Source organism: Staurois parvus, unplaced genomic scaffold, assembly GCF_062004578.1.
Source record: "Staurois parvus isolate SC_StPar_1 unplaced genomic scaffold, SC_StPar_1.0 ptg000163l, whole genome shotgun sequence".
In the NCBI taxonomy this organism is placed as follows: domain Eukaryota; kingdom Metazoa; phylum Chordata; class Amphibia; order Anura; family Ranidae; genus Staurois; species Staurois parvus.
In genome coordinates, this window is record NW_028317959.1 from 2,783,596 (window position 1) to 2,927,774 (window position 144,179).

General features: G+C 42.9%; 1 protein-coding gene across 1 annotated transcript; it reads right to left on the bottom strand.

Moving 5' to 3' along the window:
• Positions 1–17,419: 17,419 nt before the first annotated feature.
• On the bottom strand, positions 17,420–95,047 carry BAX (BCL2 associated X, apoptosis regulator). Its single transcript, XM_089676068.1, has 6 exons — positions 94,872–95,047; positions 61,351–61,399; positions 51,471–51,626; positions 43,053–43,188; positions 30,919–31,023; positions 17,420–27,781 (listed from the first exon to the last, which is right to left on the bottom strand). The coding sequence occupies exons 1-6, from the start codon at positions 94,984–94,986 to the stop codon at positions 27,680–27,682; spliced, it is 663 nt and encodes a 220-aa protein (XP_089532194.1). The 5' UTR covers positions 94,987–95,047; the 3' UTR covers positions 17,420–27,679.
• Positions 95,048–144,179: the final 49,132 nt, after the last annotated feature.

The window sequence follows — 144,179 nt, forward strand, 5'->3', positions numbered from 1 at the left end:
GGATGCCCAGGATGCACTGAAGCTACAGGAGCCCTTCTCGATTACAGAAATTCGTGGGGCAATTAAGGCCCTGAAAACTGGTAAGTGCCCAGGTGCAGACGGGTTTACCCCACAATTTTACAAAACATTTGCTGCCCAACTGGCCCCACTTCTGGCCCTAGCTCTTAATGATATTGACGATCTGAACGTACCTTCATCAGCTTTTTTATCTGCCAATATTTTGGTTATCCCTAAGCCGGGTAAAAACCCTTCTCTTTGCGGTAGCAATCGCCCAATTTTTCTACTTAATCTGGGTGTTAAGCTTTTTGCTAAACTTCTAGCGAACTGCCTTTCACCTTTTCTACCAACTTTTATCCACCACGATCAAGTTGGCTTTGTTCCCAGTCGTGAAGCTACGGACAATACTTCTAAAACAATTCACCTTATCTCTTAAATTAAGCTCCTTTCATTTGACGCTGAAAAGGCGTTCAATCGTGTAGATTGGCAGTTTCTCCATCTTACCCTAGAACATATAGGTTTCGGTTTGCGGTTCCTCGCTCAGATTAAGTCCCTCTGTTCTCATCCTTCAGCGTCTGTCCTGGTGAATGGTACGGTTTCTTTGCCCTTCCCCATATCTAATGGAACTAGACAAGGTTGTCCCCTCTCGCCTCTTCTCTTTTAGAACATCTTGCGAGAGCTATTTAAGGTAACGACTCAATATTGAGCATCCGCACATCATAAACTATCCCTATACGCAGACAACCTTCTGGTTTACATTCAACAGCCACTTATCTCACTCCCCACTCTTTTTCATGAATTCCGCAGATTTGGTCTCTTCAGTAACTTCAAGCTTAATATCTATAAAACGGAGTCCTTGAATATTTCTTTACCTGACCATGTGTTGGCGAATCTCCACTCTAATTTCTATTTTCAGTAGCGGCTATTACGTTCCTAGGGGTCATGATTTCTGCCAATCTTAATGCTCTAGATTTCCTCAATTACTTACCCCTGCATTCACAAAACGATCTGGCTTCATGGGGCGCCTCAGCCCTGCTCTGGTTGGGCCGCATTAACACCCTTAAGATGGATACCTTACCTAAGTTGCTATATGTTTTTCAGACTATTCCAATCACTGTGACTAAGAGTTTTTCTCCCTTTTGATCAGATTTATTTGGTACCAAGGATTCTCATGATTAAAATATAGGTTACTTACCCAAAGCTTCGAGATGGAGTGGGTTTACCAGACTTTGAGTTATATTATAGAGCCACATTACTAGCCCGGATGTTTGACTGGTTTCCCAGACCCTTATGTAAAGCATCTTGTGTGATAAATCTTGTTCTATCTCAGGTTGATCTTCGAGCTTTCCCATGGGGTTACAGCCAAGACTATCAGCATTTTCCCAGCCTGTCCACATTGACTGTGGCTGTACTGCGGTTGTGGTATAAACGGGGCATTATTGCTCTTATCTTCTGATCCCTCTCCCTTATCACCCTTATTTGATAACCCCGCTCTTCCTCCAGAATTGGGCTCTTCTACTATTGGTCCCTTTATTTGTGCTTCATGGCCTGTAGCTCGAGACTTTATTTGCCCCCAGTTGGGTCTCCCGCTCCTTCATGGTGGACCTAAGGATTGGTTGACCACGTTACATCGATCCTCATTGTTCAAACACTTATATTCTTCCTCCTACACCCATCACCCACTCTCTGAGTTGAGACATGTTCTAGCTTCCCTCTATAAAGTATTACATAATGCTCTTCATCCTGAACTCCCTCGCTACACCAAGGTTTGGGCTCGGGACCTAGGTAAAGATGTCACGGTGGCAGACTGGTCCACGTCGTTCCACTTCTTGCATAAATCATCCATTTCTTGTTATTCCCAGGAAAAGAACTTTAAGCTCCTTTCTCGATGGTACAGGGATCCCCTCTCCCTTCACAAAATTTTCCCCTCTACACCTAATCTCTGCTGGCGCTGTATTAAAGCTGTTGGTACACAGCTCCATATTTGGTGGAATTGTGACCAAATACAACCCTTCTGGCGACAGGTTTTTGCTGTGTATAACAGGGTTCTTGGCCCCTTCACCGGAGATTGCTCTACTCTCTATATTACCGGGCTCACTGGCAACACAAAAGAAAAGTCTGTTGTGCTTCTTTCTATCTGCGGCCCTCCAATTGATACCCCTCTTTTGGAAAACGGCCACTCCCCCGCTTCTTCTGATGTGGGTTTCTGTGCTTAATGATATCATGCGTATGGAGGAAAGGCTGGCATCTGCCAATGATACCTATGAAAAACATACGTTACTGTGGTCAGTTTGGCTCCATTTCTCCTCCTCTTCGACTCTCCGTGATATGTGTTCTCTGTCATGCCCTAATAGAGTTGAACCTTGCTCCCCCAATTCATTTTCTTTTTTGGAATGTCCGCCGGTGTGGCCCCGCGGATCGTGCGCAGGTGCCGGTAGCAGGGTCACCTCGGTGGGATACTGGTGGAGAGCCGCCTTAGTTCTGCTTTGTGCCGTTCCCATCTCCCGACCCTCTCTCTTTGCATTTTTCATCATCTCTACAACTGACTTATTTTTCTCTTCTTTTTATACTTTCTTCTCTTTTCTCAGTCTGGGTTTATACTCTAGGTTATACGGAGCTATCTCATTTTATTTCATACATCTTGCTGGGGATGCCCCCCTTGAAACTATGTTTTTTCATATCTCCGTAATATGTGTTACTGTGTTATTGATCCTTCCATCTTTCTGTTGTATGGAATCATTTTCGTCTATCCACATGGAACATCGCTACATCTGTGATTTTTTTTCTTATGTTACATACAGTATATAGTTACATACATAGTTAGTCTGGATGAAAAAAGACAAAAGTCCATCCAGTTCAACCGTTAAAAAAAAAAAAAAAAAGTTATAATCCTACACCCACAGTTGATCCAGAGGAAGGCAAAAAAAAAAAAACAGCAAAGCATGATCCAATTTTCTCCTGCAGGGAAAAAAATTCCTTCCTGATCCCCCAAGAGGCAATCGGATATTCCATGGCTCAACTTTACCTATAAATAGTATCCACTTATATTCTGTGTATCTAAAAAAAATCCAGGCCTTTTTTGTAGCAATCCACTGAGCTGGCCAGAACCAAATCTCGAGGGAGTCTATTCCACATTTTCACAGCTCTCACTGTGAAGAAACTTCCGTGTTTGGAGATTAAATTTATTTTCCTCCAGACGTAAGAGTGCCCCCTTTGTCCTCTGTGATGACCTCAGGGTGAATAGCTCTACACCGAGTTCACTATATGAACCACTGATGTATTTATACATGTTGATCATATCCCCCCTTAATCTCCTCTTCTCAAGAGAGAATTAATTCAGTTCCTCTAATCTTTCCTCATAGCTGAGCTCCTCCATGCCTCTTATCAGTTTGGGTGCCCTTCTCTGTACTTTCTCCAGTTCCCCAATGTTCTTTTCTTTTTGGGAATTGGTGCCCAAAACTGAACTGCATATTCCAGATGAGGTCTTACTAATGATTTGTACCGGAGTAATATGATATCTCTCTCTCACTCTGGAGTCTATACCTCTTTTAATACAAGAGAGGATTTTGCTCGCTTTAGAAACCACAGCTTGGCATTGCATGCCATTATTAAGCTTGTGATCTACCAGAACCCCCAGATCCTTCTCCACCATTGATTTCCCCCAGTTGTACCCCCCCTAGTATGTATGATGAATGTATATTCTTAGCCCCCAAGTGCCCCCTTACATTTATCAACATTAAACCTTATTTGCCACATAGTTGCCCAATTAAACAGTGCATTGTTCATCTACTTGTACTTGTTTTCATTATTTTTCATGCCTTGTTTTGTTAATTTGATGAAAATGTAATAAAGACAAATTTGCCTTTAAAATCTGAACCAAGTACAAATCAAATGGGAAGGTTGTAAAAGGGAAGCATACTGGTAGACCAAGGAAGACATCAAAGTGTCATGATAGAAAACAAAGCAATATGCCTTGAAAACAGAAAATGCACAAAACAAATGAGGAACAAATGGGCAGAAACTGGAGTCCATGTCAGTGACCGAACTGTAAGACATCACCTAAAGGAAATGGAATTTACATACTGAAAACTCAAAAAAATCATCATTAAAACTTAAACAGAAAAAAACAAGGTTACAGTGGGCTAAAGAAAAGCAATCATGGACTGTGGATGACTGGATGAAAGTGATATTCAGTGATGAATCACGAATCTGCATTGGGCAAGATGATGACACTGAAACTTTTGTTTGGTGCCGTTCCAATTAAATGTATGAAGACAACTGACTGAAGAAAACATGCAAATTTCCACAATCATTGATGATATGGGGTTGCATGTCAGGTAAAGGTACAGGGGAGATCACAGTCATTAAATCATAAATTCACAGGTTTCTATTAAGATGTTGGACACTTATTTATTTCAGGTACTTATTTAGCGCTGTCAATTTACGCAGCACTTTACACATATATATATATTGTACATTCACATCAGTCCCTAACCCTCAAGGGGTGTACAATCTAAGGTCCCTAACTCACATTCACACATACACATACTAGGGCCAATTTAGACAGGATCCAATTAACCTACCAGCATGTCTTTGGAGTGTCGGAGGAAACCGGAGCACCCGGAGGAAGCCCATGCAAGCACAGGGAGAACATGCAAACTCCATGCAGGAGGCGCCATGGTCGGGAATCGAACCCATGACCCATTTACTGCAAGGCAGACGTGCTAACCACTAAGCCACTGTGCCGCCCACTTTTCCTATTCCATCAATTGAAAGGATGTTTGATGATGATGACATCATATTTCAGCATAATACACCTTGCCATAGGGCAAAAGCCGATAAAACTTTCCTTCAAGAAAGACATATAATGTCAATGGCATGGCCTACAAATAGTTTGGACCTCAATCCATCTGAAAATCTATGGTGGAAATTAAATAAAATGCTCCATGACAAGGTTCCAACCTGCAAAGCTGATCTGACAACTGCAATAAGAGAAAGTTGGAGCCGGATTGATGAAGAATACTGTTTGTCGATAGGTAAATCCATTGCTCAGAGGATTCAAGTTGTTCTAAAAGTCAGAGGTGGTGCAACAAAGTATTAGTGGTGCAGTGTAGTGTTTTTTTTCATGATTCCATAATATTTTCATCAGAATTGAGTGATTCCATATATTTTTCCTCTCCATCTGCAAAAACAGTTGCAACTGACTACAGTTTTATTTTTTTTAGTTGTTTCTTAAAGCCAGAAGGTTGGAATGTTAAATAGTTTAGAGGCATGTCCTGTGATTAGTTTTTTTTTTCTACACAATTTAACAACTGAATGATCATTTTCCAAGAGTGATGATTCCATACTTTTTGCCAGGGGTTGTATTTATACCTATGTGGCTCCAGCACTAAAGGAAAACGGACTTGGCTCCCTGATCTCTCTATTGCATGCTCACACTACCTGTGGAGAACTGTCAGTTATGCTTACATTTTTTTCTTATGGCAACAGGGGGCAGTGTGCTCCCATTTATCTTCTAATGATATGAACATTTGTACTTAAAGTGGAGTTCCAGCTGAATAAAAAAAAAAAAAAGTCAGCAGCTACCAAAACTGTAGCTGCTGACTTTTAAAATACAGACACTTACCTGTCCCTTCGTCCAGAGGTGTCCTCACCACCGCTGGTTTCACCAGCAGTCTTCTTTTCCCCCTTCGCCGGCATCTTCAGTGTGGGCACCTGGCTGTGACAGCTTGCAGCTTCACAGTCGGGTGCCCACTGCACATCTACGAGAAGCGCTACACTTTGTGAATGGCCCCGGAGTCTTCTGGCACCTGTTACGTGTCCCAGAAGACTACAGGGAGGGAGGCAATCGCAGCGGAAGTGGTAGCGGTTACCTGTTAAATGCAAGTACTCAGCTCCCCCCCTTCCCCAAAGGTGCCAATCTTTAATGAGGAGAGGGGGACAAAGACTTAAAGTGGAACTTTCCCTTTTAGGTGGAGAGATGTCAAGAGATTTCTATTGTGTTGTGGAATATTCAACGCCTTCATTGCCCCATTACATGGGCTATGATGAATGCCTCATTACGCAAATATCAACCTAATACATTTTCGACCCAAAATCAAAGTATGGCAAAAACTGTGGCTGTCACTGATGGGAAGGGCCAACTTGGTAAAAATTATTTTAATGCCTCAACTGCTATATTTCTTACATAACGCCCCTATAATCCTTCCACTTCTTTTTAGCTAGAGCCAAAAAAAGTCTTCCCACTTCCCACCGGTTAATGCAGAACATTTGGGGATAAGTTAAGGAAATGCAGGCAGTTGCAGGCTATACAAACTTTAGTACGATCTGGAATAATCACAAGTACCCTGAATGTGCAAAACTTACTTGTGCTCATATATGGTGCCCATATGGTATGACACATTTCAAAAGTACTAGTTACACTTACCGGTAATGGTATTTCTGGGAAATCTTCCAGGATAGCATACCTGAGAAATGACTAGCTCCACCTGACAGGAAACACAATCAACATTTGACAGAGTTTAAATTCCCCGCCCTTCCCTCCACTTCCGTGCCCTGGTGCACGAAAGGTAATCTTTTGTGAAATAACAAGCACCAAACATAGGTGAGAAGTAGGCCTGCCATCCTGGAGGATTTCCCAAAAATACCATTACTGGTAACTGTAACTGGTACTTTTCTCTAGTCATCTTCCAGAATGGCACACCTGAGATATTAAGCAAGGAGTCAGGCCTACCTTAGGCGGGACGACTGCCTGTATTACAGTCCTTCTGAACGCCAGGTCCTGAGTTGACAACTCTACCCTGTAGTGTCTCACGAAGGTGTCCTGGCTTGTCCATGTGGCTGCTCGGCAAATCTGCTCAACTGATGCTCCGGCCCTCCGCCCAAGAGGTTACTAGCGCTCCTACGGTCCATCTGATCTCTAATGTTACCTGAGTCCTCAAAGGACAGGTAAGACTTTTTAGATACTTGTGATAACGCTGCATCTAATTTGGGGGTTTTGAGGAATTTCTCTTCCTTTTCTTCCCCAAAGGGGTACTGCCTCTTCCAGGTCTTCAATCTTAGGACCTCTCAGGCGCCTTCCACTCTCTTTAGACAATGTCTTTGAGAGTTTGCTGCACAGGTAGCACCCTAGCTTGTTACCTCACCAACCCCTATACATCTTGTCTTGGGCTGAGACCTGCGTTGGTGGTTCTGGAATGTCCTCCGATGCATAGATAGCCTTTAGGAGCCCTTCAATATCTTCCACAGCAAAGAGGTTTCTACCCAGTCTAGATTCCTCGCTAGCCAGACTAGCACCTTCTAAGTCTTGGAGGGAAGGGCGGGGAATTTAAACTGTCAATTATTGATTGTGTTTCCTGTATGGTGGAGCTAGTCATCTCTCAGGTGTGCGTCTTGGAAGATGACTAGAGAAACACAGCTTTAGGGATGGTAAGCTGTTGCAATTTTCCACCTTACGGTCCATGTCCTGTTTACCGCACACTTTGCATTGTTATTATATACAACTGCATCATGCAGTACAAGTACATTTCTTTCCCCTACCCCTATTTTTGGCATGTTACATCATCGTACAACCCAGAAAGGCCTCATCTCTAGCTGCTATGCCTCATTATTGTCTATTTACCTGGAATCGTGTCCTTGTAGGGTCATGGACAGGTTGGAGCCTGATGTTGGGGAATTAACAGAACAGTGGGAAAAAGCCTTAAAGGCAGTACATGATAGCTCCTAAAATATATCTTAGAGATTGGCACAATTGTATAATCTGCTGCGAGTTCATTACACCCCAGTTATATTGTTTAAGATGGGACTTTTGTCTGATCCAGCTTGTCCTAAGTGTAGTAGAGATCATGGGGATCTAATAGATATGTTGTGGAGATGTACTAAGCTGCACAGGTATTTGGAATTGGTTCTAATATTACTAAAGCATTCCAAACTGATCTTCCCCCTGACCCCAAGTGATGTATACTGGTTATTCTAGAAGATATAGATCCGCATGCCTATATTAGGGAGGCTGTTTCTAGTGCCCTATTCCAGGTACGAAAAGGCATACTACTATACTGAAAATGTGCTTCCCCTCCCTCCCTTAAGGAATGGCTTACACATATAGGTACCACTTTACGATACAAGCGGGTTATCTATCAACACAGAGGATGCTTTGCTAAATTTGATAGAGTTTGGGGAGGTTGGCTTGACATGCCTGGTTTGGCTCCAGTTGACCTAGTCATGAACAGGATATTGGGGTAGATTGACATTTGCAATATTGCTTTTATATTCATAGTAGATGTATAATATGTAGCTGTTAACACACTGTGGGACCATTCTCATACCTGCTCTTTCGGCCCACTGGTGGGGCAATCAGACAACACTGAAGGCCACAGATTTGCCTCAGGCTAGATCGTGGACATTTTATTGTATTTGTTTACTTTTATATGACTTGATGTACTGGATGCCATTTTATGAGAATTTGTGGAACCTTTATGCTTGCAAATGTTCAATAAAGGTCCTCTCTGATTAAAAAAAAAAAGTGAACTTATCCTTTAAGTTAATGATAGCACAGTCTTTTTTGGCAATGTATCAACATTTCTGTGTGACTGTAGTGATATGCAGGTTGATGTAAAGTGCGGTGTCACCCACAGACATCCCTGTTATAGTGCAACCAACAAAAATGTTCATTCCCATTAACTGAGTAATATGGCTGAAGGTGTGAATTGTCATAAAATCACAGGGGTAAAGCTGAAAACACAAATTTTCATGGAGGTGACAGGAAGCGTCTGCTTAGGGATGGCTGTTCGCAGTTAACACATTCGCTGCATTAACTCAAATAACCTTTTCCAAGACTTTGTGACAGCATAGTAACTGAATTAGATTCATTAGGACATGATATTTTAACTTTATGCCTCCAGTCATGTCTGGAAGTCATCCTCTGACTTGACATTTCTTGAAACCAAGCTGTTTTAATTAAAAAGCCCCTGTACAATTAGTAATACCTCATCTAGAATATGCAATTCAGTTTTGGGCACCAATTCACAAAAAGTATATTGGAGAACTGTAGAAAGTGCAGAGAAGGGCAACCAAACTGATAAGAGGCATGGAGGAGCTCAGCTATGAGGAAAGATTAGAGGAACCAAACTTATTCTCACTTGAGAAGAGGAGATTAAGAGGGGATATGATCAACATGTATAAATACATCAGTGGTTCATATAGTGAACTCAGTGTAGAGTTATTCACCCTGAGGTCATCACAGAGGACAAGGGGGCACTCTTTATGTCTGGAGGAAAAGAAATGTAATCTCCAAACACAGAAAGGCTTCTTGACAGTAAGAACTGTAAAAATGTGTATAGAGCCGGTTCTGGCCAGCTCAGTAGATTGTTTTAGGAAAGGCCTGGATTCTTTCTTAAATGCCCATAATATAACTGGATGCTAATATTTATGGGTAAAGTTGATCCAGGGAATATCCAATGACCTCTTGGGGGATCAGGAAGGAATATTCTCCCCCACTGGAGCAAATTGGATCATGCTTTGTGTTTTTTGCCTTCCTCTAGATCAACTGTGGGTATTGGATTATGTCTATTTCTATTTGTGTGTGTGTTTGTTTTTTTTTTTTATCTATGGGTTGAACTGGATAGACTTGTGTCTTTTTTTTTTTTAACCAGACTACAAATAAAAAAAAACATCCGCACCACCGGTGATGCAGTAGCACACATTACATGTGGTTGTGTGCTGCAATGCTATATATTTTGAAGTGTACTCCAACAGATCAGGACTTTGTGCTGCAGTGCTTTTGTGCACTGCATAAAAAAACAGCCTGCACCAATTTTTAATGAATTGAGATGTGTTGACACCTACTCATTTCAAATTGGCTGTCTAATACTACGTGTCACAACACAGGAAAAAAAAATTGTGCATTGCATTGTAGTGCAAATGGGACCTAAGGTGAGATATGTTATCAACATTCATGTAAATAGGAAACCATTCAGGTGAGTGGTAAAATGTCTAACATTACTGAACAAGCCACCAAATGTGACTACTACTAACAGTAGCATAACTTTGGGAAAAACGAGGGGGGGGGGGGCCTGAACATGGCGCTGTGAGATTGTGAGGAGCTCCAGACACTGGCATGATGGTAGCTGCCTAATCAGACTGCCTGTCACCTCACCACCAGACATAGCCAATCCAGATCCCGGCGGTCAGGGAGGTGAACGCACCCTCGGGGTCTCCTGTGCAGCGCCTTATCCTGACTCCCAAAGTGTGACTAGCCCTATCCGGTCCAGTTGGCTGGAGTGGGGAGAAGTGCCCGTGGAGACAGCGCGGTCCCTGGCTTTCAGACCACACTGGGGAGGTGGGGGACATCCAAGGGACACTTGCAGAGGTGGAAAGGTGATTGGCAGCAACAGTGAGCCCTGCCTGAGGAACGGAGCAGTGGAAAGGCGGACACCAGTACCCAGGAGTGCCTGTCAGTGGAGGAACGAGGAGTGAGAAATCCCCAGGGAGGATTGAGCTCGGAGGGATCCCAGGAGACATCATTGATCTTGAGCATTGCTGAAAGTCGTGAGATCCTGAGACACCTGTAAGCACAGGTCATTTGGGAAACCTTGTATTTCCACTTAGACCTCCCCATAGTGACCCTATATGTAGGGCTAATAGACTCTTGAAGGAAGAGTTCATACAGGAACGGAGCCAGTTAACCGGGTTCGGTTGGTGTTGGAGAGTTGTCGTGGGTAACAGCAAGATGCTTAAGATAATATTGCTGTGCTTCTGTGAAAAGTTAAACGTATGCATGAGAAATTGGACTGGGCAGTCAGAAGAGTAAGGAGCTGGGTGTTCTCTGAGGTTAAGGGAGTGTGACAATATCACATATCCGCTTAAATCTATCCAGGACTATACACGCGACAGTGAACAACTAGAGGGAGTGGCCTTTATAGGTGCGATATTTTTGTGCGCGAGTAGTGACTATATTAGTTGCGGATAAGCCCAATCAATATGAAGAGTAGATCCACTAAGGGAGGAGGGGTAAAAAAAAAAAAACCCTCAATCACAAACATGAGTACAATTAAGAAATGTATGCCAATACAAGAAAAAGGTCCAGAGATACAAGGTCCTGAGAATCAACAGGAAAAAAGTAGAAAGTATGACGGGGAACAATCTAGACTGTCAACTGGAATGTGGGACGGAAATTTGATGAATAAATCTATAAATACTGACAATGTAATAGAACAAAAAGTGGTGGACCAACAGGGAGCTGTATCTCAAATTCCTACAAAAAGCGAGATGGAAGGTTCCATAAAAAAATGACATGGCAATGATTCATAAAGACCTGGGACGAATGTTATCAAGAGTTGAAGTAGAGGGGAAAATGGAGACACAGGTTCAGCAGATTATTAAATTGGAAATGTAAGTAGAAGAGATGAAAAGGGAACAGAGGAAGTTATATAGATTGGAGAACCAAGAGAATAGAGAGTGGAGAAATATTATGAGGATCCGGGGTCTACCAGAAGATAACAAGAGAAGAGGACCTGCGGGAAAAAATAGAGTGTTTAACCCGTTCTGAAGGTCAGACACAGATCCTTTAAAAATTGAGCACATACAATCAGATACCAACCAGGAACCACGTCAGAACTTCCTAGAGATGCGATTGTCTGCTTCCATCATTATGAGGAAAGAAAGAGAATATGGAAAAAAAACTGCATGAGACTTCGGAAATAAAATTTGGAGAAACAAACTTAGATTTTTGCAGATGTAGCTTCAGAGACTCTATCCAGAAGAAGAGTATTGAAACCATTATTGATCAGATGAAAGAGAAAAGACTTCAAACATTCCGGGAACCCCCAAATGTACTGGATGGGTGGAAAAATGCGAAATCGGCAAGATTGAGATTCCCAGAGGAACCAAGAGACGTCTGTGAAAAACTGCAGAATGTTGATATAGTGGGGTGGTCAGAGGGGTCCAATGAGAGAACGAAGTTAAGAAATGAGAAATGGCAGCAAGTTAATAAAAGAACTGTCCAAAAGTTGAATAGCCTTTGTTTCCCTACCTGTAAATGGAAATGTAGAGCTGGAAGAGAAATAGTTAACAGATATGAGTTTGATTATTATGACTTATAATGTGAAAGGTCTTCATTCTCCGACTAAAAGACATAAGATACTTAGGGAAGTGCACCAACATTCTATAGATGTGGTTTTCATACAAGAGACACATCTTTCTTATAATACCAACGTTAGGTTATATTCGAGGTACCATCCAACCTGGCATTACGCGGATTCACCAATAAAGAAAGCCAAAGGAGTCGCAATAGGATTTGCAAAAAATATAGGCTTTGAGGTTGAGAAAAAACTGGTAGAGCCAGAGGATCAGTACTTAGGTTTAAGAGGGAAAATGCAGGGACAAATATATACATTGGTCAATATTTATTGCCCAAATAAAAATACAGAGGGATTCCTTCTAGATCTGCTTGGGAAAATTATGGAATGTAAGATGGATAGTCTGATCGTAGCAGGAGGGAGGTAAAAAATTAAGAAGGTTGAAAAGGTGGTTTCATCAAAATCAACTAAGACACTTGGAGAGTAAAACACCCCAGAAAAAGATTATACCTTCTCTTCTGCGCACAGATCGTATTCACGATTAGACTATGTATTAATAGAGCACAAACAGAATTCTTGGTTAAGTCTGACATAGAGGTTATGTCCATCTTGGATCATGCCCCTGTCACGGTGAGACTATGGTTGGGAGGCGAGGGAAATAAGAGGGCTATGTGGAGACTAAATGAGACACTTATACAAGACCCCGATATAGAGAAAAGGTTAAGGGAAAGTTAAAGCAATTTTTGATCTGAATGAAACCGAGGAATTATCGGTTGCTACTACAGTTGTGACCAAAATTATTCAACCCCCAATGCTGTAAAGGGGTTTAGGGACTATAGTGTACATTTGGAATTGTATTCAGAATCAAATCCTACAAGGACGTTGTAACTACCCAAATGCAACTAAAATGACATCAATTGTTTATGTAATACAGTAGTAAATGGTTCTTATGTGGTTTCTTCATTGCCACAATTATTCAACCCCTTAAAGACTACCACTCTGAAGAACAGAGGTTCATACAGGTGCTTTCCATCAGGTATTGAAAACACCTGTGGATGTCACCGAGCAGCAATCAAGCATAATAAGCACCAATTAGGCAGCTTTAAAATGACTGTGATACTCAGCTCCTTCTAGACATTTACTGGTGTGGTTACAAACATGGTGAAGGCAAGAGAATGGTCCAGGAAGACAAGAGAAGAGGTGATTTCTCTTCACAGGAAGGGCAATGGCTATAAGAAGATTGCAAAGATGTTAAACATACCAAGAGACACCTTAGGAAGCATCATTCGCAAATTCAAGGCAAAGGGCACTGTTGAAACGCTACCTGGTCGTGGCAGAAAGAAGATGCTGACTTCGACTGCTGTGCGCTACCTGAAGCGTAGAGTGGAGAGAAGTCCCCGTGTGACTGCTGAGGAACTGAGAAAAGATTTGTCAGATGTGGGTACAGAAGTTTCAGCCCAGACAATAAGACGCACACTGCGTAATGAAGGCCTCCGTGCCAGAACTCCCAGGCGTACCCCCTTGCTGTCTCCAAAGAATAAGAAGAGTCGACTGCAGTATGCCAAAAGCCATGTGGACAAACCACAAAAGTTGTGGGATAGTGTTCTGTGGACTGATGAAACAAAATTAGAACTGTTTGGGCCCATGGATCAACGCTATGTTTGGAGGAGGAAGAACAAGGCCTATGATGAAAAGAACACCTTGCCTACTGTGAAGCATGGTGGAGGGTCAATCATGCTTTGGGGCTGTTTTGCTTCTGCAGGTACAGGGAAGCTTCAGCGTGTGCAAGGTACCATGAATTCTCTTCAGTACCAGGAGATATTGGATGGAAACGTGATGCAGTCCGTCACACACCTGAGGCTTGGGAGACGTTGGACCTTTCAACAGGACAATGATCCCAAGCATACCTCCAAGTCCACTAGAGCATGGTTGCAGAGGAAAGGCTGGAACATTTTGGAGTGGCCATCGCAGTCACCAGACTTAAATCCGATTGAGAACCTCTGGTGGGACTTAAAGAAAGCAGTTGCAGTGCGCAAGCCTAAGAATGTGACTGAACTGGAGGCCTTTGCCCATGAAGAATGGGCGAAGATACCCGTAGATCGCTGCAAGACACTTGTGTCAAGCTATGCTTCACGTTTAAAAGCTGTTATAACTGTAAAAGGATGCTGTACTAAGTACTAAGATTGAATGTCACTTGGGGGTTGAATAAAACTGATAATGCTGTGAGCACAGAAAAGACATTTGTGGTTATTTCATTATAACTGTTATGTTATATTTGTCTGACCTACAAGTGCCTCTTTAATGTAAATGTAAGCAAGATGACTGAATGATCAAAAGCAATGTCAAACTGGCCAAAACACTCAATTTCAGTGGGGGTTGAATAATTTTGGTCACAACTGTATATGGGAGGCACATAAAGCCTATATGAGGGGAATAGACCAGGAACATTTATGATGAAAAGATTGAAGGAAAAGAAATTAAAAAAGATATAAAAAAAAAATTAAGGACGATGAGGAGTCGATCTACTCTACCACTGGTATCGCTGACGTTTCAAAAGTTTTATAGTAGGCTTTATGAGGTAAATCCTATAAATCAAAAATCAACAGAGGAAGAGGAGGAGAAGGCAAGAATTTTTAAAGGTGGCAGATTTACCAAGAATTGCAGAAGGTAAATTAGCATCCCTGGAACAAGTAATTTCCCAAGATAAAATTAGAGCGGCCCTGAAGAATTCGGTAGGAGGCAAGAGCCCTGGCCCTGATGGTTATACGGTAGGGTATTACAAGAAATTTAAAGAGTTATTGGTCCCTAAACTTTGCAGATATATGAATGCATTGGGGGTGGGAACGAAAATGAGAGGAATCATTGCATGCATATATAACATTTATTCTTAAAAAGGGGATAGTTCACAATGCGCTAACTATAGACCTATATCACTAGTAAATACTGATACTAAATTGTTCGTGAAAGTACTAGCTACCAGGATGAAAGAACTGATGTCGGAGTAGATACGTCTAGATCAAGTGGGATTTATCCCAGGAAGGGAAGAAAGAGATAACGGTTTAAGATCACTGCTCCTTTTGCAAAAGGCAAAAAGATGCAGGCAGCCGACAATTATATTGTAGATTGACGCAGAAAAAGCCTTCAATATGGAAGATTGGGGATTTATAATAAATACGTTAGAAGCAGTAGGATTATGGGAACAAATGGTGAGGTGGATTTTTATAATGGCTCGTCAGCAGCTGTGAAGGTCAATGGGCCCGTCGGGGACCTTTAGAATGTATAATGGAACCAGACAGGGATCTCCATTATTCCCGTTGTTGTTTGTCTTATTCCTGGAACCACTTTTGGCGTTGGTAAGAAAAAGCATAGATATTACAGGAATTAAGATATGAGAAGTAGAACATAAGGTAGCAGCGTACGCAAATGATATGCCGTTTTACAATGTGAATCTTAGATTGACGTTGCCTAATTTAATGGGTTTATTAAAACAATACAGAGTTATTTAAACTGAAAATAAACCCCACAAAATCTGAGATCTTAAACAGTAACGTGTCAAAGGCAGAGAGGATGATCTTACAATATTTTCCATTTACATAGAAGGAAAAGGAATTAGGCTACTTGGGAATAAAGTTAACCTCCTCAACAAAGAACATATATCAAGCTAATTATATCCCACTAATAAATGAAATTAAAGATGAGTTGAGAAGACTGTCAGTGAAGTGGGTTTCATGGATTGGGCGTATAAATCTGGTTAAGATGGTTATAGTCCCAAAAACCCTTTACAAGTTTCAAATGCTCCTAATATATTTACCCGGATCTTATTTTAGGATAATAAGAAAATTGATACTGAGGTTCATAAGGGCATATAAGAAACCAAGAATTAAGTATGTTACAACCAAGAGAAAGGAGAATTAAATCTGTCGAATATGAGTAAGTATTACATGTCAGTGTTATCATGGGTGGTTGATTGGACACATAATTCACAAGCGAAAAATTGGGTTAAAATGGAAGGTATATTACATAATACACAATTAGAGAGGATCATTTTGATCCCACAAAGGTTTCGGGTTTTAGATGAAAATAGCAGCACATTGACATGGGAGCTGTTGAGAATTTGGGGTAGTTTGAACATGTAAATGGGGTGGAAGTACAATTCATTATTGTTGCCTCTGGTGCACACAGATTTTTTTTCCTCCAGGGAGAGGGAATATCTCAGGGAAATGGTTTAAAGATAGAAAAGCACGGTTAAGGGATATAGTAGATAAAAGGAAGTTATGCACTTTTCAAGAATTAAAAAGTAAAAAGGATTTATTTTTTATATTAGATGAACCTAGATACTGTCAATTAGGACATTTTTGTCTCAACGCTCCGCCAACACTGAGGATGATGGGAGGACATGCTTCCATTCGAAAAAATGTTGAGCTCCAAGATAGTATATAAACATATAACTTCTAGGATTTATAAGATCTTAATCGAATTGATGGGATCTGAACCTCCGTCATTCTTAGATAAATGGGAAAGAGAATTGGTAACAAAAATTAACAACCAACAGAAGATTAAAATTTTTAAGTTAATGCATGGGGTGATGAATATGAACAATTGAAATGAATTATGTTTATCTAGATGGTATTGTACACTGAGTGTGGCACATAAACGAGGAGAAAAATCAACATTGTGTTGGAGGGGATGTGGGGCAATGGCTTACATTTGGTGGGATTGTCCAAAAATACAGGTGTTTAAGATATACAGGAGATTTTGGGGACATCTATTGAGAAGGTGGGTTTGTTTGTTTTTTTATAAATCAGACAAGTCAGTGAAACAATATAAGAATAGTATATTATACCATCTGATTAGTGCACCAACAATTTTAATCCCCAAATTTTGGCAGGTTCAGGACGTTCCAACAATGAGGGACTTGATAGATAGAATCAAATATATTAATAGGATGGAGGAGTTACGCCATATGGAGGAAGACAAAATGGAAAAATTTTGAAAAGAATGGAGTAGGTGGCATGAATTTAAAACATCTGATAAATACCTTAAAATGAGGGGTGCCCCGGTAGCAGAGTTGGAGAATCAAACTGGTTAACTAGATAATAGAAAATAGGGTTGTAGACATAGCTTGGTAAACTGGGAAGAAAAGAGATGGTAAGAATTACTTAGACAGGGGTAAATGTATTGGGAGGGGAGGGATCAGGGGGGTGGGAATTGGCTTAAAATTGTTTTTTTGGGATTGTAGATGTTGTGATAAATGATATATGATTGATTTATGTATTGTAATAAAATTTAATAAAAGAGAATAAAAAAAAAAAGTAGCATGACTTGGAGAAATTAAAACTTTCAAAGACTTATTTAATACAATATTCACAATTTTATTTCATTAGGACAGAAATACATCAAATCAAGGCAATACAAAATGTTAGCAACTTCCTTTCATATAATTCTTGAAGTACAATTCAGTACAAATGTTAAGTTTTGCATAGACCCCTCCCCTTCAGAAGTGAATACACTGATTGTGCAAGGGAAGCACCAACTGTACAAAATTCTTCCTGTGATAGTGAGATAGAAATGAAAGGAAATCTCAAATGGGTTTTCACTGTGGCCACTAGAACATATAGATTAATATGCTTTAAGTATGGTGACGTTAAAGGGTACCTGTTATCACAATTGTGATAGCCATTTTGTGACTACTCTGTCAATTCATAAAGAGCCAGATAAAGGAGCTGATCTTGAATTCATGGCCAAAGTGCCTCATATTTCAACGAAGACACTAATCCTTCTAATCAATAAGCTTCACAATTATAAACAAAATGGCTGCCTTCAGCATCTGTGGGTAAAATGTATGCTTTATAGGAGCTAAACCATTGAACAGCCTCAGGCCTCGTACACACTATGAGAACATCTGATGAACAATCGTTTGGGTTTTTTTACGCCGTACGCTCATATCAACAACGGACAGGTTACTAAAGTTCTGAAAATTCTCGTTAGACAGAATACAGCTTTGGAAGTGATGTAATGTATTGTATGTTTCCGAGTCTGCGCGCTCTTGGTCACTCGATTGTTTTCGTAAAATACTATATTAATTACACAAAAATGAATCATTCTGTTATCCTACGAGAAAATGTTTTGCACTTGTCCCTTCAGGTATTTTCCCCATGGACTGTCGTGAGATTATCAGATGATTGTTCCGATAGTTTTTTGGTCTGATTTTCACGTGTGTACTAGGCATAAGTGCTGCAGCAAGGGTTGCTGCAGCACCTTCGACAGTCGGACCACTGCTCTAACACATGAGTAACAGCTCAGGTCTCCAGCCTCTCCCTCCTCCAATCACCAGTGCTCTAGTTCTCTGAGCAGCACCATTGATTGGAGAAGTCGGGTATGTCAGACCACAGAATATACAGCCCCTGCTTGTGGGTAAGAACAGTGGTCCAACTTTCCAAGATGCTGCCAGCACAGGGTATTCTAACCCTTGCACAGAACAAAAAATAATATATATATATGCTGTATATTACTGTATATGCAGCCTGGCTGCATTACAGTAAAACTCAGAGTTCAACTAGGCTTGAATAGAAAAAAAATATTTCTATAAATTGCTCAGAAGGTTAATCAAATGATATAATCAATCATATTATATGCACCAAAAAACAGGGCAACTGAAAAACAAAGGATTGTCTATTTTTTTAATTCAGATTACATTTACAGAATTCCTATTAATTATGCTTTCAGTCCTTCTAAAGCTGGATAATATGTACGAATGTTAAAAATCCAAACCACTAACTATTCAAAACAGTGGCACAGCATGTGGCTGAGGTATTGTTTGTGTCAAGTATCTCTCCAGTAAAAGCACATCATTGCACAGAAATATCCATCTACATCGTGTCTTACAAAAAGCAATAAATAAAAATTTACATTACTTTACTATTCAAAAAGATGAAAAAATTCACATGTGGTATTGAACCTTTAATAAAAGTAGCCAGGCATAGATATTTTCAACCCATAAGAAAATCTAAAACCAGTTGGAATCATGTCCAATCATGACTTTTGCCATGAAAGAATTTAAATATTCAAATTTGTATGATTTTGCAGTAAACATTTCCCCCAAAGTCTTATCTATGGGGCTCTGTTAACTGCTTTAATGCACAGTCAGGAGCTGAAAGGCAGTGAAAGAGAGCAGATCACATGGGGCTTCTCAGCTCTAAAGTCACCCTCAAAAACAATTACAGCTTATAAAGAAAAAAAAAAGGGGGGGGGGCTAAGATGTAAAACATTCATAAACCTGAACAATAGCCAAGGAATAGAGAAATATGCACACTCAAGCACAAGCTCAAATTGTTATTTGACATTTTTAGGGGGTTCCTACTTTAGATCAGGAACAAAACCTTGATTCAGCCCTATATATGTGTAGCAGAACAGGCAGTTCTGACCTTACCATTCTATTTTCTGAGACCACTATTCTCCAATTTAACTGCAGAGGCAGTACAGGTAAAGCCCACCATCACAGCTTGAAGTGGTTCTCTTTCAGAATTAATCTCCCTGAATGTCTAACTTGGGCTTATATTTAGTTCATCTCTAAGATGGCAAATGTTTGAGTGTAGAATGCAATAACTAGGTGTATATGAGCTGGGGGAAAGCACTGCTCCCTAATTAATGACAGTATCATAATGAAGAGCATCTTAAAGGCCTGCTAAATAGTTACAATTGCTTGCACCATTTGTCTGAATCTTCTACCTTGAAAGAACATTGGAAATGTATAGGCTAAAAATAAAGGAGCCCGTACTAGTGCAGATAATCTACAGGGAATGCTTATTTGGGGCACACAATTAGGTCTAAATGCTTGGCTTCTATATGGTAAGGAAGATGTTGCAGAGGGCCTTAGTAGTATGTGCATGCTGCTCTTGTACAATTGTTTCTACTGTCTGCTGCGCTATAAGTAGACTCAACATCTGTGCTGAAAGCCAGCATTTGGTGGAATTACCATAGATCTGTCTGTACTGCTGCACAGGAGTCTGCAGGGGGGTTCCCTTTCTATCTTAAGTTGAGAACGCCATTTAAGTGGCATTGAACGGTTTGTACTGACATGTATGTGGAAGTGTCTACACTATAATTTCATCTGTCTTTAACGACAAATTGGCAAGCATTTTGTTGAAAGCACTTTGAACAGCGTTGGTTTCCCTTTGTTTGCTGTTCAAAAGACATAATTGGCAAAACAATTCTGTAAATATGTGCAAACAGAAGAGTCTTCAGGGTTATCAATAAAGGGTCACTAACTATATTAGGTAATGGTTTCTATAAAAAGGATTAACATTCACAGATTCTTTTTGACAGGCATTTAGGAAACCATAGTTGAATATATTTAATAAGAGAATTTATTTTGGCATTTTACAACATTCACAGCTGTCTTCCTGTTCATAAACCTGACCGCAAATGCTGGTGTCACTCTGCAACCTCCTCCAGCCTAAAATGGAAGCTAGCTCTGAACAACCTGCCCCACTACATGGTAGCTCATGGTTTTGGTTTTCAGTTTAGAAATCCTGTAAGTAATCCACGTGTGGATTATTACTTCTTCTGGCAGACATGAGATTTACAGAGATGCTTATGATAACGTTACTGGTTAAGGTAGTGACCAAGTTTGCTTTCTTTGGAAAACCATGTCCTATTGTGTGCTAGGAAATGTTTATGGTTTACCATGGTTATTGGCCTAGCAATGAAATGCTAGGTTTTACTGTATGGGGACATTGTAAAAGGGAAAAAAAACATTTAGGGCCTAAAATCATATTGGTCTAGAAAACTCTGTGACCAGTAGTACATCTTTTGTAAAGGGGATGTCAACACTAATAAATGAAACACACCCAAAGACTATTAAGCTGCAATGTAGTTAATGTGCTCTTTAGAGCATTTAGATACAAGTTAAAGGATAAGTTCACCTTTGGTAATATATTACACATGTATTTACAGTGTAACATGTCACCCAAGAGCAAATGCCTGCAACCCCTCCAATCCCCCACTGTGACAGCAGGCAAGGCATCATCCCCCCACACCTACTGTCAGAATTTAAAAAGTACGCGGCTGTGTGGGGACTCTACCCACACGCCACATCATTCATTCACAGGGATCTGTGAATGAATGAACTACAACTACCGTCTGCCACTGCAGCAGATAGCTTGTAGTTTTCAAGGAATTATGATGGCACTGGTGTCAGGAGGTTGGTGTCCAGCTTTAATGTGTATTATGTATTGCAACGTGCTACAGTAGAATGTTCTCAAAGGAGGGGTGGGGGAGACAATGGGTATGTGTTACAGTCCCTTACAGCACCCATGTCAGAGGGCAAGTCCCTGAAATAGCACAGCCTTTATACTCACCAAATGGCTTGTGTTTCCAACCTTCCCTCTTTAAAAGTATGTGATTATTTTCGCCTGCTGGTTGTAGAGGAATCTGAAAGTGGCGCATTGCATTTCACATAAACAAGAATTTTGCAGTGGATATAATTAAGCACAGAAATCATGATATTGACCATCTTGTACTATCATCTTTCTGGCGTAATACTGCAAACCTTCATTGCGCAAAGTATTGACAAACTATTTTATAAACCATTTGGTGCAGTTCAGCATGTTGCACTTTGGAATATTTCAACATTTGAAAACCCTTCAACTTGACAATCATTTGATACATTCCATAATTCTGTGTTCTGTACACCAAACAAATATTTAGTGAACCATCAATAACTTATCTGACCAACTGCTTTGGAAGAGCAGCCACGTCACCCAAAATCAGAAAGTGTGCTAACGCTACTGAACACCCGCCCCAATCATCTGAGTAACATAGGGAAGAGGTTATCTGTAGTTCACAGATGAGCATTAGGCAGGGCTGATAACACAGTTGGGAGAAAGGTATAGAGTGCACAGGACAGCGATGGATTTCTGGTAGGAATAATAGTTCATATGCATTCAGAAAAACATATAAACACACTTCTAAAGGTATAATTAACAGACCAAAAGAGAAAAAATTATAAAAATTAATTATTGGGGTTTAGATATACTTAAAGTGGTTGTAAAGCCTGAAGGCCTTTTTTTTTTACCTTCGTGCATTCTATGCACGAAGGTAAAAAACCTTCACTATGCAGCTCACCCCACAGCCCCCCCAATACTTACCCGAACCTAATCCCAGACGTCAGTGGCAGCCATCAATCACAGCCAGTGAAGAGGGAGCAGGGGTGGGGCAGAGCCCCATTCTGTGTGTCTTATGGACATACAGAACGGGAATCAGGAGAAAGCACGTGGCTTGCTCTGGGGACAGTCAACAAGGGGGAAGAGCCCAGAGCATTGAGGCTGCTCTGCGCAAAACCATTGCACAGAGCAGGTAAAAAAATAACATTTGTTATTTTTTTAAAAAAAAACAAAAAAACGGAACTTTAATATCACTTTAAGGTAGGTTCCCTGACAATTCTGTAGCAGTTTGCTTATCTCGAATAGTAAATCACAAAGAAGTGAAGGAAAAATGAGAACGACTGCGCTGGAGCTTTCACCTTCAAAAACAATAACAGCTCACAATATTTATACCGAATAGATTTCTTTAACGAGAACCAGTAACTAGCCTTATGCAAAAATTTGAATAATTTGACAGAATGAGCTACCACCCCTGACTCAAGTTTAAGAATCAGTCACACCATATTTAATTAAGTAGGGGCACGAATATAATTTATAAGTTACCTTCACATTTATAGTAAGGCTATGTTCACACTACCGTTGTGTGCAGGCAGCAGAGAGGCGCTTGGGAAGCGTTTTTACCGCTTCCCAAACGCCTCTGCCAATTCTGCACATTACAGCACATGGTGCTGTTCTAACGGGAGCGTTTGTGTCGCGTCGCGGTAAAATGGACGCCTCTGGTCGAGTCAGGAGGCTTTGAAGCCTCCTATTCTAGTCTATGGTACAGCTCCGCAAACGCCGGCCGTTTGCGGTGCGTTTTCGGGGCGTTCGCGGAGCGGTAACACCACTCAAACTGCATTATAGGTGTTTGTGGGGAGTTATTAACGCTCGGCAAACGCCTAGCAACCACCGCTAAACTGCGCATGCGCCGTTTGCGGAGTGTTTGCCGAGCGTTAAAGAAACGCTCTGCAAACGCCGAACCAACGCTTGCCAAACGCTATAGGGGCGTTTGGCAAGCGTTGGTAAAACAGCCAAGCGTGAACGAGCCCTAATAAAGACAATTAGTGGAATAAATAAAGAGTGCCTCAGACATTTAAGAATTCCAGCGCACAAATTATTGTACACATCATAAACGTGTACATGAATTTGTCACTAATTTGATAGGATTGTCACAATAATTGCCTTTTTACACTGTGTAACAAAATGGAATTGGTCTTGCTTTGTGCCATCTTTCCTGTTTACGATATTAAAGTATTGTTTAATTTGTCACACACATAGCACCAAAATGCTAAGGTGCTGGAAATAAGAACCTAATGAATTTGTCGCATGCAAAGTAAATTTCTATGAAACGGTCACAATTCTTGCATAAGTCCAGTTGTGATGGGTTCTTTTCAAGCTAAACTGAAGATTTTTAGATTGATAGTTTTTTAAGACTTAGTTTTTTTTTTTTTTTTTAAACTAAAACTGCAGTTTGTTTTGTGCACTAAAGTGGAAGCGGCATGATCATCTTTACTTCTTTGCAGCCTCCAATAAGACTGAAAAATTTGCAGTCCAACGGTTTTACAGGGCAGGCTTAAATCAGATTGGCAAAAGGGAGAAAATAAATGTTCTTCCTGATGACATTTAAAGCCTTATTTAGAAACTGTACCAAATGTGAAAGTGTAGCAATAGGATTAAAAAAAAAAAAAGTAATTTAAGAGGCACAATGTCAACATTTTGTTGAATCTATTAAAACATTCAGTAAGAAGAGCTTTTGATTCCTAAAGTGGAACAAGAGTAAAAAGAAAAAGAAAAATTATTAACAGGCGAGCTCTTTATTGCAGTAGAGACACGCAATGTCCCTTCTGCAATAAAATGATTTACCTGCCTGTGCACAGTCTTTTGTAGAATGTTATTCTATTTCCACCATGATGCCAATGTGCTGGGATGAATGATGTTTGTGCATGCGCAGAAGTGACATCATCACACCTTGGCTAATCAAGACAGCCAAAGGCCAGCCACTGGAAGAAGCCATGGTACTAGTGAGAGACCTCATGGGCATTGGACCAGGGGTAAGTATTTCTGCCTTTAGTTACATTTTAACTGTACTAACCCAAACATAAGCTAATCAAAATGAATCATGTACTGGTGTATTGTCATAATCAGACTGAATTTTGATTAGGTGCAGTTAAAGCAAAACTATGGGCAAAATAAAAAAGTGCATAAATAAATCACCCTGTAATATATCTGTTGATCCTGGGAATAGATCTGTTCTTTTTCTCTTTCCTGCAACAAGCAAAGCTATCCAGCAAAAAGTTATGTTATACAGAATTGAGAGAACAAATTACTTACAAAAGGTCAGCATTTAAATTATCGGTTTATATAGCAAAGACATCCCCCATTGTAACTTATAAAGTTCTTTTTTCATCTACATACCTAATGATGATCTCTATAGGCTTCTTTCACTATGCACAGGATTGGGCCTGAAGAAGTGGCCATCATACTGTTTGACAGCACTCTGCAATGTGCTTTTCTCTGCTTAGACTGCATTTCCTTGCATTCCTCATTCCTAACAAACCTGTGATATTCTAAGGGGCATATGCTGGGGAAGCCACACAAGCATTGACCTAAACGTTTCCTCTCCAGGCTGCATTCTGCCTAGGATACACTTGAATGTAAACAAAAAAGGGCATGAAAGAACCACAGCTCAACAATTTGCTTCACTCATTGGAAAATGGCCCTGACATGACAATGTTATCTCTGTACTGCTGAGAATTACAGGGACTGTAAACTGGACAACCAGGCTGAAGAGGAAAATACTTGGTGGAATGTAGCAGACGTTTATGGCAGCTATATATGCTGACACTTACTGTGGCTGCTCACATGTAAATCGATCAGGGAGCACAGGCTGTCTGCATCCAAGGCCGTTAATCTGTGCCTCTGGTAAATGTTCCTTGTGTGATTACATGCAGACATGCCCACACTTGCAGCAGCCAGCCAGTCCTGGGTGAAGGAGGATCGAGGGGCCAGCAGATTCTACAGAGAGGCTCCCCAGAGGTACATTTGAAATGGAAAGCTGAAGTGGTTTTTGAAGATGAGGAGTGCTGGTATTCAGAGATCTGGAATAGCATCTATGTAAAATGTTGCTAAAGGTGAACTTACACTTTAAGAATCAGCCCTTTTTACTAAATATGGGTGTTTAACAGATTAGGCGCAGTATTTCATGTAAAGATAAAATTCTGCATCACTTCCATATAAGTTCAAATGAACATCATTCTTGGGCAGTTATGGGTAGAGATTTCTACAAACATTGTTTTCTGAGAATGATCAACGTTTTCTATTATAATCTCACTGGGTATCTCTATGAATGCACAACATAGACCTACATCAAAGTTAATCCTCTCTGCACGAATAAAATACAGTAAAAAAAAAAAAACAGTGATTACAACAGAGGCAGGCTTGTCAAACTGATGCCTCATTAGGCAGCACACAACATTTTTATCATCTTTGTAGCCCTGAGCCAATTTGAGAATTATAATAAATTTAAACCTAGACTGTTTTATTGGTAATAATTGCTACACATTTTTCCTAATCATGCAATTGAGTTCAGGCAGATTTTGTCTGCATCTATATCAAGAATGAAATTGTTTAAGGGCCCTTTCACATGGGTGGACAGATCGGGTCCGCCTGTCCGGATTGTTCTCACTGGGAAGGAGGATGTAATCAGACATGTGTCCGTCCGTTTTACACAGACCTGCATCCGTTTACACTGACCTGCATCCAATCCGATAAAAGAAGATAGATGGGGACCTGTTCCCTATCGGTCTGATGGATCAGATTTGATGACAGTAGGATGTAAACAGACAGGCGGTTTACATCTGACTGCCCCATAGAGAACAGCGGGCTGGGCTGTGCCCGTGTCCGCTCTGCACAAGCGGAGCAGACACCAACCTGTCATCTGCCTGCTCAGCGGAGATCGGTGAACAGATCCCCTGCTGATAAGGCGGATCCGCTTGGCGAAGTCTGCCTGTGTGAAAGGCCCTTAAAGTTGCAATATAACAAATTAGTTACTAAACATTTCAAACTATTTAAATGATAGTACAATGGTCCTTCAGGGCTCCATCCACCTTTGCAGTGTGGCCTACCCAGTTTAGGCAAGTATATACTAGTAATAAAATAACAGGAATACCTACACTTGCAGTGCACTCATCCTTGAAATACATTTTATTAAAGGTGTATTATTTAGAAACATGCTGTAAAGTGCAACTTTTACAATTATTGTGTGGAATTGAATCCCTTAAGGTGAATCAAGCTCTGCTCCACTCGAAGAGAACTGACTTTACTTCAATCAAGCCTACTGCTTCAGCTTGGTTGTCAGAGGTCAACTTAAATCTGCCAGTCAAGTGGCCTCATACACGGTCTCACTGTCTTCCAACAATCAAGTATGGAGAATGTACACTTAGGTGGGGAGACAGTGTGAGAGGATCAGGCAATTGGTAAAGTAACAAATGTCAATTTGCAAATCTCTGACCCTTGACATTCAAGGTGAAATTAAAGAACAACATAATTAAACAATCTGAAATCATCAATTAACTACTAGGGAAAAACAAAGGGTGAAAAGGCAGAGATGTGACCAACATGAACTGGCTGGATTTTGGCTATACATTTTTAGGGTCAGCAGATATCAGTATTTAATTTTTATAGTAACCATTGTGTTCCAAGAAAAAAAGATACACTGCTTCTAATACATACATGCATAACAACATTTTTTTCTTTTAAAAAACCACTATAAAAGATTTTATACATGCTGGCCAGGTTCACATTTGGTGGTGACAGCATTCTTTTTAAAGCAGCATGTCATGTTTCGGTTAAAAGAATCAGCTACCATTGAGTTTTCAAACTCAGCAGTAGAAAAAGGTAAAGGCTACTTTCAAGGACTTCAACAGCAGATAAACATCCCCATCTTACATGCTGCTTTTATATAGTAGAATCTGTAATCATTTTTCCCTTTAAATAACGGAACTTTTCTCTCCCTAGGTGCAAACTCAGCAATGCTGACATATTTCACTCAAGAAAAAAAAATACTCATCCACAAGAGCCATATGCATGATGGAGTATCTATTGCTTGACTCTGATAGTTCATTAAAAAAAAAAAATGTAAGGACAAAAGAAAAATAAAAAATCAAAAGGGTACTTATTCAAGTATTAAATCAAAAAAGCCTCTTAAAAACCATCTTAATGTATATATTAAAAAGGCACGACTTATAATAAAAAAAAAGTTAAGTTAAGAAAAATAAAACAAGTGATCCCCAAAGACAGACTGGCCAAAAAGGTTAGCCATGTAACGCTGAGGTGATGATGAGATTCCCTGTGGAAGCACTTGTTCTGTTGCTTTGATGTCAGTGCTGGAGTAAATCAGAATACAGATGTGCTTCCAAAAGAAGGAACAGCTTCAGAAAGCTGTGCTCATAACTGCAAATGGAAGTCTTAAGAGTATCTCCAGATGGCTACCGTGGCAGTAAGCACGCCGGCTAAGAACACTCCGATAGTTTGCCAAGTTGGTGTGCCAAAGTAAGACAGAAGTCCCTCCTGCCAAAAAAAAAAAAAAATTGAGATTAACATAATGACTTTTCTAACAACACATTGCAAAACAATAAACAACACCCTATGTGTTTGTGCCCTTGCAACCTGTAAAAGCCCAACTCCGGTTGGGGCTGTAGCTGCAGGGACTGGTCTTATGCTGGGAGGATCAGAGGAGTAAGTAAATTATCTTCTTAATCCTCTTCACCGAATAAAAATGAGCTGTTAACCGTGCAGTGTGGGCAAAGTCAGACCACAAGAGAACATTTATTTTTTTTTGCCTGGAGTGGGGCTTTAACAAAAACTCATTCACAGGTGGCAGGGTAGTTTTCAGTCTCACTATGGCAGCAGTGTTTTCCATGTCCTGATACCATCTCTTATAACAAATTGAAGGGCTGATAACCATGACCAGACAGAATAGGGAGGATTAGGCCAAACATGCAACTCAATAGTACAAAAAGATCCGCAAAGATGCCCCCAGGCAGCCACCATCTGCCCCACCACAATTAGAGACCTTGCCCGTGGCAAACTCTGCTCAGGCAACTGAATGACTTAATGAGGGGCTAGACTGCATGGCAACACAGAAGCTGATAGCAGAGATGCGGAGTCCTTGCATACTCATACTTAGGAGGAAGACTGAGCACCCACTTAAAAGAGAAGTTCTCCACAATAAATTTCTGCAAATTCTCTCTGTCCTGCCAACCTGATCAGTTGAAGGGGATTAAGGAGAAGGTGTTCTTCCTGAGACATGATCTCCAGAAAGTCAGAAAATATACTGCAGCCTAGGAGGGCAGACCTAGATCTGTTGAAGATGATGTAATGTCACTTAAACAATGCCTAGATATAGCCAAGACTAAACTGAACAGTAATGACTACAGAGTGAAGGACTTAGAATAATAGGCAAGGCCTCAACAATGTTAGGATTGTGGGTCTCCGTGAGTATAGCGAAGGCAACTCTTCCTTCGACTTCACAGAAAAGTGGCCATTTGATACCTTTGGTGAATCCAACTTTATCCTACTCTTCTCCACAGGGGCTGAAATTCAACTTTCTACACTCAGCCAAAAACATGGGGATGCTATAAAGATAAAAGATAATACAGTTCCACAACATTTCAGTTCACTTCACTCTTTAGAGATACCAAGACATCCTCTTACCCCACTGCATACTCTAGCTCTTCTAAAGGGATTTCAAGGGAGAGTATTTTCTATAGCAACTGTGAAAATGTGCAACTGTGCTCTGGGCCTAATCTAAGGGCTACTGTGCTCAGTGCTCCACCATGCGGGACTCTAAGGTCTCATTCATACAGTATTTTAGTGCCAAGTGTGGCAAGTATCCAGAGGACTCCTGTTGCTGGATTCAGATCTGAACGCAGATAGTTGCAACTGCTCAGCCTGCAGAAAGCAATGGCAGGCTGATAGAGGTCCCAGACATCCGGATGTAAATCACACATGGTACAGGCTGCATCCACCTGTAAAGCCAGCTGCAGGCATTCACTGGATTCTTGCATTTGCTGGCACTAAATACCATTGGTAATAAGGCCTAAGCCAGCGAAGTGCAGTATAAATGAATGGAAGTGTAAACAAAAAAAAAAAAAGAAAAAAGCCAGGAGCCCAGTCATGTGACTTACTTCTCCAGAAAATAACAGCACACATATACAGTGTGTTAACATGCACTGCAGTAATGCATGTTTAAACACTGTGTTGCATTGTCTTGCCCAAAATAAATATACTTATAACGTACTGAAGCTTGTTAAAGGACCATAAGGCTACTTTCACACTGATCTGCGGCAAAAGGGTATTTGCATTTTTAACATGATATGCGATTCAAAAATTGCACCAAAAACAGAACGCATGTGCATTTGTGCCGCATTTTCCATTGATTTCAATGAGGTACGTTTTTGTGCATTTTTTAACCGCACAAAAAATTCAGCACGCAGGACTTTGAAAAAGTGCACCTGACCCGCAACGGATCAGTGTGAAGAGTTCTATAGGAATACATGGTCACATGTTTTTCTTCCACTTTTTTTAACGCAAAAGTGAAAGAAAAACAGATCAGTGTGAAAGCAGCCTTAAATGCTGAACTCTGGAGAAAGTAAAATCCTCCCTTGCAATGAGGCTGCCCCTGCACTTCAATGGTTAAAGTGGTTAAAAACCCTTATCTATACCCAGTGAAGTTGATAGGCTCAGGTGAAACAAATCCTGCTACATAAGTTGTACCTGTATATCTGTTGCATCTCTCCTATACAGCCTTCTACAACACACAGAGTTTACTCAGAATAGGTCAGCATCTCTCACCAGCAGAAAGCAGGGCGCATGGATCTGAATTCACAAACTGCACAGCTCAGGGAGAAGATCTCTGAGCCCTGATTGGAGAGCCTCCTCCTCACAGTACAAAAAAAATGAGCACAGCTAAGGCTGTCAATCACAGGCTGTGTGCTGGAGCTCTCCTAGCCCACCACCTCGGAAAAGCTGTCAGAAGCTATTCATACAGATAACAGAATGTGAGGTAGCAGAGAGGAAAAAAAAAGTCAGCTTTTGACAGAGACGAGTACACAGTATAGAAAGATGTGATTTGTCTCATGTCTGAGGTTTACAACCATTCTAAATTGTAATTTACATCTAGGTGACCGAGTAACACAGTTTTACTTACTCGAACCTCCACGACGCATGATGGGTCCCCGCAGCCTTTATCACTTATTTACTTCAGTGGTTGGACGTTCATAACATCAAGTAATAGCTGGACATGAGCAGGCTGAGGAACAGTTCACTGCCATCGCCGGGGGAGCGTACACTGGATAGGTAAACCTGCATTTCCCATTGCCTGGGCCTAATCGAGCACTTGACCCTTACAGTGCAGAGGCAGCCCCACTACAAGGAATAGTGTACCTTGCAAGTGACATTAAGTATTCCTCCCTGTTAGATCCCTCTAGATGCTAAGGAGGTGGTGGCACCCACAATTATAATTTTTTTTGCCAACCTAAAGCCGGTCGTTATATTCTAACAAACCCCTTTGACACAGATTCCCAGCAGAGTGTGAATGGTTCTTACTGCTGACCAGAATTCTTTATATTATTTACAGGTTTCAATGTCTTCTTGAACAACTGCAACATATTTGACCAAGTCTCTGCAAATGAAAAGTAACTCACCCAGCCTCCTTGATCACGAATCCACTGGACAACATAGTCCCTGAGGTAGTCCATGGTCCAATCAATGATTGTACGGATGGTCTGTGGCACATGAGTACACAAAGCCTGAAGAAGATAATAAACGAAGGTTAAAAAATAAATTAAAAAGTCAGTTAAAAAAAACAAAAAACACAAGAACACAGGGTTGAAATGAAAGCGAAACTTTTGAGGAGGATGCCCCATAAATGATGATTCTGAGGTTTAGCAGTCGCCATCAATCACTACCAAGCTGGGTTTAGTTTCCAGTCTTTCCCTCCTTACTGTTCAAATATGAGCTGCACATAATTTGTCTTACAAGTTTCAATATGATAGCCAAGCCTTAAAATTAGTTCTCAGATTTATCTCCAAGCACACTCACTGCTTTGTGACATTTGCAGAGACCTATGACCATTCTAGTAAGGGTAGAGGTATCTCTAACATGCCAGACTCGGCTCTATGCTGTGCAAAAGGGTGAGACACAATGAGGAATATTTGTATCTGGAGACTGGAACAGGTTGTCGTGTTCACTGATTATAGACCAGTGAGTTATTTATAAGTAGAATAATCCATACTTTCCAACGGTTTGGCAAACTGACACTGTAAAGAAATTAGGTTACAGGAAGCTACCCAAATTTAAAGTGCAACTAAACCCACTGTGCAGTTCCAGGTCATACCCCTACTAACACTTATGCTGACTAACCTGTGTAAGAAAAATGTATATGCTTACCTATTTTCAGGCTGATCTTGTTCAGTCCCGTGATCTGGCTCCCGTGTCACCCAGCAGTGGCTGCAGGGAAGAGGAGGGAGCGCCAACAATAGAAACCGGGAGGCCTGGAATTTCACTTTAACCATTTCCCAAATACGTTAGTTAGGCAGGCTTTGAATAACAACTGTTACAGTTGCTAGCTCTCAACAGCTATCAATAGGCTGAAAGCGGGGTGGATAAAAATCAATGATTTTTTTAAAAAAATAAAAGAAATCGGATTTTTATTTAAAAATCTGATTTTTTTGAATAAAATGCTTTTTGAGGAAAATATATTCCCATCCAAAGGTTATTCCATCATGAAATAAAGATTAGTTTTTTAATTATGTAGAATAAAGCTGTATATGTTTAATTTTTTTTGGTAAATAAATTCCATGAATCCATTCACAATGTCATGCTCTTCCAGAGGTTTTTGTAAGATTATTGGGCAGTTTCTCTGCCTACAAGATATTATCACAGATGTTTGGTTTACTTTGCAGTTATCAAAACTGAATTTGACTCAGCGGAGATCACATGCCTCTTCTTCACAGCAAAAATGTTATAACATGAACAGAGTTAAGACAAAGACCTTAATCCTAACTTCTACAAACCTATGAATACAGAATCAACCCCTTCAGTGCTAAGTTTCAAGAAGTTCAGTGAATACAATAGAAACAATATTTTTCTGATTGTTTGGAGTGGAATAGATCTGCACAAGAAGAAAGTGAAACTAAGTGTGAGGAGGAAGGGGCTGACAGTCTACGTTTCTTAAAATATATATATTTTGTTTAGCCAAATTAGTTAACAAACATGGATGTTTGTTTAAGCAAATCACATATGCTGGAATGTTATTGTTTCAGTTGAATAAATCTATTTAAATTGTTATTAAGGTAATGATTATTTTTCTCCTTCCTAAGTACAACAGAAAAGTTGTCCAAATATGAATGATTAACCTATTAAACTGAGGATAAAAAAACTAATATGAAAAGTTGTTATTCTAAAAATCTTCTACTTGCATATTAAAGTTATACCAGCAAGAATTAGTCTATGTAGAAAACTATGATTTAAATCAAGCCTTGCTGACTAGTGATTTAAATCGTGATTTAAATCAGTTTGATTTAAATCAAATCCACCCTGGCTGAAAGTAAAGCTATCAATATGCTGAAATCATAGCTGACGTGCAGCACCATGGCAATGTCTCTACTGAAATAAAATAAACTTGCCTGCTGTACATTCTGTAGAACGGTGCTTGTGTGCCAGGATGACTGAACTCCTGCACATGCACACGAGTCATCATCTCGCACTAGTCAATCAAAACGGAAGACCAGTCCCCAGAATAGGCTGGGGAGAAGGATCCCTGTGCCAATGAGGGACCTTGCGGATATCTGACCATTACTGGGGAAGTTAGCCTTTGCAGAGTTTAGTTCCACTTTATGTGATTGGGTTTACATATACCATTGGTTAATGCCTTTTTATACATTGTTCTCTGTCCTATAAAATTAGCCCAACTAATTGCAAAGCACCTGTCACTTACACCAACAAATAGGGTAGGAGCAAAAGTCAAATGAAAGTGGTTATAAAATCGTACATATACCCAGTGAAGTGACTAACATGTTAGAATTACAAATAAAGAATTCAAAAAATGTCTGACAGATTTGCTTTGAAGTGGTTATATAACCCTTACTTATACACAGTGAGCTGACTGCCCTAAGGTGATACACGGAGATGAAACAAATCCTCTTACATAAGTTGTACCTGTCTATTGCCAGTCTTCTCTTCTCTACATCCATTCAAAGTGCTGAATTTATGAGCTTTTCTGAGAGTTCAGGGAAAAAAAGGGGAGGGGGGCTGGAGCTCAGTGAGGCAAGTCTGAGAGCTGACTGGAGGAGACACACACCCCTACACAGCTCACAAGAACAGAGCTGAGGCTGTCAATCTGCTGGAGGTCCATCCAAGATTAGACAAGCTCAACATATATACACACAGGATGCTCAAAGCTTTGTACTGCAACTCCTTTAGTGTTACTAAACCCACAACCGTAAAATTAGTCTGTATATGCAGTATAGCATGCTTGTTATACTCACTGTGGGACCCTAAGGGGTTAATCCTCTGCATTGTGTAAAAAGGCTGTTTGATCCTGTCTTTTCTGACCCTCCCCTTCTTCTACTGTCCCCAATCCATCTATTGATAGAACAGAGCCTTGGGGGGAGGCTGCACATGCTCAGTTTGGTGTGTGTATAGCGAGAGTTTTTTTCTTCTTGGGAGAGTGTATATGATAAGCACAGGGACATTCACCACTGTCCAGACAGTCCTGCAGGCTCACAGGACAATCGGGAGAATGAAAACGCCTCCTACAAGTTTAAACAGGTGTCTTGCTGTACAATGATAGAAGTCAGAAGACTGCTCTAACTGCTGATGAGAAAAGGTATATAGCATATTATATTTACTAATATTATTATTGTTATACAGTATTTATATAGCGATTAAAGGTTTGCTCAGCACTGTACATCATAGTGGGGGACAGAACATGAGACAATACAGTAACAAAACAGAACACGAGGGATTCAGGGGCCCTGCTCTTTCAAGCTTACAATCTAGGAGGGAGGTAATTGCATTTCCGTGTTCTGTGTACTGTGGGAGACCATATATAGGGAATGCAGGGTTCTGGGTTTAGTAACACTTTAAAGTTCATTTGGAGTTAGATTTGCCAGTAACTATTTCCATGAGTCTACCAGGACAGCATGGGATATAGGTACCTTCTCCAACTGGAACAGGAAACGCATCACCAAATACACGTTAAAAAGAAGTCCTCTTTCTGAACCGGTCAGTTTTATACAAGAACCGAAGGATGAAACCTGAACAAAACCTACAAACAGGAAAAAAAACAAACACGAGAGCAGGAATCCTGCTGTCCTGGAACACTCATGGAAATAAAGTTACCTTAAATAGAACTCTAGTTTTCCCAAATTGTCTTCCAGGACTGCATATGAGAGGATTTACCAGACTAGGGATGGAGAATAAAAAAAGCCCTCTCCTCCCACAGGGCTGGCCATGAAGATCACAGATATGGTGGGCCCTATAATATTACATTCTCAACAGCAACAGAGACCTAACTGCAGGGAAAAGTCTAAGCAATGTAAGAAGATAAGAGCTCAAAAATTGCACAGGGCTGATTTAAAAAAAAAAAAAAAAATCAATATCAGTTATAAAGGAACCAAATCCTAGTGAGGCCCTGGTCAACTAAGGACTTATGAATGCCCTTGAAGCCTATGTGGCCAATGTAACAGGGTAACTGAAGAATTGTACCGATTCATCTATTTAGTTCAGATATTTGCGCTCACTGTATGCACAATGCAAAAACAGCACATAACTAAAGAAAACTGTATATGAAGACTTGAGTGCAAGCTGAAAGACCAGCCACAACAGAGCATGCATAGACTGACTAGGTTTAGCTATGGTGGGGATAAAACAACACCCTACATAAAATAAAAGCACTCAAGAAAGGTCTGCAAAAGATTTTTATTCTTATCTACACTTAGTAGGTTGTCAGATGTCACACATAATTTGAAAGAAAATGTCCAGTGCCAACTCCTTCAAATTAAATATAATACATTATTATTGTAAATTTTACTCCCCATCACAATATCAAGAGCTATACACTGTGGTACAAAATAGAGACCACCAGAGCTCATATGAAAAGCATATATAAAACACTTGTAAAACATATTACGCTCCATTAACACTAAGGTGTTGCAAATTGTGGGGGGAAATCGCCACGATTCTGCCCGCGATTTATATGAATCACCCAACAGACACCTAAGCTTTAACATATAACACAGCAAAACATCCAACTTTTGGAGTTCCCCTAGAGGTTACAGCTCACAGTAAACTGAGGTGATATACAGCAGCGGGATACATAATAAAACTTGGATCCAAAACAACCTACGTTTCTGGCAAGAGCCTAACTATAAAGCTATGTACACACAGTCCTACTTTACACGATTCCTGCTGAAGCAGCTGATATTTGGACTGTGTGTACAACTGTCTTTCCGAACAGAAACCAGTCTAAGCACTGGCTTTTGTTGAAGGGACATGCTGGAAAACCAGTATCCGCTCAGTGCTCACAGCCAATGTCTGCGAGCGCTGATTACGGTGTTCTGGCGAGGGGGGGGGGGGGTCACCATGTCACAACACAATAAGTCAGATAATGTACTGCACTAACATCACTTAGAGATAGTTAGAACAGCAATCTCTAAGTTGCTTTTTTCATTCAGCCCGCTGGGCCGTGTCTACCAGGATTTGGAGTCCCATGCAGACATAATGCAACCACACATGCAAAAACACCTCACAAAATGGTTACTACAATTCAAGCTCTAGATGCGAAGTACAACATAAAACCTGTGCTAAGGCTATAGACCTATCCCACATGACAGGTGTGCTTCTGATTTGTTCCTACTGACTTATAATGAAAACATGCATGTTTGGCGTGCTTCTAAAAAGCTGCGCCAAAGATGCAGCATGCAGGACTTTTCAAAATGCAGCTCCCTCGCAGCGCAGTGATGTGAACATAGGATTTCAAGAGCAATAGTTTGTCATGTTTGTCACACTGGAAAAGGACATTTTAGTGAGGCAAAAGCGCACCGGTGTGAAAGAGGTCTTAAAGCAGAACTCTGGGCAAAAACTTTTTTTCCATGTCCTTGCTGCTGATCTCTTACCTTCACTGAACATGTCCTCCATCTTCTGGTTCACTCAATAGTTGCTCTGAAATAAGCTGCTGATTTTCAAATAAAACCGTTAACCCTCTGTGGTTTCCTGATGGTAAGACCGGTGGCTGCTATTCCTCCTAATCATCCAGCCACTGGTCTTGGCACATCCCCCCCGTAGTTCTTTCTACAGGAAGCTGTGATGTATTCCTCCCTGCTCACTGTAGTGGGTGGAGTCAGACTCCTGCTCTGTTCCTCCCACCCAAGCTAAATGTTCTAAATATGACAGATCTAGACACTCTGGATCTCTCCCGCCTCCCATTGCTTCAGCTAAGAGTCTCTGCACCTCCTCCACTATTAACAGTGTATATACTATACATACTAGGGATGCACCCATATATCAGCATCCGAAAATAGTCTTATCGCCATTTTGCCGATAGGAAAAAAGGTGCGATAATGGCCACTGAGAAAACGGTTTCACCTGCAATTTTACCCGGGATTTTTGCTAAGACGTTACCTGCAATTTTGCTATGTTTTTACCAGATTTTGCCACAATTTTACCCACAATTTTTCTGCACTTATACCCGTGATTTGACCTGCAATTTTGCAGCATTTTTACCTCTGATGTTGCCCACAATTTTGCAGTGATTTTACGTGGAATTTTGCTGCAATTTTACCTGCGATTTTCGTCACGCTTTTACTATGTTTATGGTGCGTTTTTCAAGGATCATGTGATGCAAAAACTGCATCAAAACCACAGCATGTGTGGTTTTGCTGTGTTTTCAATGCATTTCAGGCCTGCTTCACACCAATGCAGTTTGTGTTTTGTCCATTTTGCCATGCGTTTTGCATTGTTGCATGCACGTTTTTCATACATTTTGCATTTTTTGAATGTCTTTGCCAGCTTGTTAATGGGCAGATTAAAAATACAAAACATATCAAAAACATAACACGTGTTTTTGATGCATTTTTTAGGCGTTTTCAATGCATTTTCCCCTCCCTCCTAGATTGTAAGCTCGAAAGAGCAGGGCCCTCAATCCCCTCATGTTTTGCATTGTATTGTTATTGTACTGTCACATGTTCTGTCCCCCTTTGCAATGTACAGTGCTGAGTGAACTATTGGCGCTTTATAAATACTGTATAATAATAATTTCAGGCCTGGTTCAGAAAACCACGAAGACAAATGCAGTTTGTGTTTTGTCCATTTTGCGGTGCGTTTTTGGCTTTAATGCGTTTTGCATGTTACATTTTTAATGCACTTTGCATATTTAATCTGCCCAACACATTGGCAAAAAAAATGCAATAACGCAAAAAGCATAATAAAACGCATCAAAAATGTGCATGCAATAAACGCAAAATGCACTGCAAAATGGACAACGCAAAATGCATTGGTATGAACCAGGCCTGAAATGCATTGAAAATGCAATACACACATGTGCTGCGTTCTTTGAGTCACATGTCGTATGGAAAACCAACCCTAAACATGGTAAAACTGCGGCAAAAACATGGCAAAATTCCAGGTAAAAAATAATGGCAAAATCACTGGTAACATCGTGGCAAAACTCCAGGTAAAATCATGGCAAAAATCAGTAAAAATGCAGCAAAATTCCGAATAAAAGCTCCAAAAAATGCATTTCTCGTACGTAAAAAAAATGCCATTTCAGAAATAAATGGCACCTAAACACATGATCCCGTGTTTTCAAATTGTGGTAAAATCACAGTACAATTCCGGGTAAAATCGCCACAAAATCATTATGAAATCATGAGTGAAAATGCAGCAAAATTGCAGGTAAAATCTCGGCAAAATGTGTTTGTCGAACGGAAACCCATGCCGCGATCGCGGCAAAAATGCCGTGTTTTCGAGGGCCACTGACATGAATGGCACCTGAACACACAATTGTTCATTTTCACATTTTTGAAGCATGTATTCAAATCGCAGGCAGAATTGTGCCAATTCCGCCCTTGATTTGACACGCCCTAGCGTGAATGGAGCCTTGTGTCCCAGTGCTTTGTTGCTGTTCTGGCCGAGGATGTCATTACATGGAAGAGGATGTCATTACATGGAAGGATACAAGCAGCAGCGGCAGCTGTTACAAAACTGGAAGAAGAATTCTAATATTTAAATTTAAGCAGACAACAGCGGATAAACAAACAATGTAATTCTGGGCATGTGGCCATATTTATTCTGGGATTAAAAACAGAATGTCAGGGAATTAAGTTCCTATTCTGTTGTGACTGGAAGGTGAGTGATCACATGTAAGGATACCAGTGTCAGCTGTGGAATGTGTGGGTGTGTTTTCTGTTGAAGTGGGCCCACATGTAATACAATTCCCAAAGGCTGATGGGAAGTGTAGTTTCCTGAGAGGAGAAGATAGGATGTAATCCCTGCTGTTACACTTCCTCCTTGGCATAGCCGATGCTGTTATTTTTTATTTACACGGATGACTTCCTGAAAATTAAAATTAGACTTTTGTCTTCAATGGTAAGGAATTTCACAAATGTATTAACTGCTTAGTGTTTTGTGTAGGGTGGTGTATTAATGGGTGATTTTTTTTGCCTATCCCCGACTTCGTCTTTAAACTCTAATACAGTTGCAAGAAAAAGTATGTGAACCCCTTGGGATTATGTGGAGTTCTGCATGAATTGGGCATAAAATGTGCTCTGAACGTCATATAAGTCACAACAATAGAAGAACACAATCTGCTGAACATAATACTACACAAACATTAGATGTTGACATGGTTTAATTGCACATAACATGTAAACATTCACAGTGCAGGGAGGAAAAAGTATGTGAGGCCGTAGCTTAATGACTTCTCCCAGAGCTAATTGGAGCCAGGAGTGAGCTAACCTTGACTCCAATCTGTGTGATGATATTGGATGTGTTGCTGACAGCTGTCCTGTCCTTAAAAAACACACACCTGTTTTGGGTTTATTGGTTTCAAGAAGCACTGTCTGACGTGAACCATGCCTCACAGCAAAGAGCTCTCAGAAGACCTACGATCAAGAATTGTTGACTTGCATGAAGCTGGAAAGGGTTACAAAAGTACCTCCAAAAGCCTTGATGTTCATGTGTCCACGGTAAGACAGACTGTCTACAAATGGAGAAAGTTTAGCACTGTTGCTACTCTCCCTAGGTGTGGTCGTCCTGTAAAAATGACTGCAAGAGCACAGCGCAGAATGCTGCATGAGGTAAAGAAGAATCCCAGAGTGTCAGCTAAAGACCTACAGAAATCTCTGGCACATGCTAACATTTTTGTTGACACATCTACAATAAGGAAAACATTAAACAAGAATGGAGTACATGGGAGGACACCACGGAGGAAGCCATTGCTGTCCAAAAAGAAGATTGCAGCACGTTTGAAGTTTGCAAAAGAGCACCTGGATGTTCCACAGCACTACTGGCAAAATATACTGTGAACAGATGAAACCAAGATTGAGTTGTTTGGGAAGAACACATAACACTATGTGTGGAGAAAAAAAGGCACAGCACACCAACATCAAAACCTCATCCCCACTGTGAAACATGGCGGAGGGAGCATCATGGTTTGGGGCTGCTTTGCTGCCTCAGGGCCTGGACGGATTGTTGTCATTGATGGGAAAATGAATTCCAGAGTTTATCAAGACATTTTGCAGGAAAACGTACGACCATCTGTCCGCCAACTGAAGCTCCGCAGAGGATGGGTGATGCAACAGGACAATGACCCAAAGCATACAAGTAATTCAACGAAACAATGGCTGCAACAGGACAGAATACGCCTTCTGGAGTGGCCCAGTCAGAGTCCTGACCTCAACCCGATTGAAATGCTGTGGCATGACCTTAAGAGAGCGATTCACACCAGACATCCCAAGAATATTGCTACACTGAAACAGTTTTGTGAAGAGGAGTGGTTCAAAATTACTCCAGATCGTTGTGCAGGTCTGATCTGCAACTACAGGAAACGTTTGGTTGAGGTTATTGCTGCCAAAGGAGGGTCAACCAGTTATTAAGTCCAAAGGTTCACATACTTTTTCCTCCCTGCACTGTGAATGTTTACATGTTATGTGCAATTAAACCATGGCAACATCTAATGTTTGTGTAGTATTATGTTCAGCAGACTATGTTCTTCTATTGTTGTGACTTAGATGACGTTCAGAGCACATTTTATGCCCAATTCATGAAAAACCCCACATAATCCCAAGGGGTTCACATACTTTTTCTTGCAACTGTATATGCTAGTATGAAAAGCACAGACACTTCCCCTTGAGCACTAAGTGCCTATTAACAGGCCTTAAAAGGACATCCACATCTTCCAGAGACATTTAACCCCTGAAGATTTAATCTATTGCATTCCCTCCTGCCGGGAATTAGCAGTTATACTCATACAAAAAATCATCATCTCCCCTAAAAGTAGAGGAAAACTCCTTTTGCTGGAACTACTAGATAAATCCAGCTGAGAAAGGGAACCAATCCATCTCTTTCCAGTACTGAGAAGGGCTCCTGGAGGGCAGTCTAACAGAGAACCCCATCAGCTGCTCCCAGGGAAGCCAGGCAGGTAAAGCTGTGGGTGGAAGAAAACAATAGAGAAACAGAGACCTCCCTCACCCAGATTCCTCTGGCAGGAGGAATCACAAAAACCGACTAGTGAGGCAGAAGGACTTCATTTTTAAATTGTATTTGGTGACGCGTTTCCTTCTCCTGTTGGAGGTTCCAAAAGCTCATACACTGTACTGAAAGATTATTTGGGAAAATAATGTATGTTTTTCCATTATTTACTTTTTCTGAAGCAAAAAGTGGATGTTGTCTTGGTGGCACAACTGAGACATTTATGCAGCTGTTGTGGATTATAGTGTGAAAAATGAAATAGGTTTGACATGTTCTAGTCTGTTAAATATCTGCATTGTTTTTTAAAATGTTCCGCAATATGTCTGCAATGCATTCAGAAACCTATGAAAAACACCTGGTCACGGAGTGCCTGCTCCTCTTCTGCCACTCCTCTTCTGTCCCTGGAAAGCTGACTGCTCTGAGGGTCCCTGTTTGCTGCTGTCCCTGGAAAGCTGACCGCTGTGAGGGTCCCTGTCTACTGACTGCTGCCGTCCCTGAAACCGCGAGTGTTCCTGCACATTGTCTGCTGGTTGCCCCGGAAACTACCTGCCGTGAGTGCCCCTACAAGCTGCATGCAGTGGAGTGTGGAACTGTCCCTATTGTGCGCCCTATTGCCCTTGCCCGGACTGCCTTAGTGTGTGCCCATATCACCCCTGCCTGGACTGTCCGTGAGTCTGCTGTTGTCCCTAGAGGGCTGTGCTGAGGTCAGACGCAACAGCCAAGACCCCGCTGAGTCCCCGTGAGCCTGCTGTTGTCCCTAGAGAGCTGTGTGAGGGCTGTGCTGAGGTCAGACCCCACAGCCAAGATCTCGCTGAGTCCCCGTAAGCCTGCTGTTGTCCCTAGAGAGCTGTGTGAGGGCTGTGCTGAGGTCAGACCCCACAGCCAGGGCCCCGCTGAGTCCCGTGAGTGTCTCTAGAAGCCGCCTGCTGCTGAGTGTCTGCAAGCCGCTTGCCGTGAGTGGCCCTAGAAGCCGCCTGCTGCTGAGTGTCTGTAAGCAGCTTGCCGTGAGTGCCCCTAGAAGCTGTCTGCTGCTGAGTGTCCGCAAGCCACTTACCGTGATTGTCCCTAGAAGCCACATGTTGTGGAGTGCCCTGGACTGCCCCTATTGTATGCCCAGATTACCCTTGCCTGAACTGTCCTTATTGTGCGCTCGGATTACCCTTATCTGAACTGCCCCATTGCGTGCCTCGATTATAGCTACCTGGACTGCCCCTCAGTGATTGCTTGGGCCATCGCTAGCCGAAGCGCCCTATCGTGGGCCGGATTACAATTATTTTGGGCTCCTCCCCTCTCTTCCCCTTTTTGGGTACCTGGACGCTACCTTCCTGCCCTGATTGAGTGCCTTCCATAGTTCAATAAAGCTTTGTGTTTACCATCTTCTTTGTGTGTTCTGTCCTGCCTACGCTTCCGTCACACACCTAAAAAGCTTTATGAAGGAGAGCTGGAGGAAGACTACTGAATAACTAAAAAAAGCTTAAAAGGTGCAACTTCCAGGGTTGTCACCTTCACCTTCCTTCAGGACTTGGTAGGGACACCTGACAAAATAGAACAATGCAACTTTATTCCCATTTTGAATAAAGTAAGGGAGGTTTATAAACCTGTCAGTTTTTTTTACATCTGTGTCTTATTGGTAAGATTTTCCTTCACTTTCTGTCCAATAGCCACAGCAGGAAGTGAGAAGAAATCCCTCCAAAGTGAGGAAATCCATGGTTGTCAACAGGGTCACCAGAATTAGTGCCGCCACCTATGTATTCCTGCTCTAGTGACAACCAAGACTTTGTGGGGGTTTTTTTACACTCTCAGCGAGAACAGCTACCAGGACAAATACAGGGGGTAGACACAAAAAAAACATGACAAACTAATAGCATCAGGAGTCAGGACATGCACGCTTGTTCTAGGTCAGTAATTCCATAGATAGGTAGACATTATACACATTGACAAGCAAGTTAGCAATAGCAACACCCATATTTCCATCATGACAAGTTTAATTTACAGTCAGTGAAAGCTAGCAATAAACAATTCATTTGAATTTGCCCAAATAATAAATAAAAATGTAATCCATGTCTGCACAGCAACTATCACTCACCTTCAGTACTAACTTGCAGGCAAAATAAAACAAAGCTACAACGCGACCCCAGTTAAAGTTGCCGTCAGCAAACATTTCCGTTGCCACGTGGAAGAAGACCTCTTTGGGAGGGTTGCTTTGCACTTGCTCGATCATCCTGTGAAACAAAAAAAAAAACAAAAACACACACGATATACAGATAGTATTAATGAATTAAATCCATCCAAGGTACACAAGAACACAATTTCCTGAGATTTCAGTTTAAAGCTGTAATTTTTTTTTAGGTGTATGGGGTGACAATCGTAGTATTCCCTGCAAAAAATATTTCCCCATGTAACCTTTGGAACACCTGAGTGTCATCATTGCAGGTAATTGCTGGGATAACAGGTTTCTAAGGGCTGGCTCACACCAAACCTTGTGTGGAAAAGGCACGTTCCATGCACATTTACCACACCACGTTTAAAATGCACTGCTTTTGCGGTCTGTTGCGGGTCCCAACATATTAACGGCACCCCAAACACAGATGTGTTTGTGGGCAAAAGATCATATGATACCGCAGTACCATAGGATTTAATGCAGCACTCTTTTCCAAAAGTAGTGCAGGCACTACCTTTTGTGTGATCCAGCACAATTTCAAATGAATTGGCTTAAAAAAAAAAAAAAAAAATCACACTGCAGGGGAACACACAGGAATCGCATCAGAACGCGCACTATTTTCCTGTGCAACTCTGGTGTGAACCAGCCCTAATTCTTAAAGTGGAGCTCCATTCACAATATAAAAAAATTAAAATTCAGCAGCTAGACACACTCACCTGTCCCTCAATCCCATGGTGTCCTCACCACAGTTTCACAAGCCGTCCTCTCTCCCCGACGTCAACATCTTCAGTGTTCGCACCCAGCTGTGACAGCTTGCAGCACTTTCTCAATGGTCCCATAGTCTTCTGGGACTTGTCACATGTCCCAGAAGACTACAGGGAAGGAGGGGGAAGGAAAAATTCTGCTTCTGATCGCCTAGGCAATCACAGCACAAGTGGGAGTGGGTACCTGTCAATATGGGGTACCAGCTCTCCAAAGGTGCGAATCCTTAACAGGGAGCGGGGACGAAGCCTTAAAGCGGAACTTCCCCTTCCAGATGGAGCTCTGCTTAAATATCAGTGCCGTGTTGCCAATGCAAACATGTATTTATTTGATCCCAATAGACTGCAGCCCCTTTTGCGCTTTTTATTTTACAGGCCTTGTGGGTTTCCACAAATGTACCATTTTGCGGAGGAGGGGTATTTTTACAAACTGTCAAACCTTTAGGTAAAAAATGATACATGATGAAAAAGTACAAAATGGGCTGGCCACCTAAACCTAAAAAAAAGGAGAGCAGGGCCTGGTAGTCAACTGTGTTGACAAACTTGTTTTGCCATCACTTTGAGATGATTAAACATTTAGGCTCCATGCACTCTGACTTAAAAATCACTGCTTCTACAGGAGTTTTTTGTTTTACAAAGCAGCTCAGTGTTATCCTATGTGTCCATGCACATTAGTACAATTAAAGACCCCCACGGTTGCACTTAACAGGTCAAAAAAGGCTAAAAAAAACTCATAAAGCAGTGTGTACCACCGTGCACTCAAAACTGGCATCGCATGAGGCCTGACCATCCACCTGGAGAAACAAACGTGAACAGAAGACTAAGTGGCAGAAAAGTCCACAAAGCGCAGATTTTGTCTGGTAGAGTGTGCCTTAGAGTAGAGTGTGCCCTAACAGGAAAGAGGAAATCTATCCTTTAGACCACATGTTTCAGGGATGACCAACTACTACAGACCCTTGACCCTCAGGACCGGGCTACAACAGCAAGCCATTAACATCAGCAACCAAGGAGGAGGATGGAGGGCCACCCTTTGGGACAGAGGTTCCAGACAAGTCAAAAGGGCCCACAAAATTTTGCCATGAGTCTGTCCCAAGTACTACATCCTTCTGAGCTAATTTGGTACAATGAGAATCACCAGAATGCCATTTCATTCCTGCAGAGCAGCAAGGGAAAAGCTAGAGGACAGAAAGGTGTAAATCAGATGGAACTGATCCCATGGATTCACCAGAGTTTCCACTGCGTTTGTTGTTAATTCTGGACACCAAAAAGCATGGAACACCAATTTATTACGTCAGATGTGGACAGTAGATGGGGCCAGAACATGCAGTTTAGCCCAGGAGAGAATTAAGTTTGCTTCCCATTTTGCAGCTTCTGAAGCCTCCTTGATGGCTTATGTAGACCATGGCTGTGGCATTGTCTGACTGGATTCTTGTTGAATTGCCTTGCAAGTGAGGGGTCCAGCACTGAAGGACAACTTGTATGCCCTGTATTTCAGGATGTTAATGGGAAGACAGGCTAACTGCAACGACCCCTACACTGAAAAGGCATCCAGAACTTCTCTCCAGCCCGATAGGCTGGCATCCATCATGAGAACTTTTCACATCTTTAGGAAAATTATTTACCTGACCTGGGGTGAGAATCCCCCAAGTCAGGGACAGTCTGGCCTTGCAGGTCAGCAGCATGGTACAGTCCAAGGACAAAATCGGTTTATCCCACACTGCCAGAATGTTGAGTTGCAATGGTCTGAAGTGAAACAGGCATGACTAGAGGGTCAACTCTGGGAGTGAAGGGCCTGGGCACAAGACTGGACAGAGAAGTTTGTCCCAAGGCAGAAATATTTTGGATAGGACCATATCTAATGTCAGGCCCAGGCACTGCAATTAGTGAGGCAGGTCCAGCATCTACTTTCTACGGTTGAGGATCCAACCAAACCTCTGCAGCGTCTGCACTGTTCCCTAGACGGACAGTGATAGGGAGAATGCAAAAAAAAACCCCAGCAAAGCATGATCCAATTTGCTCCTGCAGGGGAAAAAAAATCCTTCTGATCCCCCAAGAGGCAATCGGATATTCCCTGGATCAACTTTACCTATAAATGTTAGTATCCAGTTATATTCTGTGTATCCAAGAAAAAGCAATTTTTTAAAGCAATCCACTGAGCTGGCCAGAACCAACTGTAGAGGGAGTCTATTCCACATTTTCACAGCTCTTACTGTGAAGAAACAGACAGGACAAAGGTAAAGGCAGTAAAATTGGTTATGCTGACTTCACACAGCAAAAAGGCATACACTGTAGCATTGGAGAGAAGAAAAAAATGGGAATGTGTAAGTATCTTGGATGTCCAATGAGGCTGGAAAATCTCCCAGTAGGATGGAGACAATAACTGACTAGGCAATTCTATAAAGAACTTTGGAGCTTGCCAGGGATAATTTGAAACCCTGAAAGCTATTCTCTGTCAAAACTGAGACAATGATGCCATGTGAGAGGAGCTACTCAACAGCAAGAAGTTCTGCCAGCCTTTCCAGGGAGAGGAGCAAATTTGAGAGCATGAGGCATGGAGGAGGCAGAGTTCAGAATATAATTTTGTAGCCCCTGAAAATGACACCTTGGACCCAAACCTTGCAAGATTTTCTTTGAAGCAGAAGGCTGAAAAGGCCAACAAATCGCCCCTTTCCCACTATGACAGGTTGGCGCATCCCATCACTGAAAGAGGGCTCGAAGGACCATGACTTTTAAAGAAAGTGTGTTCCAGAGTAGGGCTGGAGGTCTGAGAGGAATGAAAGAAATTTCTTCCTAGTCTCAGAAGTTGAAGGTCTAAATGCAGAACCACAAGCCTTACTTTTCTGAGGGAAAAGAGTACTTAACTCCCATGATCTCCTTGATGTACTTATCTATAGGAGGGACCAAACAAGTGCTCTCCTTCAAAGGGTAGCCATTCAAGCTGAGTGAGACAAAAGACTGTGAAAATGGTCTCAAATTTAAACAGCCGTCACTCCTGCTCTATATATGGAGAACACCATTTAACCACTTTACAACCGCGCTATAGACGAATGATGACTACAGCATGGTTGTCCAGTTCTGGGAGGACGTCATACGAGGTCCACCCAAAACACACTCCCAGCAGCACGCACCTGGCGCTGTCTGATCGCTGTGTCCTACGGACACAGCTGATCACATGACAAAGTAAAAGGCCAATCACAGTGGCCTATTACCACATGATCAGCTGTGTCCAATGACACAGCTGATCACAAAGTAAATACAGTTGTCGGTTATCGGCTGCACTTTCCTTACGCTGTAACCAGCAAGTGTCTCAGAGGACATCTGCACTGACAACCAGGGCACTGATTATCAGTGCAGACCTAAAAGTGCCCAGCAGTGTCACTCCTCAGTGCTGCCAGTCAGTGCCCATCAGTGCCTCCTGATCATTTACCAGTGTTGCCTCATCAGTGCTGCCCTATCAGTGCCACCTCATCAACACACATCAGTGAAGGAGAAAATGTACCTGTTTGCTAAATTTTATAATAGAAGCAAAGAAAAAGTTTTTTCTTTTTTTAAATTTTTTGTTCTTTTATGTTTTTAGTGCAAAAAATAAAAAAAACCCAGCGGTGCTTAAATTCCACCAAATTAAAGCACTAATTTATGAAAAAAATTATAAAAATTTCATATGGGTACAGTGTTGCATGACCACACAATTGTCATTCAAAATACAACAGCGCTGAATGCTGAAAATTGGCCTGGGCAGGGATGGGGTAAAAATGCCCGGTAGGCAAGTGGTTAAAGTGTCACCATCCATGGTATAGGACGGGTGTCGGCAACCCGCGGCTCCAGAGCCGCATGCGGCTCTTTTTCACCTTTGCTGCGGCTCCGGAGCACACTGCCCACCAGGTGACAGGCAATAGGGTTGCCGTAGCTCAGTGGTCGGCAAGCCGCGGCTCTTTTAACCTCCCTGGCGGTTTTCCCGAGTGTAGCTCGTGGTAGAATTTCTATACCACGAGCTACACTCGGGCTTACCATGCGGCGCTGCTCTGGGGGTCCCTGCAGCACTTACCTTGTCCTTCGTTCCCGCGATGTGTCCTCTGCAGCGTCCCCGGCCATCTCCTCCGGCCGATGCCGGCATCCGGCTTCTGTGTTCCGGTCCCCGTGACGTCGGGACGTACGGGCGCCGCCGGCGGCGGGAAATTTAAAAAATGTCTTTTTTTTTTTTTTTCAATTTTCAATAGTAAAACATTGCTGTTTCATCCCATTTCCAATACATATTGTCCCTACTGCTTTGTCCTGTGCCCTGCCTGCATTTTGTCTGTTCTTTCTGCCTGGAAACTTAGAAAAGTCCATGGCGTCCAAAAAGCGTCCCTTTAGGTCAAAAGCGGTTTTAGACCGGCTAGAGAACAGCGATAGTAAATCAGAACCACTTGCAGAATTGAGTGATAATGATTTGTAGGGAAATTTTCCTAAAAATTACAGCCTACAATAAAAAACTATTTCCATGCGAAAAAATGGTACCGCTTTCAGCACAAAAAATCGGAAGGAATCATACCGCCAGGGAGGTTAATGCAGCTCTTCTGTGTGTCCCGGGCGCCCGCTCCCCTCCCTCCTCTCGGGCGGCCGCCCCAAAAGTCAGGACTCTGCAGCTAGCCTAGCAATGGGCAAACTACGGCCCGGCGGACCTTATAATCCGGCCCGCGGAGCGTGGCAAACATTGGCTGTCAGGATGTAGGCGGGGCAGCGTGACGAACTCCTCTCCTCTCACAGTCCGCCCTGAAGACCAGAACTGCGCGGGAACACGGCGAGAGGAACGCGCGGAGTACAGGTAAGTGAATTGACACAATATGGGAATGAATTACTATAGGGGGGATGAATTACTATAGGGGGGATGAATTACTATAGGGGGGATGAATTACTATATGGGGGATGAATTACTATAGGGGGAATGAATTACTATGGGGGATGAATTACTATGGGGGATGAATTACTATATGGGGGATGTATTTTCAGTTTTAAAAATGTGGCTCTCAAAATAAATTTTAATCGTGGTTTTGGCGAGATTTGACTCAGTTGAAAAAAAAGGTTGCCCACCACTGACCTAAGGCTATGATTGTGATTATGATGATACACTGTGGCCCTGATTAACCCTTTGCTTACTGGGCCCTTAAACCCCCTTCATGACCAGAGCGCTTTTTGCAATATATGCAGTGTCGGATTTGTTTTAAATGTTGCAATGGTTTTGCGGCTCCCAGTCTTTTTTTCCCTCTCGGAAACGGGTCCAAGTGGCTCTTTATGTCTTAAAGGTTGCAGACCCCTGGTATAGGAGTTCCAACCCCCCTTCACCCGAGACAGATTTTAAGGACACAGGCCCTATACTCAACACAACAGTGGTCTTCATCTCCAGGTAGGATTTAGGAGACCGGACCCGGCACTTGTCCCTGCACACCTGTCTAATTTTAATGTGTGGTTGGGTTTATACAGCCACTGCATCTTTATGGACGAACATGGGCTGAATGCAAGCACACTGCTCTAATGCATAAACAAATGGCTCTTGCTTACTGTATGGGCCTCTGAACCTATGAATGAGCCCTTAATGTGCAAAACATTTTGTAGGGAATCTCAAAGATTGGAAGACGTGCAGAGTATGGAGGCAGTTCGGTGGCCAGGGGTTACACCCTCTTCTGCTCCAATGGATAAACTGCTGAACAGAATTAAAGCAGGCACCATACAGATTAATCAGAAAGCTATCATTTACATATAAATAATTGGAGTATGCAGCGCCATAAATAAATGATGTAATACTAAACACTAAATCTCAGCATATCCGCTGGAACATAATATCAACAAATTGAGTATAAAAAGTCTGATATGTGATGAATAAACACAGTAAAAAGTTCCTGTGGATTGAACACATGTTAAATATACACAAATAGCAGGAGCTTCAAATGTTCACTTGATCATAAATCCTGAAGAATCTAGTGCAATAATGCGCTTACCACAGGAACATACAAACTGAGCGTTGTATGCATGTCATCAGGTATACCATCAGCGACTGGAAAGGCCTGGACAGCATTGCAGACAGTAACCGGTCATACACGGTAGACACTCGGGGGTATCCGCAAACACTCGGGGGTCACATCTGGTTCACCGGTGGGTCCAACGACATCCAGCCTCCTGGTGGTACTTCTCTTGAGATGGTCCACCTTGCACGGCTCGCAAATAATGAGCCAAAAGGCAAAATGGTACTAATAGTGAAGCACGTCTTTATTCTGATAATTCAAAAATAAAATCAGCATTCAGCTCACATTAGAGTTAACACCCAGCAGACGCCACTAACCACCAGGGAACCACTGACTACCAGGGATCCTTGAACATGCTTGGAAAATACCTGATGTTCACTCTAATGTGAGCTGTATGCTGTTTTTATTTTTGAATCAGAATAAAGACGTGCTTCACTATTAGTACCATTTTGCCTTTTGGCTTGTTATTTGCGAGCCGTGCAAGGTGGACCATCTCAGGAGAAGTACCAGAAGGAGGCTGGACGTCGTTGGACCCACCGGTGAACCAGATGTGACCCCTGAGTGTTTGCTGATACCCCCGAGTGTCTACCGTGGATGACCAGTAACTGTCCTCATTGCTGTCCAGGCCTTTCCAGTCGCTGATGGTATACCTGATGACATGCATACAACGCTCAGTTTGTATGTTTCTGTGGTAAGTGCATTATTGTACTAGATTCTTCAGGATTTATGATCAAGTGAACATTTGAAGCTCCTGCTATTTGTGTATATTTCACGTGTTCAATCCACAGGAACTTTTTACTGTGTTTATTCATCACATATCAGACTTTTTATACTCAATTTGTTGATATTATGTTCCAGCAGATATGCTGAGATTTAGTGTTTAGTATTACATCATTTATTTATGGTGCTGCATACTCCAATTATTTGTATTCTGATCTGAGGTGCTGAGGATTGCCTTGTATGCTAGCTGCCGATATTTTGTGCTTTGCACTCACTTGCCTTACCTTTATTTATGCTATCATTTACATATATTCCTCAATTGTCACCAAGATAAAGTGGCAAGAAAAACATGCTTCACAAAGCCTATGCAGAAAGCAAGAGGTGCGGGTTGGGCTCAGCAAGTCCTCCCACTATCATCTGCCTGCAAAAAACTACAGGGTAAGATAGACTAGTAGCTGTGAAAAAAGAGAGAGAAAAGCACTTGCAGATCTTTATCACAGGAAGCTCCTGTACAAATGCAGTTTCACACTGGATTACTGAACACAAATACACAAAGGACACCAATAATTAAGATAATACATGCCTCCTGCATTTAGACAATATTTGCTTATCCTGCAGTTCAGCTTGAATTTTTTATTTCATTGGTTTAAAATGTTTATATTTTCACATTAAGAACAAAATTAGCAATCATAAAGTAACTTTTTATTTAGACAACATAAAAAAAAAAAAGTAACTTTTTATTTAGACAACATAAAAAAAAGACAAGAGCATGTGGAGCTAGCAGGTGAAATTCTCAATCACATAAGTACTTGTTCCAGAAATTCACAAAACTGCTTTCTACAGGAATAAAGCTACAGGCATACCTCTGCAGCTCCATGTTTCCATCCAGCTCATCACCTATTTTGCGTAAGCAATCACTCAGTCTCTTTGTAGATGGGTTTGCTGGCTCCACTGCCCTGAGCTCTGGAACTTCTGCACTGGATACAACTGGGTTTCGCTGAACCCGATCAACAATAAACCTGAAAAGAAAAAGAGAAGACATTGTTTTACTCAAACAGGTCAACAGTAATTTGTTTAAAGAGCACTGGAACATGCAGTAAGCGATTAACATAAAAGAGCATGCTTTCATTGACTTCTTTAGCATTCAGCTGAACATTACATGCAATATCAAAGCTGAACTCCGAGTACAGGTTTGTATTGTAAAGTTACATTGGTCCAGCCTGGACCAATGTAAGCGTACATATTTCATAACAGTCTGATCCTTGTGTAGAAGCGTAAAAGCCACAGCTACTACAGTGACCCTCACTGTCTTCTAGGTCATGTGTTGAGAGATACATACTGTAGTAATAAGGGGGCAGTTGCTTGCTCAGCATGGGTACCATTCAAAGAACGCCTTGTATTTTTCTCAATTAATTCAAGGTGTTCTCTTGATTGGAGCAGGTAGAGGAGCAGGACAGTGACTTCTGGATCTCCCCCTCATCAAATTAGAGAATGCATTCACCGAGAAAAATGCAGGGCATACTCAGAATGGTGACCAACTGTGCAGAGCAGCTGAACCCCTGTGATTACTATGCAGCAAGGCAGGCGCTAGCAAGGGGACCCAGAAAAACAGCGAGGACCACTATAGCAGGGACCAGACAGGTATGGTATTATGTACACTTTCATTGGTTCATACCTGGAGTTCAACTTTATATTCCCCATGGGAACAGCCACTATCAAATACAGTATGTGCAATTTCCTTCAGGCACAGCACAATTTTTACAAATGGATACCTACTTGTTACAGGATAGAAAAAAATTTTTCCTTACTAAAATGTACCAATTTTCTACAAATTATGCAAACCTTGCAAAGGCAACACAAAAGTAAATATTTTTAATGCAATTATACATTTATTACAAAACACTGACAAATTTGCTACAAAAAGGTACTGGGTATGAGCGAAAATTAGGGATGCACCGAAATTTCTGCCTCCGAAATATATCGTCCGAAAATAGCCCTATCGGCATTCTGCCAATAGGAAAAATGTAGCCGATACAGGAGACTGTGTGTACTGCAGATCTGAAGGGGAGAAAGGTAGGAGAGGAGCAGTGTATACAGTGACTGACTGTCACTATATGTCAGGGAAGGTTTTTAAATGCAATTACCAACTTTTTATTTTTCTTCACTATAGCTCAGAGAATTAGCTGTCACTTTCCCTGAGCTAAAAGAAACCAGGTTTCCTTTTAGTTTAAATCCCCAAGTTAAAAGACATAAAGTTTCCTTTAGCTCTGGAGAAAGTGACAGCTAATTCTGTGAGCTATAGTGGAAAAAAAAAAGCCGGCAATTGCATTTAAAAATTGGCACTGACATATAGTGACAGCCAGTGAGGGAGCCTCTCTGTATACACTGCAACCTCACTGTATACACTGCTCCTCTCCTGCCCCCTCCACTACTCCTCTTCCCTACAAAGAGGACCTGTCACTCATATGCTATCACGTAGGGGACTATTGGCCCCCTATGTGATAGCACTAAAATCATAAGTTAAATAAAATAAAAATATACATCAAAGTAGAAAAAAAAAAATTGTGGAGCCTCCACATACAGAGACATTTCAGTTTTGGTTCGGTTTTCGGCCACATGTATTCTGAATTTTCGGTATAGGTTTACGAACCAGAATTTTCATTTCGGTGCACCACTAGTGAAAATGTTAATTACCACTACCATTAATTCTCTTTCCACAAAGTCATCATGACAGCAAGAAACAGCATAACTGTGAAGAATAGGAAAAGAGACAAAATTTGAACGAACAATCTGCCTCCTTAGTAAATAAAAGAGCAGCAAAGGAAGGACAAACACATAAGTAGGGTGGATAATACACTTTGTGCAATCATTGCAAATCATTTGAAAAGAGAAGGGTCATCTTTGCTTTCCAGTATACTCTACGGCAGCACACTGATAAACAGTAACAGATAAATGGGAAAGATGTGGAAATGTCCAAGCTTAGCCAGATCTTAACAGCCTGGCATCTGGGAAGACCACTGAAAGATGTACAGTTGTGTTCAAAATAATAGCAGTCAGATATCACTAACCTGATCAATCACTGTTTTTGGTAGAAATGATATTTCTACATGGCAAATAATTTACTAGCAGCTGTAGTAGAGTAATAGAAATCCAACAGACCCAACAGTCATGACATGCATGCTGCTGATTCTGTGTCATTGAATCACTAATTGAAAGGGGCGTGTTCAAAATAATAGCAGTGTGGAGTTCTATTAGTGAGGTCATTCATTCTTTGAAAAACAGGTGGCAATTATTGCCCTTATTTAAGGAAGGAAGGCAGCAAATGTTGTACATGCTGGTTACAGTGCATTTCTCTCTGAAATTCTGAGGAAAATGGGTCGTTCCAGACAGTTCAGAAGAACAGCGTACCTTGATTAAAAAGTTGATTGGAGGGGAAAACATATAAAGAAGTGCAGAAAATGATAGGCTGCTCAGCTAAAATAATCGCAAATGCTTTAAAATGGCAACCAAAACCTGAAAGACGTGGAAGAAAGCGAAAAACTACCATTCGAATGGATAGAAGAATAGCCAAAATGGCAAGGACTCAGCCAACAATCAGCTCCAGGAAGATCAAAGAAGGTCTAAAGTTACCTGTGAGTACTGTTACAATTAGAAGACGCCTATGTGAAGCCAAGCTATCTGCAAGAAGCCCCCACAAAGTCCCACTGTTGAAAAAAAGACATGTGCTGGAGAGGTTACAATTTGCCAAAGACCACATTGACTGACCTAAAGAGAAATGGCGCAACATTTTGTGGACTGATGAAAGTAAGATTGTTCTTTTTGGGTCTAGTGGCCGGAGACAGTTTGTCAGACGACCCCCAAACACTGAATTCAAGCCACAGTACAGTGTGAAGACAGTGAAGCATGGTTGCGCAAACATCATGATATGGGGATGTTTCTCATACTACGGTGTTGGGCCTATTTATCGCATACCAGAGATCATGGATCAGTTTGAATACATCAGAATACTTGAAGAGGTCATGCTGCCTTATGCTGAAGAGGAAATGCCCTTGAAATGGGTGTTCCAACAAGACAACGACCCCAAACACACCAGTAAACGTGTAACATCTTGGTTCCAGACCAACAAGATTGACGTTATGGAGTGGCCAGCCCAATCCCCGGATCTTAATCCAATAGAAAACTTGTGGGGTGACATCAAAAATGCAGTTTCTGAGGCAAAACCAAGAAATAGAGAACAACTGTGGAATGTAGTCCAATCATCCTGGGCTAGAATACCTGTTCACAGGTGCCAGAAGTTGGTTGACTCCATGCAACACAGATGTACAGCAGTTCTCAGAAACAGTGCTTATACAACTAAATATTCATTAAGTGATTCAAAGGAAAGCAAAATCTTCAAACATTTTTCAGTTTATATAGTGAATGTTTGAGTTTGTAAAGAAGAATACAAACACTGCTATTTTTTTTTTTTTGAACAGTCTAATATTCACTTTTCTTCAATTTTTTAGAGGAACAACACAAATTAAATATATTTTTCTTCATGTTTTGATTTGGAATAGAATGTGTAGTGTTCCCAATGCATTTGTGTGTATGGAAATAAAAGCTATAAGAAGGATTTTGAGCTTTATGCACTTTTTTCAACACACTGCTATTATTTTGAACACAACTTTAGTTGTGCTTAAGTAATTTATGACTGTCAGCAGCTTTTTGAGTTCTAATGTGGACACAAAGGTTTAAAAGTAGACATTTTGGATGAAAGGAAAAGACACTCTAAAGACACTCTTTGGAAAAATTGATCAATCCAGGAATGCTCCTTGCTAATCTGCAACTCATTTAAAGCAAAAAAAAAACAAAGGAGAGAACGAGGATTTGGCTTTAGGCTTCCACCCAATCCCACCTAGAAGAAAAAAAAAAATCAAATTTATGCAAAATTTGGGAGAATTAAAAAGGGCAAGCTCCTGTCACCAATAATCAAAAAGGATTCTAAATTACCTCTGTTTCCAGACATTCAGTTTAAAGCGGTCCTAAACTATATCTGGTCTCCCACATACAAAGAACATGGAAATGCAATTATTTAAGTAAATACAAACTGCTAAATATCTATTCTCATCAGTAGTTAGAGCAGTCTTGTGTCTTCCATCAGTGTCCAGCAAAGCACTGGTTAAAGCTTGTAAAAGTTTTCATTCTCCACTGATTGTCCTATGAGGCTGCAAAACCCCTGACCCTCTGTCTGGAAAGCCCAGATTGGCCCTGTGCACTGCTTTACTACATATACAGACTGATGTTACTGTTGTGGGCTTAGTAACACTTTAAAGGCTAAGGTAAGCTATAGTAACATGTGACATGTATTTAGGATGTAGCATGAACCAAGCACCACCCTCTGCCCACAAACAATCCCCCACTATCACAGCGGGTGTGGGTTCTTCTCGTGTCTGCAGGAGCCTGACATTGCACCCATTATCCACCGAGCAGGAAGGATTTTATGGCGAATACAAACATCTTTTCATATTTTTTGTGCATTGAGGGACACAGCAAGCCGTTTACCCTCCTCATATTTAAAAGCAGTCCAACTGATGGGTTGGCAACACAATAAACAAACACTAATGAGTCAGAGAAAACAACAGAACCAAGTCTGCCTGCAGTTGATAGGGCAGCTTGAATAATCTTAAACCCAAAACTGGCATCAGATGATGCTGAAACGTCCACATGGTAAAACTTAAGAGAACATGTGAACAGAAGACCAGGTGGCAGCCATTCAGATCTGGGAAACCATTGCTTCATGTAAAATAGTACTAACTCATCTAGTAGAATGCACCTTGACATGAAAGGGTGGAACCTGATCCTTGAGACCATAGGTTGGAATGATTATTTACCTGAACCACCTAGAACTGGGGGAACAAAAATCTGGGGCACCCATCTACAGTCGATCCCAGATGCCAAAGAGAATCAGTGCTCCTGAAAGGAGATCTAGCAGAGATATATAATCTCACAGCCCCAACAACAACCAGACAATGGAGGGAAAATTTCCTTGAGCCGGCCAGAAAGAAGAATGATGTCCTGGTAGTCAAAAACTACTTTGTCAAAAAACAAGTCCTGGACCTCAGCACCACCATGTCCTTATGCAAAACCATAGAGGATTACTTGCAAGATAAAGCCATCAGGTTCGGATACTTGCTTGACAAGAATACCATCTTGTGGGTGTGTGTAGAGAGAGGAACGTATCTAGTAGGCTCAGACTGGCTTCTGAAGCACAGATCCCAAGGAAGTCACTGGGGAAATATGTGGACCTCATGTACAAAAGTTGTAATCAAGAAGTGAAAGGTCAACAATCTCTGAAACCGGATAGAAACCTTACCCTTGATAGTGGTCTGGACCCTGGAAAGAGGATTTGTTGGTGGTTGATGTATGCTCTTGCTTTGGTATCTGACTAAATCCAGTTCAGATGACATTCCAGAAGTATGGTCCAATGATGAAAAGATAGCCAAACTGTCCAAAGTTCTGGGATGACAACAACAAAGTCCCCTGCATTCCCTGGGGGAAAAAAGATAATTCCCACATGACCAGAATCCAGCAAATAGATAGTGGAACTTGTTGGTCCAAAAGACTATTCTTGTGCGCTGCCCAAATTTCAGATTCTGTTGTGGAAAATAATTGAAATGTACAGAGGGACACCAAAAGAAGGGGGACTATATGAAAATGAGTACCCCCAACAATTTCACAGACTTAAAAGCAAATAGTTACAATCTACAATACTCAAGGGGTGTAGACGGTATGATCCTTTTATTTAGCAGGAAGTGCATGAGTTTAGAACATGGACTCTTGAAGTGAAAGGTCTCAAGAGCATTCTACTCCATGCCAGGAAAGAAGGGTGCTAGGAGAAAAATCAAGAGTCAAGGCCATCGGTAGGGTGCAGAACCACACCAATCTGCATCATCAAGCTATCACAAGGCCGGCGAGTAGTAGGAAGTGACCCCAGTAAGTATTGCAAGTCATGAAATCTCTCAGTTGATTTATGGGGCTTGAAAAGAGTCAAGCACCACATGGAGTACAATGAAGTTTAAAAGAAGTATGGGGGTCCCCCCCCATTATACTTACCTAGGTGGATGAAGCATCGGGGAGATGCTGTCCCCCAGTGGCTCTAAGGGTGAGAACTCAGCAATCACATGACCTCAGACATCACTGAGTCCTCCTCTCTGCTCTGAGCAGAGAGGGACTGTCATCACCGGTGTCTGCTCAGCGGAGCGCTTGTCTGTGGGGGGGGGGGAGGGTGTGTGTGTGCGGAGAGGCTGAGCCAGATGCAGATCCAGACTCTGGGGTGGATACTGACTGTGAAGTCGGCATCTTTCCCCAGCCTGGACTGGCTGAGTGTAGTCAGCAGACAGTGGACTTCAGTCCGTCAGCTAAGAACGGATCAAAGGAGCTATAGTTACATAGTTAGTCTGGCTGAAAAAAAAAAGACAACAGCCCATCCAGTTAAAACATTTAAAAAAAAAAAAAGTTATAATCCTATACCCACAGTTGATCCAGAGGAAGGCAAAAAAAACCCAGCAGAACATAATCCAATTTGCTCCTTCAGGGGAAAAAAAATTCCTTCCTGATTCCAAGAGAAGCAATTGGATATTCCCTGGATCAACTTTACCTATAAATGTTACTATCCAGTTATTCAGCTTTGGCTGTACCTCTCCTATAATGGAAACAGACCATGCAGAGAGAATTGCGGGAGTGAATGATGTACCATTCTCAAAGACAGATTTTTACCAGGATAGTAATTGGATGCACCAGGGGTATAGCAATAGCACAAAGGGAAGCTATACAAGATGCTTGATCCAAAGGCCTAGAGTGGAAGCTACCAGGAAGGACCTTTGCTTCCAAGCTGTGAGAAAATATAACAAAAAGACCCCAGCCTCCTACTTGCAAAAGTGGAGAGGGCTGAGATGTGATGAAAAAGGACTTCAGGCCATACAGGGTCTCCAAAAATGAAGAAAACCAGAGGACCAGGCTCGCATAGTATAAAATTCTGGGTGGTACTAAGACGTGTAAAACCGTAAGTTGTGACATCACCCCACATGCGCGGCCCCGCATTGCATTATAGGATTCGTAGTTCACTGGCGGCGAAACGCCGATAGTCTGTACAAGTCTTAGTGCTTGTTTTTAGGTACCATCCAGGATTTCATATTATGCAAGCCTGGTGTTCTGTTATTCTTTAATTTTTGGGGACCCTAAAGGGGGGAACATTTGTCCATGGAAGCTTGACGGAAGATCCTGGATGACCCTGGAGTATGCAGTGAGGTTCACTCACACAAGTGCTTTCTGACATCTCTGCACAGAGAGTCACACTATCTCTGGTAAGCATACATGTATATGGGTGAAAAGGACATGTGGTGTTTTCCTCCTCTCCTTGGACATCTGCTGTGGGATCCAGAGAACATCTCTTGTGCCATTAGATCCCGTAATCAATTCGAAATTTATCAGGTTTGGTGTGGGACTTGTCTTTTAATTACATATATGAACATCACATATCTATTCATTTAAGTCACATGAACTTTTCTTATTTCTGTCACACGGTTTTTGTCACATCTATTTTTCACTTTTATGGTATTTATCTTATTTATGTATTTATAATTTATACCAGTATCAAGGTTGATTTATATAAAATGTCATTAATGCCTTGGTTAGCACAGAAAAGTTTTTTTACCTGCATTTTCTACACAATGGGGTCACCTAAAAATATGGAAATTTACCTACACCTTGGTCAAAGAGGTAGATTTAGAATATTTACTTCTCTCAAAGATATATAGAAACTTCAGCGCAAATTATAACTTTTTCATCTTATAGAAAAAAAAAAAAAAGAGAGAAAATTATCTCCATGCCAGGCTAGGCACATTCTCAGTGTCCATGGTCTCAGAATAGACAGCAGACCACAATTTTTGTCCACCCTACAGCAACCTAGGTACTAGACTGTGAATTACACTTTAAAAGAGATCCGATGGTGCATCTGTCCCCTGCCTGCTCCAAGGCTGAGAACTGAGTAATCAAACATTGCTGATCGCTCAATTCTCCATGCTACCCTGAGCAGAAATTGGGACTGTCAGTGTCCGGCTCTCTGCTACGCTCCCCTCATAACCCCCCTTCCCCAGCGCTCACTGGACTGCTGGGATATGGAGGGGGCGGGAGCAGCTGGCTCAGGCTCTCAGCGAATCGCTAATGCAGGCCATAGATGGGTCGTTAATCGTCCGATTTTTCGGCCGAAAGAAAAATCGGCCGATTTTCGTACCGTTAGTGGATTAGTTCATCGGCCGTTTTTCATGTATTTTGCACTTTCAGATTATCGGTTATGTTGGGAAATTTGCGGCCGATTTGGACGATTTTCCTGGCAACGATGGCCAAATCGGACGATCGTTTTAACAATAAAAAATCTGCGCATGAGCTGTGACCTGAAAGGGACAGAAGTTATGGGGTGAACTTTCTGATTTAGTCGGACGATTTTTTCATTCGTTGGTGATAACGTCGGCCGAACGACCGATTTTTCTTTCAAAAAAAATCGGCCGATGTTTGATCCATCTATGGCCTGCATAAGAGGCTGAGCCAGGAGCCAGTCCTGGGTAGATTCCGACCATATGGTTGTGATCCTTCCCCAGCCTAGACCTGTTCTATGACATCGGTTGACAGTGGGCTTTAGCCTGCTGGCAGCTGAAACCGGTCACAGGAGTGCAGAACAAAACTACACTCCTGTGATCCACAGGAGAAGTACAGAAACAAGCTTTGGCTGTACTCCTTTAAAGCACTCTCTCTCAGTTTTCTGTCCCTGGAAGAAGGAAGCTCTCTCAGGTGTGCCATCACTGGGCATAGTGGAAAAGTTGGATATTCAGTGCTAGCACATTCACTCTTCCATTGTACAATACGAAAATGGCTTTCATGTAGAAATCCCAGTAAATTCTGTGTGCCTAGTTCACCATCATATTTCGTAGCTTAGCATATTTAAAGCTAAAAGCTTCCAATTAAAAATATCCAGCAAAATAGCCAAAAATCATATAAAGCCAGTTTGTGCGTACCAAATTACTTTACAAATTTACAAACCCGGATATTATATTGTAGGAGTAGTAGTGACATCATCAATGGGCTTTATATAGTCTGTGCAGAGATCAAAGCTGTGACAGGGATCTGGCATTCCATCTGTTACAGACTGCCTACAGAAAACTACAGAAAGGGCGCAGACAAGACCAGTCACCCTGCACAAGAAGAGAGCAGCAGTGATGGGTCTTTATTACTGTAAGCTCCAGCAGAGAGGCAAAAGTTTCACACTGGATTACTGCACAGATATGGAAGAAATACACAAAGCATACCTAGATTCATGTAAGAATACACATGCATCTTGTACTTGTTCAGCTTTAATAATAAAAAAAAAAAAAAAACAAGACAGAGCACATTTGTGCATTAATGTGTATTAAAGCAGGCCCATTTAACAAATTAAAACTATTGCTTCAGTTTTGTACATTTCTAGCATAAAACTTTTTCTCCACTCCACGTAAAACCATGTATTACTATACATTTAAAATGTGTAGACCTGAACACTATTTTGTATTTTAGTGAAGTTTAGTTTTAGTATAGAAGCACATCATGTGGCTACAATAACAGCAAATATACATTTCCAAAAAGAACACAGTAAAATATTTAACAAATATACCAGAAATAGCTCTACTATCTTTTAAAATCAGTAGGCTGCAGATAAACTATTAAACTACTTACCCCCGTAGCAGCAAATTTCCCGTCTGCAGAATTTGGTCAGTGGATACTCCTGCAAGCAAAAAAAATATATATATATATTTAGAAACATAAGGAGATAGTGGACAACACCTACAAGATTAGAGAACAAGACATAAAAGATACATATTGCCACAGTTAACAATTTGAAGTGAAAGGCTAGTTTGCTTTTAGCCAAAATACTCAGTAACTACAATTTCACAACTTTCCATCAAAAATGTATTATACAAAAAAAAAATCCATCCTTACTACAAGGACTGGTAAGGACTTTAAAGTACTACTACATTGACAAAAAGATCTTCACAGCATAACAAGGTGCCATTCAAATCCAACAATATGTCCATTGCAAATAGACTTTCTTAAAGTTTATATTTTAAATATTTTCAGGTTGAGCTGGAGTCTCTAACACACTCTGTGTCTGCATTCACTTATATAAGCTGCCTACACTTGGCTCTGTGTGGCATAGGTGCATGAACCTACGCATCATACATGCTGTACAGGCCTCTGTGCACGTGTTTTTGAGGCCTAAGGTCTCATGCACACAGGACATTAAAAAAAAAAAAAAAAAAAAAAAAAAAAAAAAAAAACTCTCCTAGAAGCTGTCCTCCTTGCAGCAGCGTTTTTGTAGAAAAACGCCTGACGCTTGTAAAAGTATCTAGTAGATTGTTGTGAGGGACAAGTAGACTGGGACCCTGATTTAGTCCCTTGGACATGTAGTTTTTTTTTTAATTTCCAACCCCTGATCACCCCCCCCCCCAGTACTCACCTAAGCCCCCCTCTCGATTCAGCGATGTGCACTGGAGTCTCGGCTATCCCGGGACTTTCTCTCCTCATTGGCCGTTGGCTCCTGCTGCTGTCAATCACAGCCAGTAAGCCAATGAGAGAGAGCGCGGGCGGGACTGAGCCGTGGCTCTGTGTGTTAATGGATACACGGAGCAGTAGGTGCCCCCATAGCAAGCTGCTTACTGTGGGGGCACCCGACAGGAGAGAGGAGCTGGGAGCGCCGGCTAGGGACCTGGGAAGAGGAGGATCCATCCTGCTTTGTGCAAAACCACTGCAGATAAGTATAGACATGTTTGTTATTTAAAAAAAAAGCCTTTAGAATCACTCTAATTACTTAGCCCCTGCTGAATAGCAAAGGAAAATGTCAGTTTGGGGTGCAAATAAAAATGTACGCAGCAATTTTTTATGGTAGGTGAATGAGAACACCTAACAAATAGAAAGTAGGTGTCATCCCACTTTGGCTGCAAAAGGAGAAATACACTCAAAGACGTTTGAGAAAGTAAAAGTCAAGGGAAGAACTGGGACTACCATATATCTATGGAGATCTAGGGTCCAGCAATGCTGTAGAGTTAGCTTTCATAATGGCCACAATTCTAAAAGACGCAGCTAAAATTAGAAATACAGAATATGTGATTCTGAGGAAATGAAACATGGAAGCTGCCATTGATACTATTTTTTCTAACTTTGTTAGCGGCCAGTAATGCTAACTGACCTGGAACAAGTATTCTGAGCCTTTACTCTAACTTGCATACATGTAACTGTTGGCCATAAGGATGCAACATCACCTTGATCAATGAAAAAATCCCTCACTTTGATATTCTAGGAGACTGGCACCACTGAAAAAGAAATCAGGATGGAGAGTGGGAGATCAATTCCCATTTACCAAAATCCTCCAGGCTGAATGATCCCAGAAGCACTTGGCTCTGAGAACACCCAGGTGCAGAAGTTTGACAGTGGTCACGTGATCGGGGTTTAAATGCTATAAAATTCATTGGAGTATGAGTGATTATCAAACTATCAAAGCACTGAAAACTGAAAAATTGCCTGGAAAGAAAGGAAGGGAGGGATGTAACAAGCTGGTATTGAGGTGGTTAAGATAAGGGACTTAGGTGGGGCAAAAAACAGCAAATGGTAATCAAAGAATTAAATTTTGGTCACTCAAATGTTGGTCAAAAAGGTCATGTTGGACTAGAGTTCATCTAGTAAGTGACACAAAAGCATATACCTTTACACAAACAGTACCTCTTTAACATACCCTACACACCACTGTAATTTGTTTGCCTCATAACATTGCATACTGTGTTTTCTAGCCAATATATGTGATATCCATGTGCTTCCGGGCTTCACTCTCCCCCTCACTTTCTGTTTAATGGAGTGGTGCAGGTAAAATAAATTTTCCTTTTTCATTGTTACACTGCAGCCCATCTGTTGATCATGGGTGCAATGCCAGGATCCTGCAGTCACTCAGTACAGCTGTCTGCCGGTACCTCCCATACAGGGAGACAGTTACTGGAGTTACCGGAGTTAGACTTAAAAGTAACTACAGTGAGGAACAGAAGTATTTGAACACCCTGCGATTTTGCAAGTTCTTCCACTTAGAAATCATGGAGAGGTCTGAAATTCACATTGTAGGTGCATTCCCACTCTGAGAGACAGAAGTTAAAAAAAAAAATAAAAAAATTCAGGAAATCACATTATGATTTTTAAAGAATTTGTCTTGCACTGCTGAACATAGGTATTTGAACATCTAAGAAAAAGCAAAAATTCTGGTTCTCAAAGACCTGTTACTGTGCCTTTAAAAAGTCCACCTCTACTCCACTCATTAATCTAACTTAGTATCACCTGTCTGAGCTCTTTAAAGACACCTGTCCACCCCACAGTCAGACGCCAACTACTACCATGGGCAAGACCAAAGAGCTGTCAAAAGACACCAGAGACAAAATTGTGGACCTTCACAAGGCTGGAAAGGGCTACGGGGCAATTGCCAAGCAGCTTGGTGAAAATAGATCAACTGTTGGAGCAATTGTTAGAAAATGGATGAGGCTAAAGACGACTGTCAGTCTCCCTCGGACTGGGGCTCCATGCAGGATCTCACCTCGTGGGGTATCACTGATAAGAAAGGTGAAGAATCAGCCCAGAACTACAAGGGAGGAGCTAAACAATACCATGAAGAGAGCTGGGGCCACAGTTACAAAGGTCACTGCTGGTAGAACACTACGCTGCCATGGTTTCAAATCATGCATTGCAAGGAAGGTTCCCCTGCTCAAGTCATCACATGTCCAGGCCCGTCTGAAGTTTGCCAATGACGATCTGGATGATCCAGAGGGGGCATGGGAGAAAGTCATGTGGTCAGATGAGACCAACGTAGAACTTTTTGGTCTAAACTTCACTCGTCGTGTTTGGAGGAAAAAGAAGGATGAGTTGCATCCCAAGAACACCATCCCTACTGTGAAGCATGGGGGTGGTAACATCATGCTTTGTGGGTGCTTTTCTGTCAAGGTGACAGGACGACTGCACTGTATTAAGGAGAGGATGAATGGGGTCATTTATTGTGAGATTGTGAGCAACAACCTCCTTCCCTCAGTCAGAGCACTGAAGATGGGTCGTGGCTGGGTCTTCCAACATGACAACGACCCGAAGCACACAGCCAGGATAACTAAGGAGTGGCTCCGTAAGAAGCATATCAAGGTTCTGGAGTGGCCTAGCTAGTCTCCAGACCTAAATCCAATAGAACATCTTTGGAGGGAGCTGAAACTCCGTGTTGCTCAGCGACAGCCCCGAAACCTGACAGATCTAGAGGAGATCTGTGTGGAGGAGTGGGCCAAAATCCCTGTTGCAGTGTGTGCAAACCTGGTCAAGAACTACAGGAAATGTTTGACCTCTGTAATTGCAAACAAAGGCTTCTGTACCAAATATTAACACTGATTTTCTCAGGTGTTCAAATACTTATGTTCAGCAGTGCAAGACAAATTCTTTAAAAATCATACAATGTGATTTCCTGAATTTTTTTTTTTTTTTTTAATTCTGTCTCTCAGAGTGGGGATGCACCTACAATGTGAATTTCAGACCCCTCCATGATTTCTAAGTGGGAGAACTTGCAAAATCGCAGGGTGTTCAAATACTTCTGTTCCTCACTGTATTTCCAGGACAGCCGGATTCCTGAGACTGGGGTCTGGAGGACCGCCTTTTGTTCTCTGTTGGGTGAAGTGTTTCCTGTCCCATGTGGAGGAGCTCTCTGTCTCGTGGGTGGTCCTGGAAGATGACTTGGGAATTTTTCGGGTTTTTTTGACATGTCTATACTTCCCTGCTCTGTGCAACAGAATTGACCCCGAACCCCCGCTGGTGGTCCTGGCTCCCCCCCTCCTCCAAGTGATGCTTCCCATTGGAGCACTTGTGCAGGTTCGCTCCTTAGCCCTGTTTCTGCGTCCACTGAGACAGAGGGACTCGGCCCTGCCCCCCGCTCCTTCATCACTGGCTTTGACTGACAACAGCAGGAGCCAATGGCGCCCACTGCCCCAGCAAAGCCTGTGAGACCTGGAAGTGAGGGGAGAGAAGAGCCGCAGATGTGCACGGTGCTGGATCGAATGAGGGCTCAAGTATGGGGAGGGGTTTGCCGTTGAGGGGGACAAGGTTACCTAAACATTTTTACCTTACTGCAAGGAACACATTAAGGTAACCACTTTCAAATTTTGACAGTGGTTACAGGGAGAGGATCCCCCACCTGCTGTCAGGTGTGGGGATTGAAAAAGAAGAAAGGGGGTGGAGATTGGGGGGGGGGGGACCATCGGCTCCAAAATAACATGTTACACTCCAAATACAGGTGTAACATTTTACAAAAGGTGAATTTACCTTTTAAAATGATGCTACATACCAGCACTAAATGCCTCTACTCATTAGGTTGTAGTCCATTTTGGGAGAAAGCAAAATAAGGTGGCTACAAAAAAAAAAAACCGCCCCCATCCTCTAAAAGGAAGCTGAAGCACACCAACTGGAGAAATTACTTTTTTTTTTGCTTTACAGCAAGTTATGACAGCATTATAAAAAAGTACAGTTGTGTTAAAAAAAATAGCAGTCAGACATCACTAACCTGATCAATCACTGTTGTTGGTAGAAATGATATTTCTACATGGCAAATAATTTACTAGCAGGTGTAGTAGAGTAATAGACATCCAACAGACCCAACAGTCATGACATGCATGCTGCTGATTCTGTGTCATTGAATCACTAATTGAAAGGGGCATGTTCAAAATAATACCAGTGTGGAGTTCTATTAGTGAGGTCATTCATTCTTTGAAAAACAGGTGGCAATTATTGCCCTTATTTAAGGAAGGAAGGCAGCAAATGTTGTACATGCTGGTTACAGTGCATTTCTCTCTGAAATTCTGAGGAAAATAGGTCGTTCAGAAGAACAGCGTACCTTGATTAAAAAGTTGATTGGAGAGGGGAAAACATATAAAGAAGTGCAGAAAATGATAGGCTGCTCAGCTAAAATGATCGCAAATGCTTTAAAATGGCAACCAAAACCTGAAAGACGTGGAAGAAAGCGAAAAACTACCATTCGAATGGATAGAAGAATAGCCAAAATGGCAAGGACTCAGCCAACAATCAGCTCCAGGTAGATCAAAGAAAGTCTAAAGTTACCTGTGAGTACTGTTACAATTAGAAGACGCCTATATGAAGCCAAACTATCTGCAAGAAGCCCCCGCAAAGTCCCACTGTTGAAAAAAAAGACGTGCTGAAGAGGTACAATTTGCCAATGAGCACATTGACTGGCCTAAAGAGAAATGGCGCAACATTTTGTGGACTGATGAAAGTAAGATTGTTCTTTTTGGGTCTAGTGGCCGGAGACAGTTTGTCAGACGACCCCCAAACACTGAATTCAAGCCACAGTACATTGTGAAGACAGTAAAGCATGGTTGCTCAAGCATCATGATATGGGGATGTTTCTCATACTACGGTGTTGGGCCTATTTAGCGCATACCAGGGATCATGGATCAGTTTGAATACATCAGAATACTTGAAGAGGTCATGCTGCCTTATGCTGAAGAAGAAATGCCCTTGAAATGGGTGTTCCAACAAGACAACGACACCAAACACACCAGTAAACGTGCAACATCTTGGTTCCAGACCAACAAGATTGACGTTATGGAGTGGCCAGCCCAATCCCCGGATCTTAATCCAATAGAAAACTTGTGGGGTGACATCAAAAATGCAGTTTCTGAGGCAAAACCAAGAAATAGAGAAGAACTGTGGAATGTAGTCCAATCATCCTGGGCTGGAATACCTGTTCACAGGTGCCAGAAGTTGGTTGACTCCATGCAACACAGATGTACAGCAGTTCTCAGAAACAGTGCTTATACAACTAAATATTCATTAAGTGATTCAAAGGAAAGCAAAATCTTCAAACATTTTTCAGTTTATATAGTGAATGTTTGAGTTTGTAAAGAAGAATACAAACACTATTTTTTTGAACAGTCTAATATTCACTTTTCTTCAATTGTTTTAGAGGAACAACACAAATTTGATATATTTTTCTTCATGTTTTGATTTGGAATAGAATGTGTAGTGTTCCCAGTGCATTTGTGTGTATGGAAATAAAAGCTATTAGAAGGATTTTGAGCTTTATTCACTTTTTTCAACACACTGCTATTATTTTGAACAAAACTGTACATATATGAGAGTAAACTATGCAATTCAAATTTTTTTTTTAACCTTGAATTACGGTAAGTGACACGCTAATATTTTGCCACCAGTTTTCTAAAATGTTCTGACATTCAATATACATCTTTTAAACAAGTTTGAAGAATGCAATTCTCTTAACAGTTCTGATTTCCTTGCCAACACTGGTGACTGACAGGAAAATGTTACCCAAGGACACCAAAGCACATGACCTGCCCTCAAAAAAGAAAGAAAACAAGCAGATGGTGGTTGTTCAGTTTTTTGTTGATATGACTCACCTCCCTATCTCTGTATGTTGACATACAAGCCTAAGCGTCTTGTCTCCTAGACTACAGACAGCCATCTACCTGAAACTAACATTGGACATGATCCCTCCAGTATTGAGCATTCCACCAGCGCTGAGCTCAGATTACAAACATAAATTCAGCTAGGCTCTGGAAAAATAACAGCATAAAGCTGAGTCAGACCAGTGTAAACTGCATTGTGTGTCATGTCTTATGTGGTTTCTGATGAGGTCTTCCAAGTTTCACAGCTGCGAGTCATAAAACATGCAGATTCGAAAGCAAGCAAACACTGTTTGGAACCTCCCTTGTGATGTCAAATTAAAATACTAAAAGAATGAAACAGCCTGTTATGTGTTGCCTAGATCTAATTAGCTACAGTATTTGCATTTAGGAATTTAGGCTTACATAAGACAATGGGCTCATGAGATGATTGAATCATGTGACACTTCTCCAATTATCTCATGCAATGCTTAAAATATCAATTCACTATCACCTTATGAGGTATTCACCTAAAAAAAGCAAATATGCTGGGTAAATACCTCACAAAACAGTGTTAAAGTCAATTCACTAACGGAAACAAATCCATGAGTTAAATAAGTAGTGGTCCAGGAATGTAAAAAATATGATAGCAAATTGGGAGGAGTCACTACCTTTTTGGATCAGTTCTCTCAACAGTAATGCATAGAAATCCCGACCGCCCTATAGCAGATATACGGGTGCGCAAAATCACATTAAATATATATATACATACATACATACATACATACATACACACACACACACACACACATATATATATATATACACACATACACATATATATATATATATATATATATATATATATATATATATATATATATGTGTGTGTGTGTATGTGTGTGTGTATGTGTGTGTATATATATATATATATATATATATATATATAATACATACACACACACACACACACACACACATATATATATATATACATACTCACATATACACACACAGCTTTCAATCGCAGTCAGTGATAACTTGCCGAGTATCTCCGACGGGGAGAACGGTTTGTAAACAAAACAGTTCTCCTCCCTGTCAGCTCCTACACACTGCTTTGGATGGCTGTGCACAGTGAAGAACATGGACACAGCACATAGTAAAACAGCACACAGTTAAGCCTTTGATCACCCCTCATGTTAACCCCTTAATGCCCAGTGCCATTAGTACAGTGTCAGTGCTTTTTTTTTTTTTTAGCACTAATCGCATTGGTGTCACTGGGGATGTCAGTGACACCTAGTTCCCCCCATTGTTAGAATCTTGCTATAAGTCGCTGATCGCCGCTATTACTAGTAAAGATTTTTTTTAAAAATCCCAGTATATCTACCGCCATTTGTAAATGCTATAACTTTCACATAAACCAATTAATTTACATGTATTGGTATTTTTATTTTTAGCAAAGACAAGGAGCAAAATACATTTTGGCCTAAATTTATGACGAAATTTGATTTTTAAATTTTTTTTACTGGACATGTTTAATAGCAAAAAGTCAAAATATTGTTTTTTTCTCAAAATTGTTGGTCTTTTTTTTGTTAGAGCGCAAAAAATAAACTCACAGGCGATCAAATACCACTGAAAGAAGCTCGATTATTGGGGAAAAAGGACAAGTTTCATTTGGGTGCAGCATTGCATGACCGTCAAATTGTCAGTTAAAGTAATGCAGCGCCTCCGGTAATATGTTGGATTACTGCTGCTATTATTTGGTTCGGCTTTTTGCCGTCCCTCCTTGATGTCATTGGACATTTCATCATTTAGCTCATACAAGTCAGCAGGATGTATCTGTTTATGTGTTACTGTTCTGCTCTGCCCCTGCGTGGGCGTATCTTGAGCTTGTTGTATTCTTAAAACAAAACTTTCTTACTAAAAATATTGAAACAGAAAGTAATGCAGCACCGCAATGCAACAAAAGGCCTGGTCAGGAAGGGGGGGGGGGGTTAATCCTCAGAAGGGCAAGTGGTTAACTTCTTGTTTTTGATACACCACGTGTGTCCTGTGAAAGCAGCTCCCTTTTGACTGGTATTCCAGTCACCTTTTTTCTTTTGTATTAATACACTGCTCAAAAAAAGTTAAAAGGAACACTTTGAAAACACATCAGATCTTAATGTGGAAAAATATCAAGCTGAATATCTATACTGATATGGACTAGGTAATGTGTAAGGAATGTAAGGATGCCCCATCGTTTGATGGAAATGACAATTATCAACCTACAGAGGACTGAATTCAAAGACACCCCAAAAATCAAAGAGAACAAATGATGCAGCAGGCTAGTCCATTTTGCTGAAATTTCATTGCAACTCAAAATGGTCCTTAGTAGTTTGTATGGATCCCACGTGCTTGTATGCATGCCTGACAACGTCGGGGCATGCTCCTAATGACACAACAGATGGTGTCCCGGGGTATTTCCTCCCAGATCTGGACCAGGGCATCACTGAGCTCCTGGACAGTCTGAAAGGCCACCTGGCGGCATCGGATTGACCGAAACATGATATCTCAGAGGTGTTCTATTAGATTTACCGTATTTGCCGGCGTATAAGACGACTTTTTGACCCTTGAAAATCTTCTCAAAAGTCGGGGGTCGTCTTATACGCCGGTACACATGTTAGGGGGGCTGCGGCATTAAGTACAGGGGTTTGCAGGGGCTGACGTCTCTTACCTGGATCCAGTCCCACGGCGATCCGGTCCAGGAAGCGCGGCGTCTCCTTCAGTTCGGCCACTGGATGTTCGTGCGGCTGCGCGGCTCCGCCTCCTCACCGGTGATTGGCCGCCAGAACTGTAGCTCGGGAAAGGCACACAGGCGGCCAATCACCGGCGAGGGGGCGGAGCCGAGCGGCCCCGCGAAAATTGAGTGCCGGAGCAGCAGGTAAGTGCTCTGTGTAGAGGTGCTGCTGCAACCACATATGCTGGCTGCAGCAGCACCGTACTAGAACAGGGTCAGCAAGTGTCAGTGGGAGGAATAGTGCCCCATCATTGGTGTCACTGATACCAATGATGGGGCACTATTCCTCCCACTGATACCAACGATGGGGCACTATTCCTCCCACTGACACCAACGATGGGGCACTATTCCCCCCCCCCACTGACACCAACGATGGGGCACTATTCCCCCCCCCCACTGACACCAACGATGGGGCACTATTCCACCCCCCACTGACACCAATGATGGGGCACTATTCCACCCCTCACTGACACCAATGATGGGACACCATTCCTCCCACTGACACCAATGATGGGGCACTATTCCTGCCACTGATACCAATGATGGGGCACCTATTCCCCCCACTGATACCAATGATGGGGCACTATTCCTCCCACTGATGCCAATGATGGGGCACCATTCCTGCCACTGATACCAATGAAGGGGCACCTATTCCCCCCACTGATACCAATGATGGGGCACTATTCCTCCCACTGACATCAATGATGGGGCACTATTCCTCCCACTGACACCAATGATGGGGCACTATTCCTCCCACTGATACCAATGATGGGGCACTATTCCTCCCACTGATATCAATGATGGGGCACTATTCCCCCCACTGATATCAATGATGGGGCACTATTCCTCCCACTGACATCAATGATGGGGCACTATTCCTCCCACTGGTGTGCATTGGAAGAGGGGTAGTCTTATACGGCGAGTATAGCCCAAACACTACATTTTAGCAGGAAAAGTAGGGGGGTCGTCTTATACGCCCAGTCGTCTTATACGCCGGCAAATACGGTAGGTCAGGCGAGCGTGGGGGCCATACAATGGTATCAATTCCTTCATGTTCCAGGATCTGCCTGCATACTATCGCCACATGAGGCCGGGCATTGTTGTGCACCAGGAGGAACCCAGGACCCACTGCACCAGCGTAGGGTCTGACAATGGGTCCAAGGATTTTATCCTGATCCCTAATGGCAGTCAGGGTGCCATTGTCTAGCCTGTAGAGGTCTCTGTGTCCCTCCATGGATATTCCTCCCCAGACCATCACTGACCCACCACCAAAATGCTCTTGCTGAACAATGTTACAGGCAGCATAACGTTCTCCACGGCTTCTCCAGACCCTTTCACGTCTGTCACATGTGCTCAGGGTGAACCTGCTCTCATCTGTGAAAAGCACAGGGTGCCAGTGGCGGACCTGCCAATTCTGGTGTTCAATAGCAAATGCCAACCGAGCTCTATGATGCCAGGCAGTGAGCACAGGGCCCGTTAAGAGGATGGGATGTCAGGCCCTCAGGCCACCCTCATGAAGTCTGTTCAGAGACATTCACACCAGTGGCCTGCTGGAGGTAATTTTGTAGGGCTCTGGCAGTGCTCATCCTCTTCCTCCTTGCACAAAGGAGGAGAGACCGGTCCTGTTGATGGGTTAAGGACCTTCTACAGCCCTGTCCAGATCTCCTAGAGCAACTGCCGGTCTCCTGGAATCTCCTCCATGCTCTTGAAACTGTGCTGGGAGACACAACAAAGCTTCTGGAAATGGCACCTATTGATGTACCATCCTGGAGTTGGACTGCCTGCGCAACCTCTGTAGGTTCCAGATATCGCCTCCTGCTATCAGTAGTGACACTGACCCTTGCCAAATGCAAAACTAGTAAAAAACAGTCAGAAAAGATGAGTTGGGAAAAAAGTCAATGGCCTCCACCTGTAAACCCTTTCCTGTTTTGGGGTTCATCATACTGTTGCCCATCTAGTGCACCTGTTGTCAATTTCATTAAGAAAGCAGCTCAAACTGTAACAATCCTCTCTGCTACTTAACTGTCCAGATCAATATCCCAGGAGTTTAAATGACTTGATGCTAGACTCTGATTAAAAAGTCTTCCTTTAGTTTTTTTTTTTTTTTTTGAGTAGTGTACATATGCTGCAGGGACCGCACTGGTGTAGTGAGTTGGCATATTTCCACAGTTTAAACCTTTTTACCTCTTTATTAGCAATAAAAATTGACAGGTGTTCTAATCCTTCTCCACTGCATCCATTCCACTGGATATCACGAGATAAAATAATGAAAGGTTTTGTGAGATTAATACCTCACAATTTGATGAAGTAACTAATTATTTTAGCAGCATTTTTTTTTTTTGGTGCATTGCAAAAAAAAAAAAAAAAAGTTATTTATCTCACATTTTAAAGAGGTAAATAACTTTGTGAATTGAGACCAATAGCTGCTGTGAATTTATGTAATACAGTAGTAGCCAACTCCAAAATTATAGAGCCTCACATGTAGCCCCTGGCAAATCGAGAGAGCAACACAATAACAACGCTTTTTCGTGCACTAAAGTGCACTACGTCAATGTTAGACAGTTCATTCAAAATGAATGGGCTGTAACATAACTCAATTCCTGCAATTTCAATCCTCTTGCATTCTGCAGCGAAGTTGAAGAGAAAGTCAGAGTAAAATATGCTCTATCATTACTGGTGTCAGTGGATGCAATAACTACCAGACTGAAGGAGACCGAGAAGGTTATTCAATGAGGTGGCAGCTCAGCCGGTTGTAGACTAGACGTTCAAGGAGTTTGGAGGCAAAAGTGAGTAAGGAAATGGGTCTTAGGTTGCTAAGGTTGCTGGGGTCCAATGAGGCATATTTAAGTATGCGGTGACTAGCACATGCTGAAAGGAAGAGATTGAAAATACGAACTAAATAATGAAGGACAAAGCCAGAGGCTGACCGTATTATTTGTGAGGGAACAGGGTCCAGGGGACAGGTGGGCTTTAGAAAAAAAGTTTAACAACCTCCTCTATAGTAGTTGGGTTAAACAAGGGAAGTATAGATTGTGCAGGTGGACAAGGAGTGTAGGGTGAGGGAGATATCTGTACCGTGGAGATCTCATCACAAATTGTATCAATCTTATTTTTGAAGTGATTAGCGATCTCCTGGGCAGTGAGTGAGTTAATAGGTGGAGGTAAAGAAGGACGAAGTAGAGAGTTAAAGGTAGAAAAGAGTTGACAGGGATTTCAAGAGAGGGTGTTGATGAGAGTGATAAAATAGGTCTGTCTAGCAGTGTAGAGACAAGAATTTTTGAAGAGCAGATTTATATTGGTCAAAGTCTTGCTGGGTCTTTAGTTTTACGCCATAAAAGCTCAAGTGCAAGGCTACGTTTTTTGAGGCATCTGGTATTGTCTGTTTGCTAGGACTGTAGCAGTCGGGGCCTAATTCTGTGTGTAGTGAAGGGGGCCAATGTGCCTATGGTGGGTGACAGTGAACTGTTGTATACAGAAGTGGCCAGGTTGGGGCAGGACAGGGCTGAGATTGCGTCAGAGACAATCTGTTGCCGAAAAAAAGAGAAGGGTTAAGATAGCGAAGGTTTCTACGGGTAACTGTTCGGTAGTTGGAAGACAAGGAGGAGGAAGCCAAGGAGAGAGTGAAGCTAATACGGGAGTGATCAGAGAGAGGAAAAGGAAAGTTGGTGAGGTTGCAAGGAGAGCATAGGTAGGAGAATACAAAGTCGAGACAGTTACCATTAGAGTGAGTAGAAGCATGTGTCCATTGTTTTAAGTCAAAAGAAGTGGTTAGGCTCAAAAGTTTAGAGGTAGCAAAAGTGTTAAGATTAACAGGGATATTGAAGTCACCAAAAATGATCGTGGGAATTTCAGGAGAGAGAAAGTAAGGCAGCCAGGCAGAGAAGTCATCTAGGAAGCTTGATAACTTGAAACTGGAGAGAATAGATGAATAGAGTGAACCTCAAATGAGGAGAGGGACAGAGAGGGAGGTGAATGAAGAACCTGAAAAGTGCTTTGAGGGGATAGGAGGATTCCAACTCTAACTCCTTTCCGTCCACTAGGCCTGGGAGAGCGAGTCCAGAGGAGACCACCATGGGAGAGGGCAGCAGAAGAGGGCAAGCCAGATTCATGAAGCCAGGTTTCCGTAATTGCAAGCAAGTTAAGAGAGTTTGTGATAAAATGAACATGGACAGAGGTGAGTTTGATCCACCCAGAAGCCCAGACTGGCAGCTGGTTCAGCCTTTCAGCGATCCACCGAGAACCTGAGCCAGCCCCTTCCGCCCATTCCACAGCCCAGTGCTCTAGTGAGCCCTGGAAGGGAAGAGCAGACAGCCGCAGACTAACTCTCTGCTGAGAGTGGAGGGGAGAACTGAGCGATCAGTGGTGTTTGGTTCTTCACTGGTGGTCAGTGGCAGTGCAATATGGCGATCACTGCACTTGTAATCCATTCACAACTACTGCAGTGGCACGGTTTCACTTGGAACCATGGTAATCACTAAATATGGATGCAACATGGTCTAAGGCCTGATTCACACTACATGCGTTTCAGTTGTTTTTTTCTGCATCCAAAATGCTCAGAAAGTAGGTTATATAGTTGTCAATGTCATAGTTTACATCAGTGCTTGCAGGTCCAGTGCGTATCGGGTGCAGAAAAAAAAAAAGAACAGCCTGCATTTTTTTTTTGCACAGAACTGTACTGGAACGCAGTAAAACGCATCAAAAAGGCACCAAAAATGCACTGGAACGCACATGTCCCTATTTAAACTGAAGAAAAGGAGAGAGGAAAAAATCAACTGGAATGCATAAAAAACGCATCAAAGTAGCGCCAAAAATGTGTATGCAAAAACACATCCAGAACACATCTGGACTGCGTTTCTATAGTGTGAACCGGCCCTAAAAGAGGAGTCAGTCAAGAAGCAAGTGCTTCTCTTTAATTGGTGCAGTTAGGTGCTAGGTGTAATCTATGCTTACCTGTTTCTTAGAAATTGCCCAGCCTTGCTCTGAAGGTTTCTTGCTGCCAAATGCTGCTTAATTTTGAGTGGGTAGGCACAGCCAATAGAGAATGCTTTGTCTTCCTCAGTGCACTTGCATAAGGCACCTGACCTCCAACGCATAACAATGCATACAGCAGAAAACATATACAGTTAGGTCCATATATATTTGGACACAGGCACAATTTTAGTTTTTTTCAGGTATTTGCCAAAACATATTCAAGCTACAGTTATATAATGGATATGGGCTGAAAGTGCACACTCACCGGTTTAATTTGAGGGCTAAGTACATCCAAATTGGAGGAAGGGTTAAGAAATTTCATCTCTTAAGAGTAGCCATCCGCCCTTTTGCAAAGGACCAAAAGTAATTGGACAAATGACTATAATCATAAATAAAATGTTATTTTGTAATATTTTGTTGAGAATCCTTTACTGACCATGACTGCCTGAAGTCTGGAACCCATGGACATTACGAAAGACTGGGTTTCCTCCTTTCTGATGCTTTGCCAGGCTCTAACTGCAGCTATCTTCAATTGTTCATTGTTTGTGGGTCTTTCTGCCTTTAGTTTTGCCTTCAGCAAGTGAAATGCATGCTCAATAGGGTTGGGATCAGATGATTGACTCAGGCCATTGCAGAATATTCCACTTCTTTTCCTTCAAAAGCTCCTGGGTTGCTTTTGCAGTGCGTTTCGGATCACTGTCCATGTGTACTGTGAAGCGCATTCCAATCCACATTGCTGCATTTGGCTGAATCTGGGCTGACAGTATATCTGCAAACACTGCAGAATTCATCCAGCTGCTCCTGTCTTCTATCACATCATCAATAAACACCAATGACCCAGTGCTGCTGGGAGCCATGCATGCCCATGCCATCACACTGCCTCCACCATGTTTTACAGATGACGTTTTGCACTTTGGATCATGAGCTATTCTAATCCTTCTCCACACATTTTTCTTCCCTTCATTCTGGTACAGATTAATCTTAGTTTCATCCGTCCAAAAAATGCTTTTCAAGAACTGGTCTGACTTTTTTAGATTTTTTTTTGGCAAAGCCTAATCTGGTTTTCTAGTCTTCAGACTTATGAATGGTTTGCACCTTGTCGTGAACCCTCTGTATTTGATCTTGTGAAGTCTTCTCTTGATTGTAGATTTTGATAATGATACACCCACCGCCTGGAGAGTGTCCTTCACTTGTCTGGATGTTGTGAATGGGTTTTCCTTTACCATAGAGAGCATCCTGCGATCATCCACCACGGTTGTCTTCCGTGGACGTCCATGCCTTTCTATGTTGCGGATATCACCTGTGTGTTTTTCTTTCCTCAGAATGTACCAAACTGTTGATTTGGCCACTCCTAATGTTGCTGCAATCTCTTTGATGGATTTGTTTAGTTTTTGAATCCTTATAATGGCCTGTTTCACTTGCATGTACAGCTCCTTTGAACGCATAGTGTAGGTTCACAGCAATGGATTCCAAATGCAAATACCACACTTAGAATCAACTTCAGACCATTTACCTGTTTAATTGATGAAGAAATAATGAAGGAGTAGCCCACACCTGGCCATGAAACACCTTCTGATTCAACAGTCCAATTACTTTTGGTCCCCTGAAAAATGGCTGGCTATTCTTAAGAGCTGTAATTCCTAAAGCCTTCCTCCAATTTGCATGTACATACCCTCAAATTAAACCTGAGAGTGTGTACTTTCAGCTCATATCCATTATAGAACTATAGCTTGAATATGATTTTGTAAATATCTGAAAAAATCTAAAATTGTGCCTGTGTCCAAATATACAGTCATGGCCGAAATTGTTGGCACCCTTGATATTTCTCCAGGAAATCATGTATTTCTCACGAAACGTATTGCATTAACACATGTTTTGCTATACACATGTTTATTCCCTTTGTGTGTATTGGGACAAAACAAAAAAAGGGAGGAAAGAAAGCAAATTCGACATAATGTCACACAAACCTCCAAAAATGGGCTGGACAAAAGTATTGGCACCCTTTCACAACTGCGGATAAATAAGAATGTTACAAGCATGTGATGCTCCTGTAAACTCACCTGGGGCAAGTAACAGGTGTGGGCAATATAGAAATCACACCTGAAAGCAGATAAAAAGGAGAGACGTTCACTTAACCTTTGCATTGTGTGTCTGTCTGTGCCACACTAAGCATGGACAACAGAAAGAGGAGACGAGAACTGTCTGAGGACCTGAGAACCAAAATTGTGGCAAAATATCAACAATCTCAAGGTTACAAGTCCATCTCCAGAGAACTAGATTTGCCTTTGTCCACAGTGCGCAACATTATCAAGAAGTTTGCAACCCATGGCACTGTAGCTAATCTCCCTGGTCGTGGACGGATGAGGAAAATTGATGAAAGATTGCAACGCAGAATAGTCCGGATGGTGGATAAGCAGCCCCAAACATGTTCCAAAGACATTCAAGCTGTCCTGCAGGCTCAGGGAGCATCAGTGTCAGCGCGAACTATCCGTCGACATTTAAATGAAATGAAACGCTATGGCAGGAGACCCAGGAGGACCCCACTGCTGACACAGAGACATAAAAAAGCAAGACTACAGTTTGCCAAAATGTACTTGAGTAAGCCAAAAGCCTTCTGGGAAAACGTCTTGTGGACAGATGAGACCAAGATAGAGCTTTTCGGTAAAGCACATCATTCTACTGTTTACCGAAAACGGAATGAGGCCTACAAAGAACAAAACACAGTACCTACGGTAAAATATGGTGGAGGTTCAATGATGTTTTGGGGTTGTTTTGCTGCCTCTGGCACTGGGTGCCTTGACTGTGTGCAAGGCATCATGAAATCTGAGGATTACCAAAGGATTTTGGGTCGCACTGTAGGGCCCAGTGTCAGAAAGCTGGGTTTGCGTCCAAGATCCTGGGTCTTCCAGCAGGACAATGACCCCAAACATACGTCAAAAAGCACTCAGAAATGGATGGCAAAGAAGCACTGGAGAGTTCTGAAGTGGCCAGCAATGAGCCCAGATCTAAATCCCATTGAACACCTGTGGAGAGATCTTAAAATTGCTGTTGGGAAAAGGTGTCCTTCCAATAAGAGAGACCTGGAGCTGTTTGCAAAGGAAGAGTGGTCCAAAATTCCGGGTGAGAGGTGTCAGAAGCTTATTGATGGTTATAGGAAGCGACTGATTTCAGTTATGTTTTCCAAAGGGTGTGCAACCAAATATTAAGTTAAGGGTGCCAATACTTTTGTCCAGCCCATTTTTGGGGTTTTGTGTGACATTATGTCATATTTGCTTTTCTGCCTCTGTTTTATATTTGTTCCAATACATACAAAGGGAATAAACATGTGTATAGCAAAACATGTGTTAATGCAATACCTTTTTTGTGTGAAATACTTGATTTTCAGGAAAAATATCAAGGGTGCCAACAATTTCGGCCATGACTGTATAAGGACCTAACTGTATCAAACAATGCTTTCAGTGTTGTTTGAATCCCCTATGAAGCAGCCCATAGATAATGCAATCTTCCATCCATGGTGGAAGGAAAGAAAATCGCTTGATTCCCTCATCAACACAGTCAGTATTCAGGGATGTTGAATTTGTATCGCCCGACGCCCAGGACATGTAGTACCAAGCAGGTAGTTTTTTTTTCAACTTTTAGTCCTGCAGCAGGGCTCACCTGTCAGGTGAAAGCATTCGGGCGGCAGCCCACTACGGTGCCAGCCTCCTTCCCCTCCTGTGCGAACCTCCCCGCCCGCTATGTCTCCCGGACTTCGCTTGCCCATCTGTGTGCCCAGGAATGGTTCAACGTGCACCGGTGGCTAGAGAGGAGAGAAGAGAGCGGACACGTCTGCTCCCCTCCACTTCTTGTTCTGACGCGAAAGTGACGTTATGACATCACTTCCAGGTCCCCGTTCACAGATTTCCTGGCCAAGGAGGCCGGGAAAGAATGTAATGCAGTGTGATGTACACTGCATTATAACCAGGGGAGACCTGCAGGGTCTTTTAGACTCTGAACGGTTCAAAGAGAACTTGTCACCAAAACTCATCACATAGGGGACTTTCTGTCCTCTATGTGATGAAAAGAAAAAAAAATGTTTTAATTGTAAAATAAAAGTTACACCCAAACACAACATCCCCTCAAACAAAAAAAAAAAAATGTGAAGACCACCACGTATATGCACAAACATAAAAGCACGTGTTGGGGTGCCTATGCATGAAAACGTTGATTACACACGTTACATATCGCCACGCACACCAGAATGACAACAATAATTCTAGCACCAGATCTTCTCCGTAACACTATAGTGATGACATATAAGGGCTTTAAAAGTGTCTCCTAAAGAAAATATAGGGTACAGAAGTTTGTTGCCATTTCATGAGTGCACGCAAATTTAACTTCTTCACGCCAGCCAAACACCAATGTGGGGCCTCCTGGCGTCTGGGCCTAGACGCCAAGCGGCTGCACATTTGCGTTTTGTTAAAAAAGGACATATGTGCCGAGAGCGCGCACCCTGCACACTCCCAGCACACGTCCGATACTCACAGAAAGGTCCAAATCTCCTCTTTCGATCGGAACCTTTCCCGATCATGTGATTGCCGTGACGGCGCGTCACGGCGGTCACATGACCCTAAACCCTGCCCCCCGGCTTCTGAAACTCCTAAAGGGCCAGGAGGCGCCAGCGTGAAGGGGTTAAGGTTTGACATGTTGGATATCTATTTACTCAGTGCAACCTCATCTTTTATATTTTACAAAAAAAGGGTAATGTATTTCTTTATTGTGCCCTAAAATTAACTTCTGTATTTTTTACTGAAATTTTGCATTTCCTAGACCTCTGCAATAATATCGTGAGACATGAAAGATTGGAACTACCACTATTTTATTTTCTAGGGTTGCTGCTTTCATAAAATAAATATTTGAGATTTTTGTGTAAACTTCAGGTCTAAAATGATTTTATTAAACGTGCATAAAAAAGCAAAAACAGCTTTGGCAGCGAAAGGAATGAAGGATAAGACCAACACTCCCCTTTCTTGAAGAGCATCCAACCGGTGCTCATTATACTGCAAGGTCTCTCCAGCTAGTCCTTGGACACTGGCAGGGAGGGGAGGAGATATCCAGCGCAATGTTATAAAAAATTTAATGTTTAAGTCGCTATGAAGCCCCAGACATTCCTACAAGCACCTCAGATTTAAATACGGTTTTGGTTAAATATTATTTTTCTTTTTCTGGATAAGTAGATTGTCATGCGGGACAAATAGATTGGGACCTAGAAATCTAGTTCCCTGGACAAGTAGTTTTTTCAACATTTTCGCACCCCTAAGTGTTCATGGGGGAATCCAACCTGCTGCACTTTTGTGTTCTGCTGGCAGGGAGCCTTACTGCCCATCAGAATAAAAAGATTACTGCCAACAGTAATCACATATAAAAAATCTGACAGGCTGGTTGTACCAAAGTCGATCGATGGATCAACGTGGGTACAACCAGCCTGCCCATAGATGGATCGAATCTTGGCCGGTCCCTCCTGAACCACACGATACTTGATCCATCTGTGGTTGGCTTACAGACTCATGCACACAGGGCTTTTAAGCTTCATGCACACTGGACATTTTCTTAACCCTCCAAGAAGCCTTTCCTCCTGACAGCAGTGTTTTGGAGGGGGGGAAATCCTGATGCTTGTAAAAATGTGTAATGCATTTAGGTGTTTTTAAGCTGTGGGTAGCATTTGGGCATCAATTAATTTCATTAGCCAGAATGAATCATTTATTCTGACCACTGAAATAAATTATTATACAGGATTTATATAGCGCCAACAGTTTGCGCAGAGCTTTACAATATAAGGGAGACAATACATTTACATTACATTACAGTACAGAAGGAATCAACCGCCAAGCGTTAATGCGCATTTATACACATTTAAAAGAGTCCAGAGTTTTTTTCTGCCAAAACTCTGCTGCTAATGGACGCACTGGCAGTGGGTTATTTTCATGCCTCTAAAACGCCTATAAAAGTCTGTGTGTGCATGGACACATAGGCGAACAGACAGGGGCATTTTAAAAACGTTATGAGTCTGTATGTATGAGGCCTTAATGGCATGTTATACTCCTAGTGTAATTTCTCGGAACCCTGGGAACCGCACGCACTGCACACAGCCTGCTTGCCATAAAAGTAAATGTGGCCATGCTCTTGTAAATGCTAATGATTTTGTTCACTGACATTTACCAAGTATGATGTCCAACTTATTTACCATATGTGCAACTTTCACATACAGGGTGTATGTAATCATATCCTCCCCCACTAATAAGCCAAATCCTCCTGCTGTACCTCAAACATCGGATGCAGGGGGAGAATGGAGCCATCCATGCTCCAGACACACTGGAAAGAACAATGAAACAATATATCAAACGTTTTCTGGTAAATGGCATTGTTCCACTCAATGCAAATGAATGTTGTGCATTCCAGGCAATGCAAGCACAAAAATCTCTGCCATACGAAATTCAAAGTCTGTGTAAAAGCAGTATGGGGAACTTGTTGCTGTGCTGATAATTAAATTGATCCTGCATATTAAGCCTTGGGTTTATTACAGGAAACAGACCTCTGAAGGAGCATTACTCAGACTGATAAATAAATGTGGTTACAAACCAGGCAGCTTCTATTACAAGCTAATAAACAAAGCCCAATACCTAGCTGAGCTTCCCGTAAGCAATGTCATAGAACAAACAAGAAAGACGTTTCCTTGTTTGCTCTATGACACTGAAAAAAGCAATAACAGTTTCAATATCGATATGAAATAAATTATCTAACAATTTCTCTCCCATAAGCAAGCATGGAAAGTTAATACACAGAGAGGACATACACAGACCAATATTTACAAGCAATACTCACAATATATCAGTTATGACCATTAGGACAAGTGAGGGCTCCCTAGCAGGAAAGAGGAGATTGTGACTGCAAGAAGTTCTTGTTAGAGCTTGTTAATACTTGCTTCAAAATGTGGCTTCGGAGATGTTTTTGTGAAGTGCTCCGATTGCCAATCAAAGCCCTTTTCACTAAATAAAATGGGTAAATTACAGTTCTCTTTACACCTTGCTTTACTTCAGAAACTATACCCCATGTGCCTTTCATGGTGCTTCAAAGCGTCTCCGAAGCTTCCATAGAAGTCAATGACAAAGCTCTCTTGCAGAACCTGCAGCTTTTGAGAGGCTTTTATTTGACTTTAGCTTTGCTTTGGAGGTATTGCAGGAATGAGATATCCCAGGAAGCACTAAGAAACCAAAAAGAGAACCTTTCCATCCAGATTTAAAGCTAATAGAGCCATTGATGGGCTTTTCATTATATATATGTATATGTATATCTACTAAATAAAACAATACATTGGGAATAAAAGCAATATTTATATATATTATATAAAAGGCTCTTCTGTGTATTGTCTCCATTTTCACTGGATAACAGGTTATGCTTTCAGAAGCAACGTAACATATATATGTAGGTCATACACTATACAGTTTGTGGACACCTGACTACCTAGATGGGATTTTTCGACATCCAATTCCAAATCATAGGCATTTTCTCACTAACACCCCCCCACCCCACCCCCCAAAAAAGCCTCCATTCTTCTGGGAAGGCTTTCCATCATAATTTTAGAGTGTTTCTGATATTGTACGATAACAGCTGGCTCTCAGAAAGACATCAGCAGTCACTTTCGGTTCATGTGTATATATTCTGGGAGTGTTTGGTGCAGATGTCACATCTGGTGTGCAGCGTGGAACAGGAAAATGAGCGGGGTGACCAGAGTGGAGCAGATGGCACACATGGTATGTAACATGGGAACAATATAGCAGAAGGTGAGTGGGGACCGGAGAGAGAGGACTGAGCGGAGGAGGATCACCAGAGCAGGAGAAACTAGCAATGTCACCTGTGCTGCGCAGAGTGGGGGTGAGTGGGGACCAGAGAGAGGAGAAACAGTAAACCAGAGGATCAGCAGAGCTGGGGCTTACCGAGTAGGTGATCTGCTGAACCAGGGTACTAATAAGCTGGGGATTTGCTGAACAAGCATACTAATGAGCTGGGGATCCGCTGACTGGGGGAACTATTGAGCTAGGGTTCTACTGGGCCCCTTTAAAACAAAAAAAAAATCAACACACACACAGGGCATTTGCCAAGCTTCATTAAAGTATCATTGAAGCATCAAAAACACGTAAAAAAGGCATGTCTAAGTAGTAGGTGCTTTATGTGTATTGAAGCCAAAGCAAGTGTAAATGAGCCCTTACTGTACAGTTTATGACACTTGTTAAAAAATCCAATCCGAGTGACAACTGCTCTCTATGTATAAAGTCTATGAAGACTGTTGTCACATGCGAACCCTCTAAAAACAAGCTGGAAAGAACATATATCCTGACTGCACTGGAAACTAAGGACAGGGAAATGTTCCTGCTCACCACTGCTAAAGCCAAACTAATAACCTTGCGGTGGGACTATCACTCCAAGGGTTAAATGCTCATTAGGTATAGTGGTTGAGAAGCTGTAATACTTTCCTAATTCCTCACTCCAGCAACTTTTTTTCATGCTGTGCATCCAGTCCCCTGCAGTCTCTTTAGTAAGACACTCTAGCCAGTGGTTATACACAAATGTAATCATATACACTGCAGAGCAATAGTCCTGAATTGTATGTGAGAGCAGCAAAGGGCCCACCCACATCCAGGAGAGTCAGAGAGAAGAGCACCAGCAGAGCAAAGAAGGAAGTATTATAGACTTTACTTCTACCCCTAGGCTTAAAGCTCATCTCCGGGTAATTTTTTTTTTATCCAATGCAGTGGGGCTGTGCTCATTTTATTCTAGGTGAGAAGAAAGCAGAGAGATACTTACCAAATCCTCCCCGAACAAGAGACCGGTTTGGCACCCCTGTGCTCTTGAATAGTGGACTGTCCCAGGCGTCATCAAGCCCAGAGCAGGCTCCATAGAAAATGTCCACCACTGTACCGTGGGGAAGCGCTGTTTTCAGGGGGATCGGATGAGTATAAGCTTTCTGCTCACCCCTAGACAAAACAAACAGTTGACCCATTCAATGCGGGCACAGCCCCACTTCATTGGAATTTTTTTTGCCAGGAGTTGGAGTTAAAAACTGATCTGTAGCTTTTAGTGAAGTTTAAATAGTTTGTTTAGACCAGTGTTTCTCAACTCCGGTCCTCATGGACCCCCAACAGGTCATGTTTTCAGGATTTCCATTATTTTGCACAAGTGATTTGATCAGTTTCACTGCCTTAGTAATTACCACAGCTGTTTCATCTGAGGGAAATCCTGAAAACATGACCTGTTGGGGGTCCATGAGGACTGGAGTTGAGAAACACTGATTTAGACCAAAGTGGACCAAACAAACTTTTCACTTCACTAAGTTATGCAGCATCTGAAAGCACTGTATAAGCTAAATGTAGCCTCAACTATATACAGTGCTGTGATCTGGAAGTGCTCAGTCCGGTCTAGACTAGCAATCAATGTGATCAATAGATCAGCTATGGCACTTATCACATGGTTTGGTTTCTAAATAGCAGTCACTGGAGTATTTATTTTTGTGTGCATTCTGTGCAAATACTAACCACAAAAGAGAGAAAAAAAATATGTTTTTGGTCTGTTTTATTCCCCATGCACATGCAAAGGGAGGTCAAGGAACAGCATACTCTTTCAACATACAATAGGCCACTGTATCCTTATTTTGGCATTTTGCATGAGCTCAAACACCCAGCAAATCTTGGCGTACCCCATAGTTATTGCATATAAAAGGTATCATAATGTACTTAAAATTCTTATTTATCTGTAAAGTGTAAGCAGGCCTTAAAAATTATATATACCACCATTCTCATTTCCTTAACCCTAAAGAGGAAGTAAAGCCTTTTTTAAACTTGTACCTTCAAGGAAGCCTTCAATAAGACTTCCCTGTAGGTAATGTGAATATCTCACCAACGCAAGTGCAATGCGTTCTAAATGGACTGCATATGTGAAAATAAGTATATCATTTAAAAATATGGCAATTGTTAAATACTTCAACTCAGATGTACATCTCCTTTAACATCACCTGCTGGCGCGTAAATCCAGCAGCAGTGATTCACCTATTACCCAGCCATGCGCAGTCGACCTTGGATAACCATGCAATCTTTCAATAAAGAGGGAAATACAAGCCAAAGAAGAGCAAACTCTCCAAGTCCCCATCACAACCTGATCATTGTGCACATCCCAATTTTACACATTTTTCCTCTACAATGCAAAGGCTCCTTTGAATTCTATGAAGTCACAGTGTGTGCCTTGGAAGCCTTTAGGCCACAATCTGAGCATTCAAGAAACACCAATACCCATGCTTTCGAGAAACAAAAAAAAATGCACTAAAATGTGCAACATACTTGCGGTGTCATCATTTCTTAATGCAGGGATGTTAAATTTGTATCGGCCGACACCCAGGACATGTAGTTCCGGGTGCCGGGCAGGTAGTTTTTTCCAACCTTTAGCCCTGCTGCGGGAAAGCAGCAGGGCTCACCTGTCTGGTGGAAGCATTCAGGCGGCAGCGCTGATTGCTTCCACACAGTGCCAGCTTCCCCCCCCCCCGGTGTGAACCTCCCCCAGCTATGTCTCCCGGGCCACCGCTTGCCCACCTATGGGGCCCAGCTCACCACCGTTGGCTAGAAGGGAGGGACGTAGGAGAGCGGATATGTCCTCTCCCCTTCTGGTCCTGACCTTAGGATGTCACTTCCGGGTCCCCGTTGAGAGGTTCCTGCCCATGGAGGCCAGGAGAGAATGAAAAGCAGTGCGATGTGCACTGCATTACATTCAGTGGAGAAGAGGGGAGACATGCAGGGTCTTTTAAACCCTGGATGTCTTAAACAGAACCTGTCACCAAAAATCATTATACAGGGGACTTTGTCCCCTATGCAATGAAAAAAAAAGTTAAAAATAGTAATTTTTTTTGTTGTAAAAAATGAAATTTACACCCAAGCAGATAACATTCTCCCCCTACCCCCACATATACGCACAAACATAAAAGCATACGCTGGGGTGCCTACGCATGAAGACGTCGTTTGCAATACATGTTACATATCGCGTGCATGCCAGAATGAGAGCAATATTTCTAGCACCAGACCTCCTCCGTAACGCTAAACGGATAACCTATAAAGGGGCTTTAAAAGTGCCGCCTATAGAAAATATAGGGTACTAAAGTTCGTCACCATTTCTCGAGCACGCACAAATTTAAGGTTTGACAAGTTGGATATTTACTCAGTGCAACCTAATCTTTTATATTTTACAAAAGATAGGGTAATTTATTGCTTTTTTGTGCCCTAAAATTAACTTGTAGATTTTACTGAAATTTTGTAGTAATATGCGACATAAAAAAATTTAACTACCGCTATTTTATTCTACAGGGTCTCCGATTTTAGAAAATATATAATGTTTGGGGGCTTTATGTAATCTTCAGGCCAAAAATTATTTTTTCGTCTGCAGGGAAAGGGATAAAGGATAAGCCAGACACTCCCCTTTCCTGAGGAGCAGCCAATCGGTACTGGAGAGAGGCCGGGAGGGGAGGAGGAGATAAACAGCGCACTGTTAAAAATATTACACATTTAAGTTGTCATAAAGCCCCTTTTGTTTTTAAAAGCCCCAGACATTCACAAAATCACCTCAGATTTAAATACTGTTTTGGTTTAAAAAAAAGACCTGGCCGACTCTTCTTTAAAGTGGTATAAAACCCAAAAGCAAACATTTATTATACTGCAGCTTACCAATTCTTAGATGTGATGGCTGTATTAGTTTCCTTTCTTAGGCTTTCTTTCTTCTATTTTCATCGGATGATCTGGCCAGTACATCTGTTGTTTTTCAAAATAAGCTCTTTTCCAGATGTATCAGTTTATAGGGAGGAAACAAACCATTTAACACTGGCATGGGTGCTTACAGTGATCAGATTTTATTTATGTAAAACCTTTATCTCTAAAGGAAAAAACGGTTTGCTGTAATTACTTGTGTTAGCTGGAGTACAGCTTCAATTTAAATCTGCTATTTTATCTAACGCTCCCCTTCCCCCAGATTGACAATTGTGCTGTCCAAATGAGAGTGAGGGCACTCTAATACAGGATGTGTGCTACTGGCCAAATCACCAGATGGTAACAGAGCCTACAAAAAAAGAAAACAAATGCAGCCACCACATCTAATGGTTGGTAAACTGCAATAAATAAAATGTTTGGTTTTGGGTTTAATACCAGATTAACCCCTCGCCTACACGGCACTTATACCCCGTTCCTGCCCAGGCCAATTTCCAGCTTTCAGCGCTGTCACACTTTGAATGACAATTGCGCGGTCATGCAACACTGTACCCATATGAAATTTTTATCTTTTTTTGTGACAGATAGAACTTTATTTTGGTGGCATTTATTCACCTCTGGGTTTTTTATTTTTTCTTAAACCAAAAACCACTGAAAATTTTGAAAAAAAAAAAACTTTTCTTGGCTTTTGTTATAACATTTTGTAAATAAGAGATTTTTCTCCTTCACTGATGTGCGCTAATGAGGTTGCAGTGATGGGCACTGATAGGCTGCGCTGATGGACACTGATAGGTGGCACTGGTAGGTGGCACTGATGGGCATTGACAGGCATCACTGATGGGCACTGAAAGGCAGCACTCATATATGGCACTGATAGGCGGCACTGATAGGTGGCACTGAAAGGCAGCTCAGATGGGCACTGATATGTGGCATTGATGTGCACTGGTAGGCACTGATGTGGCATTGATGGGCACTGGCAGGTGGCATGGATGATCACTGACAGCTGGCACTGATGGACACTGACAGGTGGCACTGCTGGGAGCTACACAGATCATCAGGGCACACTGATCATCAGTGCCCTGATGATCAGTGCACATGTCCCTTCTGAGGGATGCCGATTACCGGCTCTCCTCTCCCAGCGTGACAGCTCGTAAGGAGAGAAATGCAGATAACCGGCATTTCCCTATTTACATGTGATCAGCTGTGATTGGACACAGCTGATCACATGACCGACCTGACATCTTCAGCTCTTTCTGTTGATCGGTGATCCGCTGTGTCCGAGGGACACAGCGCACCACCGATCGCCGCGCTGCGCACTCCTGGAACAGCGCATGCGTGGTTAAATTGGGACGACGTCATGTGAAGTCCTCCGAGAACAAGAGAACCGCCTTGCGCCAGTCATTACACTATATGGCGGGTGGGAGGTTAGGATACTACTATTACCATGTGATCCTAGGGACATACAATGATGATAAATAAGTACTATTCCTGTACAGGTGATCCGTGGAGTAAACCAGACAATACCAAGTATAAATCTTAATAAGCGAGTTGGCAAATATGCAGCACTGACACATCAGGTCCAAGAACACCTTGCCAGCCTAACCTACTTAGGAACTATAAGTCCCTGCAAGTACAGGCATATTAGTTACTCGACAGCTTATTACAGCTATGCAAAATATTTTATGTAATTAAAAACGAGTCTCTAATGTATATTTTAAAGCAGAACTAAGTCGCTTTAACAAAAAATCACCAGCAGGTAGAGATTTTCAGCAGAAGAGACATGCAAGGTATCTTTTGCCAAAAAAAAAAAACTTCTCCAGCTTTTTGTGTACACAGTGCATGCGTTGTGCAGCGCAGAGCCCAGCTGTATTCTGGGCATGCCAAGGATAAACCCAGATGCCGGACACGCTGTATGAACATGCAGGATTTACATCATCAGAGGATCTTTGGCTGATCCAAAAAAAATCAGCAGCAGCAGGGGACACAGCAGTGACAAGATCTTGGACCCCTAATCACTGGAGCACAGCACAGAAGGAGGTTGGTGTGTGCTACAATCTGCAAGTAAGTTGTGCATACTAACAGACTATTACTTCTGCTTTAAATATCCCCCAGAATACTAAAGCCTAACTCAGTTCAAAACGTTTGAGTTAGTTCTGGATAAAGCAGGGTATTGTTAGCACCTCTGTCAGGCTTCTAATGCTGAGTTACTTATTGTAGAACAAGACAAATCCCAGGAGCCAGGTAGCCAATGTTCCTTAAAATTACTGCTGGCCTCTAACGTTGAGGTTTTCTCTAGGTGTTGTCAATGGAGCTAGATCCTTGAAAAAAAAAAAAAACACACACAAAACCTGCTGGCTTCTGCATTGGAAAGACTGCATTTGCCCACCCCTGGCATATTTCCTGTAATTACAGAAGACAATGACAAATCTCTCCAACTTGGGACACAGAAACAGATAAAAAAAAAACACATTTAGTAGAATGGGGAAGAGAACATTTGACAAATTTTTCTTCTGTTGATGTCTTCCTTGCCTGATACTTGCCCCGCCCCCTTTAAATTTTTGGTAAAGAAGAGCTCCAGTCTCAAAGTCAGCAGCAACAAATACTGTAGTTCTCCCCCCCCCCCCCCCCAAATGTGCCAAATGTAGCAGTGGAAGGGGGAGGGGAGATGCAAACAAGTGGCACTTCCCTTTAGGGTGAAGCTCTGCTTTAAGGGCATCACAGGCAGAGAAGTGATGGTAAAACCTGAACATGTCACTGTTCTCCTCCTTACCTGAACCATTAAGCAAAAAGGCTTTAAAATATTTTTAAAAATGGCTTAAAAACAGTGAGAAAAGCAGGAATGTTGATAGTACAAACGTCCTTCAGTCAGTTTATTACAATTTACATTTTATATTCACACTTTTTAAAGTAATAGTAAAGGGTTTTCTTTTTAGATAACAAACATGTCATACTTGCCTGCTCTGTGTAATGGTTTTGAACAGAGCAGCCCCGATCCTACTATTCTCAATCCCCTGCCGGTACTCCTGGCCACTCTAACCCCCCCCCCCCCCCATAGATAGCCACATGCTGTGGGGGCACTTGTACGTGCTTACTCCCAAGCCCTGCTCTGTATGTCCTTAAGGGCCCTTTCACAGGAGCACACTGGTCGGACCATACACTGTTCTCTATGGAGAGGCAGATGTAAAGCAACATGTGTCCATTTACACCCGCCTGAATCCGATCTGCTAAAAGCAGATTGATGGGGGGGATAGGCATGCAGAGCAGTGGCTTGGGAGTGAGCCTGCTTGGGTGCCCCCATAGCCAGCTGCTTGCTGTGGAGGCAATTGGCAGGAGGGAGGGGCCTGGAGCATCACTAGGGGACCTGACTTTAGGAATATCGGGGCTGCTCTGTACAAAACCACAGAGAAGGTAAGTATAACATTTTTTTTTCTTTTATTGCCTTTAATATGACTTTAAAGTGGAAGTAAATTCTGCCTTACAACTGCTGCTCAGTTACAAGCCGATTTCACATTCTCCTTGTTGATGTGTTCAGACTCCTCAAGTCTTTCTGGTTCTGAGTTATTGATGTTTTTCCTAAGGTCACTTGCGCATTCCCAATATTGAACACGTTCTGGCCAAGCCATGCTGTGAAGCATGATGTAACCACGTATCTCTGGCACAGAGACTCACTCTGTTTACTTCCCTAAATCGCCATGTGACTGTGCTATTTCAGTACACCACATTATTCACATTTTGGTTTTCTTTTGTAAATGTTATTGGGAGTGTACAAAGTAACGCTCCATTTAGGTCTTCACACTGCAATGTTGATTGCACTGCAGTGAACTGAAGTACCAGCTGATGCGTGCGGAAAATGGAGCATGTCTGCTTTTTATACACTGAAAAATCACACCAGCATTGCTGTATGAACAGGGCAAATAGAAAACAATTGTTTCCAGCATATCTTTGCTGTGAATGGTGATGATCAGGTGCAGGAAAACGCACATGGTGGGAACAGGCAAGTTTTCTGGATTGTGGGAGGCAATACACATTAACCCCTTGACGCCGATCGCACGCAAATATGTGGCCTCTCGGCATCTGGGCTTTGACGCCGAGTGACCACATATTTGCATGCAAATAGAAAATACATATGTGCTGGGAGCGCGTGCCCTGCATGCTCCCAGCACATATGTCCGCCACTCCCGGAAAGGTCCCGATCTCCCCTTTCGATCGGGACCTTTTCCGATCATGTGACTGCCGTGACGGCGAATCACGGCAGTCACATGACCCTAAAACCCCGCCCCGCCTCCCAGCTTCTGAAACTCTTAAAGGGCCGGGAGGCGCCGGCGCAAAGAGGTTAAAGTGGTTGAAAAGCAGGGCTTGACAAATTTGGGGCCAGCTAAAAAAAAAAAAAAGTTAGGAGCCAATTTTTTTATTTAGCGCGGCGTGGGTTGTCAGTGCCCAGGGCAAGGCAACTTTTGTGCAACAATCTTCACACGATGTGATTTGCTGTGCAATAAACTGCACCATGTTTTACTTGCCATGGAAAATAATGGCACCTGCGCCTCCATTCACACCTGAAAATGCCAAGGTGTGAATGGAGCTGTCCTGGTTCACACACCTGCGATTCCAGATGCGTTTTCAAACTCACGGATTTGCATGACAGGCTAGATATTATGTGTTCCTTAAGGGCCCTTTCACACGGGCAGACTGGTTGGACCATACACTGTTCTCCATGGACAGGCAGATGTATACGAACATGTGTCCATTTACACCAACCTGAATCTGATCTGCTAAAAGCAGATGGATGGGGGGATAGGCATGAAGAGCAGTGGCTTGGGAGTGAGCCTGCTTGGGTGTACCCATAGCCAGCTGCTTGCTGTGGAGGCACTTGACAGGAGGGAGGGGCCTGGAGCATCACTGGGGGACCTAGGTTTAGGAAGATCGGGGCTGCCTGTGCAAAGCCACAAAGAAGGTAAGTATAACTTTTTTTTTTTTTTAATTGCCTTTAGTAAGTAAATTCTACCTTACAACTGCTGCTTATTTGCAAGCCGATTTGGGTGCCCCCATAGCCAGCTGCTTGCTGTGGCAGCACTTGGCAGGTTTAAGTGGTTGTAAAGCATGGCTTGACAAATTTGCTTTGAATCTAGGGGCCAGCTAAGAAAAAAAAAAAGCTGTCCTGGTTCACACACATGCGATTCCGGACGCGTTTTCAAACTCACAGATTTGCATGACAGGCTAGATATTATGTGTTCCTTAAGGACTCTTTCACACGGGCAGACTGGTTGGACCATACACTGTTCTCCATGGAGAGGCAGATGAGATGGTTCACACAGACCCACACACATTGCGTTTTGAGTGTCTTTCTGAAAAGGGTCCTGTGAGTTTGCGGTGCTGCGTTCCAGACTCACAAATGAGAGAGCAGAGCAGCATCTGGAGTAAGTGTTCATACAGGATTGCTAATGACAGGAGTTTTTGGCACCAGTCAGTGAGAGGCGGCTGCGCACCAGACTCAGTGGGGGGCGGCTGCGCACCAGACTCAGTGGGGGGCGGCTGCGCACCAGACTCAGTGGGGGGCGGCTGCGCACCAGACTCAGTGGGGGGCGGCTGCGCACCAGACTCAGTGGGGGGCGGCTGCGCACCAGACTCAGTGGGGGGCGGCTGCGCACCAGACTCAGTGGGGGGCGGCTGCGCACCAGACTCAGTGGGGGGCGGCTGCGCACCAGACTCAGTGGGGGGCGGCTGCGCACCAGACTCAGTGGGGGGCGGCTGCGCACCAGACTCAGTGGGGGGCGGCTGCGCACCAGACTCAGTGGGGGGCGGCTGCGCACCAGACTCAGTGGGGGGCGGCTGCGCACCAGACTCAGTGGGGGGCGGCTGCGCACCAGACTCAGTGGGGGGCGGCTGCGCACCAGACTCAGTGGGGGGCGGCTGCGCACCAGACTCAGTGGGAGGCGGCTGCGCACCAGACTCAGTGGGAGGCGGCTGCGCACCAGACTCAGTGGGAGGCGGCTGCGCACCAGACTCAGTGGGAGGCGGCTGCGCACCAGACTCAGTGGGAGGCGGCTGCGCACCAGACTCAGTGGGAGGCGGCTGCGCACCAGACTCAGTGGGAGGCGGCTGCGCACCAGACTCAGTGGGAGGCGGCTGCGCACCAGACTCAGTGGGAGGCGGCTGCGCACCAGACTCAGTGGGAGGCGGCTGCGCACCAGACTCAGTGGGAGGCGGCTGCGCACCAGACTCAGTGGGAGGCGGCTGCGCACCAGACTCAGTGGGAGGCGGCTGCGCACCAGACTCAGTGGGAGGTGAGAGAGAGAGCTGACAAAATGGAATCTATACTGAAATTGCACATAAAACGGAATGACATTGCGATTTCGGTACATGTGTGAACCCAGGTGCCAGGATGCAATGTCTGGTCGCCATGGTGACCTGGGATTTCTCAAGCCCTGTTGTAGACAGAAGGTTTTTATTTTTACCGGTGGGATGGCCCCTCCCCCTGCTTGGAAAAGCAATCCTGCGGCTAATGAGCCACTTGGATTGCTTTTCCAAGAAAGCTGACCGCCTGCTGAGGAAAACGACTTAATGATGGGTGCCGTACTGGTACATGGCCTGGTGTGCAGCACTTACACACATCTATACTGTCAGTGATCAGTATGCTGGAACTTTCCTCCTAGGATACATACATGTAACATTCTTACAGCCATGTGAGGCCTTAGGAAGGGTTATAACTGCCTGTTGTCCCATAGCGACAACAGGCAGTGAGAGGGAATCCCTCAGAAGTGAGGGAATCTCAGGGTGTCACCAGAACTGTGTCCCCATTGGAGGGTTTCCACTATACTCCTGTGCTGGTGACAACCCAAAATGTGGGATTTTCTTTGGCTCAGTCACAATAGTAAAGAGGAGAAGTAGAGGGTGAACCTCCCTAATGAGGACACAGCAATTAAACCCGACAGGGGGTCTAATTCCGCTCCAGTCTATGCAAAACCGGTTCTCCCTCCGGCGTTGTGTTCTCCGGGAAGGGCCCCTCACGCTGCGGTACCACAATGGAGGTGTGTGGGGGGAGGAGAGACTCGAACCCCCGGACGCTGATCACACAGAGCCCGGCTGAGGCCGCACAGCCAACACAGGAGACAATGAGGTACAGGTGAGGCTCCTCCGTGCCGCACATAGGCCGGGCCCTGCGGACTTGCTGGGACTTGTACTTCGGCCCGCATACAGGCCCTCATATCTTCCTCCCGAAGCCCATACACCCCAACAACACCCTCCCCTCCCCCAGCCTCTCACCTGTCCCGCTGGCCCTTCCATTGTCACCGGAGGCTCCACCGGCATCACAGCCACCTTCAGCCCCTCTGCTGTTCCCGCGCCCGGGATCTTCACCGCCCGCCGCCTGGTCCGCCATCCGTACCCAGCGCGCACACACTGACACCGCCGCTACGACACCATACACTCCTCACTGCAGCCCAGGACACGCCCCCTCAGGTGACCGGCGGTGGCACCAAGCTGCGATTCTGCGTCCGCCATGTTGGTTACTGGCAAAGTGCTACGTTATGGGGGCCGATGTATTGTGTGCGCTGGTTTAGAGATAGTAGTGGGCACATCACTGACATGGAATAGGAACACAGTGAATGAAGTCGGGACCTGGGCTTGTTTTATCTGAGGAAAAAAAAAAGTTCATGTACTGACACCCAGACCCTGATAACACCCGGCAGGGATGTAAACCACTTTCCCAACAGAGCACCCCCAACTCCTCTCCCAGAACCAACTTCCCCCCAGTACAGAGCTTCTTCCCAGCCCCCCCCCCGAACAAAGCCCCCCAACACCTCCTCCTGTACAGAGCATGCAACCCCCACCACCCCCAACAAAGTTCTCCCCCAACCCTTCACCCTCCCTGAACAAAGCTCTCACAACAAAACCCCCACACAGAATTCTCCTGACAACCCCTTTCTCAGAAAAAAATCTTTCCCTCCATCGAACAAAGCCCTCTAACCCCTCCCCCGGTACAAAGGGCCCCCAGTACACAGCTCTTCCCCCGAAACAAAGCCTCACACAGAATTCTCTTACCAACCCCTTCCCCAAAATAATTTTCTCCTCAGAACAAAGCCCTCCAACACCTCCCCCAGTACAGAGCTCCCCCCAAACCCACCCCCAGTACAAAGCTCCCCCAAAACCTTCCCCCTCAAGCTTTCCCCCAACCCCTACCATAGAACAGAGATCCCCCCAAGCATAGAGCTCCCCCCCAGTACAGAGTTCCTTCCAGTACAGCACTTTCACCCTGAACAAAGCTCCCCCAAACCCTCCCCAGTACAGAGTTCTCCCGAACAAAGCTCTCCCCCAACCACCCCCCTCAGTATAGCGCTCTCCCCCAAGAACAAAGCTCCCCTCAAACTCTCCCCCAGTGCAGAGCTCCCCCCCAACCTCTTCCCTGAACAAAGATCCCAGCACATCCCCCAGTACGGAGCCCACCCTCCAGTATAGTGCTCTCCCCTAATCTTTCCCCCAGTACACATCTTTCTCTCCCCAAACAAAGCTTCCCCCAACCCCTGCCCCAGTACAGAGCTCACCCCCTGGAACAAAGCCCTTCCCCAACCCCTTCCGTCAGTACAGAGCCTCTGCAACCCCCGCACAGAATTCTCCTGCCACCCCCTCCCCTGAAAAAACTCTCCCCCCACCCCAAAGTATGGAGCTCCCCCCAACCACACCCCCAATACACAGCTACCCCAGTACAGCGCTCTCGTCCTGAACAAAGCCCCCCCCAAGACACAGAACAATGGGATGAAACACATGGCAAAGGACATTGACCAACCCCCACACCAATACACAAACAGTACATCCCATAATAGTTGGCTGGACAGGAAGACACAGCACAATGGGGGGTAGCACATGGCAAACAAACAATGGACAGCCATGTGGCCCAGAACAAAGGAATACACAAGACTCAGACATTCACATACACACCCTGTACCCCTTAACAGGCACAGGGTGCATTAAACATAATGGGAATTTGGGAAGATGATACAGAGGTCCCCCCACCCCCAAAAGTCACTCCCGTCACAGGCATCTCATGGGGCCCCCTACTGACCCCGGGCCCTCGGTCAGTGCCCGAGTTTCCAAATGGCCAGTCCGCTCCTGTGTGGATAAGACTTTAAAGTGGAATTAACGTCCCACTTTAAAAAAACTACGAGCAGGCAGGCTCCTTGCAATGTCTCATTTGCTATAATAGAAACCTACCTGCCTGCTCTCAGTCTTCTTTGGAATGTACAATGAACTGTGCAAGCGCAACTCAGTATACATTCCAACATAGCGCCTGTGTGCCAGAATGATAGCACATTATCCTGCGCCAGGCAATGAGAACAGCCACAGCGCGGCTTCTGGAAGATGCTTGGTCTGGCAAGAGAAGTTGGACCATTGAAGGGAGGTAAGTATTGCAGAGTTTAGCTCCCTTTTAATGCTTTGGCACAAGAAATCTTTATTTGGAAAGGTCTATAACACGCAGTAAACAGTCATCGAGCAGCAAACTCATTTAACACTTCCTCTTTCTGTTATGAAATATTGTGGATTTGCTTTGCTACAATTATTTCATCTTGAGTCATTGGCAAAAAAGAAAAACACATTGCTTTAATAAACCATCAGGTTTACTTTAAAGTCCAGATGGAATACAGAACTATCTTGCCTCAGTTTTTTGGGTTGTAAGCATCTTTGAAATTACTGTAAGATTATTTATCTTCTTTTAAACAGATATAAAGCCAGCCACTAAAATCCCAATCACGATTTCTGTTATATTAGAGACTACATTTAGCCTAAATTACAAACAAAAAAGTCAGCACAAGGGAGACAAATTACATTTAGCATATGTCCCTTGTGCTGATCATTCTTGGTTTAAGATCATTTTTTTGCCTCCACTAGCCACAATCATCAGGAGGGGGGCACAAACCAAATGTTTATCAATATAGAGCAGTCTTTCCCAAACTTTTCAACATGGCAGGACCCTTGATATAAGTTTCATGTCTCAGGGAACCTGTCAGGAACATCAGACTGGCTGTGCTCATTGTCATGATCAAGATGAATAACTGGACTTGTAAGGAGAACGTACGCACAAGCACACGTCACAGAGCACACGTGGATGCACGGGTGTGCTCATAAATCCTGGAGTCCAGTGGCATATTTAAACCTGAGATCTTCTTTGTATCATTGCTGGATGGTCTTCAGCTTTACCCTTGTGAATTGTGTTCCTGAAAGCCCGCTTGATCTTGTTACTGACCCAGCTCTGTCTAACTATTCTTTGGATTCCCCTTGCTTGCATATTTTTGTTCCTGATCCGTGTTACTGACCCTAGCCTTGACTTTTGACTAAGGCTCCATGTACACGGGACATTTGGAAAACACTTCAAAACGATGGAAACTGACTGCTGGAAAACATAGGTTAAAAATCGTCTGTTTAGCCACGTTTGCATACCGCGTTTATGAGCATTTGTGTTTAGAAGAATTTTTTAAAGATAACCTCAGGAGACCTTCCAAAATGCCCAGAATGCACTGAAAAACAGTAAAAAATTAACTATTTCAGACATTCTGAGAGAAATAGAGAGAGCAATAGCAGGAAGAGCAGTATGTGTTGAGATGACCTGTCTTTTCTGGTTGTATTCACTATGGATCCCATCATGAGCATAATGTGGCTCGTTCTACCATTTTTTCCTTCATGCAATACCTGGAACTGACTTTGCTGGTGTATTGGGTCCATTTGAATACATGGAAAACACTTTGCATGCATTTCTGATGATGAAAAACAGCATTTGGATATGGACAGCATTTGGATATGGAACAGTTAAAAAACTCTTCTAAATGCAAATGCTTATAAATGCGGTTTGCTACGTTTACAAGCGTTTACAAGCATTTGGCGTTTGACATGCTGCTAAAATCTACTCCTGAACACAAGTTTGGTGCGTTGAAAAAAATGACTGTAAACTCAACTGCCTGTAAACGACATAGTGTACATGGACACGTAGGAAAACAATAGGGAGCGTTCAGGGGCTGCTGAAAAAAATGCAGAAAAGCTCCTGAACGTGAGTATATCAGCTGCAGTGTACATGAACCCTTCTGTACCTATCTGCCTGGCTGTTACCAAACTCAGCTTGTCGCCTGACTCCTCACTTCTGCTCCTACAGTCTCATCTTTTCCAAGTTTAAGTTCGCTGAACCAACCTCCTGGCACCTGCGCCCTTGCTCTGCCCTTAGCAAGGCAAGGGTCCTTAGTAAAGTAATTCCTCCTGGAATAATTGACATGGGCACCCCAGGAGACATTGGGGTCCCTATGAAATTCTTGTTGATGAAGCAGGAACTGCAGCACAAAAAAGACATTAAATAATTAAAGGTTCCCCAATTCTGCAAGAGGGAGGGGAAGGCATCAGTAGAAAAAACAAGCTCTTTTAGTGCGCAAATGTCTGCTTTAAAGCAGAAGAAAAGGCTATGCAATAACTCCACCTTAAATGTTACATATCTAAGGGACCTGGCAGATACATGACGGTTATTTGGGTATGCCTGGAATTACAGTATGTGAAACTCCCACTCACACATAGACACACCACTGCTTTTTGCACTTGTGGGGTTTGCTCATGATTCTGTGCATGCACATATAGGCAGGTGCTTACAATGTTATTGGTATATACACTTGGGGGTTAATATTGGGTAATTCAGGGGTTAACATGCTGTGGTGTGTCTGCCTTTTTGGTCAGTGGTAGGCTGGGCCTGGAATTGTTGGTCATGGGAATTGGACAGAGACCATACACATGGAGATGCAGTTGCGTACTGAGAATGGGGCTGCTCCCAAGTTGAAGCCTTTTCACTACTTGTTGGAAACTAACACAACCTAAAGTATGGGCACCACAGCATGGCCCAACTATGGCACAGTAGCAGAATAGCACTTCTAGGAAGCGGAGCATAAACAATGCCATGATTTCTGACATGTTACCATTTTTAAGTAACCACTGAAGAACTGTAATGTGTAGATGCAATAAAAGTGCCGATTCTTATGCCTTTTCACGTAAGAAAGTTCTGAATAAGTAACAACGTCTTGTCTAGTTACTTGAAAGAGAGTGATAATGTGCTCCTACTTGAATGGGAATGGGGAATTGAATGTAAACTTTCATGCTCACCTTCTGGGTACTGAAGTGTGAGAAGTATAGGGAAGGAGGAGCAGCCAGCTTGGCGGTTGTGGCCAGGAGATGATGGTTCTGTAGGGAAGGTGGACTGATGGCTGTAAGGTTTGCCCTTCTTAGTGGCAGGGTTCTTGTCTTTGGGCCCCCTGTGAGACAGAGCTATTGTAGGGACTTGGCCTGGACCATGGTGTGCAAGGGCTCATGAAAAATACAGCAGCTTTCCTTCATTCCTTTGGGTTGAAGAGAGAAAAGTGCATTGTGTAGCATGTGTAAAAGAGCCGGTGGAGGTAATCCATACTCAAAGTGTCAGTAGTCCGTGCCAGGACAGGTATCACTTACAAGTGGAAAGACGTTATCCTTCCAGTGTGGGGCCCAGTGTGGAAGTATGGCCTCTGGCCATGTGGGGCATTGATTCACACTTCAAAGCAAACACCATGCTAGCACATGGCAAAAGTAATCATAAAATTCACAGCACACCATTCCCCCATGGTAATACGCAGATACAATTGCCGGGTTCTATAGATCCTGCGGCTTGTAAGCACATGCACGAGATCATGCTGTTTTGACACAGTGCTGCATGACCAAGTAATTGTCTGTCAAATGATCACAGCACTGAAAACTAAAGAATGGCCTGGTAATAAAGGGATATATAGACGCTATTACTGGAGAAGGCAATTGAGTAGGGAAGGGCGAAAACCTTTTTTAGGGGGTTTATTACTGTGTCCCAGCTGGGAAGCTATACCTTCACTTCCCATCCTCTCTGTGGGCCTGGAAGTGATGGTTAATCTCCTCAACATAGACACTGACCGCTATAAAAAACCTGAAAGAAGCTCTACCCCTTTCCCACTCTGTCCAAAACTAAAACTGGCTGGAGTTCTACTTTAGAAGATCAGTGCCAGCAGTCATATTCCAACATAAGCATGTGAATCCTCACATTGCTGGCAAGTATCAGGTGATGCATAATGTCCTCAAAGAAGACATTCAAGTGTGATCATATTCTGACAAGTGATATTCACATGCTTGGTCCATGCCAATAGCTCACCTAGTCAAAAAATGGAGGTTTACAACCATAAAGTATGCACCTTTTAAAAAAAGTTCAACAACAACAGCTCTCAGATATACATCCTGCCAAGTTCCTTTGAAGCCAAGAAGATATGAATTAAACTAGCTGACTCATGTCTACGTGTAATTAGAAGAGTAGGAAGTGGTTTTACAAATGTTTTATTAACTCAAAGTTATCCTACTTTGTATTTTCTGGTTGTAATCTTTTTTATTAAATGCAGTATGAGGGCATGTTTACAAAATAAACACTGATAAATATTACATTGCTACTGATATATTAATTAGTGAGTTATCACTATTTTTAAAAATGTATTATTATAGGTACTTATATAGCGCCGTCAATTTACACAGCACTATACATATAAAGTATATTGTACATTCGCATCAGTCCCTAACCCTCAAGGGGCGTACAATCTAAGGTCCCTAACTCACATTCATACATACACATACTAGGGCCAGTTTAGACAGGATCCAATTAACCTACCAGCAGGTCTTTGGAGTGTGGAAGGAAATCGGAGTACCCAGAGGAAGCCCATGCAGGCACAGGGAGAACATGCAAACTCCAGGCAGGTGGTGCCGGGGTTGGGATTCAAACCAACAACTGCCAGCAGTAGTGCTAACCATTTAGCCACTGTGCTGCCCAAATATTGAGTTCCTCATGGAAAAAAGTACATGGTACAATACCTTGTCCCATCTCCCTAGGTACCCTGTACCACTAGCAGCGATGTCGGACAGGGCGCTCTCTTTTGGAGCTTGGCCACCAGACAGCAAAAGGTGCATTTGCTCTGATTTGTAAAACAAGTCTATGTTTGCTGAAGCCTCCTTGTGGTCATTAACTGTATTAAATCACATTGAGCTGCTTACATGTAAGTACAAACTAATTGCAACAAGTTGAAAACCTGATTATTCACTGTCCTCCCTAGAAGCTAACCCAACCTAACACCAAGCGCTTGATGTGGCACTATCTGTGATGATATAGAGGTCTGACAAAACTATGTGAAAAAGATGGTGGAGTAGTACTGACCATCTTCATTTTCTCCAACATTTCCATGCAAAAATGGTCTTGTCTATGTCAGACAGCCAGAGGAGGTGATCCATGCACCTGTCCAGTTTAGGTCACAGGAAGCAGACATTGCTAGATGGGGCATCTCAAACCTTCACTACCCAAACATCTTCAAAAGTCTTCTAAAGAGGCTCTGTTGTAAATGGCCATGTCACAAACCATCTCTGAGCAGCTTTCAGAATAAACATTTGTGATGCTAGGGGTCTTTTTCTACACTTACCTACAGCTAAACTACACAGACTTAAAGTGTTACATCAAACCCACAACAGTAAAATCAGTCTGTATATGCAGTAAAGCATGCTTGTTATACTCCCTGTGGAACCTAAGGGGTTAATCCTCTGCATTGTGTAAAAAGGCTGTTTGATCCTTTCTTCTCTGCCCCTCCTCTTGTTGAAATGTCCACCTGATACACACTGAATCCATAGTCACATGCACATGCGTAGTTTGGTGTGTATTGCTAGAGAGGTTTTTTTTTTCTGGGGAGGGTGCATGTGATCAGCACAAGGTCAATCAGCACTGTCCAGACAGAGGTCAGGGGTTTAACATCCTCCTAGAGCAGAAAGAAAACAACTCCTACAAGGTTTAAGGAGTGCTCTGATGAAGTCACAAGACTGCTCTAACTGTTGATGAGAAAAGGTATTTAGCAGTTTATAGTTACTAAAATAATTGCATTTCCATGTTCTGTGTACTGTGGGAGACCTGATATAGTGAATGCAGGGTCATGGGTTTAGTAACACTTTAAGTTTCTTACACTCCCTATAATTCTTACTGTAATAGAGTTAACTTCATAAAAAGTGGCTACCCTAATTTATACAGTAAATATGATACCAATCAGGTATACACCAAACATACCTACTTTACAAAAGTCCAGAGGGCTAATATGACACATTAGACCTCTTAAAAACACATCAGAAATACAATATATTATGTTTAGTATCTAACAAATTGTCATTTCATCCTGCTAAATGGGATGTTGTTTGTAGGATTGTAAATTGCTTGTCATATGAAAAAGAACAGTATCTGTTCCTAGGATAATTAGCATTATGGATGTCAGCTGAGCACAATAAAATGCTCTCCAACCCACCTATCATCCACTTCTGAGAGCCTTATGCAGGCCATAGACGGTTCGTTTATCAGCCAATTTTTCATCCAAAAAAAAGATCATTTTTTTCTGTAAACCGATGTTGCCACCAATGATTGCGAAAATCATCCATTTTTCACGAATTTTCCAGCATGACCGATAAACGAAATGAGGAGGAACCGCGAAAATTGGCCAATGCCATTGCCCCACTAACAGTGTGAAAATCAGCCGATTATTCTTTTGGATGAAAAATCGTCCCATAAACGAACTGTCTATCGCCTGCAATAGTTTGGATGGAATTGGATCTGCAATGCCCTTTCCAAAGGTGTGTAGCACTACCCCTTTAGAAGTCACTGAGTTTTGGGTCCCCCTGTATCTCTGCACAGCCAGGCAACACATTTCTTCCTGCACACTTGCACACTGGAGACAGTAACCAGCCCTTAGGCTTGTTTTTGATGTTTTATTAAGGGATATTGAACTTGGATAGGGTTGAGGGATGCATGGGATGTCCAAGGAACTGTGAACTGCGAATACAACTATGTACAAGTCTATGGACTAAAAGAAAAGACTGCTTCTTCTCTGAGAGCACTCCAGCTCTCCTCCTCAGACCCCAGATGAATCCCCCTCTTTAACCAGCTGTACTGAGGGTATTCCCTGAGCAAGGGGACCCAGAAACTGCGGACTTAAACAGTCCCAGCTGAAGAGCTAGTTGGGTTCTCCTGATTGCCCGGCCCCACTGTCCTTCCTGATAGCTAAAGTGGAGATCCAATCAAAAGTGGAAACTCTGCTTGTTTGCCTCCTCCCCCCCTCCACTGCCATATTTGGCACCTTTTGGGGGGGAGCAGATACCTGGTTTTGACAGGTACCTGCTCCCACTTCCAGCTCAGTTCACCACGGCGAAGTGAGCGAAGTTCGGTCCCCTCCTTCCTCCCACAGTCTCCTGGGAACCTTCACAGGTCCCAGAAGACTACCGCACCAATCAGAATGCGCAACGTGACTCGTGCATGCGCAGTGGGCACCCGGCTGTCAAGCTGCAAGCTGTCACAGCCTGGTGCCCACAGTTGACATGCTGGCGCCAAGGAGAGAAGAGGTAGAGAAGGGACAGCATGGGTGAGCACAACGCTAGACTCTGGGACAGATAAGTGTGTGTTTATTAACTGCTTCCCCACCGCCCTGTAGCAAAAATACTACTACATTGTGGCAGGGCTGCGCAAAATCACATATATATACGTGATTTTGTATTTCCAGCTAGGGGGCACGTGCGCCCTACCTGCGCCACCGTTGGTGGCTACAGCTGTCAATCACTGGGTCCCGGCCAGAGATTTCCCGCCGGAACTCAGCAATTGCAGAGTATCACTGATGGGGGAGAGGTCTGTATGTAAACAATACAGATCTCTCCCCTGTCAGCTTCAGCATGCTGCTTTATATTGCTCTGCACAGCAGAGCAATACAAAACAGCATGCCTCCCTAGTAAACGCACACAGTTAACTCTTTGATTGCCCCAGATGTTAACCCCTTCCTGCCCAGTGTCATTAGTACAGTGTCAGTGCTTTTTATTAGCATTGATCACTATATTAGTGTCACTGACATTTAGTCAGTTCCCCCCAGTGTCAGAATGCCCGCCACAGTCCAGCTATCAGTCGCTGATCGCCACCATTACTAGTATAAAAAAAAATTCCAGTATACAGAAGATATAAAAAGTCTACACACCCCTGTTAAAATGTCAGATTTATGTGATGTAAAAAATGAGACAAAGATAAATAATTTCATAACTTTTTCCACCTTTAATGTGACCTATAAAATGTACAACTCAATTGAAAAACAAACTGAAATCTTTTAGGGGGGGAATTAAAAATAAAAAACTAAAATAATGTGGTTGCATAGGTGTGCACACCCTCTTATAACTGGGGATGTAGCTGTGTTTGTAATTAAGCAATCACATTCAAAATTATGTTAAATAGGAGTCAGTACACACCTGCCATCATTTAAAGTGTCTCTGATTAACCCCAAATAATGTTTAGCTGTTCTAGTAGGTCTTTTCTGACATTTTCTTAGTCACATCCTACAGCAAAAGCCATGGTCCACAGAGAGCTTCCAAAGCATCAGAGGGATCTCATAGTTTAAAGGTATCAGTCAGAAGAAAGGTACAAAAGAAGTTCCAAGATATACCATGGCGCACAGTGAACACAGTCATCATCAAGTGGAGAAAATATGGCGCAACAGTGACATTACCAAGAACTGGGCGTCCCTCCAAAATTGATGAAAAGTCGAGAAGAAAAGGGGTCTGAGAGGCTGCCAAGAGGTTTACAGCAACATTAAATGAGCTGCAGGAATATCTGGCAAGTACTGGCTGTGTGGTCCATGTGACAACAATCTCCTGCAGTCTTCATATGTCTGGGCTATGGGGTAGAGTGGCGAGACGGAAGCCTTTTCTTATGAAGAAAAACATCCAAGCCTGGCTAAATTTTGCAAAAACACATCTGAAGTCTCCCAAAAGCATGTGAGAAAATATATTATGGTCTGATGAAACCAAGGTTGAACTTTTGGCCATAATTCCAAAAGATATGTTTGAAAATGAAAATGAATTCATTGAAAATGAATGGGCTCAAATTGCACCGCACTGAATCACATGTGAATTGCACAAGAATTCGGTGTGCTTCCTATGCAATTCATAGTGCGAACTGAGGCTTTAGGTCAGAATTGCAACAGCAGATGTTCCTGTTAAAAAATGTTGTGGCTGCTAGTGACTTTGTGTAAATGGTTAACTACAGAGATCACTGTCTGGTGGTGATTAGATTGCTGTCCCGCAAGCTGAACAATCTCTGTGGAGAGTGAGGCTGAGTGTGTAATCCCCATACCATATGTTTTTTTTATTCTGTCTTTACTCTTCCTGCAGTGTGTGTCTGTGACATCATCTAGAGTGGTGATATAGTGTGCTCAGTGCCCTGGGAAAGGGGTTGTTCAAAAGTTCACGTTTATTCCTGCTTGTGGTGTGGGACCCTGTCCTGTGCTTGCAACCAAACTGAGCTGCTCCTACAAGTTTGTTTCTTGTGTCTCAATTTCTGTATGTCTTCTATGTGCCTTGATCCTTGGCTTGTCTGTAGACTATTGTCCTAGGGTCCTACCTAACACTTTCAAAGTCAAATAAGCCACAAGCTCTTGCGCATGAGTGTAGAGGGCTGAAGACAGGGAGGTATGGTGGAACCCAAATAAATGCAAAATTCGAGTGGATAAGCCAAGCCTTGTTGCTTCCATGTACGGGAGGAGAAATCAGTAACTGCAGGAAAAAATACAACAAGAGCACACTGGCCTAGCAAATTATCCCAGATAACAGTTTATTGAATGAAAGTTGAAATATACTGACAAACAAGAAGTGACAAATCGCATAAGAAATGACAATCACTGGAAATCTTGGCTCTGAGGAAAAGGGTTTCCCCCAAAACGCGTCAGTTTTCTTTGGCCCTTGGATGGCACTTCTTTTATGTCGAGGCTCTTGGTGCCATATGGAGCATATTTCCAGTGATTGTCATTTGTTATGCAATTTATCACTTCTTGTTTGTGAGTATGTTTCAACTTTCATTCAATAAACTGTTATCTGGGATAATACGCTAGGCCAGTGTGCTCTTGTTCCATTTTTTCCTGCTACCTAACAGTTTGCCTGTTTCTTGCTAACTGATCACTAGTCCAGCAAACGCATGAGCACCTTCCCAATGAGTGCCTGTCAGCCAAATTCAACGTTTATATCAGTGTTTCTCAACTCCAGTCCTCATGGACCCCCAACAGGTCATGTTTTCAGGATTTTCCTCAGATGAAACAGCTGTGGTAATTACTAAGGCAGTGAAACTGATCAAATCACCTGTGCAAAATAATGGAAATCCTGAAAACATGACCTGTTGGGGGTCCATGAGGACTGGAATTGAGAAACACTGGTTTATGTGAAGGACAAGAGTGAATGGAAGATTTCTCAACTAGAATTCAAAGTATTTCTCAGAATCCACAAACATGTCAGACAGGTTTTTTTTTTTTCTAGAAGGTATTTACTATCAGCTAATAAAAAAAACCTGAGTATGCAAAAAGACATTGTAACAAATCATTTTGCGCTTAACATAGAATACTTTTCTGAGCCTTTGAAATCTCACTCAAATGAACAAAATAACATATAGAAGGGACAATAGTTTTCTTTAAAGCTGAACCTCAGGCATGTATACACAATAAGTATAGATGCAAATACAATATACTTGCAATCGCCACCATTTTGTTTTTGAGAGTATCTGCGTTCAGAAATGATATAATACTTGAGGGTTCTAACTAAGCTTCACGCCTAAAATGTGCATTTAAGGCTCCTTTCACATGAGCGTTCCAATCGGGTCCGCCTGTCCTCCAATCTCTTCTATGGAGCGACCGGTGTACACCTGGTCTGATCAGCTAAAGACAGATGGATGGAGATCTGTTCCCCTTCCGCCCAGCAGATTAGATTGTCGGGTGTAAACAGACAGCTGATCCATTTGCATCCGACCGCCCATAGAGGAGAGCGGGCAGTGGACAGATCACCTGCTGAGCAAGCGGTTCACAGCCAGAGTCTGTCCCACGTGAAAGGCCCCTAACGTGTACAAAAAAAAAATGGAAAAATGGCTCTGGGGCTGAAGTGGTTAACAGACCAAGCTGTCCAGCTCTCAAGCCCCTTCTTCAGGTATTGTGACACATAAAATGCTGATTTGATAGCTGCTATGACTACTTTGGAATTTGAGTTGTATAGTCTAGTCTGCGCAGTATTAGCATCATGCTGGGGAAACACCTTGTGCTAAAAAAAGGCCAGCTGTTCTGCATACCCTCCCAGAAATACTGATTGCCCAGGAATGCTCAGCCATGCAATCACAAGAACCCACTGCTGAGGTCATATGTACAAACCACAAGCCATGTATGCAGTCATCAGGCTGGAATGGTGGAATTTTTATGCTGCGTGGCTTTTGCTGTCCTACTTAAGCAGAAATCATTCAGGATACTTGGCTTTAAAACAAAAGCATCATCAATACTAATGTATGACTGAGCACCAGTTATATCATAGGAGAATAATTATAGGGTTGCAGATTAATGATTAAGTTGTGGATAGATAGTTGTGGGTCACGTTATCCAATGGATTCCTATGTCCCTTCTGAGATGGAAAATGTATTATTGTGGGTCTTACTAGCATGCTCTAACACCGACTGCTGAATGAGATTATGGGGTAGATTTACTAAAACTAGAGCGCTCAGAATCTGTTGCAGCTGTGCATGGTATCCAATCAGCTTCTAAATTCAGCATGTTCAATTAAGCTTTCACATTGAGGCTAGGTTCATGTATGTGCGGGTGGTGCCTCTGCGGATCCGCACAAAAATCCGTGCAGCCACACTACCCACACAGAAGAATGCAGACCCGCGGGAGGGCATCATTAATTCTAATGGCACGCTGCCCGCACTGGAAATCACAACCGCACTGGGAATCGAGGTTTCCGTGCGGGCTGCATTTTCAGAAGTGCAGGGACTTCTTCCCTGCGTGTCCCGGGGCACGGGAGTCCATTCAAATGAACGAGCTCTTGTGCTCATGCAAAACGTGGCTGCAGGAACACGGATATGTGAACCAGGGGTAACACCCTGGTCACTTCAAGCCCGACTTTGAAATCGTGTGACCAGGGACGGACTGACCATTTGGAAACTCGGGCACTGCCCGAGGGCCCGGGGTCAGTAGGGGACCCCATGAGATGCCCCTGGTACCTTTTTCATAGGCTTTTTTGAGTTTGGGCAAGGACACAGGGGCCCCATGATCCCCTATTGCGTGTGACTTATCCCTGGTTCACACTGCCGTGATTTCTGGTGCGATTTGGGAATTGAAATCGTACCTAATGAATGTGAGTGTCTTAACATACGCGATTTGGTGCAGCGCGATTTCAAAAGTAGTTCTTGTATTACTTTTTCTGCAGTTTGTTGCGATTTCACATATAGACTACAATAGAAATAGCACTGCAAAATGCAATGTAAAACACGAGAAATCGTTGGGAAATCTTCAGAAAACACGGTGAAGTCGCAAACAAAACGCACAATTTTAAATCGCATCCAGTGTGAACCAAGCTTTACAGTGAAGTCGCACGATTTCAAGGTCAGGTGAGATGCCAATTTCAGATGCGATTTGCAAGAGATCTGTCACATATGTCTATGCAAATCGCACAAAAAGTAGTACATGTGCAACTTTAGAAATCAGTGCGGCTCCGACCAAGTAGGAACCGCACCGATTTAACCGCTCTAATAGGGTGCGACTTGGCATACGATTTGCAAGTCGCATGGTATGCAAATCGCATGCCAAGTTACGCCCCGATGTGACCGGGGTATAAAACATGTAAGCTGATTGGTTTCTATGCAGAAAAAGGTTGAGCCTTAGGCTACTTTCACACTGATCCGCCGCAAAAACACAGCAAAAATGCATAGGTGTTTTTACTGTGTTTTTACCGCATTTTCTGAGCATTTTTTAAAAGGCAAGTGACTTAAAAACTGCACCAAAACGCTTCTCAAAGGCGTTTTTGAGGCTCTTTTCAGGCATTTTGCAAGCATTTTCCATTGATTTCAATGGGAAGAGGCCTTTTTGGGGCCTTTTTTTTTTTTTTATTCCCCAAACATGCCCTACAGATGCTGCAAGCAGGAGTTTTGACACCGCACTGCAAGCACAACGCCTCAGTGTGAAAACATACATAGATATACATTCATATACACAGGGAAGTAGTTTTCTTGAGCTTTTCACATGCTTTTTTTAACGCAACAACGCTTGAAAAACTCCTCAGTGTGAAAGCAGCCTAAGCAACAATTTATGTATACAAAAGCCTAAGGGCTCGTTCACACTTGACTATTTTACCAACTCTTGCCAAACGCCCCTATAGCGTTTGGCAAGCATTGGTCCGGCATTTGCGTAGCATTTTTTAACGCTCGGCAAATGCTACGCAAACGCCGCATGCGCAGTTCAGCGGCGGTTGCAGAGTGTTAAAAACGCCCTACAAATGCCTATAATGAAGTTTGAATGGTGTTATCGCTCCTCAAACGCCCCACAACCGCACCGCAAACACCGGCTGGGCGTTTGCAGAGCGGCACCATAGGCTAGAATAGGAGGCTTCAACGCCTCCTGACTCGACCAGAGGCGTCCGTTTTGCCGCGACGCAACGCTAATGCTCCCGTTAGAACAGCAACATGTGCTGCAATGTGCAGAATTGTCCGAGGCGTTTGGGAAGCGGTAAAAACGCTCCAAAACGCCTTTCTGCCACCTGCACACAATACTAGTGTGAACGTAGCCTAAAAAAGCTATAAACAGAGAAGTGCAGCCAAAGCTTGTTTGGCTGTACTTCACCTGCATTCTGTGACCCGTTTTCAGCTGACAGCGGGCTAAAGTCCACTGTCAGCTGATGTCACTCAGTTGGTCCAGGCTGGGGAAAGATCTTGACTTTAAAGTCGGGATCCACCTAGATGTTTGTACCAGCACCTCAGTGTCCCCTCCACAGCCCAGGGCTCCAGTAAGAGCTGGGAGGGGGAGAGCAGACAGCAGTGGCTGACAGTCTCAGTTCTCTGCTCAGAGCAGCAGGAAGAACTGAGCGATCAGTGGTGTCTGATTGCTCAGTTGTCACCCTTAGGGTCCTTTCACACAGGCGGTCTTTTTTTTTCATCAGTCTAGTCGCGTATTTTATTTTTTTTTTCAAAATTGGAGCAAAGCAGATGAAGACTTCATTTTTACCTCCGTTGTTGATCTGTTTACATCCGTTTGTATCCGTTAACATCCGTTTGTATCCATTTTTGATACGATTACATCCATTTTTGAGCCAATTGCGATCGTTTACATCCATTTTACATCCATTTTTCATGAGTCATGGAAATTTCCCCAGACACTTTGCTCTAACCCAGCATGCATTGAGCTTCTATAGTTACATAGTTAGTCTGGCTGAAAAAAGACAAAAGTCCATCCAGTTTAACCATTAAAAAAAAAAAGTTATAATCCTACACCCACAGTTGATCCAGAGGAAGGAAAAAACCCAGCAAAGCATGAACCAATTTGCTCCTGCAGGGAAAAAAACTCCTTCCTGATCTCAAGAGACGCAATCGATTATTCCCTGGATCAACTTTACCTATAAATGTTAGTATCCAGTTATATTCTGTGTATCCAAGAAAGAATCCAGACCTTTTTTAAAGCAATCCACCGAGCTGGCCAGAGCAAACTCTTGAGGGAGTCTATTCCACATTTTCACAGCTCTCACTGGGAAGAAACCTTTCCGTGTTTGGATATTAAATTTCTTTTCCTCCAGACGTAAAGAGTGCCCCCTTGTCCTCTGTGATGACCTCAGGGTGAATAGCTCTACACCAAGTTCACTATATGAACCACTGATGTATTTATACATGTTGATCATGTCCTCCCTTAATCTCCTCTTCTCAAGAGAGAATAATTTCAGTTCCTCTAATCTTTCCTCATAGCTGAGCTCCTCCATGCCTCTTATCAGTTTGGTTGCCCTTCTCTGCACTTTCTCCAGTTCCCCAATGTTCTTTTTGAGAATTGGTGCCAAAACTGAACTGCATATTCCAGATGAGGTCTTACTAATGATTTGTACAGGGGTAATATGATATCTCTCTCTCTGGAATTTATACTTCTTTTAATACAAGAGAGGATTTTGCTCGCTTTAGAAACTGCAGCTTGGCATTGCATGCCATTACTAAGCTTGTGATCTACCAGAACTGCCAGATCCTTCTCCACCACTGATTCCCCCAGTTGTACTATAGTTATAGTTCTCATTCTGCTTTGCGGACCCAGTGAAGTGTACATCACAGTGTTCTTCCTGTGTGTTCCTGTGATTTTGCATTGGAGAGCGATGGCTTGTTCCCGATTTTAGGATGATGTGACACGCTTTGTCATGATGGCGTATGTGAGGAAAGTAGAGAGCTGAAGGAGGAAGGCATATGAGCGAAAATGTTGCAGCTATTGGTCACATCCCATGCTGCTGAAGAGGCCCTATGAGGGATTTGCTGCTCTGCACTACGCAGATATGCGACGTTATCCCTTGAAATGCTTTCATTTTACTCGGATGTCTGTACCCACATTCGATGACCTATAGGAGAAGTTTCAACTACATCTTCAGCGTATGAATACCAACATGAGACATTGTGTGCCCCCAGAGGAGCTTTTCCTAGTCACTTTGAGGTAAAGTAGCATGTGAACATTGTCTATTAACCTAGGCAAATAGATATATACAACGCCCCCTTGCGACACATCAAATGTATCGCAAAAGGTCTTTAACATCCACCAGCTCCGTGATGTCGTCATGGAGGAGTGGAAAAGGACTCCACTGGCAACCTGTGAAGCTCTGTGAACTCCATGCCAAAGAGGGTTAAGGCAGTGCTGGAAAATAATGGTGGCCACACAAAATATTAACACTTTGGGCCCAATTTGGACATTTTCACTCACTATTGTTGCCAGCAGTTTAGACATTAATGGCCGTGTGTTGAGTTATTTTGAGGCGACAGCAAATTTATACTGTTATACAAGCTGTACACTCACTACTTTACATTATAGTAAAGTGTAATTTCTTCAGTGTTGTGACATGAAAAGATATAATAAAATATTTACAAAAATGTGAGGGTTGTACTTACTTCCGTGACATACTGTATGTATGGTAGCGAAGAAGGGCCTGGATTTGAATGTTCTATATCTCATGAACGTATACCATTCTGTTAAGGCATTCCTAATATCCTACTTATTACTCCTCCTAGGTTTCTTGCATCAGGTCAGGCATTCACGTCCTTGAACCATTATTTTCTACTCCGTATATCAACTTTTGTCCATGACACCTGCCAGGCGATATGGGGGGAACTAGGTCCAATTATGATGCCAGTTCCTGACACACATATGTTGGCAAAAATCTCCAATGGATTTTTGCAGAAGACCCAATTCCCAAACTGCGTTGGAGCCCTGGATGGCAAACGTGCGCATTCAAATGCCTCCTGGATCAGGCTCCAGGTATTTTAATACATAAGATTTTTCTTGTTGGTCCTCATGGTAATTTGCCATAGTAATTACAAATTGTTGCAGTGGACATACGGCAGCACAGCTGACTCCCGAGTGTTCAGGGCATCCAGAATAAGGGTAAGACTTCTAGAGGGCTAACAAATCCCTGCCCGGAACTAATGGACCTGATATGCCTCATGTCCTCGTGGCTGATGAGGCTTTTGCACTATCAAGGCATCTTCTCATACCATATTATTATTATTATTATACATTATTTATATAGCACCAAAAAGTTTGCTCAGCGCTGTACATTATAGTGGGGGACAGTACATGAGACAATACAGTGACAATACAATACACAAGGGGTTCGAGGGCCCTGCTCTTTGGAGCTTACAATCTAGGAGGGAGGGGGTAGTGGTACAGGAGGAAGTGGCTGTGGGGGATGCAGTGGTAGGAGGAGTGGAGGAGATTGGCTGTTAGGTGAGGGTGGGGTAGGCTTCCCTGAAGAGATGGGTTTTCAGGGTGCGCCTAAAGTTAAGGAGGGTAGGTGACAGTCTGATGGATTGGGTTAGGGAGTTCCAGAGGATGGGGGAAGTCCTGGAGTCAGGCATGGGAGGAGGAGACTAGGGAGCTAGAGAGTAGGAGGTCTTGTGAGGACGAAGAGTATGTGTGGGGTGGTATTTGGATATCAGGTTGGTGAGTTAGTTTGGGGCAGTGTTATGAATAGCTTTGTACGTCAATGTTAGTAGTTTGAATTTTATGCGTTGGGCAATCGGAAGCCAGTGGAGGGAATGACAGAGGGGGGTGGCAGATACAGAGCGGTTGGTAAGGTGGATGAGTCTGGCCGCTGAGTTCAGGATAGACTGAAGCGGGGATAGTCTGTGATGAGGTAAGCCGGTGAGGAGGGAGTTGCAGTAGTCGAGTCGTGAGATAATAAGGGAGTGAATGAGTTGTTTAGTAGTCAGGGGGCATGCCAGGCACAATCTAACTGACAAGAAAAGAGTCTTCAGCTATTGACTCAGAAGAGCTAATTGGCTAATTGAATGCACGTTTGGCATCTTGACCAGCAAATGGCGCATTTTCCACAGTCCCATACAGGTTAGCCTGGAGAATGCTGAATGTGTTATCCAAGCATGCTGTGTACTACACAACACGATCCATTAGAAGGAAGGCATCAGTATGGAAGAGGAAGATGGGACACATTTGTCCTCTGTCCATTATTCTGGACTGCGACCTAACAATTCAGATCTTGCCATATGTGACGCATTCGCAGACTATTTCATGCCCCCTGACAGAGAAGCTCCATATGTAAATAGTGCCAACTTTGCTAATTACTGACCTAATCACCATCACATTCTTCTGTTCAAATTGTTATTTCTGCACTATAGATTTACAAAAATAAATGAAAATATTGCACCTTTGCAGGCAGTCAACCTTTTTTTATTAATGTCATAGAATATAATTGACCACAATATGTTTTATTTAAAAATAGAGTATGTGCTTCACAAATCACGCAATTAAAAAAAATGCTGAAAAACAATACTGAAAATAAAGAGGTACAACGTGACGGAGGCATTCTCACATCTCCCGGTATCAGCTGACAACCGAGAAAAAATACTGCAGATAAACAGGTACAACATGCAGAAGACTGGCTCAACTCTGTTTCACCTCAGAACTGTCACTATAACATATAACCAAAGGCAAAACTTTTTGTTATTTCTGGATAGAGTGGAGATTGATCTGAACACCTGTCAGGTTTTTATTGCAGTCTGTGTCCCTGACCCTCTGTAGTTGTTATGTTTCCCATTATCATTAACAGTGAAAGAGAAAGAAACATCACATTTTGCCTTGTCCTCGGGAAAGTGGGTAACTTTACCAATGTGGAAACTAGTTTTGGTGACATGGGGATCCCCAAGGAAGTCCCTTCAATTGCTGTGATGTTATCGCACTTGCTGTTTGGCTATGGGACACGAAGTGAAGGTACATCTCTTATATGGGATGGGAAAAAAATGACAGAGGTTATAACCCTTCATTACTCTAAAGTAAAACTATAGTAAAAACATTTTAGTTAATTTTGGATAAAGATCTTTATAATAAAGACCGGGGGAAGGTGAATAATGGGTGGTTATTTGTGAGGAACTGCCTTTGGAGTGTGATAGAGAACTTGTGGACTCACAAGTAGGAGGTTTTGTTATTTTGAGTGAACAGAGACACTTGGGATGGCGGTAATTTATTTGGGGAAGTGTTGGTTGCTGGTTGGTGTTGCTGCATGGGATTGTGATGTGGGTACGGCTGCTAAGCATATACCTGCTGAGGATATGTGTTATGTGGTGGTACATCTGCTGCTGGTGATTTACATAATAAGTTGGCATTAGATCTCCAGCCATTACACCTTTAACACATAATTCTGCAAAGCTAAAAATAGCCATTTGAACCTCCATTTTTTTGAAGGGGGAGTTTGAGTAAGATGATGGTACATGTTGCGAAGAAATGTAGCATCTTGATTGGCTGTATCACTAAATGGATCCATAGAGTCAGCCTTCCTCATCGCCCTCATGTCCTCTATGAAGGACATCATTGCTGCTTCCATGTCCGGCTTGGGTTGCTCTCAAGTTCGTCAGATGTTTCTGGAACTTCTGCCTCTAGGACGATTCTGTAGGGTATGAAACTATTATTTAGAACACTTGCATATTTTTAACATTGTTGAATGGGGCCTTTGTTGTGGAATATTTACCGGAACATGTTGTCTGTCTTGATTGGTTGCTCTTGCATGCTGTGGGGACGGTTGGGAAGATGTAGTTTGATCTGTACTCTGCTCAGGTGCTACACGTTCCATTTCTGCCTGCGGCTGGGCATCAATGTCCTCAGATGATGATTCCCTCTTCTCCTCCTTCTCATCAGAAATGTTGGAGCTGGTACTGCAATAATAGGAGTGGATCATTGCATATAGTGTAGTCTATGTAATATTGGGGTCATTAAGCTATTACAGATAGTTTGTTACTCAAGATCTTAAGTCCAACACATTTCCTAAATTCAACATCTCAAAGAAAGGGCTTTTCTTTTTTCTGCTGGTTCCTGCACCACTCCAGCTTTCCTCAGCTTCTTCCTTGAGTTCTCCTCTATAGCAGTCCCTCTGGGATCTCCAACATGTCATGATCTTTTGACCTATATAAACAAAGAACAGTGGACACAATGACCAAAAAGTAAATCAAACAAAGGTGAGTGATAAAAGGAGAACTAGGTGGACTACAAGTCACAACATTCCAAAAATGGATGGAGTACAAGTCTGCGCATGCAGAGAATGAATGTACTACAAGTCTCAGCATGCTTACAGTGAGAAATAGGTGGGCTACAAGTCATAGCATGCCAAGGGTTAGAAATAGAAGGACTACAAGTCACAACATTCCAAGAATGACAAATGGGTGTACTACAATTCTAATGAGTCTCTCATGGAACACATCTTTGACCATGTCTCCATCAAAGGTGATCTCAAAGGCATGTCATTCCCTGTCTGACCACTACCTGGGTCATAGGTTTTTTTTTTTTTTAATTAAAAATAATTTAAAAAAAGCTAATTTGCAGAAAAACGGATGTTAGCGGATCAGATGAAAGCGGATGTCGTCTGCTAACATCTGTTTTTTGTCCGTTACGGTTTTTTTGGAATTCTATCTTAAGGATTGGTGTTTGGGGCTTCTTTTAAATTTCTTTGTCCCTTTTCAAACTTTTGTGTTTAATTTTGATGGGGTCTTTTTTTTTATGAGGTTAACAGCCTTTAAACAATATGCATGGCTATCCCTATGCCCCAGCTGCTTGAATGTAAGTATAAGTATGTCTCTAGCCATGGTTATGCCCAGTATCTCTATACCAGCTTATTCTGTTCCATCCGGTGGAGTCTGCCCCCTTCTTGAAATTTGCAGTTTGTGCTGTACCAAAGTGACAGGTTCCTGGCTGCTAATGTTTTGTTGTAGGGCCATCTATTTCCTCCATCATCATATGGACGGTAATGTTTCCATGTTGCTGGGCAACTGCAAAGTCCAACTGACCACAGACACATGGTCCAGCAAGTAAGTATGGGCAAGGACATTATACTCTATCTCAGTCACAGCCCACTTTGTCAATTTGCTGGTGGTTGGGGAGGATGCAGAATGGGACTCAATACTGCAGCTGTTGTGCTACCACACGTCCTGACACCTGGTGGCAGTTCAGTAACCTCCACCCCCTAACTTCTCAATGCCCTCTTCTTGTGATTTGTCCTCAGATCTACCAAGGGGCTAGGGAACAGGAGTAACACTTGGGGCAGAGATTCTGTCATGTCTGTAAAGGTAGGTCTAGAGGTGGCTAACCCCATGCTGTCTTGGCCAGAAAAAGGTTGTGTGTGACAACAGCACCAACCTGCTGTCCGCCCTTGGTAGTACAGCACTTGCTAGTTAGGTACCCTGGCTTACAGGATCTTATGAGGCAATCCGGAAGAGTTTGTAGCCATTTTAGGCAGTCGTACCTGTTCAGCTGGGTGAAATTCAGCATGATCTCCATCTGCTTGCAAGCCACCTGATATGTGATATAGCCACCCAGTGGAACTCTACCTTGGACCATACTGCACATGCATCAGCAAGCTATAAATGAGTACCTGTGTGAGTATGGCATGAGGATAGGCTTGGGGGAGCTAGGGTTCTTTATGCATGTCAATGGTACCTCATTCACGACATATACACCATATTTTCATCATTTGAGGAGGCAGCCAAAATGATGAACTTCGACATCATACATGCAAAAGCGACATCATTCCTGTAATGTTCTTGCTGGAGCACACACTGCAGGGAATAATAGACTGAGCACTTGAGGCACAGCAGCAGGAGGCGGCGAAGTACTTCCTTATGTCTCAGGGCTTGGGGGCCTGTTCTAACCAGACTCTGTCCTTGTGAGGCAACAGTAGGCCCAAGAGGAGCATGAGGAGGAAGAAAAGTATGGCTGCAATGGTGGCATTGTAGAGGAGGAGGAAATGGGGCAGGTTTTCAAGAGTGAGTTTCATCCCTCACAAGCCCTGGGTGCAAAACATAGTTGAGGGGAGATAACTGAGGACAATGCTGTCCTCAGGAACCCCAAGGACTTGGCTTCCTTAGCCTGTGGCAGGGCTCTCTGCAGCCAGCAGCTATAGGCAGGGGCTGAATCATATGGTGGCAGATGACATGGGGTCAAGGGCAGATGTTGAAACCCTCAGAACAAATGATGCCCTCAACTACTGAGTAACAAGGAGAGACCACTGACCATAACATGGCCAGTATGCAGTCAAGCCAGTGGGCTGACTTGCAGCCAGCATGCTTTCTAAATGTACATTTAGGACTGCAGGGGCTTTGTTACAGAAAATAGTCAGCCAGCTGACTGGCTGAGGTCCTGGATAAGCGACAACTATCAAGCCTTTGCTGCAGATGCCACATTTGTGTTTGATTCTGCCTTCCCACCCCCCCAAAAAAAATAAAAAAATTGTTTTAGTGTACATCCTAAAGCCTCTCCATCCTTCAGCTCTGTAAATAATACCAACTCCCGTCATCATTGCCATCTCCTGACCACATGAACAGACCCTGCCACTAATTTACACTTCTTTATACCATGGCTGAGTTGATGCTTAACCATCTTCTGCTATCGCTGTAGTCTTGCCACTATTGCCATCTCATACCACTCCCATTGTTGTAGTCCATTGTAGCAGTAATTATAATTTTTCCCAGTTGTACAAAATGCAGTATTTGGTGTCAGGGTCCATCCTGTCATCTGTATGAATTTTTGTATTGGCTTACTAATAATAAAAACTTAATTTTTCTGCAACGGTTTCCCAATTGGAAAAATGTAAAATTTCTTGGCAGGGTCCATCCTGCCCTCTGTGGGAATTTTATTTTATGCTGAAATTGTAAAAGTTCCTTTCATTTTTAAAACATTGCCATATGAGCCCTCTTGCTTTAATATTTCAAAATAATGTACATGGAATAAGTGTACAAATTTATTACAAGGGATATGTTGTTTCTTATAAATGTACCAAAATTTACAGTTACACAGAGTGACAGATTTAAACAATCTCAAAACAGTAACAGATACAGACAATACATAGTTTATAAAGTTGAAAAAAAGATACAGGTCCCTCCAGTTCAACCTATAGTATGCATGTGTGATTTTTATTCTCTAACAATTCCTATAGCCCTGTATATTCCTGATGAATACATTGAAAGGTTTTTTTTGAGTAGTCAGCATTCTCAGCTAGTGCCACATCCTGGAGAGGGAGTTTCATATTTTCACTGCTCTGACAGTAAAGAACCATTCTTTCTTCTAACCTCAAATCATGATCAGGAATCTTTTTAAAGGCCCTTAAAGAAAACAGTTTTACTGTAGTCACCTTTGATATATTTGTACTTTGTAATCATATCCTCATATCCTGAATAACTGTAATCCTCATAATGTGAGCTCCTCCACCCCCCTTTAAAGTGTTGCTAAACCCAAGACCCTGCATTCACTATATCTAGTCTCCCACCCTACACAGAACATGGAAATACAATTATTTTAGTAAATATAAACTGCTAAATACCTTTTCTCATCAGCAGTATATAGCAGTCTTGTGACTTCCATCAGTGTCCAGCAGAGCACTGGTTAAAGCCTGTAGGAGGCGTTTTCATTCTCTCTGAATGTCCTGCGAGGCTGCAGGACCTCTTACCCTCTGTCTGGACAGTGCTGATTGGCCCTGTGTTGATCACATGCACTTTCCCAAGAAAAAAAAAAACTTGAGCAATACACATCACACTGAGCATGTGCAGCTTGCCCCAAGACTTTTCTATCAGCAGATGGATTGGGGACAGTAGAAGAAGGGGAATATCAGAGAAGACAATATCAAACATCCTTTTTACACAATGCAGAGGATTAACCCCTTGGGTTCCACAGTGAGTATAACAAGCATGCTTTACTGCATATACAGACTGATTTTACTGTTGTGGGTTTGATTTACTCTTCCAAGCAAATACACTTTTGCACATAGGTACTGACTAGTATTCCAGTGTTTCTCTTCACCCTCAGTTTTTCTCCATTACTGAACTAATCTGAACCCAGCACTGACAGAGAGGGGCAGGGGAGAGTCAAAGTAGGATGGTTTGTAGGCAGCTGACATCCTCCTTATCAACTGATTATGCCATTAGTTGTCAGGATGCCAGTGGCTAGAAGGTCTTAATGGTGCACAATGAAAACCCGTGGCTTTGTGTAACTAAAAGGCAGGCTTTATCCACCTATTGGCTTGTATACAAGTTTTGGGCAGCATTTAGACATTTTGCCAAGGCACCCCAGAGTGCCTGTGCACCCTGGTTGAGAAAGGCTGCTCTAGGCAATGGCAGACAAATGCCATTATAGTAAAATACAGATCTGAAAACCGCTCCTAATAGCAGTACATATTTTAGAATAGTTCCTGCAGGAGAGCGGAAGTTCAGAAGAGCAACATTGTGTGCTGTGCAAATATTACAAGTATTTTTATAATCCCAAATGCTGTGTCATGAGATTATTGCATAATATCATGGTATCAGTGGGTTAATTGTTCACATTATACAGATGTCTTGTGGCTGAATCTTTGCTCTCTGTGTGATTCATGGGAAGAGATAAAAACATACACTCCTTCTATCAAGTATTAAATTATTATTCTTTACGTGATGTATTTGTTTTTTGTTGCACTCCAGCCAATTAGTTAAAAAAGAAGTACAGTCAACGCTTCTTTGGCTGTACTTCTCTTGTGGATCACAGGAGTGCAGTTTGTTCTTCACTCCAATGAATCGTTTTCAGCTGAAATCGACTGAAGCCCGCTGTTGGCTGGTCCACGCTGGCAAAAGATCCCGACTTTAAAGTCAGAGTCTGGAGTGGCATCTGGCTCAGCCTCTCAGTGAGCCGCTCTGACTGACAGGCACCGCTCTCTGATGATTTGGATCGATTGGATGTGGGCCTGAAAGGATAGTTCAGAATCCAGGGTTCCCACTAGCACTCTGGCATGCAGGGATGGGTTGATAGTAAAGCTATTGATCCAGAAAAAACTATTGATTCAGAAATCAGGGGAAGAGGCACGTGAGGGAGGAAATGCTATGAGCTCAGTTTTGGATAGATTGAGTTTTAGGAAGTGACGTGATATCCAGTCTGATATGTCTGTTAGTAAATTGGTAATACGTGAGGAGTAGAGAGATAGATTTGTGTGTCATCAGCATAGAAATGGTATTGGAAACCATGGGAAGTTATCAGCTGACCCAGGGAAGAAGTGTAGATCGAGAATAGGAGAGGTCCAAAGACAGAACCTTGGGGGACCCCGACAATAAGAGGAGTAGGAGAGGAGGAGGTAGAGTTGTAATTGACACTGAAGGGGCGGTGAGATAGGTAAGATTCGAACCAACGGAGACCAAGTAAATAGAGTTTTTTTTAGGAGGAGGGGTGGTCAACTGTGTCAAAGGCAGCGGAGAGGTCCAAGAGTAAGAGTACGGAATAGTGTCCATTGGTTTTAGCGGTTAGCAAGTCGTTTGTGAGTTTTAGGAGAGCAGTTTCTGTGGAGTGTTGTGGGCGAAAACTAGACTGAAGGGGATCGAGAAGGTTATTCTCAGTAAGGTGACAGCTCAGTCGGTTGTAGACTAGACGTTCAAGGAGTTTGGAGACAAAAGGGAGTAAGGAGATGGGTCTTAGGTTGCTCAGATTTAAGCTTATATGAGTTTTTAGTCATATGTATCCTGGTGTGTCATCCTCCTAGCTAGGCTGCTAGGTACATTTAGTTTTTGTCATCTGCTGTAATCAAAGGAGCAGTGATTGTTTAGTTTGGTCTGTTCAGAGCTTCACAGGGTGAGAGTTTGATTTCTTCCCCCTGCCCCTGGGAAATGCTTCTAGAGCAGTGGTTCTCAACCTTTCTAATGCCGCGACCCCTTAATACAGTTCCTCATGTTGTGGTGACCCCCAACCATAAAATTATTTTCGCTGCTACTTCATAACTGTAATTTTGCAGTGGGAGGAGTAGTGCCACGTCATTGGTGTCAGTGGGAGGAATAGTGTCCCATCACTGATGTCAATGGGAGGAATAGTACCCCATCATTGATATCAGTGGTAGGAATAGTGCCCCATCATTAGTGTCAGTGGTAGGAATGGTGTCCCATCATTGGTGTCAGTGGGAGGAATAGTGCCCCATCATTGGTATCAGTGGGAGGAATAGTGCCCCATCATTTGTGTCAGTGGGAGGAATAGTGCCCCATCATTGGTGTCAGTGGGAGGAATAGTGCCCCATCATTGGTGTCAGTGGGAGGAATAGTGCCCCATCATTGGTGTCAGTGGGAGGAATAGTGCCCCATCATTGGTGTCAGTGGGAGGAATAGTGCCCCATCATTGGTGTCAGTGGGAGGAATAGTGCCCCATCATTGGTGTCAGTGGGAGGAATAGTGCCCCATCATTGGTGTCAGTGGGAGGAATAGTGCCCCATCATTGGTGTCAGTGGGAGGAATAGTGCCCCATCATTGGTGTCAGTGGGGGGAATAGTGCCCCATCATTGGTGTCAGTGGGGGGAATAGTGCCCCATCATTGGTGTCAGTGGGAGGAATAGTGCCCCATCATTGGTGTCAGTGGGAGGAATAGTGCCCCATCATTGGTGTCAGTGGGAGGAATAGTGCCCCATCATTGGTGTCAGTGGGAGGAATAGTGCCCCATCATTGGTGTCAGTGGGGGGAATAGTGCCCCATCATTGGTGTCAGTGGGGGGAATAGTGCCCCATCATTGGTGTCAGTGGGGGAAATAGTGCCCCATCATTGGTGTCAGTGGGAGGAATAGTGCCCCATCATTGGTGTCAGTGGGGGGAATAGTGCCCCATCATTGGTGTCAGTGGGAGGAATAGTGCCCCATCATAGGTGTCAGTGGGGGGAATAGTGCCCCATCATTGGTGTCAGTGGGAGTAATAGTGCCCCATCATTGGTGTCAGTGGGGGGAATAGTGCCCCATCATTGGTGTCAGTGGGAGGAATAGTGCCCCATCACTGGTGTCAGTGGGAGGAATAGTGTCCCATCACTGGTATCAGTGGGAGGAATAGTGCCCCATCACTGGTGTCAGTGGGAGTAATAGTGCCCCATCATTGGTGTCAGTGGGAGTAATAGTGAAACCATCATTGGTGTCAGTGGGGGGAATAGTGCCCCATCATTGGTGTCAGTGGGAGGAATAGTGCCCCATCACTGGTGTCAGTGGGAGGAATAGTGTCCCATCACTGGTGTCAGTGGGAGGAATAGTGTCCCATCACTGGTGTCAGTGGGAGGAATAGTGCCCCAACACTGGTGTCAGTGGGAGGAATAGTGCCCCATCATTGGTGTCAGTGGGGGGAATAGTGCCCCATCATAGGTGTCAGTGGGGGGAATAGTGCCCCATCATTGGTGTCAGTGGGAGGAATAGTGCCCCATCATTGGTGTCAGTGGGAGGAATAGTGCCCCATCATTGGTGTCAGTGGGAGGAATAGTGCCCCATCATAGGTGTCAGTGGGGGGAATAGTGCCCCATCATTGGTGTCAGTGGGAGTAATAGTGCCCCATCATTGGTGTCAGTGGGAGTAATAGTGCCCCATCATTGGTGTCAGTGGGAGGAATAGTGCCCCATCATTGGTGTCAGTGGGAGGAATAGTGCCCCATCACTGGTGTCAGTGGGAGGAATAGTGTCCCATCACTGATGTCAGTGGGAGGAAAAGTGCCCCATCATTGGTATCAGTGGGAGGAATAGTGCCCCATCATTGGTATCAGTGGCAGGAATAGTGCCCCCATTATTGGTGTCAGTGGGAGGAATAGTGCCCCAACGTTGGTGTCAGTGGGAGGAATAGTGCCCCATCGTTGGTATCAGTGGGAGGAGAAATAGTGCCCCATCGTTGGTGTCAGTGGGGGGAGGAATAGTGCCCCATCGTTGGTGTCAGTGGGGGGAGGAATAGTGCCCCATCGTTGGTGTCAGTGGGGGGAGGAATAGTGCCCCATCGTTGGTGTCAGTGGGGGGAGGAATAGTGCCCCATCGTTGGTGTCAGTGGGGGGAGGAATAGTGCCCCATCGTTGGTGTCAGTGGGGGGAGGAATAGTGCCCCATCGTTGGTGTCAGTGGGGGGAGGAATAGTGCCCCATCGTTGGTGTCAGTGGGGGGAGGAATAGTGCCCCATCGTTGGTGTCAGTGGGGGGAGGAATAGTGCCCCATCATTGGTATTAGTGACACCAATGATAGGGGACTATTCCTCCCACTGACACCAATGATACTTACCTTGCTGACCCCTGCTCCAGCCTGGGCTCGCTCGCTCCCTCCCTCTCCCATGGTACAGACACTTACCGGTCAGATGTCTTCCTTCTCCAGCCGCTCTCCTCCTCTTCACTCGCTCGATCTTTGTGGTGCCGCTTGGCTCCTCCTCTCCAAGCTCCACCTCCTCGCCGGTGATTGGCCGCCTGTGTGCCTCTCCTGAGCTATAGGAGGAAGCGAGGATGGCAGGCGCAGTAACCGGGAGTCGCGGCGCAGATAAGAACCGGGATCCAGAGCAGGCACTGCTGATCTCTCACATCAGCGTGGGTACAGTAGCCAGCTTGAGGCACATCCAAGATGGCCAGCGGGCAGGAAATGACATCAGAACGTTGCTGGGAATCCTCCAAGGGGGCGGTGACACGTTTCTAGGCAACCTGCCTTTTCATCAGTGCCTGCTCTGGATCCCGGTTCTTATCTGCGCCGCGACTCCCGGTTACTGCGCCTGCCATCCTCGCTTCCTCCTGTGGGACACGCCTAGAGCGCCAGCCACGCAACACCTTGACATTACAGCCATCCATTTGTGAGGTGCAGCACAGATGACATCCTCCTCCTTATATATTGATGCCTGATATCTACCCACGTCTTGTGAGTTTTTATAATCTTGTGTGCAATAAACTTTTATATTCATACTGCACTTAGTCTGGCGCACTTCTCTTTCTTCTCCATTTACCACAGAGTCCGGTTTACTCTAGAAAGTGCAAGCCTCACGACGGTGTCTACATTGCAGCGTTGTATATACTGTATATGTATACACATATATATACCATCTATCTCAATCCAGTACTGTTTGCATCACAAGGCCTTTTTTCCCCTCCTTTCCCTACCCCCCTCCCCTCCCCCCTTCCCTTTCCTCACCACTAAAGCTGCATCATCTACTTGTTGCCCCTTTATTACTGGCATGTACGATTATATATCTTAATTTCTGTTTACTGGATTATTTTGTTTAAGGTTTGCTGAGTGAACGTTATGTCCACTACAAATTCTCTTGCGCCAATTGCATTTTTATTTATGTCTTCCCGCCCACACCTGGAGACGGATAGAGGAGCGGTGTCTCAGTTCCTAAGGCCATCGGAAATATGTGTTTTCCGATGGTCTTAGGCGACCCCTGTGAAAGAGTCGTTCGACCCCCAAAGGGGTCGCGACCCCCAGGTTGAGAACCGCTGTTCTAGAGCTTAGGGTGAGAGAATTTAGATGTACTGCCTGGATATTCAGTAGGGCTTAGCCAATTGTAAAAAACACACACAGGAGGGCGCAAACTCCTCGTGCATTACCACCATAAAATTTATTCAATCTTTAAGAGACAAATGGGTTCTCACAAGCAATTAAATACAGAAGGCATGTAACATCATTGTTTCAACTTTGGACAATGCATTCCATCTATGGATCATCTGGTCGGAAAGCTAACGAGTTTCGGTAGTCATGCTTCCTTCCTCAGAGCTGTACCAACCTAGTGCCCTGTCTGCCCTTAAATAACCAAGGGCCACCAACTGCCCCTACCCCCCAGCCCATAGGCGGAGCCAGGACATCTCTGCCCCTCATTATTATTATTATACAGTATTTATAAAGCGCCAATAGTTCGCTCAGCGCTGTATATTACAAAGGGGGACAGAACATGTGACAGAACAATACCAATACAATGCAAAACATGAGGGTATTGAGGGCCCTGCTCTTTGGAGCTTACAATCTAGGAGGGAGGGGATAGTGGTACAGGAGGAGATAGCTGTGGGGGATGGAGTGGTAGAAGAGTGGAGGAGGTCGGTCAAGTTAGCAGGGGGTAGGGTAGGCTTCCCTGAAGAGATGGGTTTTCAGGGTGCGCCTAAAGGAGAGGAGAGTAGGTGATAATCTGATGGGTTGGGGCAGGGAGTTCCAGAGGATGGGTGACACCCTGGAGAAGTCCTGGAGGCGGGCATGGGAGGAGGAGACCAGGGAACTAGAGAGAAGGAGGTCTTATGAGGAGCGGAGTGTGCGTGCTGGGCAGTACTTGGATATTAGGTCAGTGATGTAGTTCGGGGCAGTATGGTGGACGGCTTTGTACGTCAATGTTAGGATTTTGAGTTTGATCCGTTGCACAATCGGAAGCCAGTGGAGGGATTGGCAGAGGGGGGTGGCGGAAACGGAGCGGTTGGAAAGGTGAATGAGTCTGGCAGCCGTATTCAGGATCGACTGAAGCGGGGATAGCCAGCGGCAAGGCAGGCCAGTGAGGAGGTAGTTGCAGTAGTCGAGTCGTGATACGATGAACCCCTCATGATAGGGGCTAAAAATGCAAAAAAAATCCTGATCATCTTGAGCACAGGTATAGACCAAAAATCATAATATACTATCACATAAAGAAACAAAAGCCAACAGACTTAATATTGCCCACATTATGAACAGACCACCACATGTAAATCCACAGATAAGTGTAGAGGTGTAGAGCTAGAAACAAAAAATGTTTGGAGGACTTAGTGAAGGCCTAGTCAATCCCTGGGGGGTTGTGCCCAGATGGTGATTAGGCTGCTTTTAAATACTCTGAAGCCCTGCAGAGATTGTCTTTCCCAGAATGGGAGTGGATCTGTGAGCTTCAGGGGGCTGTTTGCCCCTGTACCACCTTTAGACTGGATGTTGGGTTTCTGCAGGGGCTGCATCCAGGACCTTATGAGTAGAGTCTCTATGCTACATATTCATGCATGGTCTTCAGCTGTGCACCCATAGACTGACAAGTCTATAATTACTAGTGCTAAATACTCCTGTGTGATCTTCAGCTGTGCACCCATAGACTGTCCAAGTCTATAACTACTAGTGCTATATGCTCCTGCATCCAAACCCCCCAAACTACTTTAAATATATTAATAGTGAAAAGGTCAGGTCTGAGAGTGTAGGCCCTTTACAAAATAATCTAGAGTGGGTGACTGGGAACAAAGAGAATGCAAATTTATTAAATACCTTCTTCAGCTCTCTGTATACAAAGGAGCATGGGGGAGCTCTTGTCCATAATGGGCCTGGTATTGACACAGCTCCAGATGATCCACATTGGCTCACAATTGATATGATCCAGAAATATTTAGACAGAATAAAGGTGAATAAAGCACCTGGACAAGATGGCATACACCCATGGATCCTTAAAGAATGGAGCTCTGTCATTTCAAAGCCATTGTTTCTAATTTTCAGGGACTCTTTAATGACTGGCATAGTACCACTGGATTGGTGTAAGGCCAATGTGGTGCCTATTTTTAAAAAGCAATCAAAATCTTTACCAAGTAATTATAGACCTGTTAGTTTAACTTCTATAGTTGGGAAGATACTGGAGAGCTTAATAAAAGACCACATAGATGAATTCTTGCTGGAAAAAATATTTTAAGCAACAGACAGCATGTATTCATGAAAGACAGAAGTTGTCAAACAAGTCAGATGTAAATTGACAGGCGGTCCATTTACATCTGACCACTCCATAGGGAAGGGCAGGCTGTGTCCGTGTCCATTCTGCACAAGCAAAGCAGACATGGACAGGTCACCTGTCTGCTCAGCAGGGATCAGCAGACAGATCCCCTACTGAGCAGGCGGATCCGCTTGATGGAGTCCGCCCCGTGTGAAAGGGGCGGAAAGATAAGTATTCACTCTCTAATTTTGCAGGTATGTCTGTTTTGGCAAAGTTAATGTGATGACAAGGTCACTTTAAGGTTAGCCTGGTAACAATGTCAAATTTGACCAAGAGGCGAATTTGAAATATTAATATCCAGTATCTCACATGTGCTGTGGCAAACAAATTAAAAAACATTTCTAATATTACCTTTTATCTTGAACCTAATAAACATATTTACAGAGACACTATACATTATCTTTTAAATATAGTTGCTATTGTAATTTCCTCCAGGTTAGTTAGATAGGATATTTTGTAAGATAGAGGCTGAGCAGCAGCCTCTGACCAGTCAGCCTGGGAGTGAGGCCGGAGTTCACCTCAGCACAAGCTGGAAGGTTCTACAGGTCAGGGCTTCTGGAGCCCTCCCACCTTTACAGAAACTAGAGAACTTTCTGGAAGAGGGGTTGAGGAGGGGCAGAGGCCCAGATCTGCATGTTTCAGGGACCCTGGTCAAACCCCTGGCAGGACGCTGGGCCTGACAGGCAACCCTCAAATATGACAGTTCCTGGGGATAGAGGGGAGTCAGGTGGAAGATGAATTGAGAGAAGACTGGAGTGTGGAGCCTAGGAGGGGGCCTCAGATAGGGGAGCCTACCTACAGGCTGGTTGCTGGACAGGAGGATCTCCACTGCCCAAAGTCTCCTGGGGAGGACATCCTGAGCAACAGGGAAGGAGCCTGCCCAGTGAAAAGCTTGAAAGGAGCTACCAACCTACCACATTGACAGGATAGTGTGAGTACCCCTACACCCTCTGGGCCGGATAAGAGGAGAGGGCGGTTGGGTGTAACACCTGACTAGTCATCATCCAGGACTGCTTAACTGCAAGCTCAGCACAGCTGGGTGAAGAGGAGGATTCATCCGGGGCCTAAGCAGGTACACCACAAAGGCACAGTGCTATATTTTTGCTAGTCCACCTTTATTGTACATAGTTGCTAAGGCCTTCATCCTCAAGTTCTACAGTTGTTTGGGCATCCTATACCCATGGACCCCAGCCAAGCTGTTAAGCACCTTAATAAAAACAACTAAAAACCAGCTCAAGGACTGTTTTAATGACTCTGAAGGCAAAGTATGGAAAATATGTGTTACCTGGCTGTGCAAAGCTTAGGAGGACCAAATCAAATCCAGCGGCCTTTACGAGGGTAGTGTTGCACTATACTTTACTGCACTTTGAAATTAGACACTGCTTTTTGCAAAGCTTTGTTTTTTCTTTACTCAGTTTTGTGGCTTTTGTCTTTCTCTGACATCAGAGCATTATCAAAACTACACCCACACGGGACTGACCACAGTGACATTTGATTGCTATGAATTAGTCACAACTTCCTTATCCGTGAAAATGTAGGGGTAGATAACAACTTTCATATGGGCTTACTTATAAAATGAACCTGACCGCTCACACACAATCTTGGGCAATAGGGGACAGTGTAAAAAAAATGATATGCATATTCTATTTTAGTAAAAACAAGAAGGACAACAAAATAAGTATATATACTTTTAGTTTCACTTAAAGAGTAACTCCAATTATCATTATAAATCAGCTGCTGCATATGTAGGATTCTAATGAGAAAAGTGGCAGGATCGGCATCCCTTTAGACATGCTTTCCCTATGGGAGTATCTCACCAAGAATTACATTTTTGTTGCAGGGGATGCCCCATATCTGACTTGTTAGTGCAGTAAGCCAATCACACAAACAGGAAATTACATATCTGGGGGGGCGTTCTGTACACCAACTGTGTACAGAACGCCTCCATCTATTCATATTGCATCGCATTTTACAGAAGATTACAGTGCTACAGATTGAAAAGGAAAGGCAATTTTTAGTAACGTTCAATTACTATATATCTTCTTTTGCAATTGTACACTCTATATTAATTTTCTTTTATTTGCTATTTTTTTCTCAAGAAAGTGAAGTTGTCCTTTAAAGGGAACCTTTACACTTTACCTGAATGAAAGGAGCATATGCAGGCATTACCAGTTAGTCTGAATAAAACACAAATCTGATTCTTGCCATTAATACAAAACTGATCTGTCATGTGATCTAAAGCCAAGACAGCTTAGATCCCTTGGGCTCTAATAAGGATAGGCGCTGTAAACATTTTCTGTTTAACATTTTAATAGTTATAATCAGAGCTTTTTTTTTTTTAGAGAATAGGTGTAGGAATAATGCTCTAAAAGGAGCATTAATAAGTAAAGCCAGGAGTCCATAATGCAAACCATAGATGGGTCGAAAATCGGCCGTTTTTTTTTTAAAAAAAGGGAAAAATCGGTCGTTTTATTGGCCGACATTACCACCAACGGTAAAAAAAATCGGCCGATTTTCGTCCCGTCTATGGCTGGCATTTAACCCCATAATTACTTCTGTCCTTTGCAGAGACAGGGGAGCACACATGGGAGCAGGGGCGGACTGACAACTCATGGGGCCCCCGGGCAATAGGGATCATGGGGCGCCTGTGTCCTTGCCCAAACTCAAAAAAGCCTATGAAAAAGGTACCAGGGGCATCTCATGGGGCTCCCTACTGACCCCGGGCCCTCGGGCAGTGCCCGAGTGTCCAAATGGTCAGTCCGCCCCTGCACGGGAGCAATACATAAGAATAATAAGAAGAATAAAAGAAGAATAAGTAGAAGAAGAATTCCAGTCTGCTATTATAATTTATATGAAAAGTCTTGCGGTTGCAACAATGTATCCATTTGTATCCATTTCGGATACAGATGTTTTTATTCGAATACAAAGGGATACATTTGTTGCAACCGAAAGACTTTTTCATATAAAATATAATAGCGGACTGGAATTCTTCTTCTTCTTTTTCTTTTTCTTCTTCTTGCAGGTCACGATTCATGCGCAGATTCATGCCCATCATAGCCGGGAAAATCGGCCGCAAATTTTCAACATGCCCGATAAAAAAAATGTGCAAAAACCCCGAAACACCGGACGGCCAATTAACTCACTAACAGTGCGAAAATCGGCCGATTTTCCAACCCAGATATGGCCGGCATAACACACAAGTGCAGGATTCAGGAGTGGGTACGCATAGAAGGTAGGGTTCAGTGCATTATGCTCAGAATGCATGGTATAGGAGTGTGGTATACACAGGATGCAGGGTTTATCAGTACGCTATATATAGAGTGGAGAGTTGGGGAGTGCGTTATGCTCAGAATGCAGGGTTTAGGTGTGCATTACAATTAGAATGCATGGTTTAAAAGTGCATTACACTCAGAATGCAGGGTTCAGATGTGTATTATGTACAGAGTGCAGGATTCAGGAGTGCGATACACTCAAAATGCAGGAATCAGGAGTGCACTTTGCACAGAATGCAGTGTTCAGGAGTGCGTTATGCAGAAAGTGCAGGGTTTAGGATTGTGTATGCACACAATGCAGGGTTCAGAAGTGCATTCATGCAGAGAGTACTGGGTTCAGGAGTGCATTATGCAAAAAGTGCAGGGCTCAGGAGTGCGTTTATGTAGAGATTGCGGGGTTCAGGTGTGTGTTACACTCAGAATGCAGGGTTCAGAAGTGTGTTATGCTCAGGGTTCCAGAGTGTATTATTCCCAAAATGCAGAGTTCAGGAGTGCGTTATGCTCAGAATGCAGGGTTCAAGACTGCGTTATGTGGAGAGTGAACCTCTGAACTCTCATCCAAGGCTCACCTCTACACCCTTTTTCCACAGCTTGTCTCTGCAACACTACTCCCCCCCCCCAAAACCCATTCTCCTCTCAGCTCTGATCTCTGCACTAGCACAGCCCTCACCTTTGCACTAGGGTTGCTACCTCATCCCGTGAAAACTGTTAAAACTGAACACATATTAATTACACTGGTTCTGGGGCTAATTTAATGCAGATAAGGCATTAAGTGAGTTTAATTACCACCTTATCAGCCACAGAACAGCACTTGTTGAAAAGCAAGATCGACCAGCAGGGGGCATCAGTATCCAGACAAAGATACCTTCCCCTGTAGCCTGTTTCAGGTTTTACACCCCGTCAGGTGTACTTCCCATGTCTGCGCTCAAGAGCGAGCGGGTGTCAGGCAGGGAGCATTCTCTTTAGAGCTGCAGAGAGCTGAGTGCTGTGACTTGTAAAACAGAAGCGAGAGTAAAAAGTGGTGTGCACAGGGCTACTGCCAGAGGTGGAGGAATGCCATTCCACCACATTCCGGCTGAAAAAAAGCGCTGGTTATAATGTTTTAAGAGCATAGAATAAAACATTAGAATTGTTATCACTCTAGTAACCGGGTCCTGGATCATACAGTAAAGTACTCCAAAAATATGTTCTGTGGCCATGGAATATATATTACACTGTATACTGTATATGTACAGTATATGTAGAACATCCTATGTGGGGAGGTGAAGTGAATAAAAGGACAGGTTAATGTGGCTGAATTAAAATTAAAAGGGATGGGGGGTGGCTAGCGATCTTGGCAATGCCCATTGGACTTTATCATCTAAATATCAAAGGTCAAGGAGGTGGTGATCAAAATTTGGAAGAAGGAAAATTTACACCTATGGGGACCAAACTCTATCAAATATTCACATGGAGTCTATCAGTTTTGCAGAACTTTTTTTTTTTTCAGGAGGGTCCAAGATACCCTAGAGCAGTGTTTCTCAACTCCAGTCCTCATGGACCCCCAACAGGTCATGTTTTCAGGATTTCCATTATTTTGCACAGGTGATTTGATCAGTTTCACTGCCTTAGTAATTACCACAGCTGTTTCATCTGAGGGAAATCCTGAAAACATGACCTGTTGGGGGTCCATGAGGACTGGAGTTGAGAAACACTGCCCTAGAGACAACTTCTTAAGACTAGAGAGTGGGGGAATGGCAATGCTTTAGCAATCATTTTCTTCATTGCAGTAAAGAAGGCTATTATAGTTTAAATTGAGGATAAGTAATACCCTACAGTTTCCTATTAAGGAGGACTTTGCTTTAGTCCTCTGATATTGGGCAATGTAGAATAGCAGATATTAGGTAGGTGCTAGATCATATAGATAGAATATTTACTAAAGCTGCAGAGTGCAAAATCTGGTGCAGTTCTACAAAGAAACCATCCAACTTCCAGGTTTTATTGCCAACGCTTAATTGAACAAGCTGAAATTAGAATCTGATTGGCTACCATGCACAGCTGCACCAGATTCTGAGTGCACCAGTTTTAGTGAACCTCCCCCATAGTGTGAGCAATAGGCCTAACCACCATATATGGCAAAAAGTGCCTACTTATCACAGTCCCTAAAACATTTAGGCTCACCAAAGTTGGATAATAGAAGATTGGAAAAACATTGCCTGGTCTGATGAATCTCGATTTCTGCTGCAACATTCAGATGGTAGGGTCAGAATTCGGCTTAAACAACAAGAAAGCATGGATCCATCCTGCCTTGTATCAGTGGTTCAGGCTGGTGGATATGGTGTAATGGTGTGGGGGATATTTTCTTGGCACACTTTGGGCCCCTTAGTACCAACTAAGCATCATTTAAATACCACGGCCTAAATCAATAATACTGTACCGCGCTTAAAAAGTTATTTTACCTAAACATATCCTTAAATATCAATATGTGTACAAATCAATCATCTTATTACACCATACAAAGTAGTATAATCACGTTAAATATAAACCTTCTGTATTTTGTATTTTTAAAATAAACTAACGTGCAAACAATTACAGCCCCAAATGAACAATCCAATCTCTAAAAAAATGAGTCTCTTCTTAGTATTTTGTACAATCAACACCAATAAGTGCTCCAATGCTTCATGCCAGTGTGATCATCCTCCACCGGATGTGCCCTCACCCGGAATAATCTGACCTTGCTTTTATAGTATGAACAGTAAGCGCTTATGTCCTCATGGGATGCTCCCAATGGGTATACAACTCCAATATTTCTCCAGTCACTCCTCTTCTCTCCTCTCCTCCATTGGTTAATCCAATCCTGTATCCTCACTCCATGCATATATCAACCACACACGAGGGAAAAACAGAAATAGCCAAAAGATAGTGATTATATTGTTTAAAAGCTTTCCTTTATTCCCCAATCTTCCAGAATCACACTTGCATTAAAAAGGTCATCACAAATAGCAGCTCGTAAAGATACATAAATAATTGCATTAAATGTCACAGCCTACCTGAGTTCTGTTGCTGACCATGTCCATGCCTTTGTGACTCCAGTGTACCCATCTTCTGATGGCTCCTTCCAGCAGGATAATGCCCCATGTCACAAAGCTCAAATCATCTCAAACTGGTTTCTTGAACATGACAATGAGTTCACTGTACTCCAATGGCCTCCACAGTCACCAGATCTCAATCCAATGCTCTGACCTGTGGGATCTGGTGGAAAGAGAGATTTACATCATGGATGTGCAGCCGACAAATCTGCAGCAACTGCATGCTGCTATCATGTCAATATGAACCAAAATGTTTTCAACACCTTGTTGAATGTATACAACGAAGAATTAAGGCAGTTCTGATGGTAAAAGGGGGCCAACCCGATACTAGCAAGGTGTACCTAATAAAGTGGCCAGTGAGTGTATCTGCACTGTCGACTTTCTCAATACAATGCCATAATGTTTAAGTGCTCCATTCTGCTGTCACATTTAAGGGTATGTGGATGAGTTTCCAAGATAATCTCAAGGATGGACACAAGTAGTCAATATGGGGTTTATAAATTTTTGTACCTTTACAAAATATTGAGACCATTTTGCTCTTCTTAACTGACCACTATAGCCCCCTCTTTTGCTAAGCATGTGAGCACCAGCTAGCAATGTTTCTATGAATTTTGTAGGTACATTCATATAAAAATTCATCTGTAAATATGTGTATGTATATAAATGTATGATGTCTTATTGGTGTTTAACCCCTTCACGCCTAATGGTAAAACAAATCTAAATGCCTAAGCACAATTCTGCAACGTTGACGTGTTAGTAAAACCGTACATATCGTCACAACTACTTTGTACATCCAGGTGGATTATACCTTGTTTTTTTCAGGACAAATTGGGCTTTCATTTGGTGGTAAATGTCATGGATAGCTCCTAATTTTTTTTTTATTATTAAAGGAAAACTGGGCCAAAATAGTAAAAAAAATAATTTTTTTAAATTTAACTGTGTGTTTCTTGTTACGACCATAACCTACCACCAAAGAACAACCCAAAATACATTCTCCAGTTCTTGACGATCGCAGCGATACCATATATGTGTATGTTATTTGTTGTTTGTACCCGTAGTACAGTCCAGAAACAACAGTGCGCATTTTGTTTTTGTCTTTTTTTTTATTTTTTTTTTATATAAAACACACTGTCACTGACATTGACATTAACACTAACTGACACTGATACCAATTTTTTTTAAATCCTGACCTTTGACCCTGACCTTTGCCCTTGACCCTGACCTTTGACCCTGACCTTGACCCAAACACTAACCTTGGTACTGAACTAGATCAAACCTTGATCTAGGTTTTTGTCTTTATTTTTTATTTTATTTTTTAATATTTATTTATCTTTTTTTTTTTTTTTTACAAACTTTTTTTTTATCTCTCTATGTCAGGAGTTCGAGAGATACAATGTATCTCTCTTCTCCATTCATAGAGAGAGAGAAAACAAGGGGGCCGGGCTGCACAGTGATTGATCACTGTGATAGCCAATCAGAGGCTATCACAGCGATCACGTGACCCGGAATCAGGAGTCCCGGGTCCCGATCGTTAGAACGGGACCCGGGGCTCTCAGTGACACCGCGGTCTTGGTGCTGGGAGCGCGCCGAGCGGCGCGCTCCCAGCACAAAGACAGGTACGCAAATATGCGGCCCCACGGAAAAAAGCCCAGGTCCGTGAGGCCACATATTTGTGTTACGTCGGCGTCAAGGGGTTAATGTAATTGTCTGCTCTTCTCATACTCCTGAAGAAGTGGATTGTTGTGTCAATAAAACTTGTAGAGTTGCTGCTTCTCAAGCCCAACACCTAGGGTTGCCACTTCATCCCTGTAAAACCGAACTCATATTAGTTATACAGGTTCTGTGGCTGATTAAGGTAGTATTTAAACTCACTTGATGCCTTTATCTGCATGCAGATAAAGGCATCAAGTGAGTTTAACCGCATGCCGCCCAGCCACTGTACATATACGGCGGCAGGGCGGCACTCACAGGCAAAACCACGTTTTAAGACGTGTGTTTTGTAAACAAATAGGGGGCGCGCGTGAGGCGCGCTGCCGCCCTATTTGTCCCGCGGTTCTCTGCCACAGATGTCAGTCGCCGGGTCACAGCTGCTCCTTAGCGGCTATGTCCCGGCAATCGGCGGCAAACAGTGACAGAGAGCACAGCTGCAGTAGCTGTGCTGTCTGTCACTTCCCTGACAGCTCGAGGATGAGCTGATCGAGAAAGAACAGTTTTTCTTTCTCGATCAGCCTTGTCCCGCCCAGTACACACCCCCGCCCCCTAGTAAAACACTCCCCTCACTCCTATAACCCTTCCCTGCTAAATAAAGTTAACCCCTTCCTCCCCTTTGCCATTAGTACAGTGTCAGTTTTTTTTTTTTGCACTGATCACTGTATTAGTGTTTTTGGGGATGTCAGTGACCCCAAGTCAGTACCCCCCATGTCAAAATGTCCGCCGCAGTCCCGCCATAAGTCGCTGGTTGCTGCCATAAGTCCCTGATCGCCGCCATAATTCGCTGATCGCCGCCATTATTAGTATAAAAAAACCCTAAAAATCCCAGTATCTTTCCCGCCATTTGTAAACGCTATAACTTTCACGTAAACCAATTAATTTACACGTATTGGGGTTTTTTTTAGCAAAGACATGTTGCAGAATACATTTTGGCAGAAATTTATGACTAAATTTGATTTTTGCATTTTTTTTTTTACTGGACATGTTTTATAGCAAAAAGTCCAAAATATTGTTTTTTTTTCCTCAAAATTGTCAGCCTTTTTTTTTATAGCGCAAAAAATAAAAACCTCACAGGCGATCAAATACCACCGAAAGAAAGCTCAATTTGTGGGGAAAAAAAGGATGTAAATTTCATTTATGTACCATATTGCATGACCGCGCAATTGTCCGTTAAACTAGCACAGCGCTGTATAGCAGAAAAATGGCGTAAATTGCAGTATTTATACCATAGTTTGTAGACGCTATAACTTCCACAAAAAGCAATCAATATACACTTATTGGGATTTTTTTTTACCAAAAACATGTAGCAGAATACATTTTGGCCTAAATTTATAACCAACTTTGAGTTTACTATATATTTTTTATAGCTGAAAATAAAAAATATTGTTTTTCTTCAAAATTTTTGGCCTTTTTTTGTTTATAGCATGAAAAATAAAAAGCGCACAGATGATCAAATACCACCGAAAGAAAGCTCTATTTGTGTGAAAAAAAGGACGTAAATTTTGTTTGGGTGCAGCATTGCATGACCACGCAATTATCAGTTGAATTAGTGCAGCGCCGAGTAGCAAAAAGAGGCCTGGTCATTAAGGGGGGTAAATCCTCAGGAGCTCAAGTGGTTAACTAGCACCTTAATCAACCACAGAACCTTTGTAATTAATATGTCTTCGGTTTTGAAGGGATGAGGGGGCAACCCTACCAACACCATTGTTATGATTCTCAGAATGAGCACTATATGATGCTCTATTCGTGGTATGTATATCAGCTGGGAACATGTACAATGTTAACTTCTACCAAATGATTTTAGGAGACATGAGATTGCAGGTGTAGCATTTCTTTTATCTTATCTTTTAACCACTTGCCCTCCTGAGGATGTACCCCCCTTCCTGACCAGGCCATTTTTTGCTTTACAGCGCTGCATTACTTCAACTGCCAACTGCACGGGCAACGCTCCACCCAAATTAAATTTACATCCTTTTTTTTTTTCTTTCCCCGAAGTGAGTTTTCTTTTGGTGGTATTTGGTCGGCTGTGCATTTTTTTTTATTTTTTACGCTATAAAAAAAGACATTTTTTGAGAACAAAAAGCTATTTTTTGACGTTTTGCTATTAAACATGTCCAGTAAAGAAAAATTTAAAAAATCAAATTGTCATAAATGTATTCTGCTACATGTCTTTGCTAAAAAAAATCCCAATACGTGTAACTTAATTGGTTTACGTGAAAGTTATAGCATTTACAAATGGAGGTATAGATACTGGAATTTTTTTTTTAATTGTTACTAGTAATGGCAGCGATAAGCGACTTATAGCGGGACTGCGACGGGCATTCTGACACTGGGGGGAAGTGACTTGGTGTCACTGACATCCCCAGTAACACCAATACAGTGATCAGTGCTAAAAAAAAAAAAGTACTGACACTGTACTAATGGCAATGGGGTTAACATGAGGGGCAATCAAAGGGTTAACTGTGCTGTTTTACTAAATGCTGTGTCCGTGTGCTACACTGTAATCACACTGCTTTGGATGGCTGTGCTGTGCACAGCCATCCAAAGCAGTGTGCACAAGCTGACAGGGAGGAGAACTGTTTTGTTTACTTACAGTTCTACTCCCCGTCGGAGATGCTCGGCAATCACCGGCTGGAACCCGGTGATGACAGCCACGAATGGAGGCGAGGTTAGGGTTCGCACGCGCCTCTTACCCGGAAATGTAAAATAACATATATATATGTGATTTTGCGCACCCGTGCCGCCCTGTAGCAGTATATCTGCTATAAGGCGGTCGGGAAGCAGTTAAATTTGGACATCTTTCATATATAGTTATACAGCAGATAGGTTGTAGGTACCAATAGTTAATTATCTTTGATTCTTTGAGGTCCATACATGGAGAATACAGGTGAAACTCGAAAAATTAGAATATCGTGCAAAAGTTCATTGATTTCAGTAATGCAACTTAACAGGTGAAATTAATATATGAGATAGACTCATTACATGCAAAGCAAGATAGTTCAAGCCGTGATTTGTCATAATTGTGATGATTATGGCTTACAGCTCATGAAAACCCCAAATCCACAATCTCAGAAAATTAGAATATTACATGCAATCAATAAAACAAGGATTGTACATAGAACAATATCGGACCTCTGAAAAGTATAAGCATGCATATGTACTCAGTACTTGGTTTGGGCCCCTTTTGCAGCAATTACTGCCTCAATGCTGCGTGGCATGGAAGCTATCAGCCTGTGGCACTGCTGAGGTGTTATGGAAGACCAGGATGCTTCAATAGCAGCCTTCAGCTCTTCTGCATTGTTCGGTCTCATGTCTCTCATCTTTCTCTTGGCAATGCCCCATAGATTCTCTATGGGGTTCAGGTCAGGCGAGTTTGCTGGCCAATCAAGCACAGTAATCCCACAGTCATTGAACCAGGTTTTGGTGCTTTTGGCAGTGTGGGCAGGTGCCAAGTCCTGCTGGAAAATGAAGTTGGCATCCCCATAAAGCTCGTCTGTGGAAGAAAGCATGAAGTGTTCCAAAATCTCCTGGTAGACGGCTGCGTTGACCCTGGACTTAATGAAGCACATTGGACCAACACCAGCAGATGACATGGCTCCCCAAATCAACACAGACTGTGGAAACTTCACACTGGACTTCAAGCATCTTGCAGTGTGTGGCTCTCCATTCTTCTTCCATACTCTGGGTCCTTGGTTTCCAAATGAGATGCAAAAGTTGCTCTCATCAGAAAAGAGGACTTTTGACCACTGAGCAACAGACCAGGTCTGTTTTTCTTTAGCTCAGGTAAGACGCTTCTGACGTTGTTTGTTGTTCAGGAGCGGCTTGACAAGAGGAATACGACATTTGAAGCCCATGTCCAGGATCCGTCTGTGTGTGGTGGCTCTTGATGCACTGACTCCAGCCTCAGTCCACTCCTTGTGAAAGTCCCCAACACTTTTGAATGGCCTTTTCCTGACAATCCTCTCCAGGCTGCGGTCATCCCTGCTGCTTGTGCACCTTTTTCTTCCACACTTTTCCATTCCACATAACTTTCTAATAATGTGCTTTGATACAGCACTTTGGGAACATCCAACTTCTTTTGCAATTACCTTTTGAGGCTTTCCCTCCTTATGGAGGGTGTCAATCATGGTTTTCTGCACAACTGTCAGGTCAGCAGTCTTTCCCATGATTGTGATTCCTATTGAACCAGACTGAGAGACCATTTAAAGGCTCAGGAACCCTTTGCAGGTGTTATGGCTTAATTAGCTGATTAGAGTGGGACACTTTGAGCCGAGAATATTGCACCTTTTCACAATATTCTAATTTTCTGAGGATTTGGATTTGGGGTTTCCATGAGCTGTAAGCCATAATCATCACAATTATGACAAATCACGGCTTGAAGTATCTTGCTTTGCATGTAATGAGTCTATCTCATATATTAGTTTTACCTTTTAAGTTGCATTACTGAAATAAATGAACTTTTCAACGATATTCTAATTTTTTGAGTTTCACCAGTATATAATTATGTATCAAGGTATACTGGAGGTGATTGAAAGATCTAAAAGTGATGCATCGTGAATGTTTTAGGTCTTTAAAGAGTACAGAGAATTTATTGTTTTCAAATGAACACAGTAAGGAAAGAAGATAGGCAAGGCACAACCTGAAACCCGAGTCTGAAATTATAATGAGTAAATATGGCTTTCACCATACATTCCATGTTTTTTAAAGTTTAAGATTTTGGTAGCAAAAAAAAGTTTTATTCTTTGCAGATTAAACAGAAAGTCCCTACTCTGCAAGTGTTCTCTCTCTTTCTGCAGAAAGGTGCAGAGAACACTCCTTGATAGGAGGGGAGGATGGTCACATGAATTTGACAGGTCATGTGACAAGGCTATTCTTCTCTCAGCACTTTTTCTTCAAATTCTTTATTCATGCTGGACAGCAAGGAGTTGATTTACTAAAGGCAAATAGACTGTGCACTTTGGAAAGTGCAATTGCCCCAAAGCTTAAAGCGGAGTTCCACTCACTCTGTAAAAAAATAAAAGTCAGCAGCTACAAAAACTGTAGCTGCTGACTTTTAAAAAACAGCCACTTACTTGTCCCACAATCCCTCGTTGCCCCCGCTGCAGCCCGTTTCACCGGCCGTCCTGTCTTCCAGGCACCAGCATCTTCAGTGTGGGCAAGCTGTCACACCCGGGTGCCCACTGTGCATGCGCAAGTAGTGCTGCGCTTCCTGAATGGCCCCGTCTTCTTCTGGGACCTGTCATGTGTCCCACAAGACTTCGGGGAGGGAGGGTAGGAGGACAACTTCCGTTTCCGATCACCTAGGCGATCGCAGCGGAAGTGGGAGCGGGTACCTGGCAAATTTGTGTACCCATTCCCCCCTGCTCCCCAAAGGTGCCAATACTTAATGGGGAGTGGGGGACCAATCTTTAAAGTGGAACTTCCCCTTTTGGGTGGAACTCTGCTTTAAGTCCTCATGCACACTTGAAGTTTTTACAGACGTTTTTACAGTGGCTGTTTTTGGCTTTTGACGTTTTTTCTACAGCTAGTAAACTCCCAGCATGTTATCCTATGTGTCCATGCACACTTAGACTGTAATCAATGTTTTTTGGCTGGGACGTTTTTTGGCTGGAAAAAACCCAGGACTAGTGGGTTTCTACAGGAGTTTTTTAGCTGTAAAAATACTCTAACGCTGAAAATGCGGCAAATCAGCGTTTTTGGACTTTTTTGACCAAAAAATAATTTTTTGTTGGTTAAAAAACCCCTAAAAAATGCAAACACGGGAAAATGAGGCTAAACACTAATGCAAAAACGCTAAAAAAGCTGAAAACTCATGTTTTTAATGTGACTTTACACAGCTTACGTTACCAGCATTATCAAAGAGTCAAGTGTGCATGAGGACTAATAAATGAGCCGAAGCTCTGCTGACTTCCTTCATCCCATCATGTGCAAGTGCTTTTTTTCAATTTTCCTTGCAAAGTGAATCTTTATCTCATTTACAAAGCTCTGGAGCAATTGCCATAGCAGAGTGAAACTGTAGTCTATTTGCCTTTAGTAAATCAACCCCCAAGTGTCATCCATAGCAAGGAGCAATCCTAGCAATACACATAGTACAGGGGTATCCAGATCGTACAAATACATTTCTGGGGCGTGAGGTCGACAAACAATAGATAAGGAACAACTTGACTCTGGAAACGTAGGAGCACCACAAGAACAAGCACAGTTGGGGAGGGGGGGACACCATGACCTACAGTTAATGGAGAGGCACTGCTGTACAGGGAATTTTTTTCTTTGTGCTTTTTTTAATACGACACCAAGTAAGTAAGAATTAGAGTGAAAGAAAGGGAGAAAAGAGAGAAATTCAAGAGCCAGGAGAGGGAGGGGGGAAAAAGGGGGGGGGGGGCAGGGGATGAAAGGGCATGTGGGTTTTAGAAGAGAGGGGTGTGCTGCGATACATAGACATTCCTCCAATCAATCACTCGTAGTGCTCATGTATTAGAAGCCCATTCACACCTATGAGCAGGGGCGCACTGACCATTCGAGCACTCAGGCACTGCCCGAGGGCCCAGGGTCAGTAGGGGGCCCTATGAGATGCCCCTGGTACCTTTCATAGGCTTTTTTGGGTGTGGTTTGAGTGTGGGCAAGGACACAGGCGCCTCATGATCCCCTATTGCCTGGGGGCCCCATGAGTTGTCAGTCCACCCCTGCCTATGAGTCGCAGTAAGGCAGGTCAATGTACCATCCATGTGTAAGTGCATTACTTTTAATTTTTCAATGATACTCCAACTTACTAAGGGAAAGCACAAGTGTTAAAGTACACGGTAATGTTCAGTAACACACTGCTGTGTGTTGTGGTGCACTGCATTGCTAAATATGGTGCGTAGCCCGTTTTCTGTTCCATTGTGCAATTTTACATCCTTTACCAAAATGGACCGTATGTCCATTTGCATCTGTTTTTTGTCCTTTACGGGGTTTTTATAAGGAAGAAAAAGAGGGTTTTCTGTTAAAAAAAACAGATGTTAACCGCTTGCCAACCCGCCGCAGTGTTTTTACTGCGGCAGGGCGGCACCAGTATGCACAGTGCTGTCTTTTAATGTCACTGTCCAAAACAGGTAGGGAGCGCGTGCCCGCCCTACCCATTCCGCCGATCGTGGCAGCGGGTGTCCATCACCGGCTCCCGGCAGGTCATTAGCCGCCGGGTGCCGGCGATTACAAGTAATCACTAACAGATAGCTCGGCTACAGTGTTTACATTGCAGCTCTGCCATCTGTCAGTTCAGAGCACGCTGAACCTGAGAGAAGACTTTATCTCTCAGGATCAGCGTGTTCCTGTGAAGTACACACCCCCTAGTAAAACACTCCCCTCACACAGTTAACCCTTTCATTACCTAATAAAAGTTAACCCCTTCCTCCCCAGTGCCATTAGTACAGTGTTTTTTTTTTGCACTGATCACTGTATTGGTGTCACTGGGGATGTCAGTGACCCCAAGTCAGTTCCCCCCCAGTGTCAAAATGTCCACCGCAGTCCTGCCATAAGTCACTGATCACTGTCATAAATCGCTGAATAAAAAAAAAAATAATCCCAGTATCTTTCCCGCCATTTGTAAACGCTATAACTTTCATGTAAACCAATTAATTTACACGTATTGGGATTTTTTTTTAAGCAAAGACATGTTGCAGAATACATTTTGGCAGAAATTTATGACTAAATTTGATTTACATTTTTTTACTGTACATGTTTTATAGCAAAAAGTCCAAAATATTGTTTTTTTGTCAAAATTGTCAGCCTTTTTTTTTATAGCGCAAAAAATAAAAACGCACAGGTGATCAAATACCACCGAAAGAAAGCTCAATTTGTGGGAAAAAAAGGATGTAAATTTGATATATGTACCGTATTGCATGACCGCACAATTGCCCGTTAAACTAGTGCAGCGCTGTATAGCAAAAAAAATGGCGTAAATTGCACTATCTATACCATAGTTTGTAGACGCTATAACTTTCACACAAAGCAATCAATATACACTTATTGGATTTTTTTTACCAAAAACATGTAGCAGAATACATTTTGGCCTAAATTTATAACCAACTTTGAGTTTACTATATATTTTTTATAGCTGAAGTAAAAAATATTGTTTTTCTTCAAAATTTTTGGTCTTTTTTTGTTTATAGCGTGAAAAATAAAAAGCACACAGCTGATCAAATACCACAGAAAGAAAGCTCTATTTGTGTGAAAAAAAGGACGTAAATTTCGTTTGGGTGCAGCATTGCATGACCGCTCAATTATCAGTTGAATTAGTGCAGCGCTGAGTAGCAAAAACAGGCCTGGTCAGGAAGGGGGGTAAATCCTCAGAAGGGCAAGTGGTTAACAGATGCGGATATTAACCATTTTCCGCCCGCCCTATGGCCGAATGGCGGCTGGCAAATGTCATCAGTGTTCTGGGTGGACGATTGCTAGTTGTCATTTAAGATCCTTATTTTTTTGTTTTGAAAACAAGGCTTCAGTTCTC

Excerpts from the sequence above, each read along its gene's own strand:
- BAX (XM_089676068.1), bottom strand. The coding sequence starts at position 94,986 with ATGGCGGACCAGGCGGCGGGCGGTGAAGATCCCGGGCGCGGGAACAGC. Across the intron at positions 31,024-43,052 it reads CCTGCAAGTTAGTACTGAAG|GCTTTGTGTACTCATGTGCC; the intron begins GTGAGTGATAGT and ends TATCTTCTTCAG. Across the intron at positions 27,782-30,918 it reads TTCGTGATCAAGGAGGCTGG|GAGGGACTTCTGTCTTACTT; the intron begins GTGAGTTACTTT and ends TTTTTTTGGCAG.